Source organism: Lactuca virosa, chromosome 4, assembly GCF_052849685.1.
Source record: "Lactuca virosa cultivar CGN04683 chromosome 4, Lactuca_virosa_CGN04683_v6, whole genome shotgun sequence".
In the NCBI taxonomy this organism is placed as follows: domain Eukaryota; kingdom Viridiplantae; phylum Streptophyta; class Magnoliopsida; order Asterales; family Asteraceae; genus Lactuca; species Lactuca virosa.
Genome location: NC_136429.1, coordinates 510776324 through 510920502, shown reverse-complemented (window position 1 = coordinate 510920502; position 144179 = coordinate 510776324). Strand labels below are relative to the sequence as shown.

At 38.5% G+C, this 144179-nt stretch overlaps 1 protein-coding gene and 1 long non-coding RNA gene across 3 annotated transcripts; both read left to right on the top strand.

The window, feature by feature from the left end:
- The first annotated feature begins 37492 nt into the window (after positions 1-37492).
- Positions 37493-38234, top strand: LOC145109391 (uncharacterized). The gene has a single exon (XM_079046527.1). The coding sequence runs from the start codon at positions 37539-37541 to the stop codon at positions 38031-38033; it is 495 nt and encodes a 164-aa protein (XP_078902653.1). The 5' UTR covers positions 37493-37538; the 3' UTR covers positions 38034-38234.
- Positions 38235-80791: 42557 nt separating this feature from the next.
- On the top strand, positions 80792-82495 carry LOC145169471 (uncharacterized). Of its 2 annotated transcripts, XR_013742521.1 has the most exons (4): positions 80792-81091; positions 81631-81710; positions 81962-82009; positions 82195-82495. It is a non-coding gene; the product is annotated as an uncharacterized LOC145169471 (long non-coding RNA). The 2 variants fall into 2 exon arrangements; XR_013742520.1 differs by having other exon boundaries at positions 81962-82495.
- The last annotated feature ends 61684 nt before the right edge of the window (positions 82496-144179 follow it).

Below are 144179 nucleotides of genomic sequence, written 5' to 3'. Positions count from 1 at the left end.
CTAAATGAAAGTTGTAGATCTCGTCGATAGCTAAACGTGGAGATAAAAAATGTCGAAAACGGGGCTCATATGAAGAAGATATGACTTTTTTAAGAAACAAAGATTCCTCCCATGCGCTCCCGCGCGACGACAGCATGTGCGGCGTGCATCTGACAGGCCACGAGATTGTGACATGTGTCACATAACGGCTGGAGCCACATCACCCAGTCTGACCATTTGTGCGGCACCGACCATTTGCGCGGTGTGCACTCTGATTTTGGCTATAAATACCCTTCGAATTTCAGCCCATTCCCACACCTTTCTTACATATCTCTCTCGAGTTCTACCTCCTTTAACTCTAGATTTCCCCTAGTTTTAGTCCTCGGTGAAGCTCTGAGATCCTTCGTATTGAGAACTATCTCAGTGCTCCTCATGACTCTATGTCACTATTCTCCCCAACTATGACAACCAGAAAAACACGTCATCAACCGCCGTTAGAATTTAACGACGAACAAAAAAATGTAATAGCACAACCATGTAAGCATTCGACATATATAAGTAAATATATTCGATTTCGTCCTTAATTATGTCAATATTAGGCTCAAAATTTTGTGTGCGAAACATCGTGTCACCTTAAGAGCTGGTCTACATTTTTAGAAAATACGTGTTACCGTGATTCCAAAAATATAAACTTCATAAAAATCCGACTTAGTATGAAGGAGTTATGATTTTTATAGTAAGTAAAAATCTACCGCTCATAAGGAATTACAAAGTAAAAAACAACGTGGAGAACGATTGATATTTAGCAAAACTCACCAAAAGGAGAAACGTAGTACGAATCAAAGTAGGAATTTTGAGACAAAGAATGCCTAAAATGCAATCCGCATGAGAGAGTTATGATTTTTATAAAATCATAATGGTTATAAAATATAGTCGAAAAACAAATGTTAAAACTAGCCAAAACGACCAAAAGGAAAGTTGTAGGGTATGTAGAGACCTACATGAATATATGAGTCATTGATAACAGATTTCGTATGCGAGATTTACAAAATTTCAAAGTTTGATTTTTACCGAGGCGTGCACCCGCGCGTGGTGCGCTGTACGCACCCGACACTCGATCTTCAGGATACAGGGTGTCGTGGCACAAGGAGAGGACGACACATGGCAACTCCTTATGGCTTATGTGTAATTGCACAGAGCGCATAGCGCATCGTGCACACCAAAAATTGCTATAAATACCAAGCTCCAACAGTCTTATTTCTCACACTTCAATCACTCTCTCAAATTCTCTTGATCTGCGTGCCACTGCCACCGAGCATCTCTCAAAGTTTCGGACTCCTGATTTTCTACCATACAACAACGGTTTCACATTTTCAAGTGAGTTCACGACCCCATTTCTAAACTTTTTCGAGGAATACATTTTAAAATACAACTATATCATAGTTATTACTAATTGTATAATATTAGTTAAATAAAATTATGCTCATAACATTAGGATGATATTATGCTGTAAGATACTCTGCCCAACTTTTCAGGCTAATATTATGCCTAGTTGTTATATTAATTTACAGTCATAGCTTGATATAGGAACTCATCCTAACCTTGTTAAACTAAAACTAACTATCTTAGACTACTACTAGGAAATAATCTAAGAAAGTAGTGATAATACACTCAACTTGAAGGAGCAAGCATAGGATAACTAAGATAACTAAACAACTACAACATGTTTTATAATAATAAAACATGTGAACTCACCAACATTCTGTTGACTTTCAAACCAGATGTATTCTCAGGAGAATGATCCAGGAAGACCAGGGAAGTAATCTCAATGTTGCAGCCAGAAGTTTATGTGTTCTGTTACTGTACTTTACTTTTGTGACATATCTATATCTCAAACATATATGTAATATATTTTATTTAATGAATAGAAGTAACACTGCATGATATTCTGGTATATTATTCAATGTATGTATATGGCCTGAGATCCAATATCATTACGTCGCACAGCCTGGCGTTCCTACCGCTCGGGTGGGGGTGTGACACCAAGAAATTGGGGTCCGACATTTCCTCTCATAAAGAAGCTCGCAGGGAGGTGCATAAATTCTGGAATAATAGTTTTTATATGAAAATTCTGCCAAGGGAATATAGGAATCTTAGCTCCCACCAAAATTAATGATACATGCCCTTAACATATCCACGAGTTTTTGAATGGTCTGCTCACTCTAGTCTTATGTCTAAGGGTGATATGTCGTGTGGAAATGTAGTCGAGTGCCCAAATCCTCCTGGAACCTCTTCCAAAACCTGGAAGTAAACCGAATGTATCGATTTGAAACTATAGAAATGGGCACATCTTGACGAGCAATTACCTCTCAAACATAGATGTCGGGCAATTTCTCGACCGAGGAACTCTCCTATATAGCAAGGAAATGTGCACTGTTAGTCAATCGGTCGACAATACCCAAAATAAAATCAAATCCCTTAGCCATCCTTATTAACTTTGTGATTGAATACATAGTGATCTATTCCCATTTCCATATGGGAATCTCTAAAGGTTGTAGCTTTCCGTGAGGCCTCTAGTGTTCGGACTTGACTTTCCGAAAAGTCATGTATCTCTCAATATACCAAGCTATCTTCCTCTTCATGCAGGTCCACCAATAACTAAGTCTCAAATCCCTGAACATCTTGGTCACACCAAGATGAATTTAAAACCTAAAATTATACACTTCATCCAATAATGTCTATGGCACCCCTCCTGTAACTAGAACCCAAACCCCGCTACACTAAGTCGGAAACCCACACCTATCAGTGACAAAGGTAGTAATCTGACCCTTGGTCTTCCCCTTGTTTCAGTTTTCTTCCATTATTCCATCGAAATGTTCCTCTCTTATCAAATCCAACAATGGTGAAGTGATGTCCCTCCCCAAACATACGTCTCTGATAAGAGCGCCAACCACCATGCAAATCAAGGCATCGACTACCACATTGGCTTTCCCCGAGTGATACAAGATCTCACAGTCATAATCCCTCACTACATCTAGCCACTTACGCTTCCTCATATTCAGATTCGGCTGATCCATTAATTATCGAAAACTCTTGTAATCTGTGTAGATGGTACAACGGACCCCATATAGATAGTGTCACCAAATATTGAGGGCAAAATCCACCACCTTCAACTCCAACTCATGAATAGGATAATTATCCTTGTGAGGCTTCACTCTTCAAATGTGTGGATGCATATATAATCATTATACCTCGTTGCATGATCACCACTCCCAATCTCGTGATCAAAGCATCAAAATATACCAAGAAATCATTGACACCCTCTGGAAGGGTCAACACTGGAGCGAAACATGACTTCTTCTTCAGAGGATCAAATGATGACTGCTGCTCAGGACCCCAATAGAAATCAACACCGTTCTTCATCAGGCGAGTGAGAGGAACCACAATCTTGGAGAAATCATGGATGAATCTCCTGTAGTACCTTAGCAGCCCAAGAAAACTATGAATCTCATATAGAGACTTTGGGGCCTCCCACTACATTGTTAACTCGATCTTGGCCGGATCGACCAAAATCCCATTTTGATTGACGAGGTGTCCCAAGAACTGAACCTCACACAACCAAGACTCGCACTAGGAGAATTTGGCATAAAACCTCTCATTCCTTAAAACCCCAATAATCTTGCAAAGGTGCTCCTCATGTTACTCTTTGGGCATCGACCTACACACCTAGTTCATCAAATCCATGAACGTTGCTAGTGCATTGGTGAGCCCAAATGGCATTAGCACGAACTTATAATGGCCATATCGAGTTCGAAAGGCCGTCTACTATGTTTCATCCTCTCTGACTCTCATCTAGTGATATCTCGACCTCAAATCAACCTTGGGAAACCAAGATGCTCCATGTAACTGATTGAAAAGATCATCAATCCTCAGAAGTGGATAACGGTTCTTTACTGTCAACTTATTCAACTACCGATAATCAATACACATACTATGAGAACCATCCTTTTTCTTTACAAATAGAATCGACACTCCTAGGTGAACTACTCGGTTGGATAAAATATTTACCTAACAGGTCCTGCAGCTGAGAGGATTACTCATGTATCTCAAGCGGTGCAAGGCGATATTGTGCCTTAACAATCGGGGATGCCCCAAGGATCAAATCAATCCTAAACTCAACATGCCTCTCTAAAGGCACACCGGGTAAATCCTCCGAAAAAACATCAGGAAACTATCAGACTACCGGAACATCAGAGATCGAGCGCTTTTTCTTCTCTTGAGTATCAATCAAATAAGCAAGGTATCCCACACAGCCATGCTAAACATATCTCATAGCTCTCGTAGTGAAATACAAAGCCAAACCAACTTTGGTACCCTCGTCGTAGATGGTCAAATCTCCCCCACTTGGGGTATGCACCACCATTAACTGCCGCTCACAATCGATCAGAGCCCAAACCGGATCAACCAATCCATACCCACAATCACACAAACACCCCCACAGGGATATGGACCAGATAAATCGGAAAATGCACCCGAAATATCTCCAAAACGCAATCACGAAAGACACTCGTAGTAGAAACATTGTGTTCTTCGACGATGGAAACTTGCAACAGACACATTAATACCCCCAAGAGCTACATTAAAGCTTCTACTGAATGACAACGATACAAATAACCGAATCGCACCCGAGTTAAACAGCACCAGAGCAGACAAAGAATTCACTAGAAAGCTACCTAAGCATAACATAAACATAAGCATGCAGGAATAAATTTAACAAGAAACGAAAAAAATAGACACATACCATTAATGATGTCAGACGCCGCCCTATCTTCCTCCGCTGTCAGTTGATAAGCATGACCCCTGGCCTTTGGGGCCTCATTTCTCCCATGGTGACCATTCGTGATCCGCAAAGTCATAGGAGTCGGTACCTACACTGGCCTGGCAGCAAGCAATGGAAAATTAGCCTTCAGATGGACAACTGATGACAATGATAACAAACTCACATACTCTGTTGTTGTTGCTGCTAGAAATCCCTCACATAATGGCCCTCTTTACCACACTTGTGGTACCCGGTCCCCGAATGACAATAATCCGCATGCACCATATCGCACTTGCTGCAAGCGCGACCTGTTTAGCCTCTAGATCGGGAATCAGCGGAATTGAACCGCTTAGCTGATGGATGGTTCTAAAATGGGTTCTGCCTCTTCTCCTTCCTCTATGTCTCCAAATCTATCTCTATCCTCTAGGCATGTGACTGTAGATCTGCTAGGGTCTGATAATGAACGGTTGACATGAACTCCCTAATCTTAGTCATAATCATGCTCAAGTATCGTGACATCTACACTTGCTCCGAGGTAGCATACTCATGGAAGAACATGGCCCTCTCAGTGAACATCTTGGTGATATCTATCACCGACTTTTTTTGTTTTCGTAAGCGATAGATACTCCTAAGCCAACCTCTCTTTCTCTCTCTCCCTTTCTTTCTCTCTCTACCGGTGGAATATAGTTGTCTAGGAACATCTCCAAGAACTACTCCCAAGTCACTGCGGCCCGATCCGTAGGAGAAAAAGTTTGAGTCACAAACTTCCACCAGTCCTTCGCTCCTAAGCGAAGAAGGTTCGACATAAATCTGACCTTCAGGTTCTTTGGACAAGAACACGTATAGAAACACCCCTCTGCGTCAGATATCTACCACATGGAAACGTTCAGGTGGTAAACCCTATCAAATTATGGGGGCTTCATGTTACTGAACTCCCACTACTGCATCGATCCACCTCCATGAAGTCCCGTAGTAGCAACATCTGTAGTGGCTGCGATAACAGCAGCATCAGTCGCAACAACATATCACCCGTCGAACATCTCGATCAATATGGTCTTGATAGACCAAAAAGCTCTGGAATCGCCTCCCTGACTACGATGGTCACATGAGTGGAGATCAAATCTCGGATCTCATCATCACTCCACCTTGGCTTCTCTGGACCACCCATGCCTGAAATGGAACCCCACATTAGGGATGAGAGTGGGTCCAAACCCGGACCCGGGAAACCCAGGAACTGGTTAATGAGAGTTTTTAGGACCGGAAACCGGACCGGTATATAGGAACCGGTTCCGGTTCGGTTCCGGGTAAGGTATCGGGTAAAGTGGGTCTAGAACCGGAAAACCCGGAAATATCAAAGTGGGTCGAATAGAACCGGGTAAAGTGGGTCTAAAACCGAAAAACCCGGGGAACCGGGTAAAGTGGGTCGAATGCATGTTTTAAAATTTCACAAAATACAAAAATAAAGCAGAGAAAAAAAAATCACAGCTTTGATATCCCAACTTTGGGAGACTATAAATCAATGAATATGAAACCAAAAATGACAAAATTATAGTCTAAAATCATGTACAAACTCTATACTACACTTTGGAAAAAACCGCATGTTATTCCGACTTCAAACGAATTAAATATGCATGTTTTAAATCTATCACGAAATACAAAGAAAGTTGAAAAACATAAAATTTTCAGCTTTGATATCCCGACTTTAAGAGACTATAAGTCAATGAATAAACACCCAAAAATAACACAATTATAGTCTAAAATCATGTACAAACTATAAACTACACTGTGGAAAAAACTTCATGCCAATCCGACTTCAAACGAATGAGATATGCATGTTTTAAAACTATCACAGAATATAAAACAAGCTGAAAAACATAAAATTTCCAACTATGATATCCCAACTTTGAGAGACTATAAGTCAATGAATATAAACCCAAAAATGACAAAATTATAGTCTAAAATCATGTACAAACTATAAACTATACTAATGAAAAAACCTCATGCCAATCCAACTTTAAACGAATGAGATATACATGTTTTAAAACCATCACAGAATACAAAAAAAAGCTGAAAAACATAAAATTTCCAGCTTTGATATCCCGACTTTGAGAGACTATAGGTCAATGAATATAAACTCAAAAATGAAAAACTTATAGTCTAAAATCATGTAAAAACTATAAACCATACTATGGAAAAAACCTCATGCCAATATGACTTCAAACGAATGACATATGCATACTTTAAACTTTCCATAAAAACCGGTTCCGGCCCCTAAAACCGATTCCGGTTCCTAACACGGTTCCTGTTCTTAAACCCGGTTTACCCGGACCCGAAGGACCCGAAACCCGGATTACCCGGAACCCAGATAGAGCCATTCTTTAAACCCGGGACACGGACCAGTTTTTCATATTCCAGTTCTAACGATTCCGGTTCCGGTCCGATTCCGGTTCCGGTCCGGTTTTCCGGTTCTAAATCTCATCCCTACCCCACGTCATGACCATGCTAAAAATAGACATGATACATGTCAAAATAAATTCATAGTGTTGACACACTATACAATCAATTACTTCCTCCATAGAATTCTACGACTTTTCTTGACAATTATACAGGTCATGTGCTTCCAGTAGTATGTACCCATACTACCTTCCACACCTACCCGTATTTGTCTCAAGAATCGTTTTGAAATTCTAAGTCACTAACTCACTATAGTTAGGTGTGCTAACACACACCTATAAACTTCGATATTCATCTACTAACTCCTATTTCTCACTCTAGGACCTTCTCAGCTACACCCCCGAGCCGCAATAAACCTTTACAATCATTGTTGGTTGCCTTGCATATGTCAATTATATACAATACATTATTCGATATACAGTTAAATAAATGATTCTACCCTAAGCCCACAATCGAACAAGGAACATGAAGTAAGGCCAAATCAATCATTCTAATGCTAGATAACCCTAATTATGTACAACTTTGAGGCATACACTTAGTTACAAACGATAATAGTATCAGTTTTATAAAGCACAACTAAGAAATCCCCTAGGCTATCAGGCATCATAAAATCATGCAATTCTATCATGCAATTCCTAAGGACCCCTAACCTATTTCTAGCATACAGTTCTAGCAATTCACATATCAGCAAATATTCATATAAAAACTGTAGATATTTGGGGGATTACTTTCCTTTGAGCTTTAGTTGACTGCACACATCACATCCTTCTTCTCTTTTTTAAGTTTACTTTTAGAAAATAGTTGTATAAAATTTTTAGATCCTTAGTTGGAGTTTGGAATCACACGAGTTTTGATCAAAATCCCTTAAACCAGGGCTCTTATAGAAACTTGTAATATCCTAATTTTCATAATGTGTTTTTTCAAAATTTAGTTTAGAAAAGGAAGTCATTTTCATAAAGCATCATCGCAAAAACAATTGTTCCACAGTTAACATTCCAGAATCAGAGTATAAAAAATAAATGCGGAATCACAAGACACAAAGTTGTTGGAGTGTGTAATTTCACACCTTCTCTTTCACACGATCATCTAAAGTACCTGAAACATTTAAATCCACAACTGTAAGTTAAAGCTTAGTGAGTTCCCCAGAATACCCCATACAACAATACACACACAATGCATGCACACAAAGATTGCATTAGAGGGATGGACTGCCACCTGATCCTACAACATTTAGTGTTACTGCTCCCTTTACGCTTATAGTATCAACTAGACCGCTCGGGTATCTTGGCCTTCAACACACAGCTTGACCGCCCTCAACCTATCCACAGTATGTCGACATATACACGTAACATACGAGAACTAAACAAATAGTCACATGCAGTAATTATTAACAAATCTACTTGTCTAACAGATCTCTGCAACATACCAAAAGTTATCATATAGAGGATCTATAATGTAGTATAAAGGATAGTGTGAAAACTCACCTCATAGACGAAACAGAATCTCCACAGCTTGTCACACATAAAGTAGGTGCAACAATCACCTAATCATTTTATCCAAGGTCAGTTTCCAGCCTATGGCCTAAACCCTAAGGTTTGACCTAAAGTCAACCTTGGTCAAAAAATCAATGGTCAAATTCAATTCTTTAGCCACCGCGTCATGGCCAACTCCGGGCCGCACGTGGTGATGAGAAGACAGATCAATCGTGATACTTTTACCCACCTCCATGGTCATCCCTTGTCCATGCCAATGTCCATATGGAAAGTTCAATCTTTCATCAAGTCCTTAATCAGTTAAGATCAAAGCTCAGAATTTCCAGAAGGCTTAAACACACAAATATGAGTCATAAAAATCATAACTTTATGGCCATGCACACCTCATACATGTCCAACATCATTCTAGGTCAAAAGGGGGTAAAATGTGACCTTGATTCATTACATGGCCCCAAATCACACTTTGGCGATGAAACACTCCAGGGACACCTAAGATTGATAAAGTTGCAAGCTTTATCTGAAGTTCATCCCTCCACTTCCATCAAAACCATAAAAGGACCAAAATTCCTAAAATATGCTAGATATATGAAGATAAAACATCAAGCAAGGAACTTGAACACTCACCAAATTCCAGAAGATGAACAAGATGTTGAATATCTTCAAGGAATACTTCTCAGGCTCCAAAAGGGAACGATCTTTGATAGTGCCATATCTATACACATTTCTAGGCGTTATTTTAATACATTTTAAGCTATAATTTGGTTAATTGCAAAGATATTTGGTACTTATAATGTTTAAATTGTATTTTGCAGCAAAAAATGGACATTATCAAAGAAAAGGATTGATACCGACAAAAGCTGGATACTTGGAGGAAGAGGAGATGAAAAAGATACAAAAGGATGTTGTTGGACAGCTTGACCCCTCGTCAATATCTTCTCCATATCTCATGACTCGTAATTCTAATTAAGGCCATTGAAAATGATCTGAAAACTAGACAATATTTCGGACGACTTTCGTGTTTGTGCCAAAATGTGAAATCTAACTCCCACGACGTGGTGATCACCACCATGACGTGGTAAATGGAAACTCCGCGATCATTGAGCCGACTTGGAGAATAGGGATATCCATGAAGACCACGGCGTGGTGCCTCTTAACCACGCCATAGTGGCCAGAATTTGGCAAGTATATATATTCTGAACATTAGTTCGTTTCTAGAAGGTGGAGGCCTTAGGGTTGCGATTATTCACGAATAAAAACCCTTCCAAGAACCCTTGGAGGTCAAAATTCGACTAAAGATAAAAGGATAAAGAGATAGAGCAAGGATTCACATCTACACATTCGGTTTTCTTAGTTTAATGATCTTGTAATGTCTCAAAAATCACAAAAAATTTAAACTTTTCAAAACAATCCATTTATTAAAAGAAGTGTTTACATAATCAGTGTTTTCAAAACATTATTCAAAACAGAGTCTCCTAAGATCAACAACATAAAAATCAAGATATGTACGATCACGCCTTCGCCTTGCCACAGTCCTCTGAAGTACCTTAAACAAAAATAAAATTGTAAGCCAACGCTTAGTGAGTTCCCCCAAAGTACCACCACATAAACATAACAAGAAAGCATGCAAACATGAGCAGCCAGCCTGCCTAGACCGCCTCGTAGATCCTACAGCCTATCTGGACCGCTCCACGAGCATCTGGCTTGACTGGACCGCCTCGTAGGGCTTACAACCAATCCAAACCGCTCTACGGGTCGCCTACCTTACTGGACCGCCTCATAGGGCCTACAACCTATCCGGTCATCCTCAGGTGTCTTGGCCTACCGCACAAAGCAGGACCACCTCAACCCAAACCAACATGTCGACATATACAACAAACAAGAATGAACACAAAGCCGGAAAATACAGATAATCATATGGATCTAATGGATCACAACAACATAACAACATATAGTAAGTAGGATATCAATCCAATAAGCCAGCCTTGGTGCCTTCGACCCGTAAGTACAGTGAGGAAAACTCACCTCATAACCTAAATGTAGTTGAATAATTCCCAACTCCGACAACTGGCTCAATCCAAATCCTAAATATCCAAAAATTTCCCATTAATAATATTTTCCCCAAAATACCCTTGGTCAAACTTGGTCAACAGTCAAAAGTCAAGTCAACAGCTATCCGAGTCAACCCAGTCGAGCCAACTCAGCCGAGTATGTTGGGCGTACTCTTTTGCATGCGGGACGTACTCGATGGTTGACCAGATTATGGGGTATTGACTGCGTACACACAACGTACCACTTGGTACGCCTATCGTATGCATATGTTCAGCCATTTCCCCATTAAGAGCTTAATACTCCAAAGTTCCACGTCCAAAGTCAGATCCAAGGCTAAAATACCGTCAAGATTCATAAAGTTTCCAACTTTATGACTTTTCATGCTCGTTAACGGCTTAATACACAAAATCTCAACATCTTAATGCCTTACGACCTTTTATAGCATGCATGAAGTAAAACTTGTTGGATTAGGTGTCTAAGCCCATAACTATAATTGGTATATACTTGAATTGATAGTAGCACAATCCTTTTAGGTTGCCTTCATACTAACAACTAGACAGGATGACCTATTGAGGAAGAGGAAGAATTTATTCTTTTATTAATAAATTGAAATGAATTATTTATTAATGTATTATGGAAATAATATGTTAATTATAAATCAGATTATTTATTTAATAGTTAATCAGAAATTAAATGGGATTAATTAAACTAATTAAAAGTGAAGGGGTTGTTTGGCAATTTATTGATAGTTGAGGAAAGAAGCTCTAGAACCCTCCTAAAGAGGCTTGGATGAAATCTTCTAGGAAAGCCCTAGAATTTTCGTCCAAGGGCTTATGAATGGAAGGTTTAGGGTTTGCTTGGTCCTTAAGCAAAGCAATTAGGGTTTCCTACTTCTAACCCTAACTTTGGCTCTAAGTCACCTCACTATATAAAGACCCATACCCTTGTTAATTTTCGGTCACTAGAAACCCTAGAGAGTTATAGCCAAAAATTAAAGCTTCCACCTCCCTCTCATATCTCATCCTCTTGCTAAGTATGTTTGTGATTCATTAGAGGTGTTACACATGTGATACTTGCTCTCAAGCTTCAAGATCTTCAAGATTATTGGATTGTTATTACTACATAACAAACAAAGGTATGTATCATAACTCCTTATTATGTGAATTTTGATTATGTATCATATATCTAGGGTTTACATGATGTTGTTCATATTGTATGTTCAATTAGAGAAGACATTGATCTTATTAGGGTTGCATGCACACATAGGATTGTTTGTTATGCTCAAAATCCATCAAAACTAACAATCAAGACCACATTTTTATGACATAAGACCCGCCATAAGGTCTGAAACGATGACTTATTTGGTCAAGAACATGTTATGCTCAAGAATAATGCCCCCGCATCTCCGCCTCCGGCTCCCAGGTCCACTCAGATCCTTTCCTATGTTGCCACTGAACCTTTACCAAAGGCATCTCCTTATTGCGCATAATCTTCATCTTCCTTTCCAATATCGCTGCCGGCCTCTTAACATAATTCAGGCGCTCATCGACCTGAATATCATCCAAGGGGATCACTGCCTCATCGTCCAACACGTACTTCCGCAACTGCAGAACATGGAAAATGTTGTGGATCTGGCTGAGCACACTCGGCAAATCCAACCGGTAGGCCACCCTGCCTACCCTGGCGATCACTAGGAAAGGTCCAATATACTGGGGGGACTCAATTTCCCCATCTTCCTGAAGCGTATCACACCCTTTCAGGGTGAGACCTTTAATAGTACCATATTGCCGACCTAAAATTCCAACTCTAATCGGCACCGGTCGGCATAACTCTTCTGCCGACTCTGAGATGTCTGTAATCTCTGCCTGATCTGCTGAATAAGCTCCATGGTCTAAATGACTACCTCAGTCCTTCCCATAAGTCTATGACCAACCTCCCCCCAACAAACTGGGGTACGACACCTCCGACCGTTCAGGAGCTCAGAAGGCGGGGAACCAATGCTGGAGTGATAGTTGTTGTTGTACGAGAACTCCGTAAGAGGTAAGTAGGAATCCCAACTCCCACCAAAATCTATATCACAAGCCCGCAACATATCCTCAAGTGTCTGTATGGTTCTCTCACTATGACCGTTGGTCTGCGGATGATAAGCAGTGCTGAAATGTAGTCTCATGCCCAGTTCCTCGTGGAACTTCTGCCATAATCAGGAAGTGAACCGAACATATCAGTCTGATATAATGGAGACTAGAACCCCATGACGAGCAACAATCTCCTGAACATACACATCGGTCAACGTTTCGGCCGAGGAGCTCTCCTGGATGGCCAAAAAGTGGGCTCTCTTGGTCAATCGATCCACGATGAACCATATAGCATCAAAACCCTTGGCAGTCTTCGGCAACTTGGTGATAAAATCCATGGTGATATGTTCCCACTTCCACATGGGAACCTCAAAAGGCTACAACTTTCCATGTGGCCTTTAATGCTCAGCATTGATCATCCTACAGGTCAAGCACCTCTCAACATACCAGGCTATCTCCCTCTTCATACACGACCACCAATAACTTAACCTCAAATCCCGATACATATTGGTGGCTCCCATGTGTATATAAAAGCGAGACTTGTGAGCCTCCTCCAAAACTATCTTCTTGATCTGACCAAAAACTAGAACCCAAACCCGACCACACTGGGTCAATAATCCTCGGCTATTGGTGACAAACTTGTTGATCTCGCCCCTAATCCTCTCATGTTTCCAGTTCTCCTTCCTAACTCCCTCTACATGTGCCTCTCTGATCAAATCCAAAAGTGGAGAATCAACAGATATCCTCATACACATCCCTCCAGCTCAAGATTCAACCGACTTGCGGCTCAAGGCATCCGCTACCACATTCGCTTTACCCGGATGGTAAAGGATCTTGCAATCATAATCCTTGACCACGTCCAGCCACCTACGCTTCCTCATGTTCAGGTTCGGCTGGTCCATAAGATATCGTAAACTCTTGTGATCCATGTAAACGATACAACGGACCTCGTATAGATAATGTATCCAAATCTTGAGAGCAAACACCACTGCCCCCAACTCCAGGTCATGAGTAGGATATCGTGCCTCGCGTAGCTTCAACTGCCGAGAAGCATAAGCAATCACTCGTCCCCTTTGAATAAGAACCGCCCCCAAACCAGTGATGGATGCTACACAAAATACCATGAAATCCTCGACACCCTTTGGAAGGGTCAACACTAGGGCCTCACATAACCTTTGTCGCAGCATCTCAAAAGCAACTTGCTCCTCAGGGCCCCAACGGAAATCCACTCCCTTCCTCGTCAGATGAGTGAGGGTTACTATGATCTTGGAGAAGTCTTGAATAAGTCTCCGATAATATCCCGCCAAACCCAAGAAACTCCTGATCTCTGAGGGAGATTTCGGAACCTCCCATTGCATTATGACCTCGATCTTGGACGAATCGGCCAAAATCCCATCTTGGTTATCGAGTTGTCCCAAGAAATGGACCTCTTGTAACCAAACCCACACTTCGAGAACTTGGCATACAGTCGTTCGCGCCTCAATACTCCGAAAAGCTCTTGAAGGTGCTCCTCATGCTGCTCTCTGGTCTTGGAATATACCAAGATATCATCAATGAACACAATGATTGATCGATTGATCATCGGCCTACATACTCGATTAATAAAATCCATAAACACTGTAGGCGCATTGGTGAGCTTAAACGACATCACCACGAACTCATAATGCCCATAACGAGTCTGGAATGCGGTCTTCTCGATGTCCTCCTTTCTCACCCTCACCTGATGATACCCTGACCTCAAGTCGATCTTGGAGAACCAAGATGCACCCTGCAGCTGATCAAAGAGCTTGTCAATCTACAGAATGGGATAATGGTTCTTCACCGTCAACTTGTTTAACTCCCGGTAATCAATGCACATCCAATGTGAACCATCATTCTTCTTGACGAACAGTATCAGTGCTCCCCACGGAAAACTGCTCGACCTGATGAACTGCTTTCATAACATCTCCTAAAGCTGAGAGGACAACTCCTGCATCTTGGGTGGTTCCAAGCGGTTCGACGCCTTGGAAATCGGAGTCACACCTGGCACTAGGTCAATCATGAACTCAACCTGTCTCTCGGGAGGCACACCGAGGAACTCCTCTAGAAACACATCAGCAAACTCCCTAACAACTGGCACCTCTGAATCGAAGTCTGCTCCCCTACCCGAGTATCAACCACATCTGTAAGATAACCCATACACCCATGTTGAATATACCGTCGACCCCTGGTTGCCGAATAAAACCCTGATCTAACCCTGGTACGATCTTCGTAGATGACTAGTTCTCCCCACTTGGGGTTCGAACTATCAATCGCTGACCCTCACAATCGATCATATCATCAAACCCACTTAGCCCAATCCATCCCTACTATCACGCATACATCCCCCATAGGGATAGGGATCAAATCAATTGGATAAGGCACCCCGAAGATCTCCAATACACAACCCTGATACACTCTGGATGCAGAAACCCCATTTTCGTTGGCAATAGAAACCCGCAACGGACACTCAAACTAGCTGAGGGTCATACCAAAATCCCTACTAAAAGATCGAGACACAAAGGATCGACTCACGCCCGAGTCAAATAACACAAGAGCAAGCAAAGAACTCACTAAGAATGTACCTATTAGAAACATAAACATAAGCATACCATAAATAATCGACAGAACAATAAATAGAAACATACCACTCACGACGTCTGACACTGTCTTGGCCTCCTCGGCAGTGAGCTAAACAGCACGGTCCCGAGCCCTCGGGGCTCCGCCCTACCCTGGCGCCCATCGGTGATCCTCAAAGTCGATGGTGTTGGAGCCTACACCGGTCCCGCCGTGAGCAAAGGACAGTTGGCCTTAATATGGCTAACCTGCTCACAATGATAACAGATCCTAGTGGTCGATGCGGGGACATGTTGGCGACAGTCCTTGGCATAATGCCCATCCTTGCCATATTTGTGGCACCTAGAAGTAATATCGACACGAACCCTCATGAACCTTGCCACAATTGCCACAAGTGTGGCCCCTCTGACTCCCAGATCTCGCATCAGCGACCTTGAACCGCTTTGCTACAGGCTGCGACTGCACAGGGGCCTACCTTACCTCCCTCGTCTGGAGCTCCATCTCAATATCACGCCACCTCACGGCCTCCTATAACTCAATGAGGGAGCCATATTGCTGAGTGGACAGAAACTGTCGGATATCTGTCTTGAGAATGCTCAAGTACTAGGTCATCTGAGCTTGCTCAGAAGCAGAAAACTCAGGGCAGAACAACGCTCTCTCAGTGAAAATCTTGGTGATCTCAGTCACCAACTTCGTCCCCTGCCTCAGGTTCAGAAACTCCTGGGCTAATCTCTTTATGTCTCTCTACCAAAGGGATGTATCTCGAACGGAACATCTCATAGACCTGCTCCCAAGATACAACAGCTCTCTGCTCTGGAGTGTATGAACCCGTAACCAGCCTCCACCAATCCCTCGCTCCAGACCAAAGAAGGTTCAGAGTGCACTTGACCTTCTGGTCAGCTGGGCAGGAGAAAGTAAATAAACATCCATTCACATCAGAAAGCCACCTCATGACAATGATCAGATCCTGGACTCCCTCAAACACCGGGGGCTTCGTATTGTCGAATTTATGGTACTAGAAGGCTCCCCCCACCAATCCCCGCAGTAGCAACGGTCGCAGTGGCTCCAGTAGCAGCAGTCTCTAAAAGTTAAGTGTATCACTCATCAAAGAACTTCATCATAGCGGTCTTGATAGACCCAAACAACTCTGGTATCTGCCCCCGGACAGTACAAACAACCTAAGATTGAATCATCTCCCTAACCTGATCCTCGGTGAACCCTCGCCTATCCTGGCCACTCGCTCCTGATCCGGATCCCCTCGTGAGCACCATACTGAAAACAAACAAGAGAGATATCAGATAAAACACATATCACACCATAGGAACCAATCTACAACAAGACCCTAGGGGTTGTGACTTCCCTGTTATGCGTATGGGTCCTGTGCTTCCAGTAGTACGAGCCCATTCTACCTTCCGCACCTACCCATATTTGTCTCAGAAGATCTTCACAACAACCCTTACAACACTCACTGAAATACGCGTGCATCCTATTCTCACTTCCTAGAGAAAGGCTAGACATCGCTCGACTGGCCGGCCGACCCCACATATCTCATCCATGAAACTTCCACTAGCCCTGCAGCACTTGTATATGTTAATCGTATCTAATATTGGATCCTATAAATAGTCGAATACTTGATTCTACCTTAAGCCTACAACCAAATAAGGAATAGGAAATAAGGCCAAATCAAACATTCTCAGGCTATAAAATCTTAGTTATGTACAATTTTGATGCATACACTAAGCAAATACAATAATGATATCAATTTCATATAAGGAAGAAACCCTAGGCTATCAGGCATCATATAATCAGGCAATTCGAGCATGAAATTCCTGAAGATCCATAGCCTATCACTAGCATACTGTTCTATCATAACATAATATCAAATAACATTGTGGTAACTTGGGGTCTACTTACTGGCTCTGGTTGATCATACACATCACATCCTTTCTTGATTATTTTTTGAAAACAATTTTAAAAATATTTTTTTTAAAACTTTTGCAGTTCCTTAGTTTTAGACTGGATTCACACGGATGTTCCTTCAATTCGCTAAAACTAAGGCTCTGATACCAACTTGTAGCGTCTCAAAAATCACAACAAATTTAAACTTTTCAAAACAACCCATTTACTAAAAGAAGTGTTTACATAACCATTGTTTTTAAAACATTATTCAAAACAGAGTCTCCAAAGATCAACAACATAAAAATCAGGATGTGTACGATCACGCCTTCGCCTTGCCACTCTCCTATGAAGTACCTGAAAAAAACTAAAATTGTAAGCCAACACATAGTGAGTTCCCCCAAAGTACCACCACATAAACATAATAAGCAATCATGCAAACATGAGCAGTCAGCCTGAGTAGACAGCCTCGTAGGGCCTACAGCCTATCTAGACCGCCTCGTAGGGACTATAGCCTATCCGAACCGCTCTCTGGGCCGCTGTCCTGACTGGACCACCTCGTAGAACCTACAGCCTATATGGTCGTCCCCGGGTTTCTTGGCCTACCGCACAAAGCTGGACCGCCTCAACCCAAACAAACATGTCGACATATGCAACAAACAAACATGAACACAAAGTCGGCAAATATACATAATCATACAGATCTAACGGATCACAACAACATAACAACATACAGTAACCAGGATATCAATCCAATGGGTCGGCCTTGGTGCCTTCGACCCGTAAGTACAGTAAGGAAAACTCACCTCACAGCCTGAATGTAGTATGAGTAATTCCCAGCTCCGACAAACGGCTTAATCTAAATCATAAATATCCAAACATTTCCCATTAATAATATTTTCCCTAAAATACCCTTGGTTAAACTTGGTCAACTGTCAAAAGTCAAGACAACAGCTAGCTGAGTCAACGCAGCCGAGCCAACTCAGCCAAGTCGACCCAGCCGAGTACGTTGGGCATACTCTTTTGTACGCGGTGCGTACTCAATGGTTGACCAGATTACGGGGTGCAGATCGCGTACGCACATCGTACCACTTGGTACGCCGAGCGTACGTGTTTGTTAAGCCATTTCCCCATTAAGAGCATAATACTCCAAAGTTCCACGCTAAAGTTAGATCCAAGGCTAAAATACTATCAAGATTCATAAAGTTTCCAACTTTATGACTTTGCATGCCCATTAAGGGCTTAATACAAAAAATCTCAACATCTTAATGCATTACGACCTTTTATAGCATGCATGGAGTAAAACTAACAATCAAGACCACATTTTTGTGACTTAAGACCCCCCATAAGGTCTGAAAGGACTACTTATTTGGTCAAGAACATGCTATGCTCAAGAATCACCAAATTTTGCGACCAAAAGTTCCCTAAAGCAAGAGATGGCTACATCTACTAGATAGAGTGATCAAGTTATGAACTTTTTACCTCCTGGAGGTTGCTAGCAAGTGTGGAATCCCATATCTAAGTTGCATCCAAGCTTCAAGGTTCTTGCACTAACTTCTCATTCTTCAAGAACGCCAAAAAGACACACAAATGAGCTCAAAACAGTCCTTCTCACTTAGGGTTTTCTAGAGGGTCGAAATCTCAGATGGGGGCTGATGAGAGAATGATAAACGAGCCTATAATGGTGTTTATATATGGACCAAACCCTAAAAATTAGGGTTTGGAGTTTCTCCACGTACGCCCAGCGTACTAGGGTCCGCCCTAGTACGCTCAACATACACAACGTACGCCCAAACGTACTACCCCAATGCCTAAAATTACCAAAATGTCACTATGGGCCATTTTGTACTCTTTCTTATACTCAGGGACCAAAATGCAATATTTAATCGTACATAGGGTTACAATTGAAAATACCTCAACATCGGGATGTTACAAATGTTTATATTGGTTAACCTTTTGTTTATATTTTTTTCAACTGTAGTTATAGGCTAAAAACCCTTGCTTTCGTTTATATTAGATGAACTCTTAATTACTATGTGTTGATTTCTTTTTTGATGGATTGATGAAGTTAATTTTATCTTTAAATATTGTTTGATAAATCTAACCCTAGCCTATTAAAGTTTCTATCTTTATTGCATTCTCTCAAGATTGTTTAGTTAAACTGTAGTTAATTGCATGAAATTTATTTACCTAGCTATTTATGATCATTAAATTGTTAGAGCTAGTGATTAGTCATATCCTAGTATATGTGATAAGTTAGTTGCTTAACTATGTTAGAGAGTAGTATTTGATCATAATATTTGCTTGATTAACTTGACCAAAGAATAGTAGTTTGTATATTCTATCATTATGAGTCCAAATTACCTTTAAAATCAATTTAGTGTCCTTAACTTGCATGATCATTAGGGTTAAACTTATTGAATTTACTTCTGTTAGTTAGTCTGATCAAGATGACTAGTAAATTTTATTTGGTAACTAACAGAATTAATCCATTGTCTTGAAATCAACCATGGGAAACAGGAGAGATTCGAAGCTAAACGAAAGTATCCTTTATTATTGATTTGAAATTGTCTTTCTAGTTGTTTACTTCAGTAATTAGTTGAGTATATTAATTAAGTTAATCGAAGCTTGTAAAATCAGATAAACACCCCCCACCACTTATAGTTGTTTTTCTTTTTTTAACTTTTAGTAGTTATTTTATTAATTAAATACCGTTCTCTGTGATCTACTCCTGACTTACTTACTATTTTATAATCCAACTAGGTATACTGCCTATAAGTGCATAATTGGTTATGTTTTGTTAGTTTATAAATTTAAAAGTTGATATGTGTACTTTATGCACATCAATATTCTTTCAAGAACTTCACAACACACACAAAAAGCTTTGAAACTTACAAGGGAGGCTAGGGTTTGGCAGGTCCTTTCTAGAAAAGATGGAGGTTGGGTTTGGGAAAACCCTAGCACCATTATTCCTTAAATAGGGCTCATGATCTGAGGCTTAGGGTTTTGAGCCCATTGGGGTGTCATGTTGCAGCCTTAAATGAACTCTACATCAAGGTGGCATGACATTACCACATCGAGATAAGCCACCCACCATGCCGCGGAAGGAGCTAAAGAACAAAAACCCAACTGTTTTAACTAAACATTCATAGCATAAAAACTCATACCTGGATTAAATGTTACAACGCGAGTAAAAAAGTACAATCAACAAGTCTTCAGCAATGTCCCATTATACGTTGCCATCATTACTTCATGGGAAGATGGAAGTAATAAAACCTTACGAATAAGGCATGATCTCTATGAATATTTGTCATATAGTTTTTGTCAAAAAAAAGCATAAATGCTAGGTTAGCATGCTCGGTGGGCTAATAACATTAATATGTTGCCATCGTTACTTCAGCAACCTTGGGGACTATCAACAGCCCCAATGGGCTAACACCATGCTTGGTGGGCTGACAGCACGCCCGATGCGTTATCAGCGACCTTGCAGACTATCGGTAGTCCCAATGGGCTAACAGCATGCCCTGCAGCTATCAGCAGCTCAGTAACACATAACAACAAACAACAAATAAGACCCAGCTGGTCACCATGCATACACTATGGCATAAGTAATATATTGAGAAGACTCACCTCGCAGATAGCAGCTAAACACAACGACTCTCACATAGTACAAACCAGTACTATAAGATACCTAACAAAAATACAAAAGTACCCTCTCAGTCTACACCCTAAACCCTTAAATTGACCAAAAGTCCACCATAGTTAAAGTGAACAGTCAAGGTCAACATTAGTTGATCGTCATGTCGTGGCCACCCATTGGTAACGTCATGATAGCGTTAGGACAACAATCGTGAAGTTGTCTGTCGCCACGTCCTGACACTCAACCTCTTATGTCGTGGGAACTGATGTAGACAACTTAATGCTTTAAGCTCTTAATCTTTCAAGCCAAGCACTCAAACTTTCCAAAAGTCTTTCTCCATCCTAAATCACCATAAAAATCATTGCTTTTTAGATATGCATGTCCAATGCATGTCTTGAGCATAAGATAGGTCAAAATGACCAAAATATGATCTTAACTTCAAGCATGGTGTCTAAAAGATCATGAAAGATCATATCCAAATACCAAAATACTCTTTTGAAAAAGTGGAATGATAAAGTTGCAAACTTTATCACATCCAACAACATCTTCATTTAATGGACTAAAACAAGCTTAGAATCTAGATCTAGCAACTTATAAGCATAAAGATGGAAATTGGAATCATACCCAAGGTCCAAAAGATAGGTAGAAGCCGATATCTTCTTATGCAAGGCTCCAAAAATCCATCTTGAAAGAGCTTCTTACCAAAATCCACCAAAGTACTCTAAAAATGGATGAGAGAGGAGAGGGGTGGCTCAAAGTGGTGAAAGGGAGGCTAGGGTTTCTCTCAAGATGCCTTAGATGTGATGGAGGGTCGAAAAATACCCCAAAAAACATGGAACCACCCTTTAAATACATAGAAAAGCCCGAAAATCTGTGGGCTTGGCTGCCCAGCGCTCACCTCGTAAAGCCTCTTTGTCACTTCATGATAGCTTGGTCACATCGTGAGGATCTGTTCCTCACCTTGTAACGACGAGTTTTCACCCAAATCCACTCCAACGTCAAACAATCATAACTTCTTCATTCCAACTCCGTTTTGACGATCTTTATATGCACGAAAAGTTATTGACAATTTCCATAACCCTATCTAATTACTTTTGGCTTAATACATATCGAGCTAACATCATATGCAAGAAGCCTAATATATATATATATATATATATATATATATATATATATATATATAGATATATATATATATATATATATATATATATATATATATATTTCCCATTTTACCCTTTTTGCTTCGAAGCACAATTCGAGGGCTTTAATCACTTAAACCACCATTATCAACATCCAATAGGGTCTAAACCCTATTCCCCTTGAAGCCAAAGAATTTTACTCAATCCATTTACGGCCCACTATCCTAATAATATGAATATCCCAAAACTAGGTGTTATAATTCTCCCCCACTTAAACTGGATATATTCCTCGAAATCTGACTCGGTTAGAATTTTAACTGCACTAACACAAGCCATATGCTCCCGTCAACCACTTCATATAATCAATGCATCCATATCGAACTTGGGAGACCGTATAGGACCCAATTGATGCCAACAAACAATCCAATAGCTTGAAACACTCAACTGCATCAACTACCTCTTTCCCCAAACTCTAAGACCCAAATCATAACGAAAACCACTTAAACAGGAATTCCCAAAACTGGATCTACTAACCATCCCAATCAATACACTACACAAACCAGAAGCCCATCAGTCTAAGCTCCGGAGACATACATAATGGATGACGATCCTCCACTCGTCATACTTACCCCAATTCCCTGACCAGGAACACCATTAATCTGCGCATAACAACACTCCAAACATTCCGATCAAGCATGCAACCCATCCCAAAAGCGAAAATCGCCTAAAAGTTCTGAAATACACACTTGACTTCCTGCCAAGTTATGACTAACTAACTGCTCTAAAGAGCGTAACCATGGTCAATACAAAAACTCGCGTGACCCTTAAGATCCCAAAACAACTTAAGTGCACAACCATCTGCCGAAACACCCAAAAGACTTATAACCACCCGCATCATCAGTAACCTAAATTACATGAAACTTATCATAAAATGAACATGAATCCACTAAGAAGAATACCAATGATGAGTTGCTAATATACCACAATGACGTTTCCAGCAAGTCAACACCCTATAACTGCCTGACCCAACCTGCTGCTCACCGAGCCATAAGTGACAACACTATACTGCTCAAACACATGTCCATGCCACACATTAAGTAAACCAACACACGGGTCTCTGCTACACAGCTGTCGGCCCCACTCACTTCAGTGAAATCCACAATTGCTCATGCCACACCATAACGCCATCCAACCACTGGGATGAGAAGCTTACAGTTCCTCAATGTTCTTTGCATCACCCAACCACAAACACGTAGACTCCCGACCAGCATCCAATGGGCCTAAAGGCACACTGACATCATTCCAATGATCGGTAAGAACCCATTCAACATTTCACTCAATACTTTTACCAAAACACAGGAGCCATACCATTCTGTAACATGCAACTCTTCCACAATCTACTATTACTGATGCATCATCAAACAGAATATGATCGTGCATAACCAGAAACAAGACAGACAATTGAACGCTCGTTCCAACTTGAAATCAGATAATTTCATACTCTCCAGGAGGAAACACAATGCTCTCCCACCGACTGTGTTCCTTCTTAATCGTGGCCTTACCTAAAAGGTGACATACCAGTGAATCGAATGAAATGAACCTCAACCACTATTAGACACATTCTTCTAACAACCACAACAAGATCCCACGATGCGCAAAAGACCAATAAAACTTTTGATTACGGAAGGGATTCCAAAATTAACCAGAAATGTTGCCAAAAAACTGATCAACTAAATCCCAATAGCAACCCAGTCGACGCGATATGCCAAAAATTGAACTTTGCGTAGATCGTAGAAATCCAAACAACGTTGCTCTGACATACGAACTCCCAATAGCCAAGGTCAACTGCCAAATCAAGCCTACTAAGAACAACAATTTCACCACCAAACATTCGAGAGTACACATACACAGAGACCAAGATGTACCCTTACAGAACTTGACGAATGGTTGAGTCGTCAATTGCACCCTCAGCTAATACCGCCTGAAAGCTTCAAATATCCTTAGCGAACTCTGAGGTCAATCAATAATTTCCCATACCAGCCAAAGATAACTAACTTATATCATGGGCTAACCATGTTTCCCGTAACCAATATACAATTAGAGTGGTTCAACGCCCCTTCATCCAGATCCATGGAGCTACCAAAAGGAACTATTGACCACAACAAGTTCTTTACCCATCAGATTCTTGTTGTGAAGACAACACATGCACTCTTGGAAACATACACCTAATGGTAACTTCCTATTCAACCATGATCTGACCAAACCTTAAATTCTCCGCGACCACGGAAGACTCTGACAGCACCTTGAGATGCACATCGAGAAACTTCCTAACCATGAACACTTCGATGGTAGCCCACTTCCTTCCCCTATGAAACAATAACCTGAACCAAAATCTAGCTTACCTTAACCGCAGACTCCCCTGTCCCATTGTGTTGAAACCTTAAAATCGGACCCACCGATGATTCCTCCAAGCAAAATACCTAGTTCTACCCCACTTAGGGTTCGAACCATCATCAATTGACGTCTACAACATAAAAACCTCATACCGTCTCAAACTGATACATACCAACTTTGACTCTCGAAATATAACATTGCATAAGACGTTTCCTTCGTATAATGACCAAATAATCATAAAGAAACTTTGAACCTCAGTTGAAGACCTCGAAAACTCTTCCCAACATCGCCGCCTCAAGCTTAGAGAAGTCGACCATAACACCAGTTTATTGATGAGGCACCATACGAACTGAACTCACGCACATAAAACCTTGAATTTGGAGAATTGATCCACAAACTCATCATCTTCTGTCGCTTAAGGAATCCTTTGCATATACTCAAATAGTAGCTCTGATAAATCCAACATAACTATAGAAATTTCCTACGCAAAACAGGAACATCTCGATACCTCCTCGGATACACTCGATCTTCTCGAATCTGCATTACATATTCCACTTGCAACATGGTCTTTGTTGGATCAGTGTCTAAGTCCATAACTATAATTGGTATGTACTTGACCCGATTTGGCATGGTCCATTTGGGTTGCATGACATCAGAACAATTTGGATAGAGTTTTGTGAGAAAAGGATATTTATGATTTATTAATATATTATAAGTTCTAATATATGAAATCATATTATTTAATTAGTATTGATCAAGAATTAATTTGGAATTAATTCTGTGATCAAAAGAGACTAACTAAATATATGGGGATTGATTATGTAAATCATTCATTCTTATATATGTGGGCTTATGATCCATAGTTCTTCATGTTGGGCTAAACCCATGGGGTAACCCATGGATACTCCATGGAGGTTAGAACCCATGGATCATGAAGAATATGGAGAGTCATGAGTTACATGGTGTAACCCTAGTAGCCACAATATATAAAGACCCCATAGCTCAAGAAATCGGCCCTAAGGGTTTCCTAATGGATTCACATGAGAGGGCTATCCGATTTTGAGCATAAGAACTTTTCTCTCAAGTTATTCTAAGTTGTTGGTGGTGTTGTTTGAATCATTTGAGGTGTCACACTTGGGGCACTAGGCTCTTAAGCTCCATGGAATCAAGCTACAACAACGAGGTATGTCATTCTACTAGATTCTTGTATTATATATACTTCATATTATGCTAGTTAGGATGAAACCTTGGAATATTGAATATTTTCATGTATAATAGAGAAAACATAGATCCAAGGTTTATAGGGTTGCATGTACACGATAGGAGTGTTAGAATGCTCAAAACCCAACAACCTTCACCTTGGCCATCGGACCACAAGAACAATTGAGTCTCGAACATTCCCTCGCTGCGAAATAGAGACGATTTACTGTGAACCAGACCTTACCTTCTTACAGTAGAAACCGATGAGTAGAACACAATCTCTTTGCTTAACTATCGACTGACACACATCCGATCTCTTTTCCCTCAAGCACGTGAGGCAGGAAAAACATAACCACATCATAGAAAATGAAATCCCTAGCCATCGTCTAACCACTCAACCTCAGGCTGCAATCCTCGAGTCGATCATCACATTGGTTTCCCTCTTGAGTCCCGAGACTCAAACTGGCACTACTTTGAGCAAGGCCCTCGAGACCTTTGAATCAACTAACTCATACATGTCTACACCATTTAAACCCAACTGCCACATACACTATGGCCTAATCAATTACCTGCCTCATTCTTATCCGGAATAATCATAGCCGACTGTTGGATTAATGTCTAAGTCCATAACTATAATTGGTAAGACTTGACCCGACCCGGCATGGTCCATTTGGGTTGCATGGCATCATGCATTTGGATAGACTATAATGAGAGAAATAACACTTAAGGTTGGTTAATATATTATAAGTTCTAATATATTAATAAGGTTATTTAATTAGTATTGATCAAGAATTAATTTGGAATTAATTAAGTGATCAAAAGGAGACTAATTAAATATATGGGTTGATTGTGTAAATCATTCATTCTTATATATGTGGGCTTGTGATCCAAGATTTCTTATGTTGGACTAAGTCCATGGGGTGACCCATGGATACTCCATGGAGGTTAAAATCCATGGAGCATAAGGAATGGGTAAAGTTATGAGTTACATGGTGTAACCCTAATAGCCACCATATAAAAGAATCCCATGGCTCAAGAAATCGTGCACTAATGTGTGAATATGAGGGCTAGACGATTTCAAGGAGTGTTCCATTTCTCTCAAGTCATTCCATGTGCATTTGGTGTTGTGTGAACCATTTGAGGTGTCACACTTGGGGCACTAGGCACTCAAGCTTCATGGAGACAAGCTACATCAAACAAAGGTATGTATTCTATCCATTTGATTACCCAAGTATCAAGTATTGTATGCTAGATAGGGTAATACCTTGGAAAGTTCATAATTGCATGTATAATAGAGAAAACATAGATCCAATGTATTTAGGGTTGCATGTACACTTAGGAGTGTTAGAATGCGCAAAACCCATCAGTGGTATCAGAGCCAAGGCTTGTTTTCTTGTTATACTTGCAAAATTAGCTGAAAAATCGAATTGTATTAGTTTAAAAGTTATGCTAATTACTTGAAAAAAAATTTGATGTGAATTATCTTTGTTCATATGAGTTTATTAGATTAATAGAAAAGTTAATTGATTATGTGTTTTCAATCCATTTTAATCTAAGAGTTGATTCTAAAATGTGTTTTTGTAACTTGTCCTCAAGTTATATGAAAAGTCACATTTAAGTTTCATAAAACTCATAAAAAGTTGGCAATGGTTACAAAAATGAAGAGTCTTGTCCTCATTAAATGGTTTTATGACTCCATAACTTGTCCTCAAGTTATGGAGGTTCAAGAGTCACTTCATTAAATGATAAAATGTGTAACCTTAATTAGTTCCATAAGTTACAAAAATAAAGAAAAATTACATTCTTTTATTAGTTTAAAGTCTTCCATAACTTGTCCTCAAGTTATGGAACTTGAAGAGTTTTTTTTAATTAAAACTACTTTAAACACATAAGTTATGGAATTAATTAGTTTTGAATATTTTCAAAACTTGCCCTCAAGTTTTGGAATTTGTAAAGTTTTCCCTATGAATACTTTAATTCCAAGTTAGCCCTTAGAATTTTAAAAGTTAAAATTCAACCCTTATACTTTATAGTATTATAAGTTAATAATAAATATATGTATAAGAGCAAGTCAGTCTTACCGTTAGTAGGCCTCATTCACGAAGCCGGTCTATAAGGGGGGTATAAGGTTACTGCCTATAAAATGGCAGTTTAATGGGTGTCCACTCTCACCCACCGCTTCCTTGACTGGTGGAGGGTCGTTAGCCGAACAGGTAGGACAAGGACTATAATTCTCCCTTCATTAAAAGTATTAATGATAAATACTAAGTAACTAAACACTTATAAATTCCCAATCTTAGTTACTTAGGAAAATGTGAATAAGGTGCTAATCCATGAAATTACACTTTTCACTTTGTTTAAACCGTTAGTGGAGCGTGTGTGGTTAACCGGCACACTAACCTGGATTTAACAAAGTAGGCAAAGGGTAACTTAATATTTATCATAGTATCGGTGGAGCTCGTGTGGTTAACCGGCACATCGATTGAGGGGTAAATATTAAGGGTACCAAGTATATTTGCATGGTTACTTCACACCTTGTTTTGTGATCCTCGGCATCCCAGTCACAAAACCTGAAGGGCACACTCGAGATTGAAACATGCCATTGAAAAGTTCAATGAATCTCAAAAGATCTAGGAGTTTCAAATCCAATTAAAAACCTAATTACATTATTTCGTTTTTCATGGTGGAAATTGGTAAATCGTCATTTACCTACCTTCAACTATTTTATAACTCGGATTACGGCATCCCTCTTCCAGTTATAAATAGGTTGTTGGATCCTAGCCTTAATATTTCATATTGGGTGTTATATTAAGGACTTTAGATCAACTATCTTGAATATCTCCCAAAAGATGTCTAGTTCAGACATCTATGATCTTCCCAAATCTCTTGGAACTTTACTTCCTCCACCTCCTCCAATTATTCTCCCTAACCCACAAGTTCAAAGGTCACTCAATCCCTATTGGCAAGCAAGGTTTATGTGTGATCACATCTTGGAGATGAAGTCACATATTGACAAGCCGGGAGAGTTGGGTGTCAAAGTCTTGAGAAAGTTGGATGTTCAATCACTTTCTAAGTCACATAGTGAGTTCCTTTGGGACTACTATGAAACAGACTATGACATGAACCTTAATGATCATATCTATTTGCTTGGTGCTACTGAATCAGCAATGATTTGGAGGACCAGTAAAGCAAATTTGATTAGAAGATCAACTTCCCAAACTTCTATGGACTTTGAAAATGGTAACATTGGATATCCAGAAAATCTTTCGCTTCCCAATGGAAAGGGATTGGCCATAGTCAACTCGGTTGACCAAATGGTAAAGAGAAAGGCAAGTCTGTGATAGTCCAGTACACCATTCCCAAAGAGTCCATATGTTTCTCTTTCCAAAGGAAGGGGCATTGATTGCGAAGCTGCCTATTTACCTGAAAGATCATAAGGTTGATCAATTCAAGAAGTTTGACTCTTCTTCAGGTAAAAATCCATTATCTAACTCTGTTAAGTTTCTATTATGAGATTCTCATTACATGATGTGACTGGGTCACATGTTGATGCTTTAAGAATCAAAGAAAAGTGAAGAAACTTAAAGGAAGTACATGCTGATTCTGATCACGAAGATGAATTTCGATCGCATGGTTTGGTGATCAGAATTTTTGAAGCTGTTACTTAGGAGTTATGATATATTGCTTAGGAATAGATAACAACAAGTTTTTCATATGCATTTGCATTGTAAGGATAAGTTTTTCCGGAAGTTTTAAAATAAAAAACAGTTTTGATTTATTTATTTTAAGTATCCTTACAATGGCATTTGTGAAAAATTGTTGTTTACATGTTTCCATTGATAGCAATATTGGAAAATGGATTTGATTCTTTCATTTGTGGTAGTGTCATAATTTACCAAATAAGGAAAGATTATCATTCCCAAGGCTTCGGTTGGATAGAAACTTCGAATCATGCAAGTTGAATAGTATGATGAATGAGAACTTTCAAGCATTGGAAAATTAAGACTTGTTCACATGGATGTGTGAGTCAAGTTAAGGACTAAAGGGATCGAGTACACATTCTTGTGCACTGGTCAAGTCCACCACAAAGCTCGTTAAGACTATTCGTCATGATTTACTAAATTTTAGTAAATATGGTTATACTTACAAGTTTAAGTATAATTCTGAAACATTGGAAAAGTCTCAATGTATGGCAGAACGAATGGGAAGAATCAAATTAGGCAGACAGATAAAAGTTTCTCAAATCTGAAAAGATGGGAGAGTACTTTAGTATCATGTTTTGTGATCATCTTAATGATTAAAGAACCACATCACAATTGGTCTTCTAAGGACATCTTAGTGCATTCTTATGACTAAGAAGAGGAGTCATGAATTGTTGAAATGGTTAAATCAAGAAGATGAGTCATACTTCGTTTCAAAACAAGTCTTAGAGTCATACTCCAAGACTATAAGTTGAGTGACATATCTTAAAGAAAGGTTTATAACACTTGTCAAATGTAAGAGTAAAAGTGTCCTACTCTTGTACATTTGAAGTTGGTAAGTTGTGATGTTTTGGATTAAACAAAGACCAACTAAGGCCAATTGTGTGAAGTGTTTGTCTTGATAAAGAATCCGCACTATCTCTTGAATATTTGGCAAGATAGTCTTATATGTCAAGAGGACAGTGGGAGTCTTAAAGATCCTAAAAAGAATTTCAAGAACTAATCAAGAATAAAACCTGAGGTTCTTCACTAGCACACGACTTGAGGTTTATAACCTATCATGTTGACATATTCTGTGCCCATTCCAGTTAAAGTTGGCTTTGCATAGGAGTTCTGAAAGTTCTCAATTGGTTGCATAACAACTTGGAAGCAATGGCAGGCCCTGTACTGCCAGGTGGCAAGAAGTTAAGATTGCATAAGTTCAGTCCATATGAGTTTGGATTTGTCATTATCCTTGTCTTGTGACTATGGTTTTGACGATTCACATGGATAAGAACACATACACCATAAAATCTAAGGGTCATAAGGTTTCTCTCCGATTCATGAAAATGATGGTGAGGAAACACTTCCACCAAGTAGATTTGAAGCAGATGGCAAAAGGTCTAAACAATTGAGACTATGATTACGACATCCCTTTTCATAGTTCTGAAATTGTTTAGACACACATGCATGCTATCTAAGGAAAGGTGTATGATTTTGATAAAGTTTTATCAAAGCATCTCGTATCAGAAATCTGAACTTTGGTAAGGAAGTCAATAAAGTATTGATTTCTAGAAGTCCAGCTGATTTCTGAGTACATGTCAAAGCTAGTGGGAGCATAAGTGTTATGCTAATAATCATCATGTTAGTGGGAGCATGATAATTATTGTTAGTGTTGCAAGTTAGGAATGTTAATTATAGAAAACAAAAGTTTCAATTCGTGAGGCTGCAGGGATTGAAAAAGTTGTTTTGCTATAATTAAGGGAGAGGATATACTTCATTTCAGTTCTAAAGGCTTAGATTGAGACCTTAATCATCTTTAGTCAAGAATATATATATGAATTTCATGTTGGATTGGTTCAACTTAAGGAAATTCTATATATTGCGTTCTCAAAATTCGATTATGATTACGGCATCCCTCTTCATAGTCAAATTTTGAAAACATGGCAAATAAAAATATTGTAGCAAAAGACTGGTCTAGAATCATGTCTTTATGTGAGACATCATGAATCGTGTACCATTTGCTTTGGGTACAGGATCGATTGCATGTGCTATAATATTTGTCATTTCTAAATTTTTCCAAATGCCCAGAGGCATTAAGAAGGGAAAAGGTCTAGAATTGGATATGACTAAAATGATTAAGCAATTGTCGAGGACAATCTGAGGTTTACCAAAGATTGGTTGCTTAGGGACAGTTGGAAGTATAGTGCTAATTTTGGAAGGACCATATTGACATATTCTGAAAAGAGGCATCTCTTATTCAGAAGTGATAGTCAAAATGAGAATATGGAGTTGTCTCCATAGGTGGAAGTTATATGTGTAAGATTAGAAAACTTAATGCAAGAAGCATGTCCAAAGCAATGTACTTTGAATATGAGACTTAGTTTCCATGGAGTTGATCTCCATTGGAATACCTTATAATGACTGTTGACAAGTCTTTGTGACTTTGTACATATTCATTACAGGAGGGTCAGTGCATATAAGTTTAAAATCTAAACAGATTTCGATAAATGATAGGAATTTGAAATTCTCACATTTTTCGATAAGGATTTGGGAGTGTGAAATTAGAATCATTGAAATTATGTTCAATTGGTTTATTTCACAAAGTAAGGATCATAGACAAACATAGAGTGCATACTTGGTGTATGGCAAAGCTATTGTTTAAGAAAAACATAGTGTACATGCTTGGAGCATGGGACAACTAGTGTTTTTAATTCAAGTATAAAGTTGATAAAACCGAAACAATGAATAATGAGTAATCAGTATGGTGATAAATAAAAGTGTTTATTTATATTCATAGGGTTTGATACCATATTTGATTCATTTATTCTTGTGTTTCACTTTGCATGTTTTGACTTCCAGAATAACTAAGTCGCTCTTCCTGAATGATTAAGTTATTCAAACCATCCACAGTCGGTCATATGTTGGAAGTAGATATGAATCAAGACTGTCATGGGTTGGTTTGTAGAGGTCCAAGTTGGTGGACAAAGTGGTGCTACAACACTCATGAGTGCTCATAAGTTCTGAGTATTGGATTCAACTCGCGCTCATTTGAATCACTTCATGGATTTTATCACGAGTGATCATGAGACAATAATATCTTATATTCTTCAAACCTAGAGATATGAGTTGTTACTATGAGTTGGTTGTACATTGATTGCACGAAAATGCATTCGGTAACTCGATGTTATAAAACGTGCCTTTGTGTATGATTCAAGAAGTAGTAGAACAAGCCATATGAGTCGAAGTTTATCCATTCCTTTTACCTTCGGGATAAAAGCGATATATGTGGGCCCCTCGATGATTTAAAGATGATACATGTGAGTGCTTGGCCAAGCCAGGACTGATTTGATTTGTTCAATCAGTCAGTCATCATGAATCGGAAATCGGGAAACAACAAATGGACAGAGAGAATGATTGATAATCCATGTCTCAGTCCATATGATATCTAGAATGGAGGAATATATGATCCCTTATCTAATGGACAAGTCATTGACAAAGGTCAGAGTTCATCGACAAGGTCAGAGTTCGACAGAAGCTTTTGAGAGCTACGATTGCTGATCGGTTCCTGAAGTCATAAGCAATAATAGTTTTAGACTTATCCAAGTGGGAGACTGTTGGATTAATGTCTAAGTCCATAACTATAATTGGTAAGACTTGACCCGACCCGGCATGGTCCATTTGGGTTGCATGGCATCATGCATTTGGATAGACTATAATGAGAGAAATAACACTTAAGGTTGGTTAATATATTATAAGTTCTAATATATTAATAAGGTTATTTAATTAGTATTGATCAAGAATTAATTTGGAATTAATTAAGTGATCAAAAGGAGACTAATTAAATATATGGGTTGATTGTGTAAATCATTCATTCTTATATATGTGGGCTTGTGATCCAAGATTTTTTATGTTGGACTAAGTCCATGGGGTGACCCATGGATACTCCATGGAGGTTAAAATCCATGGAGCATAAGGAATGGGTAAAGTTATGAGTTACATGGTGTAACCCTAATAGCCACCATATAAAAGAATCCCATGGCTCAAGAAATCGTGCACTAATATGTGAATATGAGGGCTAGACGATTTCAAGGAGTGTTCCATTTCTCTCAAGTCATTCCATGTGCATTTGGTGTTGTGTGAACCATTTGAGGTGTCACACTTGGGGCACTAGGCACTCAAGCTTCATGGAGACAAGCTGCATCAAACAAAGGTATGTATTCTATCCATTTGATTACCCAAGTATCAAGTATTGTATGCTAGATAGGGTAATACCTTGGAAAGTTCATAATTGCATGTATAATAGAGAAAACATAGATCCAAGGTATTTAGGGTTGCATGTACACTTAGGAGTGTTAGAATGCGCAAAACCCATCACCGACAGGCCGACAGCGACAGAGACGACTACAATTAGTGCTAGTGCTAAACCACACTATCTACCCTCCACTAGATCCTTAGAAACCCTTTCAACCCTTACTGATCCTCGTACGGATCCTGTGTTTTCATTAGTACGTGCCTATATTACCTTCCATACCTATCCGTACGTGTCCCAAGAATTGTCTCAAAGTTCCCAAGTCACTACAGATGACCACTATTAACCGCAGATACCCATGCTCCCATAGGCACACACTACCGCTCTTCCTAGACTCTCCCTCTAGGATTCTTCTCACACATAGGCACATACTAGAATAATTTACCACTTTTATAAGAACTTCATCACTGTTAGGTGTACCAGCACAACCATATGCTTAGCAAATCCACCACAAACTGCCTAGATTCCCACCTTAGATTTCTTCATACCCAAGTCCTCACACCAGCACACTCTATCACTCTTCTAAGGTCGCTAGGAATACTCACTACAACCTGTTATCAGCTGCGAAAGAAATTTTTACCAATGTTAACTAACTATCTTATGAATACAATTACATGCAACAAGGATTAAACAATCATTCGACTGAAATATCCTGCAGTACAAAGGTTGGACTAAAACAAGAGCTGCGCAAAAGGTCCAAATCAAACATTCTAAAACTATTTAATCTTCATGGCATGAAACTTAACGTATTCACTTAATAGTTAACTAACATCAATATAGGTTTCACCTAGCACAAAGCAAGCAACATTCGAGCAGAAACCAATAAGCAGTAAAGCATCATAAGGATCATGCATTTCTAACACACAATTCCAGAGGATCCCCAGCATACACACTATCATTCATCTCTAACAGATCATATACCACACACAAAAAGGCATCTCTCCTAAGCAGGCACTCTAACATGCAATCCTGAGTAGATCCTTAGCCTAACTTTATAGCATACACATCATCCTATAACACATATTACAACAACTCAAATACAACATATAAACAAGTACGAATACTTTGGAAGATCACTTTTTTCAAGTTCTGATTAACTGTACACATCGCATCTTCTTTTTTCTTCTCTTGAAATGAATCTTTTCCAAAAAGGTTTATAAAAACTCTCATATTCATAATTTGAGTTTGGAATATCATGAGTGTTCATCAAAATCCCACAAACCATGGTCTGATACCAACTTGTACGCCCCAATTTTCAGAATAAATTTTTACTTTTAAAAATGGAATAGACATCCATTTTAACAAAGTTACATTTAGCTCTAGCTCGGACCACTTGTTATGAACAAGAAACTAATGATCAAATGTTAAGAACAAACGATGACATGAGCGGGAATAATGATATATAATGGTATGTCATGAACACATATGGTGTTCTACTCCAACCATAAAATTGAAAATTTTATTTTGTACTTTTTTATTATATTTTCTCAACAAAAAGCTTCGAGAACACCCATGTTTTCTGAATTAATATGAAGACTTCAAATAAACACTAAATCCATAGATACAATTAATCACATGTTTAAGCCATATTATTTTCTCGTCCCCTTCATATTATAATGATTAAAAATACGAATATATATTTTACGAAACCAAATAATCAGCATCATAACTTTAAGAATCGACAACATATCAAAATAATCATAAAAATAGTTAAAATATCAAAATTAAATAACCACAAACAATAATCACAGTGGTCCAAATCTAAAAGTAGGAGCTTTGAAATTAAAGTACTAATAAAATGATCCAGTTATAAGATCCAACAATATAAAGTTGCACCAAATAATGGGGGCGATTTCCATTCAATAAATTAACCACAAGAAAATAAAAAGTTTTCAAATTCTGTGTGTACTTTAAAAATTGTAAGGGATGAAAGTGCACTTTTGCCTCGAGCCCTTAGTTTTTAGTAACATTTTTGTATTATATTCCCCCTTTTAAAAGGGATTTCTTAATCGAAAAGATTTATATAAAGTTTATTTATATTGTGGGTCCATTGCAATTTACCAATTTCATTAAATTTCAAGAAGGACCTTACGTTTTTAGCTTTTACATGAAAATCAAAAACAAATTTTTTTTTCCAGAAAGATTCTTATATTCTGTGGGTTTTTTCTCTTAAAAAAAAAACTATTGATATCTTATTTTGTTATTTAAGACATTATTTGCATGTTAAAATACATTATCAGGTCATAAATACTTATATGGATACATTCTAATCTTGTCAAAAAAAGTCCAATTCAAAACAATTCATTCCAAAGCAACTCACTAACAGTTAAATGAATGATTAAATGGTTAAGAACATAAAACGATACAATATATTGAGATTTTTTCGTTTTAAGTTTTAATTTTTTCAAAATATGTTTTTAATTTTTTTTTTTCAATTTGGTTTTAGCGGGTTTATTGACAGTTTTCCAGTTTTAAACAACTTTTTTTAATGAAAACCCTTCATTTTTTTTAAAAAAAAGTCATTATATTTATTTGACAAAAATATTCTTATAAACCAACTTTTCATTTTGGCTTATAGTTCTCATTTTTTTTTCTTAGTTGATGATATTTATGGTGTTAAAAAAGCATAAAATCATTCTATTTTTTCAAAACAAAAAGAACAAATCATATTCGATTATTGTTGATAAAATGCATATCAAAATCTGTTTTACAGGATGTTCAACGCTGTAGATTGTGTTATCTTGTCTGATTTGATAATGTTTCTGATGGAGAAAACATAAAAACTTAGGTTATATTCGAAACCTATATGTGTATTCGAAAATTGACTTTCAGTTTGTTTCTTAAAACAATCTAAGCTATCAAGTCAACTTAGACCATTTTTTTCACATGTTATAATATTGGAACATTTTACAAATAGATTTTAACATGCATATTTGCTAACAAGAATAAAATATGATAGTCTCTCTTTGCTTCAAAGAAATCAAATGTCTTTTATATATTTTAATATTGAAACCATTTTCAACACTATAAGCTTTAACAAGAAAAACATAAGAATTATGAGGCAAAATCAAAAAGTTGGTTCAAATAGAAAAAAAAATTAATTCTTAATCAAATATAATAACATTATTATAGATCAAATCACTTTTAGGATTAGGATTGAAAACGTATATAACCCAGGAATAATGAAAATTGAAATTAGATTCCAAAATTTTGTTAAATTTAAAGGTTTTTTAGATAAAAATTGAAAGTGTTTTCCAATTTTGTTTTAAAATACAAAAGATTACAAATAAACATGTTAAAAGAGACAAACTTGGAAAAAAATGCTTGTTTAAGAAAAAAAAAACTAAAGGTTTAATATGAAATAGAAAATCAACAAACTATCCCTTTATTGGTTGTTTATCTTTAAATTCATATTTTGTACTTATTTTTCAAATAAAAACAAAAAAATATAAGAATTTTTTCTCCAAATTTTACTGAATTAACAGAACAATTTACCATGCATTAAAACACAAGGACATATAGAACAGTAAAAACGAAGATCCATAAAACGACATATCAGTCCCTGATTTCGTAATTTATTGAAAAAACATGGTCTTATGTTTAAGGACACACCTCCACCGCTGTCATCCACATCTTACAGCTTGCGTAGGTCCTACCTATGCTCCCTTTATAATCAACTTCATAAAATTCAACCTCTGAAATTACAACTTTGCCCTTCCACAAGGTGGCTACTCCTATCCCTCCTATATATATACCTCTCATCCCACTACACTCACCCAATCCACCTCCCTCTTCTTCCAAATCATCATCATGGGTATTTGCAGTTCTTACGAATCGACGTCGGTGGCGACGGCGAAGTTGATATCACACGACGGCAGGTTACAGGAATTTTCGTACCCGGTAAAAGTCTCATACGTTCTACAAAAGAATCCATCCACCTTCATTTGTAACTCCGACGAGATGGAATTTGATGATGTGGTTTCCGCCATTAGCGACGACGACGAGCTTCAACTTGGTCAGCTTTATTTCGCGCTTCCGTTGAGCCGGTTGCGACACCCGCTTCAACCGGAGGAAATGGCGGCATTGGCCGTGAAAGCCAGCTCTGCATTGGGTGGTTGTCGCCGGAAAAACGTGTCTTTTACTACGTCTGGGGAGAAGTGTCATACCAAGAGTTCGGGTCGGGTGGCGGATGCCGGTGTTTTAGAGACAGGAAACAGGAGGGGTGGCGTAAGACGCGGCGGCGGCGGCGGTGGTAGTGGAAGAAGACGAAACTTTTCAGCAATGTTGAGTGCTATACCGGAGTAGATTTCAATAGGTTGAAAAAATGAAAAATGAAAAATGAAAATGAATGCCAATGGCAATGTTTGTAAATAGTGTATGAAAGTAAGGGTGATTCTTGTAGCGAGATCTATGGATTGCTTTTATCACGAGGCAGTTCACATTCGGAAGTGTACTTTTTTCTCTTCCGCCATTTTAAGTCTTTCCATTTTTAGGGTTTCCTTCCAATTTTACCCTTAAAGTGGGTTGTTTATAATCTCCATTTCATTAAAAAAGTAAACACAACATATTTATTTCATTAGGTACGCATATATACAAATCTCGACATTTTATATATATAATTACTTATATACGTAACGAAAGATATCCATGATTTGAAACTCTAAAGAGTGGACCATAAAATATGATTCAAGTTGCTTGGATTGCAAGAATAAATAATTTCTTGTTTGGTAGGCACGTTACATTAATGATAATTCAGTGAATAATATCCATAATATCCAAACAAGAGCTTTTTGTCGATGTGTATTTAATTATGGCATCTGTCAAGGGTAGGAAAGGAATTAAGGCTACTGTTTAATTATATAGCTAGTGATTACAACAAATGGCTTTTATTAAACTTCATTGTCGATACAGCTGTATGCATGCATGTAGGCCAAATATTTAAGGGTAATGAGACTGTATTATGTATTAAGTATAAACTATAAATAATGTGTAAATGAATACACATAGTGGGTAGGTGTAAGTGTGTTTTTGATGGAGGGGTAGGTAGGTCTTTTTATCGAAATTGAGAGAAATGGGTATTGGGATTAATTGAGGCTGAGTTATGATTCGGATGTACGTATGCATGGTGTGGAACTGTTGATGAACTGATTGGTTTGTTGAGATTTTCGATACGTACAATCTCATACAGCTGGTTCCCATGGATATGGGAGATATGTGATGTTCATGCAAACGACAATATACTTTGGTATTTGTTATCCAAATATTCACGCGTAACGTTTTTTTTTTTTTTTTTTTTTTTTAAATACTATTATTATTATGATAATTATTAATAATGGAATTAATGATAACTAGCAAAGAACTCGCGGCTACGCCGCTTTTGGGGTAATATGGAGAAAATCGGCAAACTTTAAAAAACACGTGCTGAAAGTTTAAATCACCGCAAATAGGAGAGAAAGTCGACAACTCCTAAAATTAGATGTCCAAAGTGTACGACAACCAAATGAAGGGACACTGGTAGAGAAAATCCAAAAATGTTGTGGCAATAATGTAAAAGTTGTCAAAGTTGAGAAAATATGGTGGCAAAATTCTAAAGGAGGTTTTTGGTGTTTTTTATGTCAAAATGTAAAAGTTTTGACTATAAGGACGAAATGTGTCAATTTCATTAAAGATTTGTGGCAAAAACACCAAAATATAAAACTTTTCACTTCAAGGACGAAAAGTGTCAAAGTTACTAAAGACTTGTGGCAAAACCCTAAAAGCACAAAAACTTAATCAAAACACAAAATTGTAAAAGTTTTCACTTTAAGGACTAAAAGTGTCAAATTCACTAAACATTTGTGGCAAAAACCTAAAGACATCAAAGTTACTATTGCTAACTTCCTTTAGATTTAATATATATATATATATATATATATATATATATATAGAATAATTTATAAGATGCAAAAATTTTCTTATGAGATCACATCCTCGGTATAAGTTATACATCAATAATGTCATGTCGTTTAAGTTTAATGCAAATATATATATATATATATATATATATATATATATATATATATATATATATATATATATATATATATATATATATACTAAAAATGTATCCGCACAAAACGACGACGATAAATAACTCTTTTGACAAATAATTTTCTTATGAAAAATAATTATTACATGTTATTGTTAGTTATTATGTAATAAAAAAATTATCACCGTTAAATAAAATATTTATATTTAGACATTATATTCATATTGTCTGTGTATACATTTAATGTAAATTAATTAATATCAGTGTCTAGTTTAAGAAATTTAAATTAATTTATATAGATGAATTTAATATTTTAAAATTGTCATTTTGCTTCAAATTAAATTTCTAAATAACATTTCTTAATTCAACTCTTCAAACTTTTAGCAAGTGTTAATGATATTTATGCATAATTAATTTGTACTAAGAACTTTGTAACTTGTTTTTTTTTTTTGGAAACGGCAAATAATTATATTAAATCAAAAAGCAATACCAACTCCTAACAAGCTGCTAGGAGGGTGAGAGTACAGCAGGGGTTGAGTGAGAAATAGTTACATAGAAATAAAAGGGTTCACACACCAATCTATCCATCTAATTTGGCATTTATCTCTCATGTGCTTGATCCATGTATAGACATTGGCTTTCACCATATCTGTCAGTTTAGAGGGCGAAGTCCTTATTTTTTTAAAGATCCGATCGCACCTCGCTTTCCAAATAATCCATGCCGTCCCATAGCATATGCTAGTTAAGGTCCTTCTTTTCTTTAAGCATGTTCCCCATTGTGCTACAAACTTCACCAATTCAGCTACATTCCCAAAATGGATATGAGGAATTTTGCACCACAGGAATATCCATTCCCAGACCTTCGAAGCCACTGGGCACCGAAATAACACATGAGTCGTATCTTCCATATCCGACTCGCAGTAGGTACATATGTCCGATGTAATCTGTATACCTCGTTTCATTAAAGCACATGCAGTTGGGATCCGATCAAGCTTCGCCCTCCACATGAAGCAGTTGATCTTTAATGGGATGTCATGAATCCAGTTTATAGATATTTCACCTGGCATCATATTCCTCCAATCAATCTGTGTTCTAAGGACGTTTACGTGGAAGATTCCGTCGCTCGAAATATTACACACCCATTTGTCGTTTCGTGCCACTGTATGGATATTACGGACTCTGTTGGTGAGTCCCTCGATCTCACGCATCTGAACTTTGTAACTTATACCTCTTAAAATTCAATATATATATATATATATATATATATATATATATATATATATATATATATATATATATACTAGATGTGTGCCCGCACAAAGCGACGACGATAAATTTTTTTTTTTTTGTGAATAGTTTCTTACGGGGAAATAATTATTAGATTTTATTATTTTTTATTATGTAATAAAATTTTATCACTTTTAAATAAAATATTTATGTTTATACCTTATGTTTATATAGTCTGCTTATATTATTGATGTAATCTAATTAATATTAATGCTTAGTTTAAGAAATTTAAATTAATTTATATACATGAATTTAATATTTTAAAAAAAATTTATTTTGCTCCAAATTAAAATTTTTAATTACTTTCCTTAATTCAAGTCTTCAAGCTTTTGATAAGTATTAATGAATTATTTATGCATAATGGATTTATACAAAAAGTTTTGTAACTTATACATCTTAAAATTTAAGATATGACTAATATGTTTTAATATATATATATATATATATATATATATATATATATATATATATATATATATATATAGTGAGTGGTTCAAATGAAAACAAAAAAAGATTAGGAACCTAAGAACCCCCATTTTATAAGTATATATATATATATATATATATATATATATATATATATATACACACACAATACTTATTAAACATGTTAAAATCTTGATTTTTCATCTTTTTTGGTAGGAAAATGGCAAAAATTTTAATTTTTAGGGCATAATATTTTCATTCATACATCAATTCCTATTTTAACATAAAATTTATATAATATACAAAACTTTATACAATCCATTCACAACTAAATACATAAAATTCACAACTTAATACAATCATAATATTATTAATTCACTAATTTTGAGAAGTAAATGTCAAACTCTACCGACACCACCAACTACCACACATTGGCACTGGCCATTTATGTCAACGTCGCAACCATTAATCATTTCAAACCAGATTTATATATAAAATCATGCGTTGGCAACATAAATAATATATTAAGAGTTTAATAAACCTATTAATTCACTAATTTAGAGTTTAATACAACAACTATAAAAAATAATACTTTCTTACATATTTATGCCACAAAAAATACTCACAAGAAAATTAATACAAATATTCATATTTTAACATAAAATTCATAAAACAAATTACAACTTAATACAATTTATTCACAACTTAATACAATGAAATCACAGTTTAATACACAAAATTAACAGCTTAATATATTAAATTCACATTTAATACAAAAAAAATTATACATTCACATCAATATTTTCTATTTAAAAACTTACATTTATACATTAAGATTTGAGGCTAGTGTTTATTTCAAAGTTTAATTTATATAATATTCACAGTTTAATTTTTATATATTTTATTCAAAATTAGAGAAAATAAGATCTATGTATAATGCTTCTTTAATCTCATATTTTATAAGCAAACACAAAACTCGTAAAAAAAAATTAACAACTTAATATACTTAATTCATAACCTAATACATTTAGTTCACAGTTTATTACACAAATTCATAGTTTAATAAAATACATTCACGTGCATCTGGTGATGTTTGGAGCTTTGGAGGTTGTATTAGAGAACATTTCAGACACTCATCACAATTCACAACTTAAAAATTGTTAATTCATATTATTTGAGAAAACACTAGTATGATAAAAGCACATTCTAAATTCACATTAAAACTTATAAAAATTAATGCATTTACTGGTTAAAACTTATAAAAAAATTCATTTAATCACAATTAAAACTTATAAAAAATCATGCATTCTCAACTTAATACTTATAAAAAGTCGCGGATTCATAACTTAGTGCTTATAAAAAATCACGCCTTCACAATTTAATATTTATAAAAAGTACTACATTCACATAGACGGAACATGGCTACTATAAGTGAGGAGATCGAAACCATGATTGAGTTAGTATGCTTAAATGAGATTCATTTTGGGATTTTTTTTATATAAATTATATATTAATTAACTTTAAAATAGATGTAAGTTTCACATAACATTTCTTAAATAATCAGCACTTCTCCAATAACTTAAAATTATATAAAATTATAATTGTATCATATGTTTAATGACAAAGATAAAATGATATTCAATTTGATATTTCTTTTATCCTTTTGTTAAAAGATTTGAAATTTTAATAGTGCTAACATTACAAAATCTTAGAATAACAGTATCTTTAACAAAAATAAATAAATATATCATGAGTTTATTGAAAAAAATATATTACACTACTGGAATTTTTAACAACTCGTTTATGTTTAGAATAACAATATCTTAAATAATTTGGTTTTAAAATATCATAAAATAAGTATTAATGTTTTAAAAAAATAAATATGTGTGTTTTATATATTCAAAGTATTAAAAGTAATACATAAACTGACATTGGACAGTATGTTATTCATTTTCTCATTTAAAAAAACCTAGAAACAAGACATAGGCAAGTAAAGAGGTTTTTTTCCAAGAGATAAAACACAATGGAAACGGAAAGTGGTAAAACAAGGCAAAGCTTCGATGGATATGTCAAGCAACGAAAAAGAAGCCGCAATAGTTTATGTTTTGCTTTGTTTCACTTTTCCTTATCATTTTTACATATTTCCTTCTCTATATTGTTAATATTATGCCGGGGGATAGCCCTTTAATATGTTTTCTTATTGAAACAGTCAAATATGTATAAAATCTATGCATTAATAACTTAATAATTATAAAAGAAACACTTATTCACAACTTAAGAAACTAGTTTAGAAATTCATTCATAGCTTAAGAAACTAGTCCAAATATTCATTCACAACTTAATAGACTGGTTCAGACACGTATTCACATTATTCCTGTTTTCATTGAGGCATTTCATCAAACACCTTCAATGCATCTTACTTCTAGATCTGAGATTGTTCCCTAGCTTCGCATCCATTAACACCGATGGTAAGCAACAACAACAATGGTGCGGCATCAGTGGTGGTAAAGGTGGAGTCACGTCATCAGTGTTAACAGTGATGTGACGTTGGTGGTGATTTTGTCAAATCTGTTGTTCCGGCGAAGCAAATTGGAGAAATTTTCTTGTACTTAATCAGATCTGGACATCGTAGATCCGAAGACAAACCAGATCTGGACTTGAGAGTAGAGTGTGACGTTTTTTGTTGTTCCAACGAAGCACGCTAGCTGATGGTAGGCGGTGGTTGGTGGTGACAAGATCGACGATGGTGATATAAGTAGGAGAATCACCGATTATAACAGATCTGATTAATGATAGATTTGATTACATCTACCATGAGAATCATGAGTCTAAAACCACAATAGAATCGATTAGTGGTGGAAACCTAACTTGACATTAGTGCTCATAATTCTCAAGTTTAAAGGGTAACAATGAAGTCACTAATGATAGAAGGTACTATCATTAATGATAGATCCATGTGAGGTAGGATAGTACGTTGTTATTGAGAACAAGGATGAGTTGGGACTCTTAACAATGTTTTGGAAACATTTAAGTAATGAAAATGTTGTAAAAACATTGCATGTATGATCTAGAGGTGATGTCGCATCAAGTGAAGATTAGTGGTTTATCTTCTAAAGGGTAATGAAAAAGGTTTATAGCGCATGCCCATATTAGATGTGATGTGTGGGGGTAAACCAGAAAGATCACAAGGTTCGTGGTTTAAACCTATAAGGATACCATTTAATTGATATCTTCTTGTCTTTCCTCATTAAACTAGGGTTAAATCTTCGTGACACCCAAGTGACATCATTTGCTTGAGTGAAAGGAAAGTTTTTAACTTGTTTATGACTTAATACATTTATTGATTAATGCATCATCGAATCAAGGCTTCCATGAAGAAACCAATCATGCACCTAAAAAGTCTTAAGTCATAAAGGACTTTATGATGTTATTAATCATATCCATATGAACCTAAGATCATTAAGATCTTCCCAACAAGGGCTTAGTCATTCTTTAAAGTTCATATTCCAAATTAACTTTATGATTCCATCTTCCCAATGACGCCAAACAAATATTATGAATTTGTGATGGTTTAAATCCTTGTTGGATAACATAAATCCATGTAAATATTTTTCAAATCATCAAAACATTTCTAGTTTTGGTTTGAGTAAATCATTTCCATGTTTAATTAATATTTCATAAAGTTTAACTAGATTCAAAAAATCTCATTATTCAACTCCAATGGTGAAAAATTATTAGAATTACTAATGCACGTCATAAAACTTCATTAGAATAATGGAATCACAACTAAAAAGCACCATATGAACTAATTTCCATAATAATTAACTTAGACTCCTTAGATATGGGTTGATTAGAGACTCTAAAAGCTAGTGTACAAGTTAACATAAATATTTTACAACTAATTCAAAGGGTAAGGGTTGGAGTTCACCTAAATCCACCATTTAAGGTGAGATTTAATCATCCAGTGGTCGGATAGTGTAACAACCCAATAACAGTGATAAATTTTGCATTCAAAGTCTATTAATTTCATTCATTAATTGTTCCAAAAACCATCATCAACGTAATATTCAAAACATCATAGTACAATTATTTCAAACGCAAAAAATCATGAGGGGAAGATGTTGTGTCATCATGCCGGGCTCTTCCCTTTTGAACCAGAAGTATCTGAAACCATAAACATAAACTGTAAGCATAAAGCGTAGTGAGTTCCCCAAAGTACCACATACCAAAACATACAACTGGGCTAAACCCTGGGGTATTTCTAATCCGGCACACACATATGGGCCCTACCCTGGGGTGTATTTCAACCTGAAAATACATATGGGCCCCACCCTGGGGTATCTTTCAACCTAACCATATAATAGTGGGCCCTGCCCTAGGGTCTATTTCAACCCGAATATATGATAGTGGGCCCCACCCTGGGGTATATTTCAACCCAACATATAAACACACATAAGCCACATAGCAACTATCATCCTAAATACACAATAATGGGTCGACATTGGTGCCTTCGACCCATGGATACAGTGAGAAAACTCACCTCACAGACGGATAAAGGCTGAAATAACTCGCTGCTCCGAAACTAACTCTACCGGTCACCTTTAAAAATAACAATAGCCAAAAATCAGATTATAGATCAAAATACTCAAAATACCCCTAAGTCGAACTTAGCCAAAATCCTGGTCAAAGTCAAAAGTCAATCGAGTCAAATCTATTGGACAAAACCCTAATATAAGGTCCCACATTGTGATCCTTCCTTGGTCACGTCGTGAGAGTCGACCAGGTCCAATTCCAGTTAATCGCTCCAGACTCAGACAACTCCGTCGTGGGTTTCCCCATTCTCACGTCGTGAGAACCTCATGTCTCATGTCGTGATTTCTGTCTGAAGCTAAAAGTCACTGTTTTAAGTCCTTATTCTGTTAAGCCATTGAATCCATCTCATTCAGAAGTTAAAGGGGACCCCTAAGGTCCATAAATGTTTGCTTTATGGCCAAGCTTGCACCATGCATGACCCAAACCATTTTAGGTCAAAAAGTGGGAAAAAAGCATCAAACTCTCATGCATGGCTCTTATACCTCACCAATTTCCAGATCTAGAAAATATGATGATCAAGGAGCCCTTGGAATCCATAAAGTTGGTAACTTTATGGGTTTTCTTCAGTCAAGCATGATAAACATGAAGAAATGTAAGTCCCAAATTTGCTTGACATATCAATTAGATCCAATTGATGGTGCGGAATCCCAATCAATTGGATGATGCAAGATCAAATAGAGAAGAAGGAGAAGAAGAATAATATGAATCTTGAATGTTTTGATGATTAGAATGAAGTTCCTTCCACAAGATTCAATTTCTCTCTCTAGAACACACCTTGAGTTTCACACACTTAAGCTCCTCTAGCCGTGGCCGTACAACTGTAAGTCCCAAATCTGCTTGATATATCAATCAGATCCGACTGATGGTGCGGAATCCCAATCAATCTGATGTTGCCAGATCAAAATAAGAAGAAGGAGAAGAAAAATAAGATGAATCTTGAATGATTTGATTATTAGAATGAAGTTCCTTACAAGATTCACACACACTCTATTCTTCTCTCTAGTTTCTCTCTCTAAAACATCTTGAGTTACACACACTTAAGCTCCTCTCTCTCTTTGGCCATACACTCACCTCGCCTCACATCTTATATATCTATGGCACATGGTCCGTGAAGAGGTTCACGGCCATGAACCAGTTCACGGCCGTAAACAACCATTGGGCCGTGAACACTTAACCGCACACACCACATGGACCGAAAACCCAATTGCTTAGAAAAGCAAAGTATAAACCATATTTTAGACCCAACAATCCCCCCCTTGGTTTATAGCTTTCTTTTCTAATTGACCCAACAAACTCCCTCTAAAAATGTAGCTAGCTTTTCTTGTCAATCTTCATTTGGAGCTTGGCTTCAACATTTATCTTCGATTTCTTCACAGCTTCAAGATGAACTTGATGAATCTTCAATAAATGACTTCATCTTGAGCAGTTGGGCTTTTCTTCAAGATTTGACTCTGAACGCACATTGGGTGAGGAGGCTTCTTGTAGAGATTCTTGAAAGATAGCACTTTCAGCTTGAGAATCTTCAGAGATAATATCAGAGAGAACTAATTTTCTGGATCACTTTAGCAGGTTCATGAATAGCAACAAATTGATTGAGGAGGTTTCAATGAAATCTGTCACATAATCTTCAAGTCAGCTTCACCTTGCTTCTGGGGTTGAAAGATTGAATGTTGAAAGAATAATCTTCATTTCTTGTTCCTTCGAATGAATATTCTTCGATGATCACGGATGAAGCCTTGGCTCAGAAAATCTCGATACAGACTCCATGAGTCTCATCTATATCTGAATTCACTTTTCAAGATAAAACAAAACTAAAAGAAAACTTAGCACACCATATTTTTGTATTTTTCATATTTTCTGAAAAATAAAACAGAAACAAAAATATTTTTGGAATTTTGATTTTTCTGAACAAGAAATAAAACAGAAATAACACTATTTTTGGAATTTTAATAATTTTTTTATTTTTGTTTGATTTTTGATTTTTTTTAATTCTCCCCCTAAATTTGTGCATAGAGGAAAACTATGAACAAATTTAACAAAAACAAAAATAATTGGGATCAAAGTTTTTAGACAACCTCAATTTGTTTATCGGTACCTCCCCCTTTATGAATAGATCTGGTAAATCGTCGGTATTGTGGTCCACTTAAACACGAAGAATATTGACAAACTTTTCCAAATATACCATTTAGCTGACGACGACCACGGGTATTGTTGTCCACTTAAATTAAGCAGTGAGATCTACAGACAACCTCTTAAATGGTTCAATTTTAGTTGCACTAGAACGTGTTCCCTATTTCCCAATATACCCTGGTTATCAAGAACTTCCTAAGGACTCCTTACTTTAGGTGAATAGACAATTATTAAGGAGGAAGTCAGATTTAGAAATAGGTGCATATGTAGTGTCCCAGGCCGGATCTCTTTTAATCACGCAGAGGGGACAACATATGGCTAACTAGGATAGAGGGATTGAGAGGTAGAATGTTGCATATTGTCACACCCCCGAACCTGGACGGCGCAAACGTCCGGGGGCAGATGACTTCGTGTATAGTATCATAACAATTGAATATGAATGAAACATAGCAACCAAACATCATACATTGGAAATACACACTTACATAGTTTACATATTGAATCTTGTTCATCAGTTACACAAAAGTAAGAAAGTAAAATTTCTTGAAGTCGCACCACTTGATCTTATAGTCGAACTTATTACCTGCTACTGGAATTCCTGAGAATACAAGTCGTTTTGAAAAGCGTCAACTAAAAAGTTGGTGAGTTCATAAGCAGTTTTGAATAAAAATGATTTTTGTACTTGTTTAGAATCGTTTTCAAAGTGCTTTAAAAAATATCTGATACTTTCTAAAAAGAAATGGTTTGAAATATTTGTGTCCGATCTTATATTAATGCATGTGTGTTAATGGTTACAAAAATAGAAAGAGAATGATTTCCAGACAACCCGATGTTGTCTGCAATAGATAATGCTGAAATCTCAACCCCGGTGGTTGAGTACCGATGCTTATAGATTGTCGTTTTATCAAAAAGAAGGTTTCCCGTTTTATCACAAAAAGAAAATAGAATGGTTTCCCGTAAATCTTATAACGTTAATTCCTCTAAGTGAGTCGTTATAACCATACTAAATAATGACAATTTCGCCTGTCTTTGCGTCTTTGGGACGCCGACGGAATAGGATAAGGTTTTTATCACCCTAGACTGGCCTAGTCTAACTGTAGCGAACAGCTCAGATGTGGGGTGTCACCCCCGTATAGATCTATACACAAACTCTCGCTTTCCCTCCAGGAAACTCTGGTTATAACTACAGGCTACGATTGTACACTCAAAGGTGCCAACCGACAGGTCTCACTAGATCCTTAATCGAAAATTTACACGGAAAAGAAAGAAGAACACATATAAAACTCATTCCCAGGCCCAATAAACATGTAAGTGGACCACTAAGGCCCACTATACGTATCTATTATTTCCAGGCACAAAAGGAATGTGAATGTCTACCCTGAGCCCAATATACATGTAAAAGGACACTAAGGCCCACTAAACATGTATATTATTTCCAGGCCCAATAAGGATAAGAATATCGTTTTTAACCCGTTTGTTATTGTTTTGTTTATTTTAGCTCGATTATTTACAAAATTGATATAAAAAGCCCACTTTTTGTAAAAATGACGTTTTTGGCCCAATAAGCCACAAAGTTTTCAATTAAGGCCCAATTATAGTAAAAATAACACTTTAGCCCCCATTTTGTTCAAAACTTGTGTTTTTGACTAGTTCGTGGTAAAAATAACATTTTAAACTCATTTTTGTCAAAAATATCATTTTTGGCTTGATTTTTGTGAAATACACATTTTTCTGGTTTTTGGCTTTTCTGACCTAGTTGTTGGAAAATTTGTAGAAAAATCATCGTAAGTCGAAATTTGGATCCGTAAATTCTGGAAGTTTGGAAATTGTTTCTACTTTGTTCACAATTTCTCTCATAATTTTTATTGGCCTCTAACAAGTGTGAAATTGCTCACCTTCACAGGTTGGTCCGAAATTATTTCAAATCTGATAGGCAGTTTTGTAAAATTCGCCAAAAATAGTAGAAAAATCGTATGAAAACGTGAGAGTAGTCATTTTAAAGGTAATAACCTGAACCTTTTGCATGTAAAACAGTTTTGAAAAATATTACCATTAAGGAGGTCAAAACAGTTCGAGATTGGACTAAAACATTTCTGTCAAGGGCTGATTTTTGAGTTTAAGTTATCTAAGTTTGTTCACAACACTTGTTTTTGCTATTTTAAGTGGATAAATCTCAGATCTACAAGTTTACAAGTATTATATGTGAGGACACATACTTTTCTCAAGGTTTATATGAAGATCCAAGTGATAAACTTCATTTTCAAGTAAAGATCTAAAAGTTAAACACATAAACATGCATATATACATAGATCTAACACAAAAGCACTTGTAGTCTCCCCCAAAAACATTATAAAACCGAAAACAAGGGGGTATGAACTCACCTTGGGGTTTTCAAGATGTAGATGAAGAAGAAGATGAAACTTTGAACCTAGCTTGAGTTTTTGGTGAGATCTCGAAATTGTGAGGGTTCTAAGGAGTTTATCACACAACAAAGTGTGTAAATTGAATGTTCTAAGTATAAACATGAAGCAAAATACTTGAGTTAATCATAGAACTTACCAAATTATGAAACTTGAAGAGAAACTTCTTGTAACACACATACAAACCACGAATTTTGAAGAAAAGGATGAGAGAGTCTTTGGGTGTTGAGAGAAAATATGTTGGAGATGAAGTTTGGGAATGGGGTAGAGAGGGAGGGAGTGGCCGAGAAATGAAGAGGAGAGAAGAGGGGGTTTATGCCTTGATATTTGTGGAACAATAACCTCCTAGATGCATGAGATTGCATGGTTATATGGGGGGTTAAATGTCTAGAAATATGGTGGTTAAAAGTGTGTTGTCATGCTTAGGTTGAATCTTCATTTTTTTTTTAATTCGAGAACAGGAGGAAGGATAGAAGATCATGCATCTTGGACTTGATATTGCATTGGCCCATTAAAAGTGTTTTAGCCCTAAAATAATGCTAAATGGAGTATTGGGTCCATTATGACCCAAGAAAGGTATTCATGGCCCAATAAGGAAGTATTGGTCCAATAAGGGTTTTGGGTTGAGAATTTCTTGGGCTAAGGCCCAAAAAGGATTGGATTAGACTTATTGGATCGAGTTTTGGGTTTGAATCACAATATATGAAAGTATGAACTTAATGGCATTGAAGTTTTGAATTTCGCTAGATGGGATTTTGTAAGGTTACACAAGGAGGTTATATTGTACATGAATTTTCACATTTTAACCTAATTTTTCCAGTTGTGACATCATCCCCCCGTTAGAGGGAATTTCGTCCCGAAATTCATTCTAAAGCAGCATCTCAAGTACTAAGGAAAAGGTGCGGGTATCTCAGGTTTGCTTTCCTATGCTCTTCCCAAAGCTTATTATCTCTTTCCAAATAGGGCTTTTAGTAGTACATGGTCACTAACTTGGGATTCCAAAGACTTCTATCGCTTACTTGCGTAGTTCTTTTGTCAGTTTCTAGATGACTCTTGTCGTGCTTGAATTTGGGTAATCTCTTCGGTTGTCTCCCTGATGATTTCGGGACTGGTGACAGCGTCGTAGGGTACTTGCCCTTTGGCTAGCTGGGTGTTGATCATCTCAGCCCAACACAGAGGTATTCTAACCTTGCGTCTTGTATGGTGAAGTGAAAATGGGTGGTTATGGCTATTGATGATTTGTGTACTTGACGTCCCAACAGTAGTGTCTTTAAACCTTAGGGCGAACACGTTTGTTACCAGAGTTAAAGTTTTGTGCGGTATGGTTGGCCTCATACTTCTTAAGTTGCCATGGGAGTTTCTTACTAAGAGATTTTTGAACTAGTGGGAGGTTGATCTTTGCTTGTTTCTAGGAGTAGGTCGAGTAAATCTTCGATTCGGGATAAGGGATATCGATCCTTGAGGATGGTTTTGTTTGATTCTTAGTAGTCAGTGGTCCTATGGACACTTAGCCTTTCCTATTTATGAGTTGGATAGGCGTTCTCTAAGGCTCAAGTCTTGGTTTGATAACCTCATACTTACTGGGTCGTTCCACCGACCGGATACCTTCGGGGTTTCTGTTGGTGCTAAGTGGTCTTGGTGGTCTGGCTACGAGAATGGCTCCTTGAGTTGAGTCGATCTCCGAACTCAACTTGACATGTAGGTGATGTTTACGAAAGGGCTTCGGAAACATCTTAAGGGGGTTTATAAATCTCTAGGTTACCCTTGGTGTCCTTTGCTCCTCGTTTCCTTATCCCTATTAAGGGCTAGAAATGAGTGTGGTATTACTTGCACGGGTACCTAAGGGTCTAGATGCTCGAGATAATTCGAGTATCGTCGTTAGAAGTTGTAGGGGTCTCGTTAATCGATTGGTTAAGGTGAAGAGTCTCGTTGGTACATGAATTTCGTATGGTGAGGATCAAGTCAGCCCATGTCAATTGACACCGTTGGGCTTCTTATTGTAATAGATGTTGGATTGATCTGAAAGGGACAATTGTTTGAAATGATAGTGTGTTCTATGTACACATTTGTAATGTCACCCATTTCGTTCTTAGTATTACTACTTTGGTTGTCTTGGTCTAAATTTTTGGGTGCCCTAGCAATACAAGTGCCTTGGTATAAACGGTGTGATTTCATAGTCTGATTTCTATTAGACCTCTCTATGATCGTTCGATGTAGCTTAGTCGTATGTAATTCAAGATTGAAAAGGTTGTAGACTGAGTGGTTATGCCCTAAATTCACAGTCAGACAAGGAATAAGAATCAAGGCGGGTCCACGTACTCTAAGTTTGTAGACTGAGTGGTTATACCCTACTGTAATTCGGATCTCTTCCAATCACGTAGAGGAAGCAACATATGACTGACAGATAGAAAGCAAGAAAATAATTTTCTACAGACCTACTTTATCAGAACCCCCCCCCCCCCAGTCGCCCTATCAGAACCAGAATTAAAGACATAAGTCCGTACATCAAGGAAAAGTTAAGCCACAGTTCTAGATGCGTATTAATTTAGTGTATCCCGTGGGTTCCCGTGTTTATCTCACTGCTCAATCTACCCAAGCGTTGTATGGTCAGTCCAAACAATCCTATCTAAATCCACACTGTCAAATCCATCGTGCCTACCAGCACATTGAACACAGAGTGTATACAATTCAAATTCAGTCCCTTACACATGTTTAGACTGCCCGTTATCACTTTCTTGATATCACTTCCCAACAGACATATAAGAAAATAAAAAATTGTCTTCAAAACGAATCAGTTTAAGATAAACTCAGGAGTATCGAGAAGAAAATTCAAACTGTAAGTCACCGAATGAATTTGCATCCAGAAGGTCTGAGAACAGCACACATAATCTCATAACAGATCCAAAAATTCTTCACATCGTTAAGCACAAAACCCCATGTGTGATCCTCTCCTTTCTTCCTTTCCCGCAAAGGACACATACTCTCAAACAAAGTTCTGAGTGTTGTACAGTTGAGAGATGCCTCCTATCATGTGCCTGGAACAGCCACTATCAACAAACCGAAGTCTGATGATATGCCTCCATAGCTGCTTCGACACAGAGTGGGATTAGTTGGTCTTTGGAACCCATTCCATTTTGAAACTGGGTTGACCTTTGTCATCTGTGCAATGAACTCTCTCCCATGACATATCCTGCTTATCACAAACAGAAGATAAAGAAACGTTAGAAGCATTAGGAGATTTGGGAGATTGAACCTTTGGTACCCATTTGTAGTTGGGTTTAACCCATTTCTTGTTCGATCCGATGGGTGCCTTATCGCTTGCTTTTGAACTTGAAGCTGATCGCCGAGATGACTTTGACCTAACCAGTCTTGGTTTCACTGGAGCATCTCTTGGATTGGACTTCTTGGCCGACATTCCCTTCTTGCCCTTGGGATTTTGATTCTTGGCCTTTTGCACGTTCCAGTCGCCATTTTCTGAACGTAACCACCATCTTATGCTACTCTACCCATGCAAAGCATCCAATCGTCAATGTCTTATCCGCAAGCAGCCTCCTCCTCGAAAGCACCTATTCCTGCTCCTACTCCCAAAGAAAATGATGAAAACATGGCTTTGGAAACCAGACTTGTTAACTACTATAACGCCTTTGTGGCCGGGGAACTGCCTCCTCAGCTCTCTTTTGCTGACGTGGATCAAATACACCCAGAAGATGTCGAGGAGATGTACAGCACATGGCAAATTGCCATGGCTGTGTTCAGGGCCAAACAATTCACAAAGAAAACAGGCAAGAACAACTGGGGAATGAATGCGGAAAAGAAGGTCGGTTTCAACAAGGGCAAACTAAGATGCTTTAACTGCCATGAGCCTGGCCATTTTGCCAGAGACTTCCCTAAACCAGACAGGAGGGAAAACAGCGAAAGAACTATGGTGCCAGTAGGAAGTAGCCGGGGAGATACCATCAACAATCAGACAGCGAATCTTGCAGTGGTGGCTCAGTCGTTTGACTGGGAAGATCAGATCCAGGCCCTGGAAATTTCAGGACCTAAAAATACGCACCTTGCCCAAATCAACGACATCCCAGAAGGAGAAGCTGAGGTGGACCCAGAGGCGGAGATGATGGAACTGCAATTCGCGTTTATGGTGCAGACCACCCCAGAGCCTGCAAAGACAGAGGTCAGTGAAAACTCGTGTTCTCAATCTTGTATTAACACTGTAAAATTTTTACGTGAGCAAATTGAATTGATAAAGAGGGAAAAATAGGACCTTAAATGGGAGGGGTACCAACTTAGGAAAGGCCAGAAACCATTGAAAGAACAACTAGATGCCAAGACCAAGGACTTCCGAAAACTACAAGAAGAATACAGTAACAAGTGTGTCAATTATAGATATCTTCAGAAAGACCTTGCCACTGTAACTGCCGAACTTGATGCATTAAATGCCAAGTATAAAGATGTTGAATTCAGCTTTAAGAAATTTGATGTGTCAAGTGAGGTACTTGTGTCCGTGATTGACAATTGTTTGAAATTTAAAGATAACCAACAAAAGGGTCTAGGGTATGAAAGTGTTCCTCCTCCTTTCAATCATACCTGCACTTTCACCCCTCTGACTAAGGAAGAAATTGAAAATGAAGCACACCTTGAGTATGGCCAAACCCCTACACCAGCTTCAGTTAAGACTGAACAATCAGGGCCAACTGAGGGTGTTGAGATGAAAGATACTAATGTTTCTACTTCCTATGCAGGTAAAGTAGCGGAAGATGAGAACAAGGAGAACACTATTGAACAAATCAATGACTCCTTGAACTATGAATCTGTTGCTTCAAACTTAGTTGCTTCTAATCAACCTGCTGTTGGTAAATACAGGCCACCAGAAAAAGTAAAACAGCCATCTTGCTGTATGTGTCCATGTGGGAACAACCAAAGACAAGACAAGGACACACCACCACGGGCAGGAAGAGACAATTCCTATGTGAAGAAAAAGACATGTTTTCACTGTGGAGCACCTGGACACATTACCAGAAACTGTCCAAATCGCGCATACGTTCCCTACTACACATAAGGCTGGCAAAATGCGCCAATAGGGAGATTTTCCAAAAGAATCCCCTCAAGGTCACGTTCAGAAAATGGCGACTATAACGTGCAAAAGGCCAAGAATCAAAGTCCCAAGGGCAAGAAGGGAATGCCAGCCAAGAAGTCCAATCCAAGAGATGCTCCAGTGAAACCAAGACCGGTTACGTCAAAGTTATCTCGATGATCGGCTTCAAGTTCAAAAGCAAGCGATAAGGCACCCATCGGATCGAACAAGAAATGGGTTAAACCCAACTACAAATGGGTACCAAAGGTTCAATCTCCCAAATATCCTAACGTTTCTAACATTTCTTCATCTTCTGTTTGTGATAAGCAGGATATGTCATGGGAGAGAGTTCCTTGCACATATGACAAAGGTCAACCCAGTTTTAAAATGGGATGGGTTCCAAAGACCAACTAATCCTGCTCTGTGTCGGAGCAGCTATGGAGGCATATCATCAGACTTCGGTTTGTTGATAGTGGCTGTTCCAGGCATATGATAGGAGGCATCTCTCAACTGTACAAAATTCAGAACTTTGTTTGAGAGTATGTGTCCTTTGCGGGAAAGAAAGAAAGGAAGGGATCACTCATGGGTTTTGTGCTTAACGATGTGAAGAATTTTCAGATCTGTTATGAGATTATGCGTGCTGTTCTCAGACCTTCTGGATGCAAAATCAATCGGTGACTTACAGTTTGAATTTTCTTCTCGATACTCCTGAGTTTATCTTAAACTGATTCGTTTTGAATACAATTTCTTATTTTCTTATATGTCTGTTGGGAAGTGATATCAATATGTGATAACATGCAATTTTAATCTGTGTAAGGTACCAAAGTTGAATTGTTTAGGCTCTGTGTTCAATGCGCTAGTAGGCACGAGAGATTTAAATGGACTTGACTAGGCATAGATGAACTTAAGGAATCTAGAGACTTGACAAATCTTGACCTAGATAGATCCGATTAGCCTGACAATACGACGCTTGGGTAGATTGAGCAGGGAGATATACATGGGAATCTGCGGATTACACTAATTAATCTGTATCTAGAACTGTGGTTTAACTTTTCCTCGATGTGCGGACTCTGTCCTTAATTCCGGTATTGACGGGGCGACTGGGGAATTCTGATAAATTAGGTCTGTAGAAGGTTATTTTCTTGCTTTCTTTCTGTTAGTCATATGTTGCCTCCTCTGCGTGATTTAAATACATCCGACCTGGACTGCAACATATGCAATTCAATCTCTATGCATCTTTTATCTATGCAATTCTTTCTGTCTGTTAGCCATATGTTGTCTTCTCTGTGTGATTGAAACACATCCGACCTGGTACACAACATATGCACCATTCTACTTCTCAATCCCTCTAAATCTGGTTAGTCATATGTTTCACCCTCTGCGTGATTGGAAGAGATCCGACCTGGGTGTACAACATATGCATTCTAAATCTGTCTTCTCCCATAATAATTGTTTGCTCATCTAAAGTAAGGAGTATTTTGGAAGTCCCTGATTATTGGGGTATATCAGGAAGCGGGAACATGTTCTAGTACATCTGAAATTGAACAATTAATAGGTTGTCTGTAGATCTCGCGGCTCAATTTAGGTGGACAACAATATCCTTGGTCGTCGTCAGATGAATGGTCCTTAAGAATTTTATCTAGGAACGTAAGATCACAATGTCTTATCACTTGTAGTATGTCATAATTTTGTCACAATCTTTCGTGTTTAAGTGGACCACAATATCGGCGATTGGCCAGATCTATTCATGAAGGGGGAGGTACCGATAAACGGATTAAGGCTGTCTAATAACCTTGATCCCAAACTCACAAAAATATTATTAGCATGGCAGAAAGAGAAATTAGTGTTAATTCATTTTAATTTCAAATTTTATTTTTATTTTATTTTTCTAAAAAATCAAAAATTAAAAAAAAAATAATAGTTTAGTTTAAATTTTTTGATTTTATTTTAATTTTAATTTTATTTTTAAGTCTTCAAAATGCATTATTTTTTATTAAATAGGAATATTGGGCTTGGATTTAAGTATTTTGGGTTTGCTATTCAAGGGAAATGGACCGGGTATGGGTCCAAGTATAAAAGGAGGGTTTCACGACAGTAAACACTTCTTACCCTCATTCTGAGATTGCGGCCGCGAACACCCTCTCCGATTCTCTCTCACTGTCGATTTTTGATTCATCATTTTTCGTGAAATCGTTTGTTTCCTCGCACAGGTATGCTAATGGCGAACCCTACAAAGATATTCTTCATGCGAATCGACCGTGAATCGAGGGCTTAATCGATGAAAAACCTTTGTTCGACATTCACGACCCTTTGAAGGGTTTACGACCCTTTGAAGGGTTTACAGCCCTTTGAAGGGTTTACGGCTATTGAAGGGTTCACGGCCGTGGACCCCCTTCTAACCGTGAACTCCAATTTTTGGGCATGAACATTATTTTTCCAACACTTAATCATCAATTAAAGCATTAAATTGTTTAATGAGTAAAACCTTAATTTTAATTATTTAAATCAATGGTTTTCTCACTTGGCTTGGTTGGTGCAGATCAAAAATGGCTGACTTGAAATTCGCTGACATCCACAAGTTGGCTATTTTCTTGGTTGATCCACCTGCAACCCACACTGATTTCAAGTCCATGGTTCACGGATTGAGGAGATGTTGCCTAGCTTCTGCTCTTACAATCAGTCCTGTCATCTACCAAAGCCTGATCAAGGAATTTTGGAGCAAAGCTGTAGTGCAAAGAGGTGAAGATGATGATGTCTCCCTAGAAGCAATTGTTAAAGGAAAGAAGATTACTGTGACAGAGCAGATCATCCGTGAAGTACTACAAATTGATGACAAAAGGAAGTTTCCATCAGTCATTGACCTGGATCAGACTAAAGCGATCATCAAACAGATGGGCTACGAAGGGGTGTTTCCTCCAACTATCAAGAAGCTTCTGCCCCCTAACTGGAGGTTCTTAGCTCATGTGTTCGTGAGCTGCATTTCTGGTCGAAGATCAGGAGCTAATGAAATCTCCTTACTCAATACGGGTGCAATCGCAGCTCTTGCCATGGGTCTAGATTTCAACTTCTCCAAGTACATACTGAATGAAATGGTGGGGAACGTTGAAGGGAAGAAAAGAGACAAGTTTCTCATGTACCCAAGATTTCTGCAATTGATCTTCAACAGCAAGCACCCAAAGATCGAAAAAAGAGGAGAGAAACACTCGATGTCAAATCTCTTGGCTCCAACACCTTCGGCCTCATGAAACATAACCGAAAGGGAACATTCATGTTTGAGGGAAAGTTCTGGTTGGTGAAGTTCAGAATTTTTGCTGAAGTTAGTGATGCATCAGCAACTGAAAGCTCCTCAGGTCATATGGAAACAGAAGATGATGTTATTGCTGCTTCAGAGCATGAAGAAGAAAGAGTTCCTCCTGTTGCAATCGTGGCAGAGGAACATGATCTAATGACGAATGTGGAGGTGCAAAGTGACTATAATGAGGGTGAAGATGCGGGTGATGATGATGATGAGGAATTTGATAATGATGATGTGATTTTTGGTGGTGACTTGTCGAGTTTCAATAAAGACTTCAATTTTGAGATCGAGCATAACGATTACTGCCCAACAAATGAAGACCTCGACTCCTTCTTCGACAATATCAATGATGTTGCACAACATGCAACAGAGATAGGGGGAGTTGAAGACATTAAAAAGGCGACGCCTCCTACTTCAGAATAGATGGCCGGTGCTACAATTGATACAGATGCAACATCAAGGATTCCTCCCCTTCATGTTGCCATTCCAACTTCTATGCCATCTGCAAGTGATCCTCTAATGACTCAAAGCTCCCAGCCTCCGTTGAGACGGAGACGACATGATCCGAGGACGGGAGTGCTTATTTGTGATCATGCCCCGCCCACACAGCCCGCAACCACATACGCTTCACCAATTATTCCAACCCAAGTTGTTTTTCAAACAGGTCCAAGTGGTGTTCGATCTTCATTTGAAGCCGGGAGCTCTTCAGCTCCTGGGGGTTCCTCTCCTGCAAGGCCTGCGCATGACGTTGCCTCTGTGAGGCTCGCCAAGTTCTTGGCAGAACAAGACTCAGACCTTCCTACTCGCGGAAAAGGTATATCTATTGGGGATGGCAGCTCAGGGGGAGCGGACCCATCGACTCCAGAGCTAAGGGAGGAGATCACTATTCTTAAACAACAGATCATTGAAAAAGACCTTCTGATTGGGAATCTCGATATTCGAGTTTCAAAGCTCGAAGCAGAAAATTCTCAGAAGACTGATCAGATCTCCAACCTCCAGCTAGAAAACTCTCAGAAGGCTAAACAGATCTCCGACCTCCAGCTTAATCTTGGTGCCCTATCAGCAGGCTTCTTTGACTTAAAAAACAAGCTTATTGCAGAATTCGGTGATAAGTTCAAGTCTACAGTTGAAGAGCCTAACGCCACTGAAGATTCTCCTAGTGCCCATGTCCAGCCTAACATTGTGGATCCACCACCCGTTAGAACCACAAGGATTGTCGATCGATTTGAAAAGGAACCTGCCCAAGCAAATCCACGAATCACCATCAGGCAAGCTAAAAGGAAGGTTACAACTCAGAAGAAAGAGGGATGGCTCTTCATGAAGAATTCCGATGAGATCCGTCATGGAGATTAGCCCCAACTTACAGTAACCGATTTTGAGAAACGGAAATTTGGCGACAAATTTGGCAATTGATCGGGAATCAAAATGTGGGGATATAACGATGAATTCAAACTGTGGGTGGTGAAAAGGAAGATTGGCAACCCTGAATATTACAAGGATACTCATGATTTTTGTTATTGGACGAGAGTCGATCTCGCGGAACTCTCCGAAGCTCCGTTCCACAATCCTTCTCATGATCCTAAGGCCTTTGATTTCAAACGGTTTCTGGAGAGGCAGGTCAAGGCAAAGTTTACTGGAATGAAAACTGCAGAATCAAGTATTAGAAGAGACTCGGATGTGCTCGATCCTCAAACTAACAAACCAATGAAGATTGTGATGTGGCCTCCCGCTAAACAATTAAAAGAAATTCCTATTCCCGAACACTTTCATGAAGGATACCTACACTATATGGAATTTTGGGCTTTCGATGAGGCCACATTTACAACAGCGATCAAACTTCCAGATAGTGTTCTTCGTTTGGTTGATGCGAAAGATCTTTTACGGTTCAGGGAGCGAGATATACACACCTTGGCTAGTCATCAAATATACTGCAAATCAGAGCTTCTGGAACCGGCGGCCAAAGAATTCACAAGTATGGTTGGGACAATCATTGAAAAGAGGTTATGGCTGGGGGCTATGGGAAAATCGGATTTGATGCTGTTCAAGAAGACCTGAGTACATGCTAGTCCCAAACCAAGGGGGAGATTGTTAGGACATAATTACATGGTTTGGGCTAGGAAACTATATGTATAGGTCATGGTAGGGTTTTGGTCGTATTTGGTGTTTGCGGTAGAGTTATTCTAGGTTGTTTGGTGTTCACGGCCGTGAACCATGTTTGCGGTTGGTCTGTCACTATATATAGGAGTCTGTCAGAGTGTTGTTAGAGTTAGACGTTGCAGAGAGTAGTTTACGGTGCTGTGTGTGTGTGCTCAAGGTGTACCTGACATTTTATGCTATAAACGTGTGCATTGCTTGACTAAAGTTTTTTGAAACTCAAGGTGTGTTCTAGAGAGAGAAACTGAATCTTATGTAAGGAACTTCATTCTAATCATCAAAACATTGAAGATTCATATTATTCTTCTTCTCCTTCTTCTCTATTTTGATCTTGCATCATCCAATTGATTGGGATTCCGCACTATCAATTGGATCTGATTGATACACAAGCAGATTTGGGACTTACAGTTGGTATCAGAGCTTGGTCTGTATCAATCATTTTGGCCAGATCTGGACCGTTTTTGATCTTATTTTTGAAGGATTTTTGCGTCTTTGGATAGTTCTTGGCAAAATAATGGAGGTTTGTTCTTTGCGTTTTTCATAAAAACGAGTTTCTGATCGAGTTTTGGAGTAAAAAGAGGTGAAAAACGCTGTTTTGTTCGCGATCCGAAGAAGCTTTCACGGCCACTGAAGCAGTGTTCACGACCGGGTAGAAGGGTTCACGGTCCTCGGTGGGTTCACGGTCCGAGGTTCGTTTACGACCGAGAAGGGTTCACGGTCCAGCCTCGTTTGCGGTCCTCACCTCGTTCATGGCTCAGCATCGTTTCCGGCTTCGGACAGTCCTCGCACGCAGCATCCTCGCACGCGTATCAGCAAATATTCAAAAACTTTTTGGGGTGGCCAAGATTCGAACTCGGGTCTCCTGCCTCATCATTCCAGCGCCTTACCACTTGATCTAGCAAGGAACACATACCATTCCTTCCCAATTTAATTCATAAGGCTTCGCTGCTTCTTCCAATTTCACAATATTGACACTTTTTGCCCAAAATTCAATTTTTCAAATTTTAAAATTTCATTTTCAACCCAAAAATTTTGGCTTTTAATTTTTGTCTTCCTAAATTGACTTTTGACTTAAAAATTGACTTTGACTTCCAAGTTTGACCTTTGACTTTAAAGTTTGACTTTCTCGTTTAACTTTCAAAATTTCAAATTTAGCTTTTAAGTTTGACTTTTTAAATTTGACTTTTAAGGTTGACTTTTGAGTTTTTAGGTAAAGGGCATTTTTGATAAGAATGAGTTCTTCAAGCATCCCGATCAATGAAGTTTCATGTACTCCATCTTGTGAAGCTACAATCAAATTTCTTCGTGAGCAAATTGAATTAATAAAAAGGGAGAACGAAGACCTTAAATGGGAGGGGTACCAACTTAGGAAAGGCCAGAAACCATTGAAAGAACAACTAGATGCCAAGACTAAGGACTTCAGGAAACTACAAGAGGAGCTTAAGTGTATGAAACTCAAGGTGTGTTCTAGAGAGAGAAACTGAATCTTGTGTAAGGAACTTCATTCTAATCATCAAAACATTCAAGATTCATATTATTCTTCTTCTCCTTCTTCTTTATTTTGATCTTGCATCATCCAATTGATTGGGATTCCGCACCATCAATTGGATCTGATTGATACACAAGCAGATTTGGGACTTACAAGAAATATGGACAAAAACCTAGATCTATCCATAAGATGCAATAAATTTTTAACCTTTAGCACTTACAAAGGTCCAACAACAAGAAGAGATGCAGATGATGATGATACTTTGCAAACTCCACCACTAGGACATTTCTTTTCCTCTTCTTTTCTCCTTCTTCAAACTAGAAAGTGCACCAAAATGACAAAGAGCTTCAAAATGGTTGATATCAGGGTTTCTGGAGGCTTAGAGTGTAAAGGAGGCTGAGTGTGAACAACCCTAGCCCTCACATTGCATTAAATACCAAAAATTTAGGGTTTTTGTTATCCGGCCGCTCTCACACCGTGAGCAACAAGGGATCACGTCGTGAGACTCAAAGGATGCAGGTCCACAAGTCAACTTTAGCTCACGACGTGAGAAGCATTGCTCACGTCGTGACTATATCCAAATGCTATAAAATAAACCTCAAAGTCATGTACCTCAAAACTTGATGTTACATCTCTCCCCCACTTAACTCTGACTTCGCTCTCGAAGTACTAAACCCTGAACAGATCAGGTTAATGTTCCCTCATCTCGCCCTTAGGTTCCCAAGTCGATTTAGAATCTTTCCGGTGCTACCAGTGCACCTTTACAAGATTCACCTCCTTGTTGCGCAAGGTCTTCGTCTTTTGGTCGAGAATCGCAATTGGTCTCTCCACGTAATTCAGAAGATCATCAACTTGAATATCATCCAATGAACAACTAGAAAGTCGTCGGCCACACACTTCCGAAGAAGAGATATGTGGAAGGTGTTGTGGATTTGACTGAGCTCGTCGAGCAAATCCAGCCGGTATGCAACCTTGCCCACCCGGGCAGAAATCCTAAAGGGACCAATAAATCTAGGGACCAGCTTCCCCCACTTCCTAAATCAGATGACACCTTTTCAAGGTGACACCGTCAGAAGCACCAAGTCCCCCACCTAAAACTCGAGGTCCGAACGTCGACGGTCTGCATAACTCTTCTGCCGACTCTACATGACTCGCAATCTATCGCGAACCTGCTGGATTAACTCAGTGGTCTTGAGTACCACTTCAGTACTCCCCATGATCTGATGCCCGACCTTCCCCCAGCAAACCGGAGTCCTGCACCTCCTCCCATACTACATCTCAAAAGCTAGTCGGTCAATACTGGAGTGATAACTGTTGTTGTGGGAGAACTCGGCCAGTGGAAGGTAAGTATTCCAACTCCCTCTAAAATCTAAAACACATGCCCGAAGAATATCTTCGAGCATCTGAACCATTCGCTCACTCTGACCGTCGATCTGGGGTTGGTATGCTGTACTAAAATGTAGCTGAGTTCCCAACTCCTCATGAAACTTCCTCCAAAACCTGGAAGTGACACGAACACCCCGGTCTGAAACCACCAAAACTGGCACTCCATGTCGGACCACCACCTCCTGAATATAGATGTCGGCTAGCTTCTCAACAAATATACTCTCAGCAATCGGGATGAAATGTTCACTCTTGGTCAATCTATCAATAATGACCCAGGTAGAATCAACTCCACGTGCCGTCCTTGATAGCTTTGTGATGAAATCCATGATAATCTCCTCCTACTTCCACATGGGAATGGGTAACGGTTGCATCTTTCCGTGGGGTCTCTGATGCTCGGCCTTGACTTTCCTGCAAGTCAGGCACCACTCGACAAACCATGCAATTTCCCTTTTCATACAGGACCACCAATAACTCAACTTCAGATCCCTATACATCTTGGTGACCCCTAGATGGATCGAAAATTTTGACTTATGTGCCTCTTCCAAAACTGTTTGTCTCACCCCACAAGTAGTCGGAACCCAAACTCTACCACAATAAGTCAACAACCACCGACTATCTCTGAAAAATAAAGAAATCTGCCCCCTGATTCGCTCAACCTTCCAATTCTCCCTTTTCAATCCCTCAACCTGAGCCTTTTTGATCAAATCCAACAAATATGAAGTAATAACCATCCTCAAACAAATATCATTGAAAGGAGCACTCCCTGCCTTATAGCACAAAGCATCGACCACCACATTGTCCTTCCCCAGGATAGTATAGGATCTTGCAATCATAGTCCTTTACCACATCCAACCATCTCTGATGACGCATATTCATATTCAGATGATCCACCAAGTACCTCAAACTCTTGTTATCGGTGTAGATAGTACACCTTACCCTATATATATAATGCCTCCAAATATTAAGGGAAAAAAAGTCAATCCCCTAACTCCAAATCATGCATAGTGTAATTTGTCTCATGAGGCTTCAATTGCCTCGGCACGTAAGCAATCACATGACGCCTCTGCATAAGAACAGCCCCCAATCCCGAAATAGAGGCGTCACAATAGACCATAAAATCATCCAAACCCTCAGGAAACGTGAAAATTAGTGCCTCACACAATCTCTGCCTCAATGTCTCAAAAGCCAACTGCTGATCAGCCCCCCACTGAAATTCACATTCTTCTTCGTCAAGCGGGTCAAAGGCACTGCAATCTTGGAGAAATCCTGGATAAATCTCCAATAATACCCCATGAGACGAAGGAAACTCCAAATCTCATATGGGGTCCTCAGAACCTCCCATCACATCATGAACTCAATCTTGGATGGGTTGACCAATATACCCTTTTGATTGATGATGTGCCCCAAGGATTGAGCCTTGTGCAACCAAAACTCACAATTAGAGAATTCGACATATAGCCTCTCCCTCCTCAGGGTCTACAACACCTCTCACAAGTTTTCCTCGTGCTGCTCCTTGGTCTTGGAGTAGACCAGAATATCATATATGAATACTATCACTGACTGATCCAACATCCGTCAGCAAACTTGGTTCATGAGGTCCATGAATGGTACTGGTGTATTAGTGAGCCCGAAAGGCATCACCACAAACTCGTAATGACCATAGTGAGTCCTGAAGACTGTCTTCTGCACATCATCATCCCTGACCCTCATCTGAGGGTACCCCGATCATAAATAATTATTGGAAAACCAAGATGCACCCTAGAGATGGTCAAATAAATCGTCAATCTTCAGGAGTGGGTAACGGTTCTCGGTTAGCTTATTCAACTTCTGGTAGTCAATGCACATCATGTGCGATCCATATTTTTACGAACAAGATCGGTGCTCCCCCATGGGGAACTGCTCGGTCGGAAAAATCCTATGTCTAGCAGCTCCTGAAGTTGCATAGACAACTTCGCATCTCAGGTGGTACCAAGCGATACGAAGCCTTGGATATGGGAGTCGCTATAGGAATCAAATCAATCCGAAACTCGACTTGCCTCTCCGGTGGCACTCCTGGTAACTCCTCAGGAAACACATCGGGGAAATACTGAGCAATAGGAACCGCACTAAACATCTTCGTTCCCTTCACCTGAGTATCAGCCACATAAGTGATAAACCCCTAACAACCTTGCTGAAGATATCTCCTGTCCCTCGCAACTGAGCAGAGAGCCGACCCATAGGGTTTCGAACCCTCACTAGCTGGCGCTCATATTCAATCATGGCCCCATTTGGGTCCAACCAATCCATCCCTATAATAAAATTCGATCGTCGTACAGGAATTGGCACTAAATCAATGGAGTATCTCTCACTAAATAGATTAAGAACACACCCACGATGAACCCTCGAAGCACTCACAGTATGGTCATCCGCAATCTCAATCTCCAACGGGTAATCCAGAGTCACGGGAACATCATAAAACTTCTTGCTAAGCATAAGAGATACAAAGTGTCGGGTAGCACCCGAATCAAATAGAGCATGAGCAGACATACCATTGACCAAAAAGGTCCCTATACAAGATCACATAAAATCATTAGCATAAATAAGGAAAGCAATAAAAGATAAGGATAAGTCACATACCAGTAACCATATTCGGTGTTGCACGAACCCTGTCGATGGTCAGCTGAAATGTCCTGCTCTTTACCACAAGAGCCTCCACCTTGCCCTGGCGGCCATCAGTAATACTCAAGGTGTCTAGCGCAGGCGCCGCCACTGCTCCCCCTGACAATCTCAGACAACCGACCTTTTTTATGGCTGGTCTTATTGCAATGAAAGAAAATCAGAGCACCTATGGGGCAATGCTTACTCGTGTGGCCCGACTGACCACAACCGAAACATACCGAACCCGTCAATCTACATGCCCCACCGTGTGTCTTAACGCACTTACCACAACGGCTCTGGCCCTATGGGCCTTTGGTGCGTGAATCCAAAGTCTTGGTGCGATGGGGTCCTTAGTCCAAAGAACTCAGGAGCTCCATATGCCTTGAACTCCCAGAATGAGGGAGTTCGAGCTCCTATCTGACCCACAACAATCTCAACTCGAAAGGACCTGAGCCTCTTATCCATCAGCTCGCTAATCCCCTCTTTCATGGTACCGATTAACACATGAGTAGCATCCAAAATACCGCGAGTAACCTCAGCCAAAATGAACTCGTGCAACCTATCATAAATCGGTTCATCACCTGAGCTAGAACCCGAACCAGAACCAGAACCCGAACCAGAACCTCCTCGAGTACTCATCACCATCCTCAAACTAAAACACAACATATAAACAATCAGCATACGACTCGAGGGAATTCTCACTACATAGGCCTCCTTAGAGTTTCCAGTTCTGTTCTTGTCTCATGTACAGATCCTGTGCTTCCAGTAGTACGGGCCCAATACTACCTTTCGCACCAATTTGCACCCTCCTCAAGAGTCGTCCTGATTCCTCTAAGTCACCAAACTACCCATAATTCTTATGCTAAACAACATACATATCCTAGGCTTTCCTAGGAATCCACAACTCCCACCGCTCGTAGTACCGAGAATCGTAATCAACACCGTTGATTGCCTTATGCATGCAAGTTATACACAAATGGAATCACATACACTGTCAAATGATGACTCTACCCTAAGTCCATAACCAAAAAAGGAACAAGAATTTTTCCAAATCAATCATTCTAGGGCTATATGATCGTAGTCGTATACAACTTTGAAAGCATACACTTAGCAATTAACTGAGCCGATATTAATTCCAAGTAATACATAGCATCAAATTCCCATAGGCTATAAGGCATCACACAAATCAGACAATTCTATCATATGATTCATAAAGATATCCTTAGCCCTACTCTAACATGCAATTCTCATATCAAGCATACTAGTCATAATACATGGGTATGGGTAATTTGGGAACCACTTACTTGAGCTCAACTGATTGCACACATCATACCCCCTTTTTGATTAGTAAAAATCTTTTTAAGAACTCAATTTTGTTTTCCTTTATCAAGATTATCCTTTCCTCAGTTTGAGTTCTGGCACACTCGAGAGTGTGCCCTAATCCCTCAAACCAAGGCTCTAATACCAACTTGTAACAACCCAATAACAGTGATAAATTTTTTCATTCAAAGTACATTAATTTCATTCATTAATTGTCCTAAAAACCACCATCAACTTAATATTCAAAACATCAGAGTACAATTATTTTAAATGCAGAAAATCATGAGGGGAGGATGATGTGCCATCACGCCGGGCCCTTCCCTTTTGAACCAGAAGTACCTGAAACCATAAACATAAATTGTAAGCGCAAAGCTTACTGATTTCTCCAAAGTACCACATACCAAAACAATAAACCAGGCTAAACCCATGGGTATTTCCAACCCGTCATACACATATAGGACCCGCCCTAGGGTGTATTTTAACTTGACAATACATATGGGCCCCGCCTTGGGGTATCTTTCATCCCAAACATACAATAGTGGCCCCCGCCCTAGGGTCTATTTGAATCCAAAAATACAATAGTGGGCCCTGCCCTAGGGTATATTTCCACCCAACATACAAACACAAATAAGCCACATAGCAACTATCACCCTAAATACACAATAATGGGCCGACATTAGTGCCTTCGACCCATTGATATGGTGAGAAAACTCACCTCACAAATGGATAAAGGCTGAAGTAACTCGTTGCTCCGAAACTAACTCTACCGGTCACCTTTACAAATAACAGTGGCCAAAACTTAGATTATAGATCAAAATACTCAAAATACCCGTGAGTCAAACTTAGTCAGAATCCTGGTCAAAGTCAAACGTCAACCGGGTCAAATCCATTGGACAAAACCTTAATATAAGGTCTCACATCGTGATCCTTCATTGGTCACATCGTGAGAGCCGACGCGGACCAGTTCCAGCGACTCGATCCAGTCCCAGACAACTCTCTCGTGGGTTTCCCCGTTCTCACGTCGTGAGAACCTCATGTCTTATGTCGTGATTTCTGTCTGAAGCTAAAAGTCACGATTTTAAGTCCTTCGTTCGTTAAGCCATTAAATCCATCTCATTCAGAAGTTAAAGGGGACCTCTAAGGTCAATAAGTTTTTTTGCTTTATGGCCATGCTTATACAATGCATGAACCAACCCATTCTATGTCAAAAAGTGGGAAAATAAGCATCAAACTCTCATACATGGCTCTTACACCTCACCAACTTCTAGATCTAGACAATATGATGGTCAAGGAGCCCTTCGAATCCATAAAGTTGCTAAATTTATGGGTTTTCTTCACTTAAGCATGCTAAACATGAAGAAATATAGACAAAAACCCAGATCTACCCATAAGATGCAATAAAGTTTGAACCTTTAGCACTTATAAAGGTCTAACAACAAGAAGAGATGCAGATGATAATGCTACTTTACAAAATCCACCATTAGGACACTTCTTTTCCTCTTATTTTCTCCTTCTTCAAACTAGAAAGTGCACCAAAATGACAAAGAGCTTCAAAATGGTTGATATCAGGGTTTATGGAGGCTTAGAGTGTGAATGAGGATGAGGGTGAACAACCCTAGCCCTCACATTGCATTAAATACCAAAAAATTAGGGTTTTTTCCATCAGGCCGCTCTCACGTCATGAGCAACAAGGGCTCACGTCGGGAGACTCAAAGGATGCGGGTCAACAAGTCAACTTTAGCTTACAACATGAGAAGCATTGATCACGTCGTGACTACATCCAAATGCTACAAAATAAATCTCAAAGTCATGTACCTCAAAACTGGATATTACAGATAGCAAACCCTTAATGATTTAGATCATAAAACAAACACTAGAATCATGTAAACTTTATTAATCACAACCTAAAAATCAGATTCACGGAGACCTAAGTTTATAAAATCCCCAAACCTCACCAAAACCTAAATCTTACAACCATTAATGGATTCGTTGTCTGAGTATTGATCTAGAAGTGTATTATTAATTAAAAACTATAGTATCATATGAAATTAATTCTAGATATTGAATTTAAAGTTAAATCTCAAAACCCTAGAATGTGGAAATTAAGGTTTAAAGAATAAATTAACCCTCAATTGTTATGAGGTGTAGAATAAGAATTCAGTCTTCATAAACATCACCAGGGAGCTTCAAATATCATGAGGGAATGGGAAATCTCCATGCAGAAAGCTCTCCAAATTCTTAATTCATTCAACAAAGAGTGGGAAGTGGAAGAGAGTTCTAATTCTAAAACTTTTCATAAATGTGAAAAATTTGCTCCTCTATTAAATATCCTTACACTAAGATCACCATTTTGACTAGAGGATAACTAGTTACTTCAATATTAAATGACTAACTTATCCCCGTATAATTTATGACTTTTAAGTTCTATTTGGTCAACAAGAGTAAAATCTCAACTTTCACAAACGGGCAACTTTGGTCTTTATAACATAACTTCCTCAATTTAACTCTATTAAACTTCTAATTTATTTCTATTATTATTTTGTCATATATTTTGTTTATTAACTTTTATTTATTTATTTTGGTATTATTGTCCAAAAAAAATATTTTTCACTAAAAATGACCAAAACCTCTTTCCTCATTTTGAGGATGTTACAATAAGGGTATGTGAAACATTTCCTTAACAATAATTTTAGGAACATACTGATTTTTTTTCTATGTTTCCTCTCAAACTAGTTATATGTTTCCTCTTAAATTAGATATTTAAATTCTTAGGTATCCTCAAATCAGTTATGTAGTTCCTTTCAAATCATATATTCATATTCAAATTCATATTAATCATCATATATCATTAAGTAAGAATATACACAAAGCACACAGTATTCTTAAAGAAAGGACTATATACAATTCTTTAAGAATTTCAATATTAAGAGAAAATTAAAGTCCAAATTCAAGAATACAACACAATCGAACAAAAACACCAGTGTAATTTAACAATTTTCTACTAAAATTATTGTGCAAATACTTTAAGAATGGTTATTGTTGTTGAACCATTCTAAAAGAATATGATATCTCTATAAATTTTATAAATTTAAGTATGGTTAAATCTAGATGCATTCTTAAAAAAATATGCTTATAATTCTGAAATTGGTATGTAAATACTATAAGAATGTTACGATTACTTATGAATTCTAAAAAGAATATGCTTACTTTGAAAATTATTTAAGAATAAATATTGTTGATGATATATTCTGAAAGAATATATTTTTCTTCATCTTTAAATGATTCTTGGAAATAATATGTTGTTCAAGAAGGTTGGCTAGTGGTTTATAGGACTAAAAGATTGGTGGTGGTATACATATGTTGTTGATGGTAAGGTAGAGATGCTGATGGTAGGTGTAGGTTATGGTATAAATATAGTAACCATTTAGGGCATGGTGAACATGGATAATCACAGTGGTGAAGGGTTAGGGACGTGATTGTAGCGGTTGTCGTGAACTATGATAATGGTGCCTATCGGTGTAAATGATAGGTATGACATAAATGGTGAGGTAGAGTTGCATACGAAGGCGTAAGCCTAAAAAGACAACAATAAGAATGATATATAACTAGTAACTACCATTATTACCATAAAATACATTTCATCTTATTAATAATGTAACATCACGATGATGAGGTAACTTTGATTTTTAACACTGTATGTGAAGAATATTGCATTTTTGGCCCTTGTACGTGAGGAGGATTGCCAATGGCCCATGGTGGCATTTTGGTAATTTTGGCCGAAGACTTAGTACACAGGGTGTACGCTTCGTACGCAAGGCGTACATGTGCGGGGCCTTGTACGATGGGCGTACATTGCATACGCAGGGCGTACATACGAGGGATTCAAACCCTAAAATTTAGGGTTTGTACCCTATTTAAACATCTTTATGGCCCCAAGACCTTCACCCTCATCAACCTCTGTCTGAAAACGTCCCTCTAGCTAACCCTAAGTGAGAAGAGTGCATTTTGAGCTCATTTGTGTGTTTTGGTGGTGTTCTTTGTTGGGTCAAAAATATGGTTTATACTTTGCTTTTCTAAGCATTTATTGTTTTTATTATTTGGGCCAAAAATAGTATAGGATTAATTGTAGCTTGGACCGAGCATTGGATTATTTGTATTTTGGGCTTGGCCTTAGGTCCATATATATATAGGGTGAGGAGTGCATGTGAAGAATGAACACATAGAATAGATGAGCTTAAGTGTGTGCATTTAAAGGTGTTCTAGAGAGAGAGAAAAGAGAGTGTGTGTAAGTGTGTGTGAATCTCATGTAAAGGATCATCATTCTATTCATTAATACATTGAGATTCATATTATTCTTCTTCTTCTCCTTCTCTTCTACTTGATCTGACATCATCCGTTTGATTGGGATTCCGCACCATCAAACGGATCTGATTGATACACAAGCAGATTAGAGCTTGGATTGTACCAGTCAATTTTGTCAGATCTGGAGCTTATTTGATCTTATTTTTGAAGGATTCTTGTGTTTTTGGATAGATCTCTGAAAATTAGGGGGGGTTTGTTCTTCGCGTTTTTGATAAAAACGAGTTTTTGATCGAGTTTTGGAGCAAAAAGAGGTGAAAACGTTGTTTTTCACGTACTCTGCGAAGAGTTTACGGTCTTTAAAGGGTTTACGGTCGGCGGTGGCGGCTAGGGTTTCCCGGAGTTTATGGCCCGAAACAGTTTACGGTCCGGAGTTTACGGCCATAAACGTGTTTACGGTCGCCGGAGTTTACGGTTGCCGAAGCTTACGGTCGGCGGTTTACGGTCGCCGGAGTTTGCGGCCTCGGCTCGGCGAACGGCTAGGGAAGCCGGCTCAGCAGCAGCAAGCTTCGCATCAGCGGTTCGCACCTCAGCCTCGTCCTCGCCTCGCACCTCGGTCTCGCATCTCGTTCAGCAAGCTTCACAGCAGTCCTCGTAGCACAGCATCTTCGCATTAAAAATATTGAAACGGATTGGGGGGTGCCGGGGATCGAACCTGCGACCTCTGGTTGAGGAACCCAGCGCCTTACCAACTCTTCTAGCATCCGTATTGTTCCATAACTCCCGTTTTTTATTCTTAAAGACTCCCTTCTCGGTTCATAATTTCGCAATTTGACATTTTTAACCCAAAAATTCAAAAAATTTATTTTTAAAATCCTTTTTCAACCCAAAATTTTAATTTTTAATTTTTGACTTTTATTTTAGACTTTTTACTTAGAATTTTGACTTTGACTTTTAAAGTTTGACCTTTGACTTTAAACTTTGACTTTCTCGTTTAACTTTTAAATTTTCAAATTTAGCTTTTCGGTTTGACTTTTAAGTTTGACTTTTCAAGTTTGACTTTTGAGTTTGACTTTTTAAATTTGACTTTTAAGGTTGACTTTTGAGGTTTATAGTCAAAGGACATTTTTAAATTTAAGTTTGACTTTTAAGTTTGATTTTGGCTTCTGGTTGTGTTTTTAATGGCTTTTGAGGTCAACAAGGGAAATGAAGACATGAAGAGTCAGGATATTTTAAGACAAAAATTCAACATGTTCGATTATATCCCTGGAGAAACCCTGGAAGCTCAGTTGCAACGATTTACCACACTCACTACTGAGATGAATATAGCTGGGATCTTCTTGACCAAATCTGAAATAAACAAAAGCTATTGAATTCACTTCCGAAATCGTGGGATATAAACTTGGCTGTCATCAAGAAGACAAAAGATCTCAATCGTCTTAGTCTTGCTGATATAATTGAAGAACTTGACGCTTTGAATTGTCGAAAAACAATGAGTTCCGCAAACATCCCGTTCAATGAAATTTCATGTTCTCAATCATGTGAAGTTTCATGCACACTATCAAGTGAAGATACGATTAAATTTCTTCGGGAACAAATTGATTTATTAAAAAGAGAAGTTGAGGACCTGAGATATGAAGGATATCAACTCAGGAAAGGACAGAAACCCCTGAAGGCTGAATTAGAAACAAAAATAAAGGACTTTAAGAGAATTCAGCAAGACTACAGTGAAAAATGTGAACATTATGATTATATCAAGAGACAGAATGCTGGGTTAATTATTGAGCTTGATACATTAAAAGGGCAATTTGAAACTGCAAATTTTGATTTTAAAAAGTTTGATGTATCAAGCGAAGTAGTTGCCAACATGATAGACCATTGCATGCAATTTAAACATAATCAGTCAAAGGGTTTAGGATACGATAATGTACCTCCTCTTTTTAATCATACATATCAGTATCAACCTTTGTCTAAAGAGGAGATTACCAACGAACCATTCATGTTTTATGGCAAGCCATCTGGTTTTGTTTCAGGAGAATTTATTAATGTTGAAAATGCTAACATTTCTACTTCCCCTGCAGATCAATCATTAGATCAGTCAAAGCACAAAGTTGAAGGATCTGTTTCTGATAACAAAACTGAGCCTGAACCTGATGTTTCTGTTTCCAATGAACAACCTTCTGTTTCTGATGTTAAAGTTGATGATACATCTTGTGATGCCTTTGATGCTTTTGCATCGGATCATGTTGAGTTAAATTTTTTTGACATATTTGATTATTTATTTGAAAATACTGATGTTCCTGTTTCTAGCACATATACTTCAAGTGCAGGTAAAGTAGCAGAGGATGAGAACAATGAGAACACCACTGAACAAACCAACATCTCCTTGAGCTCTGAATCTGTTGCTTCGAACTCAGCTGCTTCTGTTCAACCTGCTGTTGAGAAATACAGGCCACCAATTCCAGTGAAACAGAGTGCCTGTTGTAATTGTGCATGTGGGAACAACCAACGACAAGGCAAAGATACGCCACCAGGGGCAGGAAGAAACAACTTCACAGTGAAGAAAAAGACATGTTTTCACTGTGGAACACCTGGTCACATTGCCAGAAATTGTCCTAATCGCGAATATGTTCCCTACTATGCACAAGGCTGGCAGAACGCGCCAAGAGGGAGATACTTCAAAAGAAACCCCTCAAGGTCACGTTCAGACAATGATGACTGGAATGCGCAGAAGAACAAGAATCAAACTCCAAAGGACAAGAATCAAAATCTCAAGGGCAAGAAGGGAATGTCGGCCAAGAAGCCCAATCCAAGAGATGGTCCAATGAAACAAAGACCGGTTAGGTCAAAGTCATCTCAACGGCCGACATCAAGATCAAAAGCAAGTACTGAGCCACCCATCAGATCGAAAAAGAAATGGGTTAAACCCAACTACAAATGGGTTCCAAAGGCTCACTCTCTCAAATCAACTAATGACTCTAATATTTCTTCATCTTCTGTTTGTGATAAACAGGATATGTCATGGGAGAGAGTACTGTGCAAGGATGACAAAGGTCGACCCAGTTTCAAAATGGACTGGGTTCCAAAGACCAACTGATCCCGCTCTGTGTCGGAGCAGCTATGGAGGCATATCATCAGACTTCGGTTTGTTGGTAGTGGCTGTTCCAGGCACATGATGATGGGTTTTGAGCAATTCTAACACTCCTAAGTGTACATGCAACCCTAGAAAACCTTGGATCTATGTTTGTCTAAGATACATGCAAAATACTTTTCCAAGGTTCGTAAACCTATCTAGCATACATGGGGAACTTTGATAATATAAAAGTTAGCTAGAAATACATACCTTGTAGTTGTTATGATTCCTTGAAACCTTGAGAGCCTAGCACCCTAAGTGTGATGCCTCAAATGCTTCACACAACACCAAATGCTTTGGAATAACTTTGAGAGAATGTGTAACACTCTAAAAATCGGCAAAGCCCTCTTTATATCTTAGTGTAGCCGATTTTGGTGAGTATGATGTTCTTTATATAGTGTGTCACATCTAGGGTTACACCATGTAAACCCTAATGTGACATGACTCTTCATTTCCATGACCCATGGGTTTGTAACTCCCATGGAGCCTCCATGGAGCATCCAATGGGTTTAATCCAACTTGATTATCCATGGAGCCTTTTAGCCCACTATATAAGTTATGGATGATTTACATAATCAACCCATATATTTAATTAGTCATCTTTTGATCACTTAATTAATCCTAGATTAATTCTTGATCAATACTAATTAAATAATACTATTAATATATTAGAACTTATAATATATTAATAAACCACAAGTGTTATTTCTCTCATTTAGTCTATCCAAATGCATGATGCCATGCAACCCAAATGGACCATGCCGGGTCGGGTCAAGTACATACCAGAAATAGTTATGGACTTAGACACCTTATCCAACACATGATAGGGGAGATCTCTCATTTGTACAACATCCAGACCTTTGTTTGAGAGTATGTGTCCTTTTCGGGAAAGGAAGAAAGGAAGAGATCACAAACGGGGTTAGTGCTTAATGACATGAAGAATTTTCGGATCTGTTCTGAGATTACGCGTGCTGTTCTCAGACCTTCTAGATGCAAATTCAATCGGTGACTTACGGTTTGAGTTTTCCTCTCTATACTCCTGAGTTTTTCTTAAGCTGATTCGCTTTAAAGACTAATTTTTGTTTTAGGATAGTTTAAATTTGTGCATTTACTTTCGTTTCTCTCCTATGCACAAATTTAGGGGGAGAAATAAAAAAAAATCCAAAAACATTAGAAAATCAGAAAATAAAAAAAAATATGTTGGTTATGGAATGTGCTTGAGGGAGATGTTTTGGGAAGTGATATCATAACAGGCAATCTGAGTCTGCGTAACGTACCCAAAGTTGAAGCGTCTATGCTCTGGGTTTGATGCGTTGGTAGGCACGAAAGATTCTAAATGGACATGACTAGGCAGAGTTGAACTTAAGGAATTCATAGACTTGACAAATCTTGACCTAGTTAGATCCGTTTCGCCTGACAATATGATGCTTGGATAGGTTGAGCAGGGAGATATATATGGGAATCTACTGGTCACATTAAAGAACCTGTACTTAGAACTGTGGTTTAACTCTTCCTCGATGTACGGACTTTGTCCTTAATTCCGGTATTGATGGGGCGACTGAGGAATTCCGATAAAGTAGGTCTGTAGGAAATTGTTTTCTTGCTTTCTTTCTGTTAGTCATATGTTGCCTCCTCTGCGTGATTGAAATACATCCGACCTGGACTGCAACATATGCAACTCTATTTCTATGCATCTTCTATCTATGCAATTCTTTCTATCTGTTAGCCATATACTGTCTCCTTTGCGTGACTCACAATCCGACCTGGTACACAGTATATGCACCATTATACTTCTCAATCCCTCTAAAAATTCAGTTAGTCATATGTTTCACCCTCTGCGAGATTGGAAGAGATCCGACCTGGGTGTATAGCATATGCACTCTAAATCTGACTTCTCTCATAATAATTGTCTGCTCACCTAAAGTAAGGAGTACTTTGGAAGTTCCTGATTATTGGGGTATGTCAGGAAGCGGGAAACATGTTCTAGTACATTTAAAATTGAACAATCACTAGGTTATCTGTAGATCTCGCTGCTCAATTTAGGTGGACAACAATATCTTTGGTCGTCGTCAGCTGAATGGTCCTTAAGGAATATTATCTAGGAACTTAGGATCACATTGTCTTGTCACTTATAGTATGTCCTAATTTTGTCACAATCTCTCGTGTTTAAGTGGGCCACAATATCGGCGATTGACCAGATCTATTCATGAAGGGAGAGGTACTGATAAACGGATAAAGGCTGTATAAAAACTTTGATCCCAAATCACTCTTAAAGTTAGATATCATTTTTTTTGTTAAATTTGTTCATAGGTTTCTTCTAATTTAAATATTAGGAGAGAATTAAAAAAATTTAAAAAAAAACCAAGGTTTCTTCTACTACTATCTTGAACCTGCTAAAGTGATCCAGAAGATTTGTTCTCTCTGACGTTCTCTCTGAAGATTCTCAAGCTAAAAGCACTATCTTTCAAGAATGAGTACAAAAAGCCTCCTCACCCAATGTGCGTTCAATGTCAAATTCTGAAGAAAAGCCCAACTGCTCAAGATGAAGTCATTCATTGAAGATTCATCAAGTTCATCTTGAAGTTGTGAAGAATTTGAAGATTAAAGTTGAAGCCAAAGCTCCCAATGAAGATTAACAAGAAAAGCCAGCTACTTTTTAGGGGGAGCTTGTTGGGTCATTTAAGAAAAGAAAAGAAAGCTATAAACCAAGGGGGAGATTGTTGGGTTAAAAATATGGTTTATACTTTGCTTTTCTAAGCATTTATTGTTTTTATTATTTGGGCCAAAAATAGTATAGGATTAATTGTATCTTGGACCGAGCATTGGATTATTTGTATTTTGGGCTTGGCCTTAGGTCCATATATATATATATATATATATATATATATATATATATATATATATATATATATATATATATATATATATAGGGTGAGGAGTGCATGTGAAGAATGAACACATAGAATAGATGAGCTTAAGTGTGTGCATTTAAAGGTGTTCTAGAGAGAGAGAGAAAAGAGAGTGTGTGTAAGTGTGTGTGAATCTCATGTAAATGATCATCATTCTATTCATTAATACATTGAGATTCATATTATTCTTCTTCTCCTTCTCTTCTATTTGATCTGACATCATCCGTTTGATTGGGATTCCGCACCATCAAACGGATCTGATTGATACACAAGCAGATTAGGGACTTACATTCTTGAAGAAGAAGGTGGTAGAAGGACCTTGGAGCTTGGAAGAAGCTTGGATCTAGGATTCTCGACTTGCTACCAACCTCTAGGTGGTAAAAAGATCCTAGCTTGGTCATCCTTTCACGTAGATCTAGATATTCCTCCATTTAGGGCATTTTTGGTCCCAACTTTTGTGATTCTTGAGTATGGAATGCTCTTGATCAAATAAGTTGTCCTTTCAGACCCAATGAGGGGTCTTGAGTTTTAAAAATGGGATCTTGATGCTTAGTTCTTTCCCATGCATGCTCTAGAAGGTCTTAAGGTGTTAAGAAGTTGGGATTATTTGGATTAAGCACTTAATGGGCATGCAAAGTCATAAAGTTGGAAACTTTATGACTCTCAGTGGTATTTTGGCCTTGGATATGCATTTAGACAAAAAAGGTCGAAGTAATAAGCTCTTAAGGGTTAAGAAGAAAACTTGTGCATACGTTGGGCGTACCAAAGGATACGCTGCACGTACGCAGGTTGAGCCCCAATGCCTCCGATGTGAGTACGCCCCGCGACACCTGAAGTACGCCCCGCGTACGAGGCCTGAGTTGACTCGGCTGGGTTGACTCAGTGGAATTTGTTGATTTTGACTCGTTTTGACCAAGGGTATTTTGGGAAAATTGTTATTTATTTAAAATGGGAAATGTTTTGATATTTAGGAGTCGGGTAGAGCTGGTTGTGAGAACTGAGGTTTATTCAGCTTGAAATAAAATTGAGATGTGAGTCTTCCTCACTGTACCCATGGGTCGAAGGCACCAAGGCCGGCCCACTAGATTATTTATCCTAGTTAGGATAGTGTTATGCTAGTATATGACTGTTCGGTAGATCCATATGATTATCTTTATTTGGTGGTTCTGTTTTTATGTTTATTTGTTGCATATGTCGACATGTTGTATTGGGTTGTGGAGGTCCTGCTTTGTGTTGTAGGCTAAGACATCCCGGGACGACCGGATATACTGTAGACCCTATGAGTCGGTCCAGTCAGGCCAGCGGCCTGTGGAGCAGTCCGGATAGGCTGTAGGTCCTGCGAGGCGGTACAATCATATCTAAGGCTCGTAGAGCGGTTCAGATAGGTTGTAGGCCCTACGAGGCGGTCCGGTCAGGCTGACTGTTCATATTTGTGTGCTTGTTTGCTATGTGGTGTACTAGTACTATAAGGGAACACACTAAGCTTTGGCTTATAACTTTTAGTTTACTGTTTGAGGTACTTTTGAGGATTGTGGGAAAGCAAAGGCGTGATCGTACACAACTTCCTGTTTTATGTCACTGGGTCTTGGGAAAACTCTGATTTGAAATAATTACTTTTGAAACAATGACACTTTTGTAAACAATATTGATTAAAGGATGGTTTTGAAAAATTTAAATTTATTGTGATTTTTGGAGTGTTACAAATAATATATAAGTTAGTATACCATAATTCCCCTTTTAGATAACAGGACCATACGGGTTTGAATGTTTACGCAATAGATATACACACACGCGCGCGCACACACGCACACACACACACACACACACACACACATATATATATATATATATATATATATATATATATATATATATATATATATATATATATATATAGTAGCGCTATCGGGGTCCATGTAGTTGTTGCGCCCACCCCCCCTTTTAGTCAACGGGGCAAAAAGATTGGCATCTACTACAAAAGAGTGAATCTACTTCAGATTTTATATATATATATATATATATATATATATATATATATATATATATATATATATATATATATATATATATAGTTTTTTATTATAATAAGCCCCACGAACCACACACTTCAAAATAGCCAAAAAAAAAAACAAATTGGTGCGTCATAGAGTGGTCGGGGCCGGTGTCCTCAACCGCATTTCCACTCATAGAAGGTAATAATGAGTCATGCTGCATCACCATTATTCTTTAGTCTCTTGTCTACATGTTAACAACATCGGTATCCCCTATCTTGAAGAAGACGTCGATGATGTAAATCTTGAAGAAGACAACTCTTTTCTATTAATTGCTTTACTTTTAGACATCATATTGGTTTCATAATAGAAAACATATGATCTTAAAAACTTCTTTTCTCTCTCTCTCTCTCTCTCTCTCTCTCTCTCTCTCTCTCTCTCTCTCTCTCTCTCTCTCTCTCTCTCTCTCTCTCTCTATAATTCTTTTGTCTTACTATACCACCATTGTATCCTATATTTTCCAAATAATGTTGAGACTTAAGACATTGTTTATGATAAAAATATGTGAATTGTTCTTGCACGTCACTACAGGTGTTTGTCTATATAGAATATGATTTGGGGCTTCAAATTGTGTTTAAAACCTCAATTCTATGAAGCATACAGGAGGATGACATTTGTTTGTGTATGTATGAAGTAGGACTGCATGTGTTTATTTATGTAGTAAATGATTTCGGGCATGACATCAACCTTAAGCGCCAAGTGTTTGAAGCATGAAAGGGGATTGCATCTATTTGTGTATGTAAAATATGATTTACGGCTTTATATTGCCTTTAAAACCTCGTCTTCGTAAATTTGTTTGTGCACACTTAACCTTATTGTTGTTGTTTGTCCATGTGTTTGTCTATGTAAAATAAAATTGGATGTTTCAACTTGTCACTCCCTCTTGAACATCAACAAGTATGTTCTATTTTGTTTGTCTTTTGAAGGTTTTGGTTATCGACAATGTTAAGAATAACGAAAAAGAGATTCGGGTCTTAGTTTTTTGCTTATTTTTCACTATTTACTTCTTTTCTCTTCCTGAAACCGTAACTTCTTTAAGCATTTATGATGAGTGCATTTATTTCTTTCAGGATAATATGACTTGGGGCTTTAGATTGTCTCTAAAGCCTCAACTTATTAAATTTTTATGCATGTCAAATCCTATTGAAGTTTTTGTGCATCTTTTTGTCTATGTAGAAGACGATTGGGAGCTTCACATTGTCTTTGAAATGTCAACATTTATTCAACATCAACAAGTAATTTTTGATTTTTGTCTTTTCTTTTGTCTCTTGAAGGCTTTGGTTTTCCCATATGTTAACATGCATGGGGGCCGTATATTGTCTTTGAAATCTCCATGTTTATTCAACATCAACAAGTAAGTTTTATTTTTTGTTTGTTTTAATTTTTGGTAATTCACAGTGTAAAGAAGAGTGCATAAAAAATTATGGGTCTCATATTTGCATTCCTCTCTTACTATCTATTTCTTTTTTTTTTTTCGTATTTGTTTGTGTGGGAAACCATTAGGGGTTTGAGTTTGCCTTTGAATAATTGAAATTAACCACTCTTTTGAAATGGACTTGTGGTTTTGTCGTTTTATTGAAATTCCCTCTCTAAAAATCAATATAGGGCTTCATAATAGCGTTGAAGGGTTCAACATGGCATATTTTCCATTTGGTTAGTCTTATATTTTGTTCTTTTATTTAACCTCTTAATTGTGCTTTTTTATTTGACCATATTTCCCTATTTTAGTAGGGCTGTTGGACTGGGTTTCTGGAAGATGTTGTTTCTAAATCATGAGAATTAATCTTGGTTGTTTTGTAGCTAATTTGTTTTTCATCCTATTCAAACATGTTTTGAAGAACATCACGATTGTTTATGGGACAACTGGCGGGGGTTAAAAACCTTATAAATTTAAGTGGTTCATGCAACAATACTATATAGGAACCATTGAAGATGAAAAGGAGGAGACTATGGATATGCTATAAGGTAATACCGAGACTTATTTCATTTAACCTATTGTAAGTTTTCAGGAAAAATAATATTTATCTTGTTGATGGAATTCTTCTTTGACTAAGACTTTTGTAAAGTTGCACTATGTTAAGTGATATGTGGTATGCCTCATTTATTCTAGAGGTGATGGTATGAAAATTAAATTTTGGATAGATGATGTTATTTTTAGTAGTTGTTTAAATTGTAATTTATTTTTTTTTATATAAAATTTATAGATATTCCATTCTAGATTCATGTTCTTTCTTTGATGGGTAAGTATAACTTACTCATACCTTAAAAAGGTAAAAAAAAAAACTCAAATTCCAACTTCATCCACTGTAACGACCCAATTTTTCAAAAGAAAATTTTCATTTTTAAATAGTCAAAATATTTTTCTATAAACCATGAAATCTCAATACAAAGTTTTTCAAATTCATACAATATTATTTTCAAACATCAGAGTGTCCCATTAAAATGCCTGAGAGAGTGCACGCCGTGCCATCAAACCTTGACCTTGCCCTTGGGCTCAGATGTACCTAAAAGAAATCCACAAACTGTAAGCTAATGCATAGTGAGTCCCCCAGAGCATACCCTACACACAATCCACATAACACATATCATATTAGCTATAAAAGCTACATATATCACATAGGCCATGCATACTAACATATAAGGATGCCGTGGGCTCCCCCAGGGTCTTATACCTTCATGTCATGGGCTCCCCCCATGGTCTTTACCTAGGAATGTCATGGGCTCCCCCACATGGTCTTATATCCAACTGCCACAGGCTCCCCCCGGGGTCTTCCATGCAATAACATAATAATAAACTAACATATCATATATCACAGAAGTATCTATCATACTACATAACTCATACATAAACATATAAAGAGGCTGTGGGCTCCTCCCAGGGTCTTACACCATCATGCAATGGGCTCCCCCATGGTCTTTACCTAGGAATGTCACGGGCTCCCCCACATGGTCTTATATTCAACTACCACAGGCTCCCCTCGGGGTCTTCCATGCAAATATCACATAATCACTAGCATACCACTTAGCATAAAGCTAACTATCATACAACAAATCTATACTACAACTAGTGTACCACATATCATAAAATGGGCCGGCCTTGGTGCCATAGACCCATTGGTATGGTGAGAAGACTCACCTATCGAATGCTGAACTGAATAACTAAGATAAGATGTATCCCATACACTGCTCCTCCTCAACTGCCTATAACCAACATGTGATTAACTTGTCATAATCCCATAATTACCCTCAAAGTCAACCCTGGTCAAAGTCAAGGTCAACAGTCCATGTTGACCTCAACTCGTCGAGTTCCTGCCGAGTCCATTCCACTGAATCCCGCATCAACTCGCCGAGTCACCCTAGTGACTCGTCGAGTTCATCAAATGTCTAGAAAACTAATGTCTGTTCAGACCAAAACCCTAATCCTTCACTGCACTCATCCACAAACTCAGAAACGGGCAAACCCCACCCAGACTCATCGAGTCAGCTAAGGGAATCGACGAGTTCCTTCAGTCCCTTTCATGTTCAGCCCTTTTCAGTGGGATCTAAGGTCCCAAACTTCAGATCCAACCTCCCCTAGTGCAGATACCACGTAAAGTTGCAAACTTTACGTGCATGCAAGGCACTCCAAGGCGATAACATCAAAACTAGGCTTCTTACAAGGTTTTTGTGCATGGAAAGGGGCTAAGCTATATAAAGTGAGCAACTTTATGTCAGTGGGGACCTAGAGAGGTCCAGATCTGGAACCATATCCTTGTGATAAGTCCAGATTCGAGTTTGACTCCATTTTGCACCAAGAATGGCCATTTACTTCCAAAATAAGGGATCTAATCAACTAGAGATCAAGGTGACGACTTTATACCTCAAGATCATGGCCAATACAGAGTAGATGTCGGATCTACTGCTTCTCTCCTTGCTCCTTCCTCTTTAAGCTCTAGAATCCATCACAAATACCCCAAAATTATTCACAAAAGCTCTTACTCTCACTCAAGAAGGTGCTAGGTCGAACTAGGGTTTTATCTGGCTAATAGGGTGATAAGGGAGGCCACAAGAGGCGGATTATGTTCTTTAAATAGGGTGCAAACCCTAAAAATTAGGATTTCTCTTTACATCTCCTACTATTCGAGTCGGGGCCTTCTGACTCGTCGAGTAGAACCCAAATCCCGCGTCCTCATAATAGTCTCTACTAGACGAGTTGGAGCACCCCAACTCGCCGAGTTAATGCACAAAACTCTAAAAAATTATATAAATTAATCAATACCTGGAACAGGTGTTACAAGTCTCCCCCACTTAAACTAGACTTCGTCCTCGAAGTCTGCTGGCCCAAATAAATCCAGGTAGTTGTCTCACATCTCGTCCTCCAGCTCCCAAGTCCACTCGGAGCCCCTGCGGTGCTCCCATTGCACCTTTACCAGATTCACTTCCTTGTTCCGAAGAACCTTGGTCTTCCTATCTAAGATTGCAACCGGCATCTCAATGTAGTTCAGGCTCTCATCCACTTGAATATTGTCCAGCAAAACGATTGCGGCCTCGTTTGTGACACATTTCTGAAGCTGTGACACATGAAAGGTATTGTGAATCTGACTAAGCTCATCCGACAGATCCAACCGATAGGCCACCTTGCTCACTTGGGCCGCAATCCTGAACGATCCTATATATCAGGGTCCTAGCTTGCCCCTCTTCCGAAACCTGATGATTCCCTTCCATGGTGACACTTTTAGTAGCACAAAGTCCCCCACCTGGAACTCGAGATCCGATCACCGCCGGTCAGCATAACTTTTCTGACGACTCTGCGCGACCCGCAACCGGTCGCGCACCTGCTGAATCAGCCCGATAGTCTTAAGCACTAACTCAGTGCTCCCCACGACCCGGTGTCCAACCTTGCCCCAACAAACCGGGGTCCTGCATCTCCTACCATACAACATCTCAAATGGAGGTCGGTCGATACTGACATGGTAACTGTTATTGTATGAAAACTCTGCCAGTGGAAGGTACGTATCCCAAATCCCTCCAGTGTCTGGATCGTCCTCTCACTCTGGCCATCTGTCTGGGGGTGGTACGCCATGCTAAAATGCAACTGAGTGCCCAACTCCTCGTGGAACTTCTTCCAGAACCTATATGTAAAACGAACATCCCTGTCAGAGACTACCGACACTGGAACCCCGTGTCTAGCCACCACCTCTCACACATAAATATCCGCCAACTTCTCAGCGGATATACTCTCAGAGATCGGAATAAAGTGGGCACTCTTCGTCAATCTGTCCACAATCACCCATATGGCGTCCACACCCCTCGCCGTCCTCGGTAACTTCGTGATGAAGTCAATAGTGATCTCTTCCCACTTCCACATGGGAATGGGTAGCGGCTGAACCTTTCCATGAGGCCGCTGATGCTCGGCCTTGACCTTCCTGCAGGTCTAGCACCACTCCACAAACCAGGCGATCTCCCGCTTCATGCAGGGCCACCAGTAACTCAGTCTCAAATCTCTATTCATTTTCGTAGCCCCCGGATGTATAGAGTACTTGGACTTGTGTGCCTCCTCCAATATCTTCTATCTCACTCCTCCAGTCACCGGTACCCACACCCGGCCACACCATGTCAGAAGGCCACGACTATCGTTAACAAACAAAGGATATTGTCCCCGAATCTGCTCCATCTTCCAATTTTCCTTCTTCACCCCCTCGACATGAGCCTCCTTGATCATATCCAACAATGGTGAGATCACCGTCATCCTCAAACAAACAATCGGGGTACCTGCCGCCTTGCGGCTCAAAGCATCGGCCACTACGTTGGCCTTCCCTGGATGGTATAGGATCTAACAATCATAGTCCTTCAGCACGTCAAACCACCTCCTCTGTCGCATGTTGAGGTTCTGCTGATCCATCAAATACTTCAAACTCTTATGATCAGTATAGATGGTGCATCGCACTCCATACAAGTAGTGCCTCCAAATCTGGAAGGAAAACACCACTGCCCCCATTTCCAAGTCGTGAGTGGGGTAATTCGCCTCATGAGGCTTCTGTTGGGTTTTGAGCATTCTAACACTCCTATGGTGTACATGCAACCCTATAAACCTTGGATCTATGTTTTCTCTATTATACATGCAAATATTAACTATTCCAAGGTTTCATCCTAACTAGCATATTATGAAGCACCTATACTACAAAGTTCTAGTTAGATGACATACCTTTTGATGTAGCTTGATGTCTTCAAGCTTTAAGAGCTTAGCCCCAATAGTGTGGAAGCCTCAAATGGAATCACAAATCACAAAAACACCTTGGAAGAACTTGAGAGAATATGTATGCATACTAAAATCGGCCCACTCTTATTTTCACACACTTGTACCAATTTTGTGAGCCAATGACCCCTTTATATATTATGGAGGATTAGGGTTACATCCATGTAAACCCTAATACCCATGACCTTTCATTTACATAGGATCCATGGGTTAAAAGCTCCATGGACCATCCATGAAAGCTTAGCCCAACCTAAATGAACTTGGCCCATTCCATATATATAAGAGTCCATATTTAATTAGTTCTTTTTGATCACTTAATTAATTCTAAATTAATTCTTGATCAATACTAATTAAATAATATGATTCCATATTAATATATTAGAACTTATAATATATTAATATAAATCATAAATATACTATTCTCAAAAGACTATCCATATAAATTGTGCCGGTGAAGTGCAACCCAAATGGACCATGCCGGGTCGGGTCAAGTACATACCAAATATAGTTATGGACTTAGACATTAATCCAATAGTCTCCCACTTGGATAAGTCTAAAACTATTATTGAGTATGACTTCAAAACCTAACTGGAAATCGTAGCTCTTAAAGCCGCTGTCGAACTCTGACCTTGTCAATGACTTGTCCATTAGATAAGGGATCATATATTCCTCCATTCTAGATATCATATGGACTGAGACATGGATTATAATCATTCTCTATGTCTATTTGTTGTTTCCTGATTTTCGATTTATGATGACTGAATGATTGAACAAATCAAATCAGTCCTGGCTTGGCCAAGAACTCACATGTGTCATCGCTAAATCATCGAGGGGCCCACATATATCGCTTTTATCCCGAAGATAAAAGGAATGGATAAACTTCGACTCATATGGCTTGTTCTACTACTTGTTGAATCATACACAAAGGCACGTTTTATAACATCGAGTTACCAAATGCGTTTTCGTGCAATCAATGTATAACCAACTCATAGTAACAACTCATATCTCTAGGTTTGAAGAATATAAGATATTATCGTCTCATGATCACTCGTGATAAAATCCATGAAGTGATTCAAATGAGTGCGGGTTGAATCCAATACTCAGAACTTATGAGCACTCATGAGTGTTGTAGCACCACTTTGTCCACCAACTTGGACCTCTACAAACCAACCCATGACAGTCTTGATTCATATCTACTTCCAACATATGACCGACTGTGGATGGTTTGAATAACTTATTCATTCAGGAAGAGCGACTTAGTTATTCTGGAAGTCAAAACATGCAAAGTGAAACACAAGAATAAATGAATCAAATATGGTATCAAACCCTATGAATATAAATAAACACCTTTATTTATCACCATACTGATTACTCATTATTCATTGTTTCGGTTTTATCAACTTTATACTTGAATTAAAAACACTAGTTGTCCCATGCTCCAAGCATGTACACTATGTTTTTCTTAAACAATAGCTTTGCCATACACCAAGTATGCACTCTATGTTTGTCTATGATCCTTACTTTGTGAACTAGATCGATTGAACATAATTTCAATGATTCTCTTTTCACACTCCCAAATCGTGATCGAAAAAATGTAAGAATTCCAAATTCCTATCATTTATCGAAATTTGTTTAGATTTTAAACTTATATGCACTGACCCTCTTGTAATGAATGTGTACAAAGTCACAAAACTTGTCAACAGTCATTACAGGGCATTCCAATGAAGATCAACTTCATGGAAATTAAGTCTCATATTCAAAGTACATAGCTTTGAAGATGCTTCTTGCATTAAGTTTTTCTAATCTTACACAGATAACTTCCACCTATGGAGACAACTCCATATTCCCATTTTGACTACCCCTTCTGAACAAGAGTTGCCTCTTTTCAGATTAGTTCAATATGGTCCTTCCAAAGTTAACACTATACTTCCAACTGTCCTTGAGCAACCAATCTTTGGTAAAGCCTTAGATTGTCCTCGACAATTGCTTAATCACTTTAGTCATATCCAATTCTAGATATTTTCCTCTTAATGCCCCCGGGCATTTGGAAAATTTAGAAAGGATGAATATTATAGCACATGCAATCGTTCCTGTACCCAAAACAAATGGGACACGATTCATGATGTCTCACACAAAGACATGATTCTAGACCAGTCTTTTGCTACAATATTTTTTATTTGCCATGTTCTCAAGATTTGACTATGAACAGGGACGCCGTAATCATAATCGAATTTTGAGAACGCAATATATAGAATTTCCTTAAGTTGAACCAATCCAACATGAAATTCATATATATATATATATTCTTGACTAAAGATGATTAAAATCTCAATCTAAGCTTAAAATCTCACTCTAAGCCTTTTAGAATTGACATGAAGTATAATATCCTCTCCCTTAATTATAGCAAAACAACTTTTTCAACCCCTGCAACATCACAAATTGAAACTTTTGTTTTCTATAATTAACATTGCTAACTTGCAATAATTATCATAATTATCATGCTCCCACTAACATGATGATTATTAGCATAACACTCATGCTTCCACTAGCTTTGACATGTATCCAGAAAACAGCTGGACTTCTAGAAGTCAATACTTTATTGACTTTCTTACCAAAGTTCAGATTTCTGATACGAGATGCTTTGATAAAACTTTATCAAAATCATACACCTTTCCTTAGATAGCATGCATGTGTGTCTAAACAATTTCAAAACTATGAAAAGGGATGCCGTAATCATAGTCTCAATTGTTTAGACCTTTTGCCATCTGCTTCAAATCTACTTGGTGGAAGTGTTTCCTCACCATCATTTTCATGAATCAGAGAGAAACCTTATGACCCTTAGATTTTATGGTGTATGTGTTCTTATCCATGTGAATCGTCAAAACCATAGTCACAAGACAAGGATAATGACAAATCCAAACTCATATGGACTAAACTTATGCAATCTTAACTTCTTGCCACCTGGCAGTACAGGGCCTGCCATTGCTTCCAAGTTGTTATGCAACCAATTGAGAACTTTCAGAACTCCTATGCAAAGCCAACTTTAACTGGAATGGGCACAAAATATGTCAACACGATAGGTTATAAACCTCAAGTCGTGTGCTAGTGAAGAACCTCAGGTTTTATTCTTGATTAGTTCTTGAAATTCTTTTTAGGATCTTTAAGACTCCCGCTATCCTCTTGACATATAAGACTATCTTGCCAAATATTCAAGAGATAGTGCGGATTCTTTATCAAGACAAACACTTCACACAATTGGCCTTAGTTGGTCTTTGTTTTATCCAAAACATCACAACTTACCAATTTCAAATGTACAAGAGTAGGAAACTTTTACTCTTACATTTGACAAGTGTTTTAAACCTTTCTTTAAAATATGTCACTCAAGTTACAATCTTGGAGTATGACTCTAAGAATTATTTTGGAACGAAGTATGACTCATCTTCCTGATCTAACCATTTCAACAATTCATGACTCCTCTTCTTAGTCATAAGAATGCACTAAGAAGACCTTTAGAGGACTAATTGTGATATGATTTCTAAATCATTAAGATGATCACAAACATGATACTAAAGTACTCTCCCATCTTTTCAGATTTGAGAAACTTTTATCTTTCTGCCTAATTTGATTCTTTCCATTCGTTCTGCCATACATTGAGACTTTTCCAATGTTTCAGAATTATACTTAAACTTGTAAGTATAACCATATTTACTAAACTTTAGTAAATCAAATAGTCTTAACGAGCTTTGTGGTGGACATGACCAGTGCACAAGAATGTGTACTCGATCCCTTTAGTCCTTCACTTGACTCACACATCCATGTGAACAAGTAATTAGTCTTGATTTTCCAATGCTTGAAAGTTCTCATTCATCATACTATTCAAATTGCATGATTCCAAGTTTCGGTCCAATTGAAACTTGGGTGATGAGGAACTTTCCTGATTTTGTAAATTTAGACACTACCACAAATGAAAGAATCAAATCCATTTTCCAATATTGTTGTCAGTGGAATCATGTAAGCAACAATTTTCCATAAATGCCATTGTAAGGATACTTCAAATAAACAAAATTAAACAATTTTCTTTTATTTTAAAACTTTGCGGAAAAACTTATCCTTACAATCCACATGGAAAATTGTTGTTATCTATTCCTTAGCAATATATCATAACTTCTTAAGCAACTGCTCAAAATTCTGATGCGATCGAAATCCACCTTCGCGATCAGAATCATCATATACTTCCTTTAAGATTTCTCTCTATTCTTTGATTCTTAAAACATAAACATGTGACCCACTCACATCATGTAATGAGGATCTCAGAATAGAACTTAACAGAGTTAGATAATGGGCTCTACCTGATGTAGAGTCAAACTTATTGACTTTAACATCCTTAGGTAAATTTGGCAGCTTTGCAATCAACGCCCCTTCCTTTGGCAAAATAAACATATGGACCCTTTGGTAATGAGACTATCTCAAACTTAGCCTTTCTCTTTACCATTTGGTCAACCGGGTTGACTATGGCCAATCCCTTTCCATTGGGAAGAGAATGCTTTTTCTGGATTTCCAGTGTCACCATTGTCACTGTCCATAAAGTTTTTGGGAAGTTGATCTTCTAATCAAATTTGCTTCACTATCGTTCCAAATCATTGGTGATTCAACAGCACCAAGCAAATAGATATGATCATTAAGGTTCATCTCATAGTCTGTATCATAGTAGTCCTAAAGGAACTCACTATGTGACTTAGAAAGTGATTGAACATCCAACTTTCTCAAGACTTTGAAACCCAACTCTCCCGGCTTGTCAATATGTGACTTCATCTCTAAGATGTGATCACACATAGACCTTGCTTGCCATTAGGGCTTGAGTGACCTTGAGCTTGTGGGTTAGGGAGAATAATTGGAGGAGGTGGAGGAAGTAAAGTTCCAAGAGATTTGGGAAGATCATAGATGTCTGAACTCGACATCTTTTGGGAGATATTCAAGATAGTTGATTTAAAGTCCTTAATATAACACCCAATATGAAATATTAAGGCTAGGATCCAACAACCTATTTATAACTGGAAGAGAGATGCCGTAATCCGAGTTATAAAATAGTTGAAGGTAGGTAAATGACGATTTACCAATTTCCACCATGAAAAACGAAATAATTTAATTAGGTTTTTTTTACTTGGATTTGAAACTCCTAGATCTTTTGAGATTCATTGAACTTTTCAATGGCATGTTTCAATCTCGAGTGTGCCCTTCAGGTTTTGCGACTGGGATGCTGAGGATCACAAAACAAAGTGTGAAGTAACCATGCAAATATACTTGGTACCCTTAATATTTACCCCTCAATCGATGTGCCGGTTAACCACACGAGCTCCACCGATACTATGATAAATATTAAGTTACCCTTTGCCTACTTTGTTAAATCCAGGTTAGTGTGCCGGTTAACCACACACGCTCCACTAACGGTTTAAACAAAGTGCAAAGTGTAATTTCATGGATTAGCACCTTATTCACATTTTCCTAAGTAACTAAGATTGGGAATTAATAAAAGGTTTAGTTACTTAGTATTTATCATTAATACTTTTAATGAAGGGAGAATTATAGTCCTTGTCCTACCTGTTCGGCTAACGACCCTCCACCGGTCAAGGAAGCGGTGAGTGAGAGTGGACACCCATTAAACTGCCATTTTATAGGCAGTAACCTTATACCCCCCTTATAGACCGGCTTCGTGAATGAGGCCTACTAATGGTAAGACGACTTGCTCTTATACATATAATATATTAAACTTTTAATATTATAATAGTATAAGGGTGTATTTTAGACATTTAAAATACTTGGTGGTTTAATCTATTAATTAAACTAGACTTTTAATTTAATTAAACTCAAACCATATATTTATAGATTAATAATACTCTTTTAATTAAACGCTTTAATTAACTATTAATAAAGTCCATAAGAGTTAATTTGAACTATTCAACAAAACATCATAATTCCAATTATTAAACTCAAAATTAAAACCATTTAATTAATTGTTTAAGTTATGAACCCAAGAGTTTTAGAATTCAATTCTTTTTTTCATAAAAAACTTTTCTCAAATTCCAAAACTTGAGGGCAAGTTTTGTAATTCTTGAAAACCTTTGGATTCCATAACTTATGGAATTAATGGTGTTTTATGATGAAACTTTCCATGTTCCATAACTTAAGAACAAGTTATGGAATTCTTTAAAACATTAACACCAAATTTTGTAACTCCATAAAAACTTTGAATCAAATTTTTTTTTTTAAAAAAAAACTTTCATATCCATAACTTATGGAAGTTTCAAAACCCTTAAGATCACAACTTAAAAAAAAACTTTTGAGCTCCAAAATTTTATGACAAAATATATAACTCCTTAAAACATTTAGATCAAACTTTTAAAACTAATAAAATAATCATATCATTTTATCTTTTACTAAATTTGACCTAATTCAACTCATATAACAAATGATTCAAATTTTACAAATAATTCGTTTTTCACAAAACAAGTAATTATCTTAAAATTTGACAAACGTCATGTTTTTTTTTCCTTTTTTTTCCAACTTGAAAATAAAACATTTGCATCAATATAACAGAAAACAACCCATGACTCTGATACCACTGTTGGGTTTTGAGCATTCTAACACTCCTATGGTGTACATGCAACCCTATAAACCTTGGATCTATGTTTTCTCTATTATACATGCAAATATTAACTATTCCAAGGTTTCATCCTAACTAGCATATTATGAAGCACGTATACTACAAAGTTCTAGTTAGATGACATACCTTTTGATGTAGCTTGATGTCTTCAAGCTTTAAGAGCTTAGCCCCAATAGTGTGGAAGCCTCAAATGGAATCACAAATCACAAAAACACCTTGGAAGAACTTGAGAGAATATGTATGCACACTAAAATCGGCCCACTCTTATTTTCACACACTTGTACCAATTTTGTGAGCCAGGGACCCCTTTATATATTATGGAGGATTAGGGTTACATCCATGTAAACCCTAATACCCATGACCTTTCATTTACATAGGATCCATGGGTTAAAAGCTCCATGGACCATCCATGAAATCTTAGCCCAACCTAAATGAACTTGGCCCATTCCATATATATAAGAGTCCATATTTAATTAGTTCTTTTTGATCACTTAATTAATTCTAAATTAATTCTTGATCAATACTAATTAAATAATATGATTCCATATTAATATATTAGAACTTATAATATATTAATATAAATCATAAATATACTATTCTCAAAAGACTATCCATATAAATTGTGCCGGTGAAGTGCAACCCAAATGGACCATGCCGGGTCGGGTCAAGTACATACCAAATATAGTTATGAACTTAGACATTAATCCAACAGCTTCAACTGCCTCGATGCGTAAGCTATCACATGCTCCCTCTGCATCAGTACCACACCTAACCCTGAAATCAATGCATCACAGTACCCCACCAAATCATCTAACCCCTCAGGTAGTACTAGAATCGGAGCCTCGCATAACCTCCGTCTCAGAGTCTCAAAAGCCAACTGCTGATCCATGCCCCACCGAAATGTCACATTCTACTTGGTCAAGCGAGTCAAAGGCACAATTTTCTTGGAGAAATCCTGAATGAATCTCTGATAATATCCCGCTAGACCCAAGAAGCTACAGATCTCGAAAGCATTCTTTGGTACTTCCCACCGCATCACTGCCTCAACCTTGGCTGGATCAACCGAAATGCGCTCCTGGTTGTTGATGTGCTCCAAAAACTATACCTCTCGCAGCCAGAAATCACACATGGAGAACTTGGCATACAACCTCTCTGCCCTCAGGGTCGCCAATACCTCTCTCAGATGCTGCTCATGTTGCTCCTTGGTCTTAGAGTAGACCAGGATATCATCAATAAAAACGATCACTGACCGATCCAACATCAGTCTACACACTCTGTTCATGAGATCTACGAATGATGCTGGGGCATTGGTGAGCCCAAATGGCATCACCACAAACTCATAGTGCCCATACCGAGTCCTGAAAGCTGTCTGCGGTATATCCTCATCCCGAATCCTCATCTGATGGTACCCGACCTAAGATCAATCTTGGAAAACCAAGACGCACCCTGCAACTGATCGAACAAATCATCGATCCTCGGTAAAAGATAACGGTTCTTTACTGTTAGTTTGTTCAGCTCCCGATAATCAATGAACATACTATGTGATCCATCCTTCTTTTTCACAAATAGTATCGGAGCTCCCCACGGGGAACTGCTCGGTCGGATAAATCCTTGGTCTACCAGCTCCTGGAGTTGCGTAGATAACTCCTGCATATCCGACGGTGGTAACCGGTATGGTACCTTGGATATTGGAGCGTCACCCGACACCAAATCAATGTGAAACTCCACCTGCCTCTCCAGAGGCACTCCTGGTAACTCTTTAGGAAAGACATCCCGAAATTCCTGTACAACCGACACACTGTCCACATCTGTCGTGGGCTCAACCCTCGTATCCGAGATATAAGCCAGAAATCCCGTACATCCCTGCTGCAGGAATCTCCTTGCCCTCACAGATGAACAAAGGGTTGGCCCCTACGAGGCCTTCTCACCATGTATAACCAGTTCTCCCCCACTTGGGGTTCGAACCCTCACCGACTGGCGCTCGCAATCGATCATGGCCCTGTTGCCCCCAACCAGTCCATACCGACAATCACCTTCATCCCTCGCAACTGTATCGAGATTAGATTAACACAAAACCTCTGCCCAAGCACATTCACGACACAGTCCTGATACACCCTCGCAGCACTCACAGTGCGATCATCTGCAATCTCCACCTCGAGCGGGGAATCCAAAGTTACCGACGAATCCAGAAACTTCTTGCTAAGCACAAGAGACACGAACAATCGGGTAGCTCCTGAATGAAACAAAACATGAGCCGACATACCATTGAGAAAAAATTTCCCTATACAAGCACAATATTCACATAAGCAATACAAATAAACATAGAGCATAAAAGAATAAACACGTACCAGCCACAACGTCTGGCGCTACCCGAGCCTCCTCAGTAGTCAACTGAAATGTGCGACTCTTCACCGCCGGAGCATCCGCCTTAGCAGGGCGGCTATCAGTAAACCTCATCCAGGAGAGCGCAGGCGCCGCCACTGCTCCTCCCCTCCCTGCAACCTCGGACAATCGGCCTTTTTATGGCCAATCTGGTTGCAGTGAAAACATATCAGGCCCTTCTTGGGGCAATCCCTGCTCAAGTGACCTTGCTAGCCACATGCGTAACATCTTGAGCCTGCTATACAACAATCCCTATTGTACGATTTACCACACCTGACACACCAGCCCCGGCCCTGCTGGCCCATACTGGAAGTATCTGAGGTCTTAGGCTTTTTATCCTGACCAACCGCTGCATGTGCCTGCTCTGGCTTCCGCTTGGTGGGAAGTCCAACTCCATCTCCCACTCACGGGCCTTCTTCACCATCACATTCAAGGTTTTACACCCTATATAGGTCACAAACTCCCGGATATCATCCCTCAGCATGGAATGATATCTCGTACTCCGCATGTCCTCATCGGTAGCATATTGTGGGATCAACATTGCTCGCTCCCGAAACATGGCGGTGATCTCCGCCACAGTCTCGGTGGTCTGCTGGAGCTCCTGGAACTCCCTTACCAATCGGTGCACCTCAATAGATGGTGCAAACTCCATGTTAAATCGCCGAACAAACTCGACCCATGTCATATCAGCCACACCGGCTGCTCCCACCTAGCTAGTCACCTCACCTTACCAGTCTCGGGCTCTGTCTCTCAGCATACATGAAGCAAAACCCACCTTTACCGTATTTGGGGAAGAACTCGTGCGTTGGGCGTTCTCGATATCCGCCACCCAATGTCGGCTCACAATGGGATCCCAAACCCCGAAAAACTTCGGCACTCCGCACGCCTTGAACTCCCGGAACGAGGGAGTTTGGGCCCCAACCTGGCCTGCAACAATCTCGACTCTGAATGATCTGAGCCTCTCATCTATAATCTCCATCATGCCCTCCTTTACCCTCCCAATGATCACTGGGGTAGCGTCAAGGATGCCCTTCGTTACGTCGGCTGCAATGAGCTCGTGCAGCCTCTCATCAATGGGCTCAATACCGCTGCCCGACCCAGATCCTGATCCCGATCCCCCTGCTCCAAATCGTGTCACCACCATGCTGAACTGAAATGTCATAAATCATAATGATCAGGATATCTATATAGGGGATCTTTCCACACCGGTCCTCCTTAGAGCTGTCAGATCTAACATTAGTTCGGGTACAGGTCATGTGCTTTCAATAGTACGAGCCCAATACTACCTTCCACACCTACATGTACCTTCCCCAAATCTCTACCTGATAACTCTAATTCGTCCCAAAATAAATCATATCCCACAGACTACCGCATAACCCAAATCCTAGGTTATCCTAAGATTTGCTCTACCCACATCAATCAGACAAATCATAACAGGTTGCCTTTATGGATGCAAATTATACACAGAAAAGGTTCAAATAGACTTTCGAAAAAGAGATTCTACCCTAGGACCACAACCAAACGAGGAACGGGAAATAAGGCCAAATCAATCATTCTAAGGCTATAAACTCCTAACCGTTTACAATTTTAAAATCATACACATAGCAAGTTCCATACGATTATTATAGCTCAAATATCAGTATAACATGGCTAACACATTGGGGAACTACTTACTTGGCTCGGCTGATCACGCGCGTTGCACTCTCCTCTTTTCCATAGTTAAAAAGTTTTAACTTTTATTTTATTTTTGAAAACAATTTTACCATTTCCTTAGTTTGATTCCTGACACACCCGAGAGTGTGTCCGAATCCCTCAAACCAAGGCTCTGATACCAACTTGTAACGACCCAATTTTTCAAAAGAAAATTTTCATTTTTAAATAGTCAAAACACTTTTCTATAAACAATGAAATCTCAATACAATTGTTTTCAAATTCATATCCATAACAATATTATTTTCAAACATCAGAGTGTCCCATAAACATTCCTTAGAGAGTGCACGCCGCGCCATCAAGCCAAGCCCTTGCTCTTGGGCTCAGATGTACCTGAAATAAATCCACAAAATGTAAGCTAATGCTTAGTGAGTCCCCCAGATCATACCCCACACACAATCCACATAACACATATCATATTAGCTATAAAAGCTACATATATCACATAAGCCATGAATACTAACATATAAGGATGTTGTGGGCTCCCCCAGGGTCTTATACCTTCATGCCATGGGCTCCCCCATGGTCTTTTCCTAGGAATGCCACGGGCTCCCCCACATGGTCTTATATCCAACTGCCACAGGCTCCCCCCGGGATCTTTCATGCAATAACATAATAATGAACTAACATATCATATATCACATAAGTATCTATCATGCTACATAACTCATACATAAACATATATGGAGGTTGTGGGCTCCTCCTAGGGTCTTATACCATCATGCCATGGGCTCCCTCATGGTATTTACCTAGGAATGCCACGGGCTCCCCCACATAGTCTTATATCCAACTACCACGGGCTCTCCCCGGGGTCTTCCATGAAAATATCACATAATCACTAGCATACCACTTATCATAAAGCTAACTATCATCCTCAAATCTCTACTACAGCTAGTGTACCACATATCATATAATGGGTCAGCCTTGGTGCCGCAGACCCATTGGTATGGTGAGAAGAGTCAGCTCTAGAATGATGAACTGAATAGCTAAGATCAGATGTATCCCACACAATACTCCTCCTCAGCTGCCTATAACCAATATGTGATTAACTTGTCATAATGTAACGCCCATGTTTCTGGGCTAAGCATTAATGATTATATAATAGGCTAGGTCAACCATTGGAACTCGTTTTGAAGTAATAAGAATGAATTATGTGCTTTAAACTTAATTATTATGATTAAGGATAAAAATAAGCGTCGAAAATAAATATTAGATAAAGCTGATATCTATGAAGAAAGTTGTAGTGGTTGAAATAAGGATTCCGGAGATATAAAGAATACTGAAATCCGAGTAATAATGAAGAAGTTATGACCTGTCGAAGTTTCGCGACAGAACCGACACGACGCTGTGTGACGTAAAAAGTGAATTTACAATAAAGTGCTTTTTAGCATTAGTGATTTAAACTAAAGTCGCAGTGTTCGTTAAACCGAGAGCGTGCATAAAAAGAACGCCCAAATCTGACTTCGTATGAGGAAGTTATGATTTTTCTAAGTTTCAGTTTAGCAGTAGACAACTAAAAACTCGAATTTTAGATCGAGTGATTTTTAGCCAACACAACCTAAACGAGAATCGAAAGTCTCGTCAATAGTAGTACAACGGTAAAAAGACAGACGAAAACGGACATCGGATGAAGAAGTTATGAATTTTTAACGGATTTTCCTGTCCCTGCCTGTTAAAAATAATAATATTAAAAATAAATTCAAACGTAGCCGACGGAGTCTAAACGAAAGTTGTAGAGCATAATTTACCTACGCGTGCATATAAATAACGTCGAAAACGGAGCTCGTATGCGAAAGTTATGGATTTTAGAAGTTCGGGACACAAAATTCGAGAAAATCACTAAAACCGAGGAATTTCGCATGGTCAGACTTCGGCCACATCACCCTCGCTCGCAGCATGCCGCGTGTCCGAAATTGATGAGTCATCCGAGGCCAGCTGTCGTGTAACACTAGTCAAAATTAGGTCAATAACAATCACATGTGATTATACAAATCATGTAATGTGATTTTGTTAAAATAGTAATGTAGTAAACTTACTATGTATTTCATGATAATTCTAATACAAATATGAACTTTCATACATACTTTATAGTATAAATCCAAGTATACGTCCATACGATTCCAAAAATATAGAGAACGTTTGAATCCGACTTCGCGTGAAGAAGTTATGATAAACCGAACACTATAAATGTCTATAAAAAGAGGAATTTAAAATAGACTTAGAATTAGCTATTGAATTCTAAAAGAGTGTTGTAGTACTCGTAAATACCTACGCGTGGATATAAAGAACGTCAAAAACGAAGTTTGTATGTGAAAGTTACTACCTTCCGAAGATACAGTTGTCAGAAACCCTAATTTAACTGAACTCACGACGTGAGCATAAAAACTCACGACGTGTGGAGTCAAAACGCCACATTTCGAAGCTAGAAGTCTATGGAACGATAACCCAAAAGCTCACGTCGTGAGCAAGGTTTTCTCACGATGTGAAGACGCTGCAGGACACTAATCGAGCCTAGAAAACACTTGGGAAGACTACGGGATGACTCTTGCCATAGCTCACGACGTGAATCTATCATTCTCACGTCGTGAGGGCCAAAAATCAGCCTATAAATAGCCATTTCGGCCATAAGCTTCCTTACACCTAAATCTCTTCTCTCTCTCTCTCTCTCTCTTTCTCTCTCTCTCTCTCTCGTTTGTTGAGGCCGTTTCGCATCCCGAGCCCGACGATCACGAACCGCTGACTGTTTTCAGTTAGATTCTATCGAAGCACGATATTAAGGTGAGTTTCACGGCCCCACTTTCTAATATTTTGGGGGAAAACGCATGCTAAATATTGTATATACGTTATTATTATGTCTATATGATAGTATATTAGTATCAACGTAGATAGTTATAATAACCGGGATATAGTTGTTTAAATAATATATTTTGAACATATACAACTATTATCAACTTGTTAGCATGTTATTATACTAATGTAGATCTTGAGTTATACTTAGGATTCTATATATATGTTGTGTGCGATATAGTTCCGAAGTTATATTCGGGAGTTCTATATGTTAATTGATAAGTACGTTGTTATTGTTGGTTTTATGTCAAGATAAAACCAGGTATGTTATATGTTGTTGTTATTGGTTTTATCTCAAGATAAAACCTGGTTTTAATTCTAATTATAGCTGTTGTACTGCCTAAGTATTATAAATATTAGGAGTAATGTTTAAAGCATAGTCTAATAACTTAGGGTTTTAGACACGAATATGATTTTACTACTAGAACTAACGGAACTCGACAAGTCTACATGAGTTATTGAATTCATCAACTAAGATTGGAAATCTTAGGGAAAATCCTCTGACTTGTAACCGTTAATCCCGTGTGAGCGAGGAAGTCGTGTATGAATAAGATACGGGTTGACAACCCCACTCGTGGTTGCTAGCTACAACACAACGGTGTGCGAGCGACGAACTGTCCTTTTGTTTGTTTATTGTTCCGACGTTGATGAAGCGTGTGGAACTTATCTTAAGATGTGGAAATTATCAAGCAGAGGTTTGAAACTAGTCATATAGCCGCGGTTACGGACTCATGGTAGCAAATTGTTAGAAGCATTATACTTTATCATTATACAAGTATTAATGTTAAGTATAAGTTTCCCAAACACTTATACTCTAGGTACAAGAAACTTGTAGCTATACTACTTGTATATTAAGTAGATAATTATACCTAACACACATACTCGTATAGAATTGAAATAGATTTATACGTAGCGGTTTTACTTGTATAGAATTGAAATAGATTTATACGTAGCGGTTTTACTCGTATAGAATTGAAATAAGATTTATACGTAGCAACTTTCGTTTGTATGGAATTACAAACACTTATATTCATAGTATCTGAGACTTATAGGTAAACTACTTATTTGGTAAGTAAACTTTATACCTAGGATATGTATACTAAACGTTGGAGAGTCAAAATGATACTTTTAAAACTATACTTTTGAACTTGGAAAATGTATTATTTTTATATGGAGTCAAAACCTGTGGACTCACCAACTTTATGTTGATGTATTTTAAAATGCATGTGTTTTTAGGAAGTTGATAACTATGATACAAGAAATGACGTTACACTGCCCGGTGTTTCCGCCGACGGCCGGGGTGTGACATGTCGACCCGTGTCGCACCCTCCTCGCACCGAAGGCTCGGTCAATCCGAGACCGACGCGTGTCTCGCCACCTGCCCTGTCTGAAGCTCGCCACCTGCCTCCCTCGGATGCGAGCCACGTGCTTGCTTCTTCTTCCTTTGGATCCGAGGCTCGCACCTATATATAGGAGGTGCGAGACCTCTCGGGTAATTTTGGAAAATCCTCACTTTTTCACTCCTAAACCCTCTTTTAAGCTACTTAGCATCCCCCGAAGCCCCGAGATCATACCCAACACCCGAAACACGTTTCGGAGTGCCCAAAGAGCCCGAGAAATTTATCTTTTTGGTTTGAAGCTCAACCCTCGCAAGGCCCGGTTTTTGAGAAAACATCCCGGTTTTATCGGAAACGATCGTTTTAAGAAACGAAGTCTGCCCAATTATCGTTAAATCAAGTGAGTGTATAGTCACTTTCATCTTACACATAGATATGAAGTATTTTATATAAAATACGCGTTATGTGTATATATGTTGTTTGTTTATTTGAGATGGATGTTGAATGAATGTTTTATACATGTTTAAAAAGATTTAAAATGTATATATATTATATCTACAAAAATGTTGGGTAAAACATGGGTAGATGAAAGAATGTTTTATATAGATTTTAAACTGTATATGTATTTTATATCTACAAATATGTGCGGTAAAACATGGGTAGATAAAGAATGAGGGATGAAAGACGGTATAGATGTACGTCGGTAGCTATGGATTTAGTACCGTATAGATGTATGTTGGTAGCTATAGATTTAGTACCGTATAGATGAACCTTGACAACTATGGATTTAGCGTTTGTTGTATAAATCTCGGACAGCGATGGACTTCGTGCCTATTCCTTTGGTTACCTTGGCAGCTATGGACTTAGTGCCTGTTGTATGAATATCGGGAAGCGATGGACTCCGTGCCTATTCCTTAGGATAATCCTTAGGAATGAATGAATGGAGGACAAATGATTCTTAAGATCTTTAAGAATAAAGAAGATAATGGGGATGGGAAATTGGGTTGATTGTTTGATGTTTAAACATAATAAATAAATTTATTGTTGGTTGATGAAATTAATAAATTTATTATTTGTGGGTTGAAAACCCTATATGCTCACCAGGCTCCCAAGCCTGACCCACTCAGCTTTCTATATTATTACAGGCAGTGGAACAAGAGCATAGTTGGACGATGACGAAGGATTTTGGATTATAGGCCAGTAGTTGTAAATAACTGTTGTAAGGCTTATAATATACTGTTTATGCTTTTGTTCTGTTTCGGAACATGACATCCCGAGGTTTTGTTATGAAATGGAAAATATATTTCTTTAAGAAATGATTTGATGAATTTTATCATATTTTGTTTTGGGGACAAATTCCACAACATCTTTTAAAAGATTACTCTGATTTTATTTTAAAAGCATAAACTAAATCGGTCTTTTCTGGCCGAGAAATCTGGAAACCTTATGTGTTCAGGATTCTAAGCTTATGACTGCGATATTAGAACTAGCATGTAATGTTTTGGAGTGATAAGGAGAATTTAAATACCTGTCATGGATAAAGGTTTAAATTCGCCTAATTTGGTGTATAGATCATAATGGCAAGAACCCGAAGTGGAGCTGGAAATGAAAATAGAAATCAACAACCTCAACCCCAAGTGATTGAGCAGGTACCTGTGGTAGAAGTTGCACCAGAGCCAGTCACAATGGATGGGGTACAAGCCATGATTCAGACAATGATGGCTGAACAAAGGGAGAAAATGAGGCAAATATTGCTGAACAACAGGAATGATCCTTCAATGCCTGTTGAACAACCTGAACTCAATGATGATCAGTCTGAGGAAGGAAATTATAGTAGATCTATTGATCAAACTGAACCGCTTGTGGTTAGGAGGAATAACCACGATGATGGAGTGTAGAGAAATGGATGCAAGTATAAAGACTTTATGACTTGCAAGCCATCAACTTTCACTGGAAAAGAAGATCCCGTTGGAGTAATGGATTGGATCTCGGAAATGGAATTGGCTTTCATGACATGTGGTTGTCAAGGAAAGTTACAAACCATATTTGCGGTGCGTCGGTTCAGAGGTGACGTTGTTCGCTGGTGGAACACTTTGGGGAAGACTCTAAGCCCTAATGAGCCACTGCAATTGACTTGGGCAGAGTTCTTGGTACAATTCAAGCGCAAGTACTGCTCGGCCCAAAATGTGCTTGAGCTAGAAAACCAATTTCTGACACTGAAGAAGGGAAGTATGACCATTGATGAATACACCAGTAACTTCACAGACAAAATGGAGTTTTCTTTGCGTATTGTCCCAGATGAGCTGACAAAAATAGACATATACGCAAAAGGACTTCCATGGGAGTATGCAGTGCCAGTGCGTCAAGCACTTACTTTAGAGGCAGCTATGTGGGCTGCCAAGTCTGTTGAAGATATGATTAAGGGAAGAGCCTCCAACAAGATTGAAGTTGGCGAGAAAAGAAAGTTTGAAGGAACTTCAGGGTCCAACGAGAAAAGAAAATTCTCGAAGTCTGGAGGAGGAGGAGGCGAAGCAATATGGTGTGATAAGTGCAAGAAGAAGCATTGTAGGAGATGCGACGAAGAAGTGATTTGTTACAAGTGTGGGAGGATCGGTCACTATTCCAAGGAATGTACACATAATGATAAGGTATGCTACAGATGTGGAGACAAGGGGCACATGTCTAGAGACTGCCCGAAGAAAAATGAAGCAGCAAGGCCCAATGTTCCACCAAAACAAAAACCAAGGGCATTCCAAATGATCCTTGACGAAGCAGATGGAAATGCAAGGGATCAGGAGTAAGGACCTTATATTCCCAAAACCAAGATATAAAGTAGCGATGCAGTTAGTATCTAGTGGTGTAGCCTATTAAAGGCATAGTATAGATTAAACATGAACATCGGTGTAATCATATCAAGAAGTAATATAAAACTTAATTTTGTTATCTGATATGTTAAATGGTTATTTGATTTTCTTGTACGGTGACTTGGAAAAAACTACGAGACAATACTTGAGACGAGTATGAGTAGGTGTGAGTAGTAGTAGAGATCTATACTACTGGGAGCACAGGACTCACACTTGGATCAGGGAAAGTCACAAGGTTACCAAGAAACTAGTAATTGATTTCGTTTTTATTCAAGTGTGTCGTTACCATTGTTTCGGTAATGACTAAGAAGATGATTGATATTCCGACCCTAGAGGTCATATTGAATTGAGTCCGACTAAGATGAATATGTTACGTGGTTCGGGAAAGTTGAGTCCAAGTTTTATTGGACCGTTTAACGTTCTTCAGAGGATTGGGAACCAAGCTTACAAGCTGGAATTGCCAAAAGAACTAGATGGTATTCATAACACTTTCCACGTGTGTTATTTGAGGAAGTTCAAGGGAGAAGTTCCCGACACAATTCCAATTTCTGAATTAAGGTTGGATGAAAACAAGAGGTTAATCAAAGAACCAGAGGCAATCGTTGACCGTAAGACTAAGAAGTTGCGACACAAGATGGACGATTTAGTGCTTGTGCGATAGAAACATAAGAATGGGCCAAATCTCACCTGGGAAATGGAGAGCGACATGATGAGTCGCTATCCACATTTGTTTGCTGATGTATGATTCCGAGGACGGAATCATTCCAAGGAGGAGAGAATTGTAACGCCCGTGTTTCTGGGCTAAGCATTAATGATTATATAATAGGCTAGGTCAACCATTGGAACTCGTTTTGAAGTAATAAGAATGAATTATGTGCTTTAAATTAATTATTATGACTAAGGATAAAAATAAGCGTCGAAAATAAATATTAGATAAAGCCGATATCTAAGAAGAAATTTGTAGTGGTTGAAACAAGGATTCCGGGGATATAAAGAATACCGAAATCCGAGTTATAAAGAAGAAGTTATCACCTATCGAAGTTTCGCGACAGAACCGACACGACGCTGTGTGACGTAAAAAGTGAATTTACAATAAAGTGCTTTTTAGCATTAGTGATCTAAACGAAAGTCGTAGTGTTCGTTAAACCGAGAGCGTGCATAAAAAGAACGCCCAAATCTGACTTCGTATGAGGAAGTTATGATTTTTCTAAGTTTCAGCTTAGTAGTAGACAGCTAAAAACTCGAGTTTTAGATCGAGTGATTTTTAGCCGACACAACCTAAATGAGAATCGAAGGTCTCGTCAATAGTAGTACAACGGTAAAAAGACAGACAAAAACGGACATCGAATGAAGAAGTTATGAATTTTTAACGGATTTTCCTGTCCCGGTCTGTTAAAAATAATAATATTAAAAATAAATTCAAAATTAGCCGACGGAGTCTAACGAAATTTGTAGAGCATAATTTTATCTACCCGTGCATATAAAGAACGTCGAAAACGGAGCTCGTATACGAAACTTATGGATGTTAGAAGTTCGGGACACAAAATTCGAGAAAATCACTAAAACTGAGGAATTTTGCGTGGTCAGACTTCGGCCACGTCACCCTCGCTCGCAGCATGCCGCGTGTCCGAAATTGATGAGTCATCCGAGGCCAGCTGTCGACCCGTGTCACACCCTCCTCGCACCGAAGGCTCGGTCCAATCCGAGACCGACGCGTGTCTCGCCACCTGCCCTGTCCGAAGCTCGCCACCTGCTTCCCTCGGATGCCAGCCACGTGCTTGCTTCTTCTTCCTTCGGATCTGAGGCTCGCACCTATATATAGGAGGTGCGAGACCTCCCAGGTAATTTTGGAAAATCCTCACTTTTTCACTCCTAAACCCTCTTTTAAGCTACTTAGCATCCCCCGAAACACGTTCCGGAGTGCCCGAAGAGCCCGAGAAATTTATATTTTCTGTTTGAAGCTCAACCCTCGCAAGGCCCGGTTTTTGAGAAAACATCCCGGTTTTATTGGAAACGATCGTTTTAAGAAACGAAGTGCTGCCCGATTATCGTGAGTGTATAGTCACTTTCATCTTACACATAGATATGAAGTATTTTATATAAAATACGTGCTATGTGTATATACGTTGTTTGTTTATTTGAGATGGATGTTGAATGAATGTTTTATACATGTTTAAAAAGATTTAAAATGTATATATATTATATCTACAAAAATATTGGGTAAAACATGGGTAGATGAAAAAATGTTTTATATAGATTTTAAACTGTATATGTATTTTATATCTACAAATATGTTCGGTAAAACATGGGTAGATAAAGAATGAGGGATGAAAGACGGTATAGATGTACGTCGGTAACTCTGGATTTAGTACCGTATAGATGTATGTTGGTAGCTATGGATTTAGTACCGTATAGATGAACCTTGGCAGCTATGGATTTAGTGTTTGTTGTATAAATCTCGGGCAACGATGGACTTCGTGCCTATTCCTTTGGTTACCTTGGCAGCTATGGACTTAGTGCCTGTTGTATGAATCTCAGGCATCGATGGACTCCGTGCCTCTTCCTTAGGATAATCCTTAGGAATGAATGAATGGAGGACAGATGATTATTAAGATCTTTAAGAATAAAGAAGATAATGGGGATGGGAAATTGGGTTGATTGTTTGATGTTTAAACATAATAAATAAATTTATTGTTGGTTGATGAAATTAATAAATTTATTATTTGTGGGTTGAAAACCCTATATGCTCACCAGGCTCACAAGTCTGACCCACTCAGCTTTCTATATTATTACAGGTAGTGGAACAAGAGCATAGTTGGACGATGACGAGGGATTTTGGATTATAGGCCAATAGTTGTAAATAACTGTTGTAAGGCTTATAATATACTGTTTATGCTTTTGGTCTGTATCGGAACATGACATCCCGAGGTTTTGTTATGAAATGGAAAATATATTTCTTTAAGAAATGATTTATGAATTTTATCATATTTTGTTTTGGGGACAAATTCTGCAACATCTTTTAAAAGATTACTCTGATTTTATTTTAAAAGCATAAACTAAATCGGTCTTTTCTGACCGAGAAATTTGGGGATGTCACACATAATCCCATAATTACCCTCAAAGTCAACCCTGGTCGACCCTGGTCAAAGTCAAGGTCAACACTTAAGGTCAACAGTCCATGTTTACCTCAACTTGTCGAGTGCATCCAGCAACTCGTCGAGTTCCTCCTGAGTCCATTCCACTGAATCACGCATCAACTCGCCGAGTCACTCTAGTGACTCGTCGAGTTCATCAAATGTTTAGAAAACTAATGTCCGTTCAGACCAAAACCCTAATCCTTCACTGCACTCATCCAGAAACTCAGAAACGGGCAAACGCCACCCCGACTCATCGAGTCAGCTAAGGGATTTGACGAGTTCCTTCAATCCCTTTCATGTTCAGTCCTTTTCAGTGGGATCTAAGGTCCCAAACTTCAGATCCAAGCTCCCCTTGTGCGGATACCATGTAAATTTGCAAACTTTACATGCATGCAAGGCCCTCCAAGGCTATAACATCAAAACTAGGCTTCTTACAAGGTTTTTGTGCGTGGAAAAGGGCTAAGCTATATAAAGTGAGCAACTTTATGTCATTGGGGACCTAGAGAGGTCCAGATCTGGAACCATATTCTTGTGATAAGTCCAGATCCGAGTTTGACTCCATTTTGCACCATGAATGGCCATTTACTTCCAAGATAAGGGATCTAATCAACTAGAGATCAAGGTGACGACTTTATACCTCAAGATTATGGCCAATACAGAGTAGATGTCGGATCTACTGCTTCTCTCCTTTCTCCTTCCTCTTCAAGCTCTAGAATCCTTCACCAATACCCTAAAATTACTCACAAAAGCTCTTACTCTCACTCAAGAAGGTGCAAGGTCGAACTAGGATTTTCTCTGGCTAATAGGGTGATAAGGGAGGCTACAAGAGGCGGATTATGTTCTTTAAATAGGGTGCAAACCATAAAAATTAGGGTTTCTCTTTACAGCTCCTACTCGTCGAGTCAGGGCCTTCCGACTCGTCGAGTAGAACCCAAATCCCGCGTCCTCATAATAGTCTTTACTCGCTGAGATGGAGCACCCCAACTCGCCGAGTTCATGCACAAAATTCTAAAAAATTATATAAATTAATCAATACCCGGAACAGGTGTTACAAATGATTATAACTTCAACGCTAGCCAGCTAGAGCATGCTGCTATAGTGGCCCTTGTATCATTTAAGGGACAATATAAGATTGTAGGATCTTTTTAAATGCATTGTAAAATGTCACTGAAAGAAATCCCAATTTAATTCACTCCTACTAACATAGGCATTGTACTTCGTATATATGCATGATAACAACATAATAATTTTTCCTTGAAAGTTTTCTAACGTACAATGATTTTGATATACCTTGTCATTATTTGCCTTTGTCACATTAAAGTAGTTGCATTTTTAATGTTTAAGTAGTGAATTTTCTATCATTTAGAGAGTGCAAGGGACAACATAGTGTTAATTGGGTCCTCTTAGGAATATGATAAAATTACTTAAAATGGTTGAATTTGTGTATGATTGCCCAATAATAAGCATATTTTGATGCAATTATTGAATATACATGCGGGTGACAAGAAGTGGATGAATATGGTGAAAAATACACATCTACTAGGCAAACGGGAGTTGGCAAGCATGCACGAAGAACCATACAAAGTAATGAATAAAAGATTATGTCATACAGATCAACCAAGCCTCATGATTTTAATCATAACATACACCTTGGTGCTCTGATTGATGGATTGTAGATGTTTCACAAAGAAGACAAAAATGTCTACATATTTGGTGTTGTGTGGTTAAGGTAATTCCACCATTTTCATCACCAAAACTAACTTGGATTTCAAGTGTTTTTGGGTCATCCTAGGAAGCCTAGATAGGTGTGTTTAGGGAGTTTTTTTTAGGAAATTCCAAGAAAATCAAAGAATCATAAAGTCTTTTTATGGTATCAGAGAAGATGTTTACCACCCATGTGGCTTGATACATACTTGTCTATCCTCATTGAGCATCTATAAAACCTGGATCCCGAGGTAATTGAAATTCTAGTTTTTGGTATATTAAGGTTTGCCACTGCGTGGGGGAGGCACCACGACATGGAAATCAAGAAGCATCGCGGGTTCATTTTAAGCGGCCATGGAGTGGCAGTATATATCCACGACGTGACAAATGGAAAATGACAAAAACCTATTTATGGGTTTTCTCCCTATTTAAAGGAATGAGGAGGCTAGGGTTTTCTCACCCTCAGCCTCTATTAGCCTCTTTGTGATCTGACAAAACCATAATCACCTCCTCCTTTGTTTAGTCCTTGTTCTGGTGTTCTTTGAAGCCATTGAAGGAAGACAGAAGAAGAAGTGAGCTAAGATCCAACAAGCAAGACCTCCTCCTTTATGGTAGCATTCTTATGGACCTTTTCAAGTGTCCAAGACTCGATTTGTATTATGATAGGTTGCTAGATATTTTGTTTTATCCCTAAATGTACATGTTCTTGATTGTTGTAGTGGTGAGATCTCATAATGTTTGCAACTTTATGAATCTCCAGGCTATTTATGGTGTTTTGTGCATTGGGTCTGGATTAGTTGTGAGTTTTGGTATCATGCATGGATTTTTGGTCAAAAACCCTCATTTTGTCCTAATAAGAGCCCAAGACATGCATTGGACATGCATGTCTAGAAAGTAAGGGTGTTTATGTTATTTTATGATGCTAGAAACATTTCTTGAAATGTTGAACTAGAAGACTTTAGGATTAAGTGCTTAATGAATTAAGCCAGGTTGTGTTTTGCCCTTTTTTGACCTTGGAGTTAAACCCTTATCTCTTGGAGAGTTTAAAGGGATAAAGTTGGACACTTTATCCACTTAGACCATAGTATGGACCAGATCTGAGCTTTGGAGCCCTTAGAATCGAAGAAGACGGCTTAACCCATTAATCTATTAGGAACTTAATGCCCACAGTGTAGCCTAGGTCGCCACGGTGTTCGAATGGTCTAAGACTCGTCTGTTTTGTCATTTAGTAGCCACAACGTGGCCAAGGGTGGCCATGATTTAGCGACAAGCTGGAGTAAAATTTAACTTTGACCGTTGACCATTAAATTTGACCAAGTTTGACTTTAGGTTATTTGGGATATTTTGAGTAGTAGACTGAGGCTTGGTCGTTGGGTGCTGTATATATGACCTGTAGAGCCGATAGTTATAGCAGCATTCAGTTGTGCTATCTTTCTGTCATTGAGGTGAGTTTCTCATCACTGTACTTGTGGGTCGAAGGCCACAATTCCAGCCCATTGGATTATGTATCCTGTTATAGTTGATGATGTTATGCTGGTTATATGATAGACTGGTAGACCAATATGATTACCTGTGTTCACTGGATACGTTTTAAACCGATAGATATTTATGATTACATGTATTTCATGGTTATTGTTTGTTATCGTATATGTTGACATGTTATTGTTGTTGGGTTGAGACGGTCCTACTATGTGCGGAAGGCCAAGATACCTGGGGCAGTCCAGATAGAGTGAAAGCCTGCGAGGCAGTCCAGTCAGGCCAATAGCCTGGAGAGCAGCCCTGATAGGGTGTAGGCCTTGCGAGGCGGTCCAGTCAGGATGAAGGCTCATATATGCATGTTGTTATCTGTTTGGTTGTGTGTGATACTTTGGGGGAACTCAGTAAGCTTTGGCTTGCAGTTTGATTGCCATGGTTTAGGTACTTCAGAGGACAAGGGCAAGGCGCAGGCATGATTGTACACATCCTTCAGTGATATGTTTTGGAGATTTTATGATACTATAATTTTGGGATAGTTGTATCTGATACTTGGTTTTATGACTTGAGTTTTAATTGAAACAATGATTTACTTTATTTGGCAATTGAAAATTTTATCATGATTTTTGGTTTTCCATAAGTTGGTATCAGAGCCCCAGTTTGAGGGAATTGGATGTGCATTCGTGTGAATCCATACTCAAACTAAGGATATGTAAAAGTTTTCAAAATTGTTTAATCTAGCCTTATTTCCTAATCCATGTATGGTTGTCGACTTATGGTAGAATCAAGTATTCGACTATCTATCGAATCCAACGATATGTATGATTAGCATGCACGATGGGCTGCAGAGTTGGTGGATGTTTCATGAGTGATTGTGGTTATAGCAAGCCAACTTGAGGAGTGACTAGCCACTCTTAAGAGAGTGAGTATAATATGTATGCGTATCCTAGTTGATGAGCTTTGTCATCGGGTGGTCCGTGATGACCCCTTGAGACAAATACGAGTAGGTGTGGAAGGTAGTATGGGCTTGTACTAGTGAAAGCATAGGGACCATACACGTAACAAAGAAGCTACGAAACCCGACGACATAGTATTTTCGTAATGATTGTAATAGAATGAATTGTGGCATTTCTGATATATTTTGGTTTATATTCAATATGGTGTACACGAGAGATTTTGGATCAGGAGTTGGCGGCCCGAAGAGGCCAAGTTTGACGGATGATGACATTCACGAGTTGATCGCCACTAAGGTAGATGCGGCTGTTTGGGGTGCTATGCCAGAGGTTTTTTGGTATATTAAGACCACAATGATTGAGCTGTTCGATGAGCGAAATGTCGCTGTGTCTGAGGTTGATGCTGCTGCAACTACCACAACTGTTGCTGCTGCGGGGGTTCAAGGGAGAGGTTTATTCTAGTACGGCGACTTCAGCAACATGAACCCCCCGGAGTTTGATGGGGTCAAGGAACCGATCATGGGCATGAGATGGATTTCTGACGTGGAGGGCTGTTTCTTCACCTGTTGATGTACGGAGGACAGGAAGGTCAGGTGCACCCTAAACCTTCTTTAACTAGGTGCGAACGTGGAACCTGGGGACCGGTTCTTATACTCCTGAGCAGAGGACTGCCGTTACTTGGGAACAATTCTTGAAGATGTTTCGCACGGAGTATTTTGTAAGTAGAATGTCGAATACAAGATGCTATAGTTCGTTAGATGATCTACCACTAGAGATTTTGACTTGGATTATTGTAATGTTACAGTCAGAATCTATAAAAGAGATCATATGTACAAGAATTTGGTAATTTTAAAACACATTAACTTATGAATGTATATTTGATGAAATAAAACATGATTTATTAGTTATTAATTGTATATTTCAATTTCTGAAGTTCGAAAAAGATGTATACATCGGGGGAAGAAAGTGAAGTGTTCAAAGAAGAATCCCTCAAATGTTTGAAGGGATGGGTCCAAAATATCTTAAGGCTGATGTATTTATACACAAATATGCAACGCATAAAAATGTTGATGTGATGTATAGACAACGAGTGGTATGAGTAATTTTATGTAATTTGATTTAATTTATTTTTAGTGACATTGGTCTTAATATTGGTATTGTTTTTATCTGTTAACAGGATGAGTGCTTTTGTAATGGCAATTTTGATTTTGGTATGAGTTTGCTGGGTGAGGCAGGTAATGAGGATCGTATCGAGGCAATTTATTTGCTTGGGATGATCTGCATATCAAGGGGGCTCCTGAGAGTGATGAAGGTATGAATAGTATTTACATTACAATTTATATATAGTTAATTAACATATGTTTATAGGTTGTGCAATGTATTGGCTACATAAATCTTTAATTTTAGTATTAACGTCAAAGACTAGATTTTAGAATATTTAATGTTGTGTTTTATAATTTGTAATACTTATTGAAACTGCTACATTGAATTGATAGTTTTTTAATGAATACTTGTAGGTAAGAAACTACTTGATTACATTTCGTTTTTGGTCTAGAAGATGGATTATTATCAGGTTGTGTTGAAAGTGTATGGGAATTTTGGAGAGTGTAGATGTTGTTCGTAAACTTACAACGAATAACATCACATCCGAATGTGACAGGGATGATTGTTCAAATGATGGGGGCATTATAAGTTGGATTAGATGAGGATGACGACCCACAGAGGTTTTGCAACGTGCGTCGTTGGTACGTAGAGTGTGGTAAACTTTGTAAGATTATTAGGTGTTTGGTTGATAATCATGAATCATCAAAAGATAGTTTGTAATAGTCTTTGTATTGTAGATATATATTTCTAAATTAGTTTGTAATACTCTTTTATTGTACATATATTTCTAAATGTATGCATAATATCTCTTAGAAGACAAAAAGAAATATGGTTTTAATTATTAAGTATTAATGACTTTCAATAGTGTTTATATTAGTTTAGTTAAATTTAATTGGTATGTTATAATTATCAATTTAGTCATACATGTTAATTTAGTGTCGGTTACTTTATTAACAATGGGTGTATTTTGTATACAATTTTATTTTGTTTAGGTTGTTATTTTGTTAATAAATAATATAATAAAGTTTCTATGTTTGTTATGACCTATAATTATGTATTTAATTTCGTTAATATTTTCATGTATGTTTCTATATCTAACGTTTCCAAATATTGAATGATATCTACCAAATACTTTGACCTAGTATCTAATAAAAATCATTTGATACACATTTGTGATATGGTGTGGCTATTCCAAATCCACACAACCACTTTCAAGTAACAAGTGGAAAAGGCATAAACGGCAGGCAAGCTATTAAACACGTTCAAGTTCAGTCACTCGTATAGTTATGAGACCATATGTACCGGATTTTTGATACACTGAAATTGTAACATCCACAAAAATCACAAAACATTTGAACTTTTTAAAACAACCCCAAATCGTAGAATGTTTACAAAATCATTGTTTTCAAAGTATTATTCCACATCAGAGTATCCCATAGATCAAAAGTACATAAAACAGAGGATGTGTACGGTCACACCTTCACCTTCCCTCGATCATCTGAATTACCTGAGACCACAACTAAAAACCGTAAGCCAAAGCTTAGTGAGTTCCCCCAAAGTACCAACACATAAACGAATAACATATACAACAACATGTCGGGTCCAACCAACCATCGGTTTGGAATAACCCAGGCCGAATCAACCATCAGGTTGGAATGCCAATATACTATGGGTCTAGTCAACCATTGGGTTAGAATACCCCAACACTAATCAATCTCCTGGTCCAATCATCCTCGGGATGGAATACCCCAGGTTGGAATGCCAATATACAACGAGTCCAGTCATCCTCAGGATGGAATACCCGCAGACCCAAAAAACCATCGGGTTGGAATGCCCCCAGTCTGTTGGCTCACGCAAAAAGATGTAAAGCCTCAACCGCCCACCAAATATGTGCACATATAATAGATAAACATGTAATCAGTCAACATAAAATCAGGCGGATCTACAGTTCACTAAGCATAGCGTCATCTTATCTACCTGGATATCGATCTAACATATAACTATGGCATGATAACATACTATCACATAACTGTTGGGTTTTGAGCATTCTAACACTCTTATGGTGTACATGCAACCCTTTAAACCTTGGATCTATGTTTTCTCTATTATACATGCAAATATTAACTATTCCAAGGTTTCATCCTAACTAGCATATTATGAAGCACCTATACTACAAAGTTCTAGTTAGATGACATACCTTTTGATGTAGCTTGATGTCTTCAAGATTTAAGAGCTTAGCCCCAATAGTGTGGAAGCCTCAAATGGAATCACAAATCACCAAAACACCTTGGAAGAACTTGAGAGAATATGTATGCACACTAAAATCGACCCACTCTTATTTTCACACACTTGTGCCAATTTTGTGAGCCAAGGACCCCTTTATATATTATGGAGGATTAGGGTTACATCCATGTAAACCCTAATACCCATGACCTTTCATTTACATAGGATCCATGGGTTAAAAGCTCCATGGACCATCCATGAAAGCTTAGCCCAACCTAAATGAACTTGGCCCATTCCATATATATAAGAGTCCATATTTAATTAGTTCTTTTTGATCACTTAATTAATTCTAAATTAATTCTTGATCAATACTAATTAAATAATATGATTCCATATTAATATATTAGAACTTATAATATATTAATATAAATCATAAATATACTATTCTCAAAAGACAATCCATATAAATTGTGACGGTGAAGTGCAACCCAAATGGACCATGCCGGGTCGGGTCAAGTACATACCAAATATAGTTATGGACTTAGACATTAATCCAACAGTCTCCCACTTGGATAAGTCTAAAACTATTATTGAGTATGACTTCAAAACCTAACTGGCAATCGTAGCTCTTAAAGCCGCTGTCGAACTCTGACCTTGTCAATGACTTGTCCATTAGATAAGGGATCATATATTCCTCCATTCTAGATATCATATGGACTGAGACATGGATTATAATCATTCTCTCTGTCCATTTGTTGTTTCCCGATTTTCGATTTATGATGACTGACTGATTGAACAAATCAAATCAGTCCTGGCTTGGCCAAGCACTCACATGTGTCATCGCTAAATCATCGAGGGGCCCACATATATCGCTTTTATCCCGAAGGTAAAAGGAATGGATAAACTTCGACTCATATGGCTTGTTCTACTACTTGTTGAATCATACACAAAGGCACGTTTTATAACATCGAGTTACCAATGCATTTTCGTGCAATCAATGTATAACCAACTCATAGTAACAACTCATATCTCTAGGTTTTAAGAATATAAGATATTATCGTCTCATGATCACTCGTGATAAAATCCATGAAGTGATTCAAATGAGCGTGGGTTGAATCCAATACTCAGAACTTATGAGCACTCATGAGTGTTGTAGCACCACTTTGTCCACCAACTTGGACCTCTACAAACCAACCCATGACAGTCTTGATTCATATCTACTTCTAACATATGACCGACTGTGGATGGTTTGAATAACTTAATCATTCAGGAAGAGCGACTTAGTTATTCTGGAAGTCAAAACATGCAAAGTGAAACACAAGAATAAATGAATCAAATATGGTATCAAACCCTATGAATATAAATAAACACTTTTATTTATCACCATACTGATTACTCATTATTCATTGTTTCGGTTTTATCAACTTTATACTTGAATTAAAAACACTAGTTGTCCCATGCTCCAAGCATGTACACTATGTTTTTCTTAAACAATAGCTTTGCCATACACCAAGTATGCACTCTATGTTTGTCTATGATCCTTACTTTGTGAACTAGATCGATTGAACATAATTTCAATGATTCTAATTTCACACTCCCAAATCCTTATCGAAAAATGTGAGAATTTGAAATTCCTATCATTTATCGAAATCTGTTTAGATTTTAAACTTATATGCACTGAACCTCCTGTAATGAATATGTACAAAGTCACAAAGACTTGTCAACAGTCATTATAAGGTATTCCAATGGAGATCAACTCCATGGAAACTAAGTCTCATATTCAAAGTACATTGCTTTGGACATGCTTCTTGCATTAAGTTTTCTAATCTTACACAGATAACTTCCACCTATGGAGACAACTCCATATTCTCATTTTGACTATCACTTCTGAATAAGGGATGCCTCTTTTCAGAATATGTCAATATGGTCCTTCCAAAATTAGCACTATACTTCTAACTGTCCCTGAGCAACCAATCTTTGGTAAACCTCAGATTGTCCTCGACAATTGCTTAATCATTTTAGTCATATCCAATTCTAGACCTTTTCCCTTCTTAATGCCTCTGGGCATTTGGAAAAATTTAGAAATGACAAATATTATAGCACATGCAATCGATCCTGTACCCAAAGCAAATGGTACACGATTCATGATGTCTCACATAAAGACATGATTCTAGACTAGTCTTTTGCTACAATATTTTTATTTGCCATGTTTTCAAAATTTGACTATGAAGAAGGATGCCGTAATCATAATCGAATTTTGAGAACGCAATATATAGAATTTCCTTAAGTTGAACCAATCCAACATGAAATTCATATATATATATATATATATATATATATATATATATATATATATATATATATATATATATATATATATATATATATATATATATATATATATATATATATATATATTCTTGACTAAAGATGATTAAGGTCTCAATCTAAGCCTTTAGAACTGAAATGAAGTATATCCTCTCCCTTAATTATAGCAAAACAACTTTTCAATCCCTGCAGCCTCACGAATTGAAACTTTTGTTTTCTATACTTAACATTGCTAACTTGCAACACTAACATTAATTATCATGCTCCCACTAACATGATGATTATTAGCATAACACTTATGCTCCCACTAGCTTTGACATGTACTCAGAAATCAGCTGGACTTCTAGAAATCAATACTTTATTGACTTTCTTACCAAAGTTCAGATTTCTGATACTAGATGCTTTGATAAAACTTTATCAAAATCATACACCTTTCCTTAGATAGCATGCATGTGTGTCTAAACAGTTTCAGAACTATGAAAAGGGATGCCGTAATCATAGTCTCAATTGTTTAGACCTTTTGCCATCTGCTTCAAATCTACTTGGTGGAAGTGTTTCCTCACCATCATTTTCATGAATCGGAGAGAAACCTTATGACCCTTAGAGTTTATGGTGTATGTGTTCTTATCCATGTGAATCGTCAAAACCATTGTCACAAGACAAGGATAATGACAAATCCAAACTCATATGGACTGAACTTATGCAATCTTAACTTCTTGCCACCTGGCAGTATAGGGCCTGCCATTGCTTCCAAGTTGTTATGCAACCAATTGAGAACTTTCAGAACTCCTATGCAAAGCCAACTTTAACTGGAATGGGCACAGAATATGTCAACACGATAGGTTATAAACCTCAAGTCGTGTGCTAGTGAAGAACCTCATGTTTTATTCTTGATTAATTCTTGAAATTCTTTTTAGGATCTTTAAGACTCCCACTATCCTCTTGACATATAAGACTATCTTGCCAAATATTCAAGAGATAGTGCGGATTCTTTATCAAGACAAACACTTCACACAATTGGCCTTAGTTGGTCTTTGTTTTATCCAAAACATCACAACTTACCAATTTCAAATGTACAAGAGTAGGACACTTTTACTCTTACATTTGATAAGTGTTTTAAACCTTTCTTTAAGATATGTCACTCAAGTTACAATCTTGGAGTATGACTCTAAGAATTGTTTTGGAACGAAGTATGACTCATCTTCCTGATCTAACCATTTCAACAATTCATGACTCCTCTTCTTAGTCATAAGAATGCACTAAGATGACCTTTGGAGGACTAATTGTTATATGATTTCTAAATCATTAAGATGATCACAAACATGATACTAAAGTACTCTCACATCTTTTCAGATTTGAGAAACTTTTATCTTTCTGCCTAATTTGATTCTTTCCATTCGTTCTGCCTTACATTGAGACTTTTCCAATGTTTCAGAATTATACTTAAACTTGTAAGTATAACCATATTTACTAAACTTTATTAAATCAAATAGTCTTAACGAGCTTTGTGGTGGACATGACCAGTGCACAAGAATGTGTACTCGATCCCTTTAGTCCTTCACTTGACTCACACATCCATGTGAACAAGTAATTAGTCTTGATTTTCCAATGCTTGAAAGTTCTCATTCATCATACTATTCAACTTGCATGATTCCAAGTTTCGGTCCAATTGAAACTTGGGTGATGAGGAACTTTCCTGATTTGGTAAATTTAGACACTACCACAAATGAAAGAATCAAATCCATTTTCCAATATTGCTGTCAGTGGAATCATGTAAGCAACAATTTTCCATAAATGCCATTGTAAGGATACTTCAAATAAACAAAATTAAACAATTTTCTTTTATTTTAAAACTTTGCGGAAAAACTTATCCTTACAATCCGCATGGAAAATTGTTGTTATCTATTCCTTAGCAATATATCATAACTTCTTAAGCAACTGCTCAAAATTCTGATGCGATCGAAATCCACCTTCGCGATCAGAATCATCATATACTTCCTTTAAGATTTCTCTCTATTCTTTGATTCTTAAAACATAAACATGTGACCCACTCACATCATGTAATGAGGATCTCAGAATAGAACTTAACAGAGTTAGATAATGGGCTCTACCTGATGTAGAGTCAAACTTATTGACTTTAACATCCTTAGGTAAATTTGGCAGCTTTGCAATCAACGCCCCTTCCTTTGGCAAAATAAACATATGGACCCTTTGGTAATGAGACTATCTCAGACTTAGCCTTTCTCTTTACCATTTGGTCAACCGGGTTGACTATGGCCAATCCCTTTCCATTGGGAAGAGAATGCTTTTTCTGGATTTCCAGTGTCACCATTGTCACTGTCCATAAAGTTTTTGGGAAGTTGATCTTCTAATCAAATTTGCTTCACTATCGTTCCAAATCATTGGTGATTCAGCAGCACCAAGCAAATAGATATGATCATTAAGGTTCATGTCATAGTCTGTATCATAGTAGTCCCAAAGGAACTCACTATGTGACTTAGAAAGTGATTGAACATCCGACTTTCTCAAGACTTTGAAACCCAACTCTCCCGGCTTGTCAATATGTGACTTCATCTCTAAGATGTGATCACACATAGACCTTGCTTGCCATTAGGGCTTGAGTGACCTTGAGCTTGTGGGTTAGGGAGAATAATTGGAGGAGGTGGAGGAAGTAAAGTTCCAAGAGATTTGGGAAGATCATAGATGTCTGAACTCGACATCTTTTGGGAGATATTCAAGATAGTTGATTTAAAGTCCTTAATATAACACCCAATATGAAATATTAAGGCTAGGATCCAACAACCTATTTATAACTGGAAGAGGGATGCCGTAATCCGAGTTATAAAATAGTTGAAGGTAGGTAAATGACGATTTACCAATTTCCACCATGAAAAACGAAATAATTTAATTAGGTTTTTTTTACTTGGATTTGAAACTCCTAGATCTTTTGAGATTCATTGAACTTTTCAATGGCATGTTTCAATCTCGAGTGTGCCCTTCAGGTTTTGTGACTGGGATGCCGAGGATCACAAAACAAGGTGTGAAGTAACCATGCAAATATACTTGGTACCCTTAATATTTACCCCTCAATCGATGTGTCGGCTAACCACACGAGCTCCACCGATACTATGATAAATATTAAGTTACCCTTTGCCTACTTTGTTAAATCCAGGTTAGTGTGCCGGTTAACCACACACGCTCCACTAACGGTTTAAACAAAGTGCAAAGTGTAATTTCATGGATTAGCACCTTATTCACATTTTCCTAAGTAACTAAGATTGGGAATTAATAAAAGGTTTAGTTACTTAGTATTTATCATTAATACTTTTAATGAAGGGAGAATTATAGTCCTTGTCCTACCTGTTCGGCTAACGACCCTCCACCGGTCAAGGAAGCGGTGAGTGAGAGTGGACACCCATTAAACTGCCATTTTATAGGCAGTAACCTTATACCCCCCTTATAGACCGACTTCGTGAATGAGGCCTACTAATGGTAAGACGACTTGCTCTTATACATATAATATATTAAACTTTTAATATTATAATAGTATAAGGGTGTATTTTAGACATTTAAAATACTTGATGGTTTAATCTATTAATTAAACTAGACTTTTAATTTAATTAAACTCAAACCATACATTTATGGATTTAATAATACTCTTTTAATTAAATGCTTTAATTAACTATTAATAAAGTCCATAAGAGTTAATTTGAACTATTCAACAAAACATCATAATTCCAATTATTAAACTCAAAATTAAAACCATTTAATTAATTGTTTAAGTTATGAACCCAAGAGTTTTAGAATTCAATTCTTTTTTTCATAAAAAACTTTTCTCAAATTCCAAAACTTGAGGGCAAGTTTTGTAATTCTTGAAAACCTTTGGATTCCATAACTTATGGAATTAATGGTGTTTTATGATGAAACTTTCCATGTTCCATAACTTAAGAACAAGTTATGGAATTCTTTAAAACATTAACACCAAATTTTGTAACTCCATAAAAACTTTGAATTAAAATTTTTTTTTAAAAAAAACTTTCATATCCATAACTTATGGAAGTTTCAAAAACCCTTAAGATCACAACTTTAAAAAAAACTTTTGAGCTCCAAAATTTTATGACAAAATTTGTAACTCCTTAAAACATTTAGATCAAACTTTTAAAACTAATAAAATAATCATATCATTTTATCTTTTACTAAATTTGACCTAATTCAACTCATATAACAAATGATTCAAATTTTACAAATAATTCGTTTTTCACAAAACAAGTAATTATCTTAAAATTTGACAAACGTCATGTTTTTTTTTCCTTTTTTTTCCAACTTGAAAATAAAACATTTGCATCAATATAACAGAAACAACCCATGGCTCTGATACCACTGTTGGGTTTTGAGCATTCTAACACTCTTATGGTGTACATGCAACCCTATAAACCTTGGATCTATGTTTTCTCTATTATACATGCAAATATTAACTATTCCAAGGTTTCATCCTAACTAGCATATTATGAAGCACCTATACTACAAAGTTCTACTTAGATGACATACCTTTTGATGTAGCTTGATGTCTTCAAGCTTTAAGAGCTTAGGCCCAATAGTGTGGAAGCCTCAAATGGAATCACAAATCACCAAAACACCTTGGAAGAACTTGAGAGAATATGTATGCACACTAAAATCGGCCCACTCTTATTTTCACACACTTGCGCCAATTTTGTGACCCAAGGACCCCTTTATATATTATGGAGGATTAGGGTTACATCCATGTAAACCCTAATACCCATGACCTTTCATTTACATAGGATCCATGGGTTAAAAGCTCCATGGACCATCCATGAAAGCTTAGCCCAACCTAAATGAACTTGGCCTATTCCATATATATAAGAGTCCATATTTAATTAGTTCTTTTTGATCACTTAATTAATTCTAAATTAATTCTTGATCAATACTAATTAAATAATATGATTCCATATTAATATATTAGAACTTATAATATATTAATATAAATCATAAATATACTATTCACAAAAGACTATCCATATAAATTGTGCCGGTGAAGTGCAACCCAAATGGACCATGCCGGGTCGGGTCAAGTACATACCAAATATAGTTATGGACTTAGACATTAATCCAACAATAACATGATATCTAATCCAATGGGTCGGCCTTGGTGCCTTTGATTCGCAAGTACAGTGACGAAAAACTCACCTCCCAGACTGAACAATAGCTGATGTGATCCCGACTCTGAATCTCAGCTGTAACCCATATCCACCAAATGACCAATCTTAATGAAAATCCCAAAATACCAAAAATACCCTTAAGACAAACTTGGTCAAAGTCAAAGTCAAACGGGTCAAATCAACCGAGTCAACTAAGTCAACCCAACCGAGTCAACCCTGCATAGTCAACTCAACCGAGTCACCACAGAGTGAGTACGCGGGGCGTACTCCAAATGTAGGTTGGACGTAGTCAAATGTTGACCACCATTTGGGTGGTTGACCTCGTACGCGGGGAGTACTCCAGGTACGCGGGGCGTACTCCCAAACTCCCAAATTCCACATTAAGAGCTTAATGGCTTAAGCTCTCACGTCTATCTTTCAGATCCATGACTAAAATACCCTCGAGAGTCATAAAGTTTCGAACTTTATAACTTTGGACGTCCATTAAGTGCTTAACTCAACTTCTTAATACTTTAAGACCTTGTAAATGATGCATGGAGAAAAACCAACCATTTGGAACCCATTTTTATGTCCCAAGACCCATCTAAAGGTCTGAAAGGACAGCTTAATGGGTCAAGAGCATGCTATGTTCTTGAATCTCCACATTTGGGACAAAAAGGACCAAAAATCATTCCAACACAAGATCTAAGTGAAACTTCACCAATTTCAAAACTTGATACCTCAAAATGGTGCCAAAAGGTGGTGTGATCTTGGATCTACAGAGCTTCACTCCTCCAAGGTGGTCTCTCCTTCCTTACTTCTTCTTCAAAAGCAAAAAACACACACACTTAAGCTTAGAAATGCTTCAAAAAATGGATTAGGTTACAACAACATATCAAGAGGATTGCGACTGATGAGGTGAGGGGAAATGTAGCTATAATGGAGTTTGAATATGAGCCAAACCCTAAAAATTAGGTTTTGCATGCCTTCCACGTACGCACTACATACATATGTACGCCCAACATACTAGGGTGTGCACTAGTACGCTCAATGTACACACGTACGCATGGCGTACTCGTCCATCCACCCAAATTACGAAAATGTCACTAGGGCCTTCATTGCACTCATTCTTATACTAAAGGACCAAAATGCAATATAATTCAATTATAGGGTCAAAATTAGACGTAACTTATCATCTGGATGTTACAATTCTCCCCCACATGATCTAGACTTCGTCCTCGAAGTCTGCAGCAGCGAATAACTCGGGGTAATGCTCCCCCATCTTAGCCTCCGACTCCCAGGTCCACTCGGAGCCTCTTCGATGCTACCATTGTACCTTTACCAAAGATATCTCCTTGTTGCGCAATACCTTCATCTTTCTTTCCAAAATAGCTACCGACCTCTCAATATTATTCAGGCGCTCATCGACCTAAATATCATGAAACAGAACCACTACCTCACTGTGCAACACACACTTCTGCAACTGAGAGACATGGAAAGTGTAGTAGATATAACTGAGCTCGCTCGAAAAATCCAACTTATAAGCTACCTTTCCAACCCTCGCAATCACCCAAAAGGTCCAATAAATGGGGGCCCAATTTCCCTCTCTTACTGAAGCGCATCACACCCTTCCTGGGTGAGACCTTCAGGAGCACCATATCGTCGTCCTGGAACTCCAAATCTGATCGGCGCTGGTCTACATATCTCTTCTGCCGACTCTTAGCGGTCTACATATTGTGTCTGATCTGCTGAATAAGCTCTGTGGAGTGAAGGACTACTTCGGTCTAACCTCTCCCCAACAAACCGCGGTACGACATCTCCGACCATACAAGAGCTCAAATGGCGGGGCACCAATGGTGGAGTGATAACTGTTGCTATAGGAGAACTCTGCAAGAGGTAGGTAGGAATCTCAACTCCCAACGAAATCTATAAAACAGGACCACAACACATCCTCAAGAGTCGCTATAGTCCTCTCACTCTGGCCATCAGTCTGCGGATGCTATGTAGTGCTGAAATGTAACCCCGTGCCCAGTTCCTCGTTGAACTTTTGTTAGAAACGGGAAGCGAACCAAAAATCTCGGTCTGAAACAATGGAGACCGGAGCCCCATGACGAGCAACGACCTCCCGGATATATACATCGGCCAACTTTTCGGCCGAAAAGCTCTCTAAGATGGCAAAAAAGTGGGTACTCTTTGTCAATCCATCCATGTTGACCCATATAGCATCAAAACCCTTGGCCGTCTTTGGAAACTTGGTGATAAAATCCGTGGTGATCTATTCCAACTTCCATATGCGAACCTCCACAGGCTGCAGCTTGCCATGCGGCCTCTGATGCTCGAACTTGACCATCCTGCATGTCAAGCACCTCTCGACATACCAGGCTATCTCCCTTTTCATACATCGCCACTAGTAACTCAATGTCAAATCCCGCTATATCTTGGTAGCTCCCGGGTGTATAGAAAAGTGAGACTTATGAGCCTCCTCCAACACTATCTGCATGATCCCGCCTGGAACTGGAACCCAATCTAAGACACCCTAACTTTCTAAACTTTCGTATTTCTGAAAACACTGTTACTCAAAAACATGCTACATGCATATTCATAAAACAATATTTTACATTGATAATTTATTTACATAGACTGGATACAAACTGACTATTAAGATTTTTACAAAGTTTTATATATTACATATCTTCCCAGGAATACATTACAGAAGTTATAATATTATCTATTCTACATCTTCTACAAGTATAAAACTATACTGGATGGTTATCACCTGCAATAGTTTAAACATTGAGATGGATAAGCGGGTGAGGGTTAGTGAGTTCAATAACAGTTACAATATAACATTATGCCATATACCTATCAATATGACAGAAGCAAAGAGGGACAAGGAACAAGAAAGACAAGTGAGTATCATATGACAAGCTTTGCATATCAACGAATATTCTGATTCAAAGATTTGTAATCAATGAGACATAACAATTTCAACACTTGATATAAATCAATAAGACTTCAGCCCAAGTGACGCAGAAAATATAATTTCAGAATATCAATTTGCTAGAATACACAGGATTTCGGCCCTGTCTTTGTATTTTTTTATTGCCAAAGTGATGCTTATGTCATACACTTCATGGGCAAAGACTACATACCAGTACCCAAGTGATGCTTATGTCATACACTTCGTGGTCAAAGGTATAACTCATTATCATAATAACATGGGAAAGCACATTGAACATATAACACATAACATAAAATTGTCCCTATATTGAACTCACCGTGAAATAACCGGGGGTTAAAATAGTAATTTGGGCAGCACTTCGTTACTATAATTGGCTTTCTTCGATGAAAACCGGGCTCTGCGAGGGTTGGGCTTCAAACCGAAAAGATAAATTTCTCGGGGTCTTCGGGTACTTCGGGATGTGTTTCGGGTGTTGGGAATGATTCCGGGGCTTTGGGGGAAGTGAAAGTAGTTAAAATACGAGTTTAAGGGTGAAAAGTGACAATTTTCCAACATTTACCCGGGTGGTATCGCACCCTTATATAGGTGCGAGCCTCGGATCCGAATCAAGAGGAAAGGAGTGCAGGTGGCGCGAGGCTGCGAGGCTCGGTACACGCGGCAGAAGGGGCTAGGCTCGGACGACAGGTGGCTCGGTTCGGACGGAGGCACACGTCCGAGTTCGGAGGCTACAACGCGACGCCACGCATCGGAAGGGGAGAGGGCCGCAGCTTCGGTCGAATCGGATAGCGACGCGTGTCAGATTCTCGGCTGCACAGCTCATCGACGTTGGACACGCGACATGTTCGGAGCAAGGTGACGTGGCCGATCTTATCCATGCGAAAATTCTCGGAATTTGTTCCAAAATCTTCTAAAATCCATAACTTTCGCATAAGAGCTCCGCTTTTGACGTTCTTTATATGCACGCGTAGGTAAAATTATGCTCTACAACTTTCGTTTAGACTCCGTCGGCTAATTTTGAATTTATTTTTAATATTATTATTTTTAACAGACCGGGACAGGAAAATCCGTTAAGAATTCATAACTTTTTCATCCGATGTCCGTTTTTGTCTGTCTTTTTATCGTTGTACTACTATTGACGAGACCTTCGATTCTCGTTTAGGTTGTGTAGGCTAAATATCACTCGATCTTTATTTCGAGTTTTTAGTTGTCTACTGCTATTCCGAAACTTAGAAAAATCATAACTTCCTAATACGAAGTTAGATTTGGATGTTCTTTTTATGAAAATTCTCGGTTTAACAAATACTACGACTTTTATTCAGATCACCAAGGCTAAAAAGTAGTTTATCGAAAACTCACTTTTTACGTCATTCGGCGCCGTGCCGGTTTTGTTGTAGATCTTCGATTGATCATAACTTCTTCGTTATAACTCGGATTTCGATGAGGTTTTCGCCTAGATGTTTCTAACAAGATTCTTTACAACTTTAACTAATAAAATTCTACTTATTTCAAATTTTATATTTTCATTAAATTTCACTATTTGACATTTGATTGGAATCTCATAAGACTTCCAATATTTTCCGAGTGATTCTAAACATAGTTTTACTTCATTTCTAGTAAAAACTATCTGTTAGAACTCAATACTCAATATTACATAATATTTCATAATATTAATTACTTTTAACATTTAGAAAACACGATTTCAAAACGTGTATGTTACAAATACCTCCTCCTTTTGAGGATTTCATCCCCGGAATTAGATCGATTAGAATAAATGGGGATATTTTGCTCTTATCTCATTCTTATTTTCCCAAGTATAATTTGGGCCTCAATGGTGTTTCCATTTGAAAAGCACCAACTCTACTTCTTTATTACGTAGCTCAGTCGTTCTTTCGTTTACGATCTCTTCAGGCTCTTCTACATAAGTTAACTTATTATCCAGTTTCACCTCGGATAATGGAACTGCCTCTTCATATATGTTTAAACATTTACACAGATAGCTCACATGAAACACATCATGAATACCTGCCAAATCTTCTTGCAATTCCAAGCGGTATGCTTGTTTACCAATTCTCTGGATGATTTTGAAAGGGCCAACAAATCTAGGGCTTAGTTTTCCTTTCTTCCTAAATCGCATAATGCCTTTCCACAGGGATACTTTTAGCATTACGAAATCACCCACCTGGAATTCTATGGGTCGTCTCCTCTTTTCTGCATAGGACTTCTGTCGATCCTGGGCCGCTTTCATTCTTTCTCGTACAATTTGAATCTTGCCGGTTGTGTCTTGAATCATTTCAGGACCTCCAAGGATCTTCTGTTCTATATCTTGCCAACATAATGGCGTACGACATTTACGACCATATAATGCTTCATATGGTGGCATTTTGATTGAAGCGTGGTAACTGTTATCATACGAAAATTCGACAAGAGGTAAGTATTTATCCCAGTTACCACCGAACTCCAAGACACATGCGCGGAGCATATCTTCTACTGTTTGGATTATTCTCTCCGTCTGACCATCTGTCTGGGGATGATAAGCTGTGCTGAGAGCAACTCGAGATCCCAATTCACGTTGCATACTCGCCTAAAAGTGAGAAGTGAAGCGAGTATCACGATCAGAAATGATATTTAGTGGCACCCCATGTCTTGCAACAATTTCATCCAAGTATACTTGTGCATATTTCTCCATTGGAGCCATTTCACGCATGGCAAGAAAATATGCACTCTTAGTCAGGCGGTCGACGATTACCCAAATGCTATCATGCTGTCTAGCAGTCTTTGGCAATTTGGTAATAAAATCCATGGACAGTTCTTCCCATTTCCATACAGGAACACTAAGACTTTCTGGGGTTCCATAAGGCTTTTGGTGCTCTGCTTTAACTTGTAAGCATACTAAGCATTCCTGTACATATCTTCCAATGTCTCTCTTTAATCCAGGCCACCAATAGTCAGTCCGTACATCATAGTACATTTTACTTGTACCAGGATGTATTGACAGTTTAGACTTACGAGCTTCATCTAAAATCTTCTGTCTTAATCCACCAATCTTTGGAATCTATATCCGATTCTTAAATACCTTCAATCCTCGTGGATCATCAAGTAAAGAATCATTATAATGTATCATCCCTTCTTTCTTCACATTTTCTGGCTTTAAGGCCTCTTCTTGCCATTTCTCTAGTTCATCAAGAATAGTGAACTTTACTGTGGTGTGAGTAATAGTATAACACATACTATTACGATAAACCTTTCTGCTAAGTGCATCGGCAACTACATTGGCTTTTCCAGGATGGTACAGGATTTCACAGTCATAATCTTTGATCAGCTCCATGGCTCGTTGTTGTCTCATATTCAAAGTCTGCTGACTGAATATGTACTTGAGACTTTTGTCGTCGGTAAACAATTGGCATTTTGTACCAAAAAGATAATGTCTCCAAAGTTTTAGGGCAAATACCACTGCAGCAAGTTCGAGGTCATGGGTGGGATAATTCTTTTCATACTCCTTCAGTTGTCTTGAGGCATAGGCTATCACATTACCACGCTGCATCAATACGCAACCTAATCCTAACCTTGAAGCAACGCTATATACAGAAAAATCATTATCACCTTTCTGAAGTGATAAGATCGGAGCATGAGTCAAAAGATCTTTTAGAGTTGAGAAAGCTTTTTCTTGGACTTCACCCCATTCGAATTTTGCTTCCTTTCGTGTAAGACTCCTGAGAGGTACGGCTATACGCGAAAAATCTTTAATGAATCTCTGGTAATATCCTGCAAGACCCAAGAAACTGCAAATTTCAGAAGCATTACGAGGCGCTTCCTAATTCTGAATGGCTTCGATTTTGGTAGGATCTACAGATATACCATCACCAGAAATCACGTGGCCGAGAAATTGAACTTGGCGAAGCCAAAATTCACACTTCGAGAATTTAGCATATAATTTCTCCTTTCGAAGAAGTTCTAATATTTCACGAATATGAATGGCATGATCAACTTCACACTTGGAATAGATTAGAATATCGTCAATGAATACGATGACAGATTTATCGAGCATTGGGCGGCATACCCGATTCATCATATCCATGAATACAGCAGGAGCATTTGTCAGACCGAATGGCATGACAAGGAATTCATAATGTCCATAACGAGTACGAAAAGCAGTCTTCGGTACATCCTGCTCGTGTACTTTCAACTGATGATAGCCAGATCTCAAATCATTCTTCGAGAAATAGCTAACACCCTGAAGTTGTTCAAACAAATCGTTAATGCGAGGTAGTGGGTATTTGTTCTTGATAGTCACCTTATTTAGCTCACGGTAATCAATACAAATTCGCATTGATCCATCCTTCTTCTTGACAAACAATACTGGAGCACCCCAAGGAGAGGTACTTGGTCGAATAAAGCCTTTGTCAAGTAATTCCTGCAGTTAGATCATCATTTCTTTCATCTCAGCTGGAGCAAGACGATAAGGAGTCTTTGCAATCGGAGCAGCACCAGGCACAAGGTCAATTCAGAATTCTACTTGCCTGTCCGGAGGAAGTCCAGGCAATTCTTTGGGAAAAACATCAGGATATTCATTAACAATGGGAACGTCATTTACCGTTTGATCTCCTCTTTTGAGATATCGACGGTATAGGCCAAATAAATAGAACACCCTTTCGATATGAATTTACGAGTTTTTAGGAAAGAGATTATTTTTAAGTTTCTTTGTTCACCGTAGACATATATAGGATTCTCCCCTTTAATAGAAATGCGTACTATCTTTTCATAGCATAAGAGTTCTGCATGGTTCTTTGACAACCAATCCACGCCGAGAATAATATCAAAGTTGGGCAAGGAGATAGGAATCAGATTAGCAAGGAAATTATAGCCTTCAATTTCTATGACACAATCCCTATAGATTTTATCAGCAAGTAATGATATATTTCCCACAGTATCTACGTGAAATGGTTGCGCGAGTGCATAGCAAGAAATTTGAAAAGAATGCGCAAATTCATGAGACACAAAAGAATCTGAGGCACCAGAATCAAATAAGATGTGAGCAGGTCTAGAGTTGACAAGAAATGTACCCGTCACAACATTCGGGTCCTCGCGTGCCTCTTCTGTGGTAATCTGGAATGCACGGCCCTTAGCTTTTGGGACCTCCTCCTTTTTAGTTGGAGTACTCTTTGGTTGTTGAACAGAAGCTTGACTTCTCGCTGGTTGTTGAACAGAAGCTTGACTCCGCGTCACCTTACTAGTAAGAGTAGGACAGAAGTGCTTCCTGTGGCCAGTAATACCACACGCAAAACATGTAACATCCTTCACTGGGCAAACGGGCTTCTTGTAGCCTATTTGTATACATCCAAAACAGACCACAACTCCTTTTTCTAGTCTGCATTCGCCCGGATGATTCTTTCCACAATTTCGACACAATGGCGATTGAAGAGAAAAAGATTGTGACATACCGCGGCCACGAGAGGCATTTTGAGATTTCACTTGTTTACCGGAATCAGCTCGAATAGATTGTGGGTGCTTTGAAACAGAAAGAGTGGCACCACGTATCTCCAAGTCATGCTCACGCTTTCGAGCATACTCAACAACTTTGTCAAAGGACAGAACATCCCGATTACTTACGAAATCGTGGATTTCATATCGTAATCCTTCCATGAATAACTGAATTTTATCATCTTCAGTTGGAATATACTTTGTAGCAAACCGTTCTTTTTGATTAAATTGCGTTTCATATTCATTTACGGTCATCCCTCTTTTCTTAAGTTCAAGGAACTCCTTCTCCAACCTTCTTCTCATATCTATAGGACAATATTTTTCTAGTAAGCGAGTTTTGAACATTGCCCAAGACAAATTCTCCTGATCATACTCTTTAAGAGCTTCAAATGTTGCTTCCCACCAGACCAGGGCTTCTCCGGTGAACATTGCAGAAGCATAATTCGCCTTGTCCTCATTATCCACATGAGAAATACGAAATACTTTCTCTGTGTTCTGAATCCAAGTTAGAACAACAATAGGATTAATGGCACCTGAAAACTCCGTAGCACCACTACTTTTGAAAACTTTGAACGAGGGATGTTTCACCTCCCCTTTTGAAGATTCTCCAGTGGCTTTCTCTTTGCCTTTATCATAATCCTTCTTGTGTTCTTCGAGAGTCTGTCGAATAATACCAGTAAGTTTACCCAAGAGTCGCTCCTCTCGAGGGGATACTGGAGTATTTACTTCACCAAGTTTAGGATCTCCACCCACTTCTGGTGTATGGCTACCTTCTTGTTCAACCATTCTTCTGAAAATTTGGGGCAAAATAGTATTTAGAATATTAGGATTTTTTATTACCTAATACTTTACTTAAATGTTTCCTATGGTTTGTATCCATATATTACTAATGAATCCGTTCATATATTGAACTTCTAACGGTTTAAGTCTAAATACCAATCCGTGATATTTAGTTCACTTAAACTATTGCTCTGATACCATGATTGAGAGACCCTAACTTTCTAAACTTTCGTATATATGAAAACATTGTTACTCAAAAACATGCTACATGCATATTCATAAAACAATATTTTACATTGATAATTTATTTACATAGACTGGATACAAACCGACTATAAAGATTTTTACAAAGTTTTATATATTACATATTTTCCCAGGAATACATTACAGAAGTTATAATATTATCTATTCTACATCTTCTACCATTATAAAACTATACTGGATGGTTATCACCTGCAATAGTTTAAACATTGAGAGGGATAAGCGGGTGAGGCTTAGTGAGTTCAATAACAGTTACAATATAACATTATGCCATATACATATCAATATGCCAGAAGCAAAGAGGGACAAGGAACAAGAAAGACAAGTGAGTATCATATGACAGGCTTTGCATATCAACGAATATTCTGATTCAAAGATTTATAATCAATGAGACATAACAATTTCAACACTTGATATACATCAATAAGACTTCAGCCCAAGTGACGCAGAAAATATAATTTCATAATATCAATTTGCTAGAATACACAGGATTTCGGCCGTGTCTTTGTATTTTGCTATTGCCAAAGTGATGCTTATGTCATACACTTCATAGCCAAAGACTACATACCAGTACCCAAGTGATGCTTATGTCATACACTTCGTGGTCAAAGGTATAGCTCATTATCATAATAACATGGGAAAGCACATTGAACATATAACACATAACATAAAATTGTCCCTATATTGAACTCACCGTGAAATAACCGGGGGTTAAAATAGTAATTTGGGCAGTACTTCGTTACTATAATTGGCTTTCTTCGATGAAAATCGGGCTCTGCGAGGGTTGGGCTTCAAACCGAAAAGATAAATTTCTCGGGGTATTCGGGCACTTCCGGACGTGTTTCGGGTGTTGGGACTGATTCCGGGGCTTCGGGGGAAGTGGAAGTAGTTAAAATATGAGTTTAAGGGTGAAAAGTGACAATTTTCCAACATTTACCCGGGAGGTCTCGCACCCTTATATAGGTGCGAGCCTCGGATCCGAAGCAAGAGGAAAGGAGGGCAGGTGGCGCGAGGCTCGGTACACGCGGCAGAAGGGGCGAGGCTCGGACGACAGGTGGCTCGGTTCGGACGGAGCCACGCGTCCGAGTTCGGAGGCTACAACGCGACGCCACGCATCGGAAGGGGAGATGGCCGCGACTTTGGTCGAATCGGATAGTGACGCGTGTCAGATTCTCGGCTGCACAACTCATCGACGTCGGACACGCGGCATGCTCGGAGCGAGGTGACGTGGCCGATCTTATAAGGGCGAAAATTCTCGGAATTTGTTCCAAAATCTTCTAAAATCCATAACTTTCGCATACGAGCTCTGTTTTTGACGTTCTTTATATGCACACGTAGGTAAAATTATGATCTACAACTTTCGTTTAGACTCCGTCGGCTAATTTTGAATTTATTTTTAATATTATTATTTTTAACAGACCGGGACAGGAAAATCCGTTAAAAATTCATAACTTCTTCATCCGACGTCCGTTTTCGTCTGTCTTTTTACCGTTGTACTACTATTGACGAGACCTTCGATTCTCGTTTAGGTTGTGTTGGCTAAATATCACTCGATCTTTATTTGGAGTTTTTAGCTGTCTACTGCTATTCCGAAACTTAGAAAACTCATAACTTCCTCATACGAAGTCAGACTTGGACGTTCTTTTTATGAAAATTCTCGGTTTAACAAATACTACGACTTTCATTCAGATCACCAAGGCTAAAAAGTAGTTTATCGAAAACTCACTTTTTACGTCATTCGGCGCCGTGCCGGTTTTGTCGCGGATTTTTGATTGGTCATAACGTCTTCGTTATAACTCGTATTTCGATGAGGTTTTTGCCTAAATGTTTCTAACGAAATTCTTTACAACTTTCAATAATAAAATTCTACTTATTTCAAATTTTATATTTTCGTTAAATTTCACTATTTGATATTTGATTGGAATCTCATAAGACTTCCAATATTTTCCGAGTGATTCTAAACATAGTTTTACTTCATTTCTAGTAAAAACTATCTGTTAGAACTCAATACTCAATATTACATAATATTTCATAATATTAATTACTTTTAACATTTAGAAAACACGATTTCAAAACGTGTATGTTACACAAACCCGACCACACCGGGTCAATAACCCTCAACTATCTGTAACAAACCTGTCGATCTCACCCCTAATCCTCTCTTGTTTCCAGTTCTCTTTCCAAAATCCCGCTGCCTGAGCTTCTCTAATCAAACCCAATAGTGGAGAATCAACAGATATCCTCATACACCTCTCTAACTGAAGATCCGGCCGAGTTGCAGCTCAAAGCATCTACCACTACATTCGCTTTATCTGGATGGTAAAGGATCTCGCAGTCATAATCCTTTACTACGTCCAACCACCTACGTTGCCTCATGTTCAGGTTCAGCTAATCTATAAGATATCTCAAACTCTTGTGGTCAGTGTAGACAGTACAACGGACCCCATAAAGATAACGCCTCCAAATCTTGAGGTCAAACACCACTGCCCCCAACTCCAGATCATGTGTGGGATATTGTGTCTCATGCGGCTTCAGCTGCAATGAAGCATAAGCAATCACTCATCCTCTCTGCATAAGGATCTCCCAAAACCGGTGATAGATGCATCACAGAATACCATAAATTCCTTGACTTCCTCCAGAAGTGTCAATATCGGGGCCTCACGTAAGCTCTACCGAAGAGTCTTAAACGACGACTGCTGCTCAAGGCTCTACCGGATATCTACCCCCTTCATCGTCAAACGAGTGAAGGGTGCCGCAATCTTGGAGAAATCCTAAATACATCTCTGATAGTACCCTACCAAACCCAAGAAACTCCTAATCTCCGAGGGAGATTTCAGAACCTCCCACTGCATCACAGCCTCAATCTTGGCCGGATCGACCAAAATCTCATCCTAGTTAACGAGCTTCCCCAGGAACTTGACCTCTTGTAACCAAAACTCACACTTCGAGAACTTGGCATATAGCCTTTCCCGCCTCAAAACTCCCAAAAGCTCTCGAAGGTTCTCCTTATGCTGCTCCCTGGTCTTGGAATACGCCAAGATATCATCAATGAACACGATAACAGATCGGTGGAACATCAACCTGCATACCCGATTCATCAAATCCATAAATACAACAGGCGTGTTGTTGATCCCAAATGGCATCTCCACGAACTCGTGTTGCCTATAATGAGTAAGGAACGCGGTATTCTCCGTGTCATCCCTTCTCACTCTCACCTAATGATACACAGACCTCAGATCGATCTTAGAGAACCAAGATGCACCCTGCAAATGATCAAAGAGGTCATCAATCTACGAAAGGGGATAATGGTTCTTTACCGTTAACTTGTTCAACTCCTGGTAATCAATGCATATCCGGTGTGACCCATCCTTCTTATTGATGAACAATATCGGGGCTCCCCACGGAGTACTGTTCGGTCTGATGAACTGCTTGCCTAGCAGCTCCTGAAGCTAAGAGGACAACTCCTGCATCTCAGGCGGTGCCAAGCAGTACGACGCCTTGGAAATCAGAGCCACACCTGGAACTAGATCAGTCCTAAACTCAACCTGCCTCTCGGGAGGCACACCGGGTAACTCCTCCGAGAAAACATCAGTAGACTACCTAACAACTGGAACCTCTGAAACTGAAGCCTGCTCCCCAACCGACGTATCAACTAGATAAGCCAGATAACCCGCACACCTGTGTTGAATATACTATCGAGCCTTGGCTGCGAACAAAACCCTGAGCAAACCTTGGTGCCATCTCCATAGATAACCAGATCTCCCCCTCTTGGGGTTTGAACTACCACTCGTTGGCCCTCCAATCGACCATTTCCCCAAACCTGCTCAGCCAGTCCATACTTACTATCACACAAACATCCCCCATGGGGATAGGGATCAAGTCAATTGGATAAGGCACACCGATGATCTCCAATACACAACCCTGATACACTGTAGATGCATAAAACTCATGTTCGTTGGCTATAGAAACCCGCAATGGACACTCTAACTCCCCAATAGGCATATCAAACTCCCTACTAAATGACCAAGACACAAAAAACATACTCGCGCCCGAGTCAAATAACGCAAGAGCAGGAAAAGAGATCACTAAGAACGTACCTATTAGGAGCATAAACATGAGTGTAAATAAAACATAATTAACATAATAATAAATAGAAACATACCAGTCACGACGTTTGGTGCTACCCTGGCCTCCTCTGCCGTGAGCTGGAAAGTGCACCACGAGCCCTCGGGGGCTCTGTCCTACCTTGAATCCCATCCATGATCCTTAGAATAGCCGGCAGTGCAGCCTGCGTTGGCTTAACAACAAGCAAGGGGCATTGGGCCTGTATATAGCCCACCTGATCACAATGACAACAAATCCTAATGCCGGATACTGGAGCCTGCTGCCGGCAGTCCCTCGCAGTGTGGTTCTTCTTTCTAATTTTGTGGCATCCCGAAGAATATCGACAAGCCCCATCATGAACCTTTCCGCACATCCCATAAGTGCTGCCCTTCTGACTCTCAGATCTTGCATCAGCGGCCTTGAACCAATTTGACGCAGGCTGTGACAGTGTCGGGGCCTGTCTCTACTCCTTCGTCTGGAGATCCATCTTGATCTCCCACCGCCTAGTAGGCTAGCAGCCTCATATAACTCTAACAATGAACCATAACGCTGCATGGAATCAAACTGTCGGATATCCGTCTTGAGTATGCTCAAGTACCACGTCATCTGAGCTTGCTTAGAAGCAACAAACTCAAGGCAAAACATGGCTCTCTCCGTAAACATCTTGGTGATCTCCGTCAGCGACTCAGTCCCCTCTCTCAAATCCAAGTATACCTAGGCTAATCTCTCCCTCTCCACCAGCGGAACGTATCTAGAACGAAACATCTCAGAAAACTTCTCCCAACTCACTGCAGTCCTTTGTTCAAGAGAATACGAGCTAATAACAAGTCTCACCAATCCTTCGCTACAGACCACACAAGTTTCAGAGCACACTTGACCTTCTGGTCAGTTGGGCAAGATCAAGTAAAGAAGCATCCCTCGATGTTAAACAGCCTCCTCATGGCTATGATTGGATCCTAAAATCCGTCAATGTCGGGGGGTTCATATTGTCGAAGTCCCGATACTAGAAGGCTCTCCCAGTACCAATCCCGACAGCAACAACGACTTTGGTCGCCAAGGAACTCCATCATAGCGGTCTTGATAGACCCAAATAGCTCCGGTATCTGACCCCAAACAATGGAAACAACCTCCTCTCAAATGATCTCCGTAACCCGATCTTCAGTCAATCCTAGCCCACCCTGGCTACCTGTACCTGATCCTGATCCGGATTCTGCCTCAAATGGTCTCGTAATCGCCATACTAAAAATAAACTAGGGAGATATCTGATAAAACGCATATAACACCATGGGCAACAATTCCCAACAAAACTCTAGGGGTTGTGAATTCCCTGCTACGCGTACGGGTCCTGTACTTCTAGTAGTACGGGCCCGTACTACCTTCCACACCTAACCGTATTTGTCTCAGAGGATCATCACAACAACCCTAACAATACACACTAGCATACGTATACACTTTATCCTTACTTCCTAGAGGAAGGCTAACATTACGCGACTGGTTGGCTAACCCCACACAACCTATCCATGAAACTTCCACCAACCCTGGAACACTCGTGTATGCTAATCATATATAACACTGGATCCTATAGACAGTAGAATACTTTGATTCTACCCTAAGCCTTCATCAAACAAGAACAAAAAATAAGGCTGTACCAAACATTCTTAGGCTATAGAATCTTAGTTATGTAAAACTATGATGCATACACTAAGAAACTACAATTATGATGTCAATTCCATATAAGATGGAAACTCTAGGCTACCAGGCATTATAGAATCAGGAAATTCTATCATGCAATTCCTAAAGATCCCTAGCCTATCAATAGCATGTTGTTATAACATATCACAATATCAAAAAAACGGTGTGGTAATTTGTGGTCTACTTATTGGCTCCGACTGATCGTACACATCGCACCCTCTTTGATTATTCGGAAAACAATTTGAAAATCATTCTTAAAACCTTTTTCCTTAGTTTGAAAATGGATTCACACGAGTGTTCTTCCAATTCAATCAAACCAAGGCTCTGATACCAACTTGTAACATCCATAAAAATCACAAGAAATTTAAACTTTTTAAAACAACCCCAAATCATAGAATGTTTACAAAATTATTGTTTTCAAAGTATTATTCCATATCAGAGTATCCCATAGATCAAAAGTACATAAAATAGAGGATGTGTATGGTCACGCGTTTTCCTTCCCGCGATCATGCAAAGTACCTGAAACCACAACTAAAAGCCGTAAGTCAAAGCTTAGTGTGTTCCCCCAAAGTACCAACACATAAACAGATAAAATATACAACAACATTTCAAGTCCAATCGACCATCGAGTTAGAATACCCCAGGCATAATCAACCATCGGTTTGGAATGCCAATATACTATGGTTCCAGTAAACCATTGGGTTGGAATACCCCAGGGCCAATCAACCTCCGGGTCCAGTCATCCTCAGGATGGAATACCCTAGGTTGGAATGCTAATATCAAAGGGTCCAGTCATCCTCGGGATGGAATACGCTCGGGCCCAATCAACCATTGGGTTGGAATGCCCCCGGTCTATTGGCTCACGCACAAAGCGGTAAAGCCTCAACCGCACACCAAATATAACAGATATACATGTAATCAGTCAACAACCAATCAGACAGATCTACATATCACTAAGCATAACATCATCCTATCTAACAGGAAACCGGTATAACAGATCACTATGGCATGATAACATACTATAACATAACAGGATATCTAATCCAATGGGCCGGCCTTGGTGCCTTCGACCTGCAAGTACATTGAGGAAAAGTCACCTCACAGACAGAACAATAGCTGATGTGATCCCGACTCCGAATCTCAACTCTAACCGTCATCTATCCACCAAATAACCAATCTCAATAAAAATCCCAAAATACTGTTAAGACAAACTTGGTCAAACTTGGTCAAAGTCACAGTTAAAATCATAGAATGTTTACAAAATCATTGTTTTCAAAGTATTATTCCATATCAGAGTATCCCATAGATAAAATGTACATAAAACAGAGGATGTGTACAGTCACGCCTCTGCCTTCCCGCGATCATGCGAAGTACCTGAAACCACAACTAAAAACTATAAGCCAAAGCTTAGTGTGTTCCCCCAGAGTACCAACACATAAACATATAACATATACAACAACACAACATTTCGGGTCCAATGAACCATCAGGTTGGAATACCCCATGCCTAATCAACCATCGGGTTGGAATGCCAATATACTATGGGTCCAGTCAACTATCGGGTTAGAATACCCCAAGCCCAATCAACCTCCGGGTCCAGTCATCCTCAGGATGGAATACCCCAAGTTGGAATGCCAATATACAACGGGTCTAGTCATCATCAGGATGGAATACCCTCGGGCCCAATCAACCATTGGGTTGGAATGCCCCCTGTCTATTGGCTCATGCACAAAGCGGTAAAGCCTCAACCACCCACCAAATATATGCACATATAACAAATAAACATGTAATCAGTCAATAGAAAATCAGGCAGATCTACAGATCACTAAGCATAGCATCATCCTATCTACCAGGAAACCTGTCTAACAGATCACTATGGCATGATAACATACTATCACATAATATGATATATAATCCAATGGGCCGGCCTTGGTACCTTCAACCTGCAAGTACAGTGATGAAAAACTCACCTCACAGACTGAACAATAGCTGATGTGATACCGACTCCGAATCTCAGCTCTAACCATCATTTATCCACCAAATCACCAATCTCAATCAAAATCCCAAAATATCCAAAATACTCTTAAGAGAAACTTGGACAAATTGAAAGTAAAACTGGTCAAATAAACTGAGTCAATTTAGTCAACTCAACTGAGTCAACCCAGCAAAGTCAACTCAGCCGAGTCACCACAGAATAAGTACGTGGGGCGTACTCGAATGTTGACCACCATCAGGGTTGTTGACCTCGTATGCGAGGCATACTCCAGGTATGCGGGGCGTACTCCAGGTATGTGGGGCGTACTCGCAGACTCCCAAATTCCACATTAAGAGCTTAATGCTTAAGCTCTCACGTCCATCTTTCAGATCCATGATTAAATACCCTTAAGATTCATAAAGTTTCCAACTTGATGACTTTTCATGTCCTATACATTCTTTACTCAACTTCTTAATCCATTAAGACTTTCTAAATGATGCATGGAGCAAAACCAACCATTTAGAACCCATTTTTATGACCCAAGACCCATCCGGGGGTCTGGAAGGACAGCTTAATGGGTCACGAACATGCTATGTTCATGAATCTCCACATTTGGGACAAAAAGGACCAAAAATAATTCCAACACAAGATCTAAGTGAAACTTCACCAAGTTCAAAACTTGATACCTCAAAATGGTGACAAAAGGTGGTGTGATCCTGGATCTAAAGAGTTTCACTCCTCCAAGGTGGTGTCTCCTTCCTTCCTTCTTCTTCAAATGCACAAAACACACACACTTAAGCTTAGAAATGCTTCACAAGATGGATTAGGGTTGCTAAAATGTATCAAGAGTATGGAGGCTGATGAGGTGAGGGGAAATGAGGCTATCATGGGGTTTAAATATGAGTCAAACCCTAAAAATTAGATCTTGCATGCCTGGAACGTACGCGTTGCGTACAAATGTACGCCCAACATACCAGAGCGAACACACGTATGCATGGTGTACTCCTCCATCACCCAAATTACAAAAATGCCACTAGGGCCTTCATTGTACTCATGCTTATACTTAGGGACAAAAATACAATATAATTAAATTATAGGGTCAAAATTAGACGTACCTTATCATCTAGATGTTAAAATTCTCCCCCACTTGGTATAGACTTCATCCTCGAAGTCTGCAGCAGAGAATAACTCGGGGTAATGCTCCCTCATCTCAGCCTCGGTTCCCAGGTCCACTCGGAGCCTATCTGATGCTGCTAATATACATTTACTAAAGGTATCCCCTTGTTGCACAATACCTTCATCTTTTTTTCCAAAATAACTACTGGACTCTCAATATGATTCAAGCGCTCATTGAACTGAATATCATCCAATGGATACACTACCTCGCCGTCCAACACACACTTCCACAACTAAGAGACATGGAAAGTGTTGTGGATCTGACTGAGCTCGCTCAGAAAATCCAACCTGTAAGCTACCCTGAAACCCTGACAATCACCCGAAAAGGTACAATAAACCGGGGCCCAATTTCCCCTTCTTCCTGAAGCGTATCACACCCTTCCAAGGTGAGACATTCAGGAGCACCATATCGCCGACCTGGAACTCCAACTCTGATCGGCACCGGTCTCCATAGCTCTTTTGTCGACTCTGAGCGGTCTACAGTCTTTGTCTGATTTGCTGAATAAGCTACATGGTCTTAAGGATGACATCGGTCCTTCCCATAACCCTATGTCCAACCTCTCCCCAACCAAATGGGGTACGACATCTCCGACCATACAAGAGCTCAAAGGGCGGTGCACCAATGGTGGAGTGATAACTGTTGTTGTAGGAGAACTCTGCAAAAGGTAGGTAGGAATCTCAACTCCTAAAGAAATCTATAACACATGCCCACAACACATCCTCAAGAGTCGGTATAGTCCTCTCACTCTGGCCATCAGTCTGCGGATGCTATGTAGTGCTGAAATGTAACCTCATGCCCAGTTCCTCGTGGAACTTCTCCCAGAAACAAGAAGTGAACCAAACATCTCAGTTTGAAAAAATGGAGACTGGAACCCCATGACGAGCAACAATCTCCCGGACATATATATCGACCAATTTTTCGGCCGAAGAGCTCTCTCGGATGGCCAAAAAGTGGGCACTCTTGGTTAATCCATCCACGATGAACCATATAGCATCAAAACCCTTGGCCGTCTTCGGAAACTTGACGATGAAATCCATGGTGATCTGTTCCCACTTCCACATGGGAACCTCCAGAGGCTGCAGCTTGCCATGCGGATTCTGATGCTCGGCCTTAACAATCCTGCATGCCAAGCACCTCTCTACGTACTAGGGTATCTCCCTCTTCATTCACGGGCACTAGTAACTCAATATTAAATCCCGATACATCTTGGTGGCTCCTGGGTGTATAGAAAAGCGAGACTTATGAGCCTCCTCCAACACTATTTGCCTGATCCTGCCTGAAACTGGAACCCAAACCCGACCACACCGGGTCAAGAACCCTCGACTATCCATGACAAACCTGTCGATCTTACCCCTGGTCATGTCTTGTTTCCACTTCTCTTTCCGAACTCCCTCTTCCCGAGCCTCTTTGATAAAACCCAACAGTGGAGAATCAATAGATGTCCTCATATACCTCTCTCCAACTGAAGATTCGACTGACTTACAGCTCAAAGCATCCGCTACTACATTCGCTTTACCCGGATGGTAAAGGATCTCGCATTCATAATCCTTGACTACGTCCAACCACCTACATTGCCTCATGTTCAGGTTCGGCTGATCCATAAGATATCTCCAACTCTTGTGATCAGTGTAGACAGTACAACGGACCCCATAAATATTGGATAAGGTGTCTCAGTCCATAACTTATTTGGTATATACTTGACCCGACCCGGCATGGTCCATTTGGGTTGCACTTCACCCGAACTATTTATATCGATAACATTATGAGAAGAGTATATTTGCGGCTTACTAATATATTATAAGTTATAATATATTAATATCAAATTGTATTATTTAATTAGTATTGATCTTAAATTAATTATGAATTAATTTAGTGATCATAAGGTGACTAATTAAATAATGGGCTATTGTACTTATATAGTGTCGGCTAACACTCATTAGGAAATGGGCTAAGCTTAAGTGGGAGTCCATGGATGATCCATGGAGCTTTTAACCCATGGATCCTTGGAATAGGAAAAGACATGGGTTATTAGGGTTTGCATGGTTCATAACCCTAATCATCTACACTATAAAAAGAGGCTTATAATGCTTGAAAAGACACTATGTGTGTGTGCATAAGAGTGGCCGAATTTATAGAGTGATTGGATACTCTCTCATAAGTTTTCCAAGTTTGTGGTGATTTGTGATTTCCATTTGAGGCATTCACATTATTGGTGCTTGGCTCTCAAACTCCCAAGGAATCAACTCACTAACAAAGGTATGTAATTCTTCTAGTATCTTTTATGTTTAAAAGTACCCCATGTATGCTAGATAGGTTATGAACCTTGGAAAATTATTTTGCATGTATTTTAGACAAACATAGATCCAAGGTTTCTAGGGTTGCATGAACACCTTGGGAGTGTTAGTTTGCTCAAAACCCAACAGTGGTATCAGAGCCTAGGCTTGTTTGGTTGATACTTGATGCAAACTTGTTGAAAAGCTCAAGTTTTTTGCATTCTGCAGCATGAACTCGCCGAGTCCATGGGGGGACTCGCCGAGTTCATGAGTAAATTCATCCTACTCGTCGAGTAGGTTCGTGCACTCGACGAGTAGGAGCCTCAGAATGCAGATTTTCGAGTTTTGCTGCTGGAAATGGACTAGAAACATTACCCTAAACTATTTTGGTGTTATAAAACCTGTTTTAGATGGTGTAATGTTTATGCTAATCCATTTACAATGGCTTATATCAAAATTGCATGATGATATGTGTTCATATGTTCTTGGAATTTTTGATATGATGTTCATGTTCTTATGAATTATTGTTAGATCATAGGAATTATTTGCTAAATTGTTTGTTGATAATTCTTGATCATTTATGTGTTTTAATGGAGTCCATAATTTGTCCTCAAGTTATGGATTTCCAAAGGTCACTTTCATTTATGCACACTTAAAACACATAAGTTACATGAAAATGAAGAGTCTTCATTTTATGAACCTTTAATTTATAAGTTATGAAATGAAAAGTTTTGAATAGTTTCAAAACTTGTCCTCAAGTTTTGGAATTTGTAAGGTTACACACACTTTAATATACTTTAATTCCAAACCCTTAGAGTTTTAAAAGTTAAAATTCAACCCTTATACTATTTATAACATTAATGGTTAATTATTATATATATGTATAAGATTAAGTCGTTTTACCGTTAGTGGGCCTCATTCACGAAGCCGGTCTATAAGGAGGGTATAAGGTTGTTGCCTATAAAATGGCAACTTAATGAGTGTCCATTCTCACTCACCGCTTCCTTG

Coding starts and splice junctions, on each gene's coding strand:
- LOC145109391 (XM_079046527.1), top strand. CDS start 37,539: ATGGGTATTTGCAGTTCTTACGAATCGACGTCGGTGGCGACGGCGAAG.